General features: G+C 49.3%; 1 protein-coding gene across 1 annotated transcript; it reads right to left on the bottom strand.

The window, feature by feature from the left end:
• Positions 1–18,602: 18,602 nt before the first annotated feature.
• LOC144179315 (uncharacterized) lies at positions 18,603–95,260 on the bottom strand. Its single transcript, XM_077707610.1, has 4 exons — positions 94,555–95,260; positions 45,325–45,562; positions 42,115–42,462; positions 18,603–22,351 (listed from the first exon to the last, which is right to left on the bottom strand). Exons 1-4 carry the CDS (start codon positions 94,584–94,586, stop codon positions 18,833–18,835), a joined length of 4,137 nt encoding a protein of 1,378 aa, XP_077563736.1. The 5' UTR covers positions 94,587–95,260; the 3' UTR covers positions 18,603–18,832.
• Positions 95,261–127,264: the final 32,004 nt, after the last annotated feature.

The raw sequence follows: 127,264 nt of genomic DNA, 5'->3' as shown, positions 1-127,264 counted from the left end.
GTGAATTTTACGAAGTCCGAAGCCGGCTTAACGTCTACGGTGTTGGATCTCGCACCGCTGGCTCCAGGTGTTACGAAGTTGCCATCCCACCGCTGCCACCAGTTGTTGCGACCGGGTGGGCCGAGCCGCAGCCGGGAAGAGGTCCAGAGCTGATAGGCCAACGTAATTGTTTACTTCATAGCGAGAGGTGAGCCGAAGCCAAAGAACAATGCCCCGACGGGCGAGGTTAGAATACAGGACTCGAGCAGAGTGACAGCATGGATTCGCTGCTCTAACAGGAATGGTTTACAACGCTTGCGGGGTCTATTTATACCCAAAAGCGGTAACGGTCAAACGCCAACAAGCTGGAACACGCCACGAACGTCACCGACACACACAACGCTCTTTCCAGAGTTCGTAAGCAGTTCATAGCCTCGGCGCACGTTGAGTCCGGGAGAGGGGAGAGAGGAGGACTTCGGTGCGATCGCGGGGCATGTGTGTCCTTGAAGAGCGTTGAGACGAGCCTCGCCGGCAGCCGCCGAAGTTTCGAAATGCGCCGAAAGCGAAGCCGCTGAGCCGGGCTTGTCGAAACTTGTCACCGACATGGTGGCGCCTGTTTTCAAAGGCACACGCAGTGGCTTCGCCGCACAGCCGAGGAGTGATGCGGGAAAGTACAGCGGCGCTGGCCGATTCGTAACAAGGGCGATTAGCTTTGGTAAGCTAATAAATGTTTGTTGTTTACATATATCCCAGATTACCATCTTAATGCTAATTAATTTAAACTTTAGTTGACCAACTCCCGCACCATTTCATGCTGATGGATGATTTTAATGCTCACCATCAACTATGTAGCTCCGCACGTGCCAATATACGAGGAAGACTGTCGGAAAAATTCTTGCTCTTTTCTAGCAACTGTCTATTTAACAACAAACACCCAACTTATTAAAACACAACGCACAACACTAACTCCGCGACCAATCTAGCAATAGGCTCCCATACTCTCTTTCCAGTAGTAGATTGGAGCTTAACTATGAATCCTTACTGTAGTGACCATCTTCCGGCTGCAGTACCGCAATAAAAAGCCGCCCCACAATTCTGACACACACACGATTTCGTGAAGAGGAAGCCAACTATAAAAAGTTCAGGGAAATGTCCCAACTGTCGTATACCTCAATAAAAAAAGTTAGATGTTGATCAAGTGATAGATATAATCACTGCACACATAATAGAGGCAGCACATTCCTCGATTACCCAAACGTCTGGCCAAAGCAACAACAAACCGAGGCCTTGGTGGAACGAGACGTGGAAGATAGCTCGCAAACAACAAAAAAAGTCCTGGGAAGCCCTCAGAAGCGACCCAACAACTGAAAATCTTGTTACTTTCAAGCGCGCAAAGGCGAAGGTCCGCCGAATTAAATGAGAGGTGAAAACTGACAGCTGGCAAACATTTCTTTCTTCCATCAACTCATAAACTCATACCCACAAAGCTTGGAAAAGAATTAGTGAAGTCATGTCGGGTGTACCGCCTGCTTACTGAGCAGGACCTAGACGCACTGGCAGTGCAGAAGACAAAAGGCGAGGGGGAGGACGAGACCGGGAGCATGGTGCAGAGGTTCACGGCTAGGTACTATGCGTGTATTAGTCGTGCTGTTGGATACTCCGGTGGCGGTGGGCTTTTTGTGAAAAAAAAAAGCGCTTAGGTCTGCGCGTAGAAAGCGTCAAATCGTGTTTGTCTGGTCGCTTGGTTGCGTGCGATTTCACATTTAATAACGTCGAATGCCGCGTCATCTGTGTTTATGACAGGCGGATGTTTTTTCAAAATATCTGTCACTACCTCACTAGTAAAAGGCAACTTATCTTGACGGGGGACTTTAACTGTGTGTTATCCCCGCAAGATAAAACGAGCAGTAGGCCTTATAAGGACGCAAGCACCGAATTACTGGCAGAAATTGTCAATGAATTTGGTTTATTAGACGTGGCGGAGGGTCTCGAGAGTGGTCGAGACGTGAGTTTCACCCACTATCTGGGTATCAGTCACGTGAGGCTGGACAGAATATACGTGTCACTTGATTTAATTCCCAAATGACAAGGTTAGCGAGTACACCCTGTGTCGTTTTCTGACCCTTGCATGGTTACGTGTAGCGTTGGGCCAAAAGAGCCAGGGACTGCTTTCTCGCGGCGCCTTTCAAAATTAAAGGCTAAGCTCCTAAACGACAAAATGTTCACAGATACAGCTAAGAGAAAAATTGAAGAGATAGAAAATGAAGACGGCAAAATGGGGGAACTGTGGGAATTATTTAAAGAAGATACAAAAATTACAGCCATAGAAATATCCAGCTGCATAAGTCACGAAGAAAAAATTATGCCCACCTCCCCTCGCGGGAACCCTGGTGTGATGCGACGCTGAGGGGGGTTCAAGCGCAAGCGGAGAGCAACCGTCGACCGAAAGGCCGCCGGAGAGCGGCACACCGGTTATATGCGCAGCGCGCCCGAAGGAGAGGAGACCGCGGAGAGAGAGAGAATACTGCACATGCGCAGCACCGCGCGCAGCGCCGCCCACCGGCGGAGTGAGAGCGCGCTGGGCCGCACACCCGCAGATGTTGAGAGAGAGTGTTCGCTCTCACCTGGGCACGCGCCGGCGCCAGTGCGTCACCGCGGCTATGACGCAACACAATCCAACACAATCCACTTTAATCCAATCCAATCCAATCCAAATCAAATCCAATCCAATCCGATCCAAGCCAAGCCAATCGAATCGAATCCAATCCAATGCCCCTCGCGAGAGAGTGTTCGCTATCGGAGAGGAGAGGGGGTGAGTGGAGGAGAGGAGAGGGGGTGATCGGAGGAGAGTGCGGACGCCAACGACGGACGCACACTAAGGACAGGGCCGCCGACAAGAGATGCTCTCAGCGTCGCATCTAAAAAATAAAGGAAAGGACGTTACGACACAATTATTTGGAAGAAGGAAAAGCGCCTGGTTGTTTACAGAGGACATACGCAACGTCAAACAGTAACTAGAGATAATAGACGAAGAACGCTATCGCGGTGCACTCGTTCTAGCGAGAGCCGAGCGATTAGCAGTGGGGGAGACGCCAACCAAACTGGCGCTTAGAATCGAAAAGGCACGTGCTCGACGAAATACGATCGACGAAATCGAATGGAATACTCAGACTCCATCCACCGGTTTTTCTTTGAATATTATCAGTCTCTGTTTGCGTACCGACCGCGTAATGTGGAAGGCTTTCGAAAAGAGTACCTCAGCTGTATGCCAAGCCTTGGGGATGAAATAAGTGATAGCTTAGAACAGCCCATATCTGTCACAAAAGTCAAATAAGCAATTGATAATTTAACCCAGGGAAGTCGCCCGGCACGGACGGGTTAAGCGCGGTCTTTTATAAGTAGTACTTCAAAGAGGAGGTATCACCGCTTTTAACGGCGATGTTCCTGGATGCATTTCGTCTGAAATCCCTTTCACCGTCGTTTTCGTCTTCCCACACGGTGCTGATACTGAAAACGGAAGAAACAGAAAAGCTAAAGTCTGGAACGGCGTACCAGCCAATCGCTTTGTCGAACGTTGATTCAAAATTTTGATGAAGGTGCCGGCTCAGAGGTTTTAGACTGTAATCACACTTCTTGTAGGGTCACACCAGACGTGCGGCATCAAAGGTCGCACAATCACAACGAATATACATACGGCGCGATGTGTGCTTCAGTGTTGTGACGCCGCTGGAGGCGCCGTCGCACTTCTCCAGCTTGACCTTGAAAAGGCATTTGCGTGTCCCGCGATATTGGCGGTGAGATCTTTGAGTGGCGCCCCCTGGCTCTGACGTCGGCTTAGGGATTCGCGCCGCTGTCGTCTGCTGCACTCCGCTTGTGAGGGGCAACAGTGCCTGGGCTAGAAATCGCCCGCTTCGTTGCTGTAGTGCGTTAAAAAGCGTATTTCTAGTGATTCAGTTATTTCGCCAGCTTCTGACGCATCTGAATAATTTGAAGCTGTATCCCCCACAAGTTTGCAACACACGAAGAGATAGAGAACAACTTTCTTCAGAGTATCGGTCACAGGATCGTGTGTAACTCGTCCTTTCTTGCTTATTCGCGAGGATCAGCGATCAGAGCTTCTCGATAAGTATTCAAAATGCGTAGGCTTCCCTGCAGTATTTTTTAGATGCTCCTATGAAGACTCAACAGTCTAATACTACGTACCAAGCAGCGGCCTCTACACGCTCATCGCACAGCAGGAAATAAAGCGGCTTTCTTCTGTTTCTTTCCTTGTTGTCTTGTATCGAATTAATGTTTCTTGCTTTTTTTTTTCTGCCCAACGCATTATTTTTCTGCGCCGTCACCAACTTCTTATTAGGAGGTTTCGGGATGTTTGGGAGCCTCACAAAGGTCGTGTGGATATTTCCTTCATTTTGTATGGCATACATTCCCTTCTTCACAAATTGGCTTTCATTACGGCTGCGTGCAAGAAGGTGCATATCCGCAGCGTGCTTTGTTTATTCATATGCAAATACAATGAGAAGGTGTGCTACGCCACCGCGATCGCGCCCTAAACAACGTGGTCCACAGTACTCGAAGGCGGCTTCTGTGCTCCGAATTTCTATCGTAATTATATCGCTATCATAACGAAATGACTCTCAACTCGAACAATGATGACATGATTACAGTGTTGAAGGCATGATATACTCGCTAACTAACGTAATAAATAGTATACCTGCATATATTACAAGACTCGAAACCGAAGAAGAATTCCAAGTAGCTCTTTATTGCTTTTCAACCCTTCCAGGCGCGAAGAACAAATCCTATTCTACTCGGGATGGCGTTGTATGATTTGAAGAAAATTACTTTTACTCTCTTGTCCTGGACGGAGGACCCGGCCCACTAACCAGATCGATTTAATTGTTAAACAAAGTTTTCCCCTCTTCCCCTTACTCCTCCTCCTCCTCTTGAGTGCAGTTTTCCTATAACGCGGGAAGATATGGCTGTGCAAAATGTTCCGAAATATCCCTCCACGTCTTAACAAACGTATATGTGTTACTATAAATTTAACGAAGACGTGACTCGTTTTGCTCAAGAAACCTCCATACTGGTTAGATGCCTAGTATAGAATCAGCACGCGCGTGTATACACACTGGGTTATTTGGAACTCAACCTACAGTTTTTGCAGTCTATAGTGCATGTCGGCAAACTTTCATGCCTTGACAACGTAAAGTGATGTGACAAAACGCTTTCGAGCGTTCGGCAAGGTTGCAAAAACTGTTTTACCTTACATATGATTACCGGGAAGCGTGATGCCTTAATTCTGCCAAAGCCGACAGCCCTGAAGGCCTAGAATTTGTTTTGGTCTTGCATTTTCGCTGGTGTCGGTTATTAGCAGCTGACTGTTCCTTTTGTTCGAATGCTTACACGAGAAGCTGACGCCTAGCTCCGACTCTTCGCGCTCCGCACAGGACCGGCTTCGCAAAGAATGGGGTGGCGCCGGCAATGTTTCTCCCGTAACGGTATCCAAAACTATACTTTAATTGACACCATGAGCTAGTATGCGATGTTAAGCCTATTATTATGATAAAAAGTTACCCACACGCCAATTCTGGTGCGGACAAGCATCAGACGTTGACCGAGCGCAAAGAAACAGCAGGGAGAGCGATCCTGAGTGAAGCAGACGACAAATGCGAGAATCCCTAAGCTGACGTCACGGAGGCGCGCTTCGCAGCGCCGCCTGTGCTCGCGCTCACCGCCAATTGGCAGTGAGATGTTTGAGTGGCGCCCCCTGGATCTGACGTCAGCTTAGGGACCCGCTCCGCTGTCGTCTGCTACATTCGCCCCGCTGCTACACCCGCGCCGCGGTCGTCCGGTTCTGACTGGCAGCAGTGCCTTTGCTAGAAATCGCCCGCTTTGATGCTTTGGTGCTTTAAAAAGCGTGTTTTCAATCAGATTCTGGCGGCTCTGAATAATTTCAAGCTTTGTCCCGCACAATTTTACAACACACGAGGAGAGAGAGAATGACTTTCAGAGAGCATCGCTCAGACAATCGTGTGTAACTCGCCCTCGTCCTATCTAGCGTATTTGCGAGTTTCAGCGCTCAGAGCTCCTCGATAAGTATTCAAAATGCGTAGGCTTCCCTTAACTATTTCTGAGATGCTCTTATGAAGACTCAACAGTCTAATGCTACGCATCAAGCAGCGGGTCGCACAGCAGGAAATAAAACGGGTGTTTTCTTTTTCAATTCGTTTTTGTTAGATGAACGTTTTTTTTTTCTGTGCCCAACGCATTCATTTTTCTGCACCGTCCTAAACGTCCTAGAAGGTTTGGGGATGTTTGCGAGGCTCACAAAATTAGTGCGAATATTCAATGCAATAAGATCTGTGCTACGGCGCAGATAACGTTGTCCACAGTACTCGAAGGCGGCTTTTGCGCACCTAATTTCTATCGAACCATCGATATCGTAACGAACTCAATCTCAACCCGAAAAGTTATGACATGATTACGGTGTTGAAAACTTGATATACTTGCTAACTAAGCAATAAATAGTACACATGCCAATTTTCAGTATAACACAATTCGAAACCAGTGAATATGTCCAGACAGCTCTTTATTGTTTTCAGACCCCTTCAGTCGCAAAGAACAAATCCTGGCCTACTCGGGATGACGTTCGGTGAATTGAAGAATGAATCTTACTCTCTCGTCTTGGACTGAGGAGCCTGCCCACTAACCAGCTCGATTTTACTGTTAAAGTTTTCTCCTCCTCCTGGTCCTCCCCCTCTTGAGTGCAGTTTTACTATAACGCCTATCTGAATATTGGGATGATATGGCTGTGGCAAATGTATCGAAGTATCCCTCCAAATCTAAGCAAACATAGTCTTACTGTATGTTTGCCTTACAGGTTACTCGTTTTGCTCAATAAGCCTGTATACTGGTTAGAAGCCTGGTATAAAACCAGCACGCGCCTATACACACAGCAGGTTATTTGGAAATCAACCTACATTATTTGTGCCCCATAGTGCATGTCGGCACACTTTCATGCCGTAACAACGTAAAGTGACTTGATACAATAGTTTCGAGTGTTAGGCAAGGTTTCCAAATCTGTTTTACCTTACATACGATTAGCTGGAATCGTAATGCCTTCTGCTAAAGCCGACAGCCCCGAAGGCCTGGAATTTGTTGTGGTCTTCCATTTTCGCTGTTGTCGGTTGTCAGCCTGCGGCTGTTACCTTTGTTCCAAAGACTGCTGAACACAGAAACTGACGCCTAACTCCGACTCTTCGCGCTCCACACAGGACCAGCTTCGCAGCAATGCATGGGCGACGTCGGCAATGTTTTTTCCGGAGCGGTATCAAAAACTATACTTAAAATCACGCCTTGAGCTAGTTTACGCTATTTTAAGTCTTTTGTTACGAAAAAAAAGTTGCGCATTCGCGAGATCTGCTGCGGACAAGCACAAAATCTCAACCGCGCGCAAAGAAACAGCATAGAGAGCGAGCCCGAGTGAAGCAGACGACAAATGCGAGAATCCCTAAGCCGACGTCACGGAGGCGCGCTCCGCAGCGCCGCCCGTGGTCGCGCTCACCGCCAATTCTGTTTTCTGTCCCTGACCATGTAAATGTGGAATCAGTCATTAGTGAGGGTGTGAGCCTGGCGTAACAAAGGTGCGCCACGCGGTTGATTGTAAATAATTCACTGGAAGCACCCATTAGCGTGCAGCGTTCGGTGCGCCAGGGTTGCCCCCTCAGCCCTTTGCTTTTTTGTATTTACATAGAAACGTTATTTGCGGCCATCATACAAAACAACCAGATTCGAGGATTTCGTGTACACGCTTCTGAAGTCAAGCTTCTCGCTTATGGGGATGTCGTTGGAAGTTTCGGTACCTACAAGAAAAGTGTCATTCTAGTTGTTGAAATCGTGAAACGGTTCGGTGTTGCAACAGGTATAGCTTTGTAAACTGGGGAAGTGTGTGGGATTGTGGCATGGCGATTGGCTGACAACCCCAGACATTTTCGCCAATGTCACTTGGGCCACCCATCCAGTGAATTACGTGGGTACTCATGATTGAAAATAAACGCGGAAAGAACGCAGCACAAAAAAGGAACGAGAAGTAGACGGGACAGCGCTGCACTCACAACTGGTTTAATTTGAAGAAAACACTGGTAATATGCATACATCAGTCTCCCACGTGAGGGTAAATTATTACAACGAATGAACAGAAACAAAAACCGCAATCACTCATCGGTCTGCACAAGTGTAATCTGTTGCTTTACGTGGTCATGCAAGGGTGTCACTCAGATAAGCGTATTCCCGGTCATGCAGCACTACTGAGGTCATATTTATACATCGGTCGGCAGATCGACTGATCGGCAGATCGGCAGGTAGTGCTGCATGACCGGGAATACGCTTATCTGAGTGATACCCTTGCATGACCACGTAAAGCAATAGATTACACTTGTGCAAACCGATGAGTGATTGCGTTTTTTGTTTCTGTTCATTCGTTGTAATAATTTACCCTCACGTGGCAGACTGATGTATGCGTATTACCAGTGTTTTCTTCAAAATAAACCTGTTGTGAGTGCAACGCTGTGCTGTCTACTTCTCGTTCCTTTTTTGTGCTTTGTTTTTCCTGCGCTGATTTTCAATCATGAGAGAGAGAGAGAGAGAGAACAAACTTTATTTTACGGAGGACCTAAGTCCAGGTCTTAATTTGAAAGTTCAATTCACCGGATCCACGTAGTCAGGGCCGTACCCAGAAATTTTTTTCGGGGGGGGTTATGAATTTTGGGAAGTCGGTAGTCTTGCTGAAAGCAACAGTAAGTATTGTTTACGTGCTGCCTGGAAAAGACTTCGGGAGGGGTTCGAACCCCCAAACCCCCCCTCTGGGTACGGCCCTGCACGTAGTACTCCAGAATGTCCATGCGAATCCGGTGCACGTGTTTGTAGAGAGCTTCCTGGGCAGCCTGGATGTTTACTGTCGGCGGGGGAGTCAACCAGAGCTCCCAGGAGGTGATAGAGGCGAGGGATGGGTCCAATGAAGGCGGGGTGCAGTCCCAATAAGAATGAGGGATGGATGGGTAGGAAGAACAGGTGGGACAGGAAGGATGGCCAGGGCGCCGATAGATGCGGTGAAGAATGTGATAGGAAGGAAGTGAAGAGGTTTGAGCCTGCCGAATGAGGCACGCAGCCTCACGAGTTAGACGGGAACTGGGGGGTGGGTACAGGGTACGTGATAGGCGTTGGGCGTGTCGTTCACCAACTCGCCCATATCACAGTCCTCTTGAAGTACTTGGGTACTAGATTGGAGTTTTACAGAGACAGTGAGCCCTATTGGCGTGCATGAGCTAAGGAGCTCCGTGAAAAAGCGAATAAATGGGGAGGCAATGGTTTGCCTATGTTTGCTGGGCAAATGTGCACAACATTTTTCTGGCTTGCAAATTGTGGTTTGTTATGCAAGAGCTGCATTTTTCCCGGGTGAATATACAACGACTTCCCCGCGTGTTCGCTGTGTTTGTATGGGCCTCCACTTGGGAGAGGACGAGTAGGATTAATTTGTTTCGATGAACCCGCGATGGCGGTTTAGGGCTGACGCATCTGTTTATAAGACAACTCGTGAATCGATCTTTATTTTTGCGGTACGTTCAAGACCCTTTTCAGCGAACAGTAGTTCAAATGCGGCTAATGCGGGCTTTGCCCGAATGCGTAGTTTCTACGAGTAGTGTGACAGGGGGCATTTATGTATACTTTAAAGACATTATTGTGTCCTCCCGTTTTTTGTTTGCTCGATTTTCGATGCACTATTTGGCCAATGTTGCGCGGAAAAAAATATATAAGGATGTATGCAATATATAGTCTTAACTGTACAATGTACGGAGTTTTATGCTGTGCAGGCCCAGGACAAGATGTTCTAAAAAGGGTGAAGCGAATGGAGGTATCACGAGTAGTGAAGTCTTTCTTCTTTAAACTACATACGGGCACGCTTTCAATTGCAACATGGATGAAGGATATGGAGCTTTCTATGCCATGGGGAACTGACTTCTCTACTTGCAAACAACCGGAAACTGTGGAGAATGTATTTCTCCATCGGTGGGCAGCAGTGTTTCTATGGGATGTTCTCCAAAGGACACTTCGAAAGGACTTTCCACTGAACCCCCATGGCATACGGTTTTTGTGTATAGAGGAGAGGATGGGGTGCCGTATGATCCCATCATGTTTTTGGGCCTGCACAATATTTGGCGGTCGCGCATAGCATAGATCAATTGGGATGTAGACGCGCTGCCGACGCGATAATATTTCCGCGAAAATGTTTCCCAGTTTATTGAAGTACACAGAACACAATACACCTCGGGATTATTCCGAAGTCAGCGGGTCGCCTTCGTCGCCGTTGCACAGTGGTGAACTGGGATACTTACCGATCCACCCTCAACGCTTCCTTCTGAGCGTCCGTTCCGGACCCCATCGATCTCATTCGGCGTGTCCTCACGGAGGCCTCCCAGCATACGTGGGTGGAGGTGTCTCGCTCTATAGACCTCATCTTCGGCTCCTGCAGCTCTGGGCCAAGCGTAAGAAAGCCGAAGTAACTGCCACCAGGGACCCTTCGTCGATACCTGCCAGGCTCCAGTATCAGCGCCTTACCGTTGCTGCCAGACGGCACGAGAAAAGATTGTCCAGGAAGCGCTGGCCTGACTGGTCGCCTCCCTCGGTCCGTCATCTTCAACGGCGTCTGTATGGTGAACTTTTCGCGCCATTGAATCTGGCAGTCGCCCACCGGAAGCAGTAGCCAGCGCTTGCATTGCATCCAATAAGGATCTGGCACAATTCACCCCCGACGTTGCCCGGCCCTTGCTTCCGGTCTTTGATGCTATGCCAGTGGCAAACCGGTTTCGTTCCCCCTGCCGAACATTGCGGGCTTACAGACAACTCGCGACGCCATTTCGGTAATCCAGCCACCGTTTACAATGACTGAATTCTTGGCCGCGATCGTTCAAGCGAAAATACGGACAGCTCCGCGCCTACTACATTACTTATGAGGTGTACGAGTGTTATATAGACAATCGCAGGCGGGATCCCTGCTCACACCGGTGCTTGCCTCAGTGTGTACGACAGTGATGTGTGTAGACTGTGCACAAAGGCACGAGCCTCGGCAGCTCACATACTTTGGGACTGTAGCGTAAATCCGCGAGTGGCCACCGAGAAGACGACGATCCCACCGCAGCTGAAGGTTGCGACGAGGAGCTATGACTACGAGGCACAACTCAAGGCCGTCCAGCAGGTCTCAACAGCCCTTGAGAAGCAGCGACCGGGCGAAGCTGCGGGGGAAGGGGGCGCTAGCCTTCCTGGACCTGTGGACGGAGCTCGTGTGCAGACCTCAAGGGATGCCCGGGACGACGCCCAGGTGACGTCACGGTGACAGCACCCCCTCCCCCATGTGGAGGGAGCCTAACCGAACTGCAGGCGATTCAACAAAGTTGTTCTCTCGCTCTCTCCCCCATCTCTTCCGATGTTGCTGGACTCGTGAAATCAGGTGTGGCTCCCCGGTAAACTCCCTGAATCAAAGCCCGAGAAACCACCACATGAACTTCGCAACTTGCGCCCAATCTCTTTGAAATCTACGCAGTGCACGCTGTTAGAGCGGATGCTTGCCACACGCGGCTGCCTGGCAGGCAGCCGCGGAAGCATATGGGTTCCGTGAAGAGGGAACCACCCCATCCGGCACGTAGTCGCCGCAATTTTGTGCGGCTAAATAAAGTTGCTCTCTCTCTCTCTCTCTCTCTCTTGCCACACGCCTTCAGTGGTGGCTTCGTACTTTTGAATGGTACCACCCGGCGCAAATCGGATTCAGGCCTCATCTTGGTGCTGAGGATGGCTTGGAATACCTGTCATCTATGGTTTTGGTGGGAGGCCGTTCTCGCCGTGTGAGGACTGTACTAGCTATGGACATATGCAAGGCGTACGACAATGTTAGTCATGCTGCAGTCTTAGAGGTACTAAGTCATCTCCGCCTCCCAGACAAAGTCTGTGCCTTTTTCCGGCACTTCCTACAACACCGCTATTTTTCCGCACGCATCAACAGTTGAAGTTTCGGCTCCTTTACACCTGTGCGCGGTGTACCACACAGTTCTGTTCTGTCTCCGATACTTTTTAACGTCGTCTTGTTGCCGCTAACCTGGCACCTGGCCACTATTCAAGACCTGTATTTCCTCATGAACACGGATGACATTACTGTATAGACAGTCCATCTAGGCCTGCCAAGACAAACCGAGTGCCTCCAGCAAGCGTTAACAGGCTGACAGAAATGGTGTGAGAATGTGGGCCTCACCCTGTCTCTAGAGAAGACCGCTGCACTTCCAGGCGCCAACGCTTGGGGCCGTCGCTCTCTTGCTGCATCTCCGATCGTCCTGCAGTAGAATGGTACCGCCATTGCCATCGTCGGACACCTTTAGGTTCTGGGCTTAGAGATATAGGCCTCACGGTCGGCTGCTCAGTGTATACGATCTGCTCGACATAAAGCAGGGAAACTGGTCCACCTTGTTCGCCGCATCTTTTAGAAGCCTGGCATGGCCTGCTGGACGATTGACCGTCTCCTAGTGCGTTCTGTACTATACAACCAAGGCTCGTGTGACAGGCACAGTTCCATCACATGACGCAAGTGGACTGGGATCAGCTTGAGACTATTAATAGGGCCGCCATGCGCACCATCACAAACCTCCCCCGCTTAACGCCAATTCCACAGCTTCAAGCAGAAACCCAATTAAACACGCTCGATGAAATCATTCATCAGCGTCGTTCCGCCCGCCTGCTGAAGCGTGAACTAGTTCCAGAGGCGGTAGCTCTCGCCGCGTACATGGGCCAGCCTCCCACACTGCCAGCCTTTTCTGCCGCTATGCCGCCCTGATTTTACCATCAGGTGACGGACAAAAAACCTCCGACAAGGCTGCATGTCCGTACCTCTGGCCTTCATCAGCCGCCGGACACCGTCCTTCGTGTCCCTGACAGGGCGCCTGCGACGCAACCGGTTTTCCAGGCTTTCGTGGACGCCGGGGCATACGACTGCACCGGCACCACGGCCTTGATGTGTCCCTCTTACCCTGCCCTAAACCAAAGCTGCGCGTACGAGACACTCCGTGCACTTTCAAGCCTGCTAGCAGAAGTTACTGCCATTCGGGATGGTTTGCGGGCGCTTGCATCGACAGTGACTAGTGGGGTGAAGCTGAAAATTTTCACAAACTCAACGGCAACGATTCGGGATTTACGTCGCGTTGCGCGTTGCGCGGTGCACAAGCCTGGCTATATGCATTCACGCGATTATGGACACCTACCCATGCCCTGTCCGTGTGTTGTGGATTCACCGGGACATGCTTCCTGCCCGCACTGCGGCAGATCGCGCCTGCCACTGAAGAGACCTACCACGGCCACTGCCATTTCTTCCACTATCTACTGTAGAAGAACTGTTGGTGGAAAGAGAACCTCCGCGCACTACGCGTGCTTTACTTCCACCGTGTGGAACTGACCTCCCCAATAGGGTCGCTCGCTGGGAAGAGGTCTTGCTGCGGAGGCTTCGAGTTGTGGCGGCGTTATCCCCAGTAGTTAGTTACTCACGCTTGGCCTGCCCGATATCACGCGCCGTTCGCGGACACCTGTCCCTTCTGTATGACTCCTGCGTCAAAAGCTGACGTTGAACACGTGTTCTGGACTTGCTCAGGTCTTAGAAACGCCCGAATTCAACACCTCCGAGGCACAGGGCTCCATCCTGGGAGACCCCCACATCATAAGCGTTGGAAATAGGGACCCCGGCACCGGCCTCGTCTTGGATTTTTTCGTGAAACTGGTGCAATGTTGTACCTTTAAAAATTCCTGTCATGCAGTAGGGCAATATCTCGCAATTAAAAAATAGAAAATTAAGCCAGGTATACAAATGCTGTCAAAAACAGAGCAAGTGCGGACAGCGGTCTTTGAGCCGTTTTGTGGCGCCCCCTATGAAGGTGGACAGTAAACAAGACATTGCGCCGTTCGCAGCAGCCTTAGTCAACATAGTAACCTCCGTTTCAGGTACCCTCCTTGAACACGTCTTAGATGACGTCACGAGACACACGATTCAACGCGAGAACTAAAACCTTGGTCTAAAATGCTAAATTTCCAAGTGACTACAAAAGCATCGCTTGCTTCCAGTCAAGCGCTGGGGGCACTATGAAACGCCGAATCTCTCGAATAAAACGAACTTGTATTTCGTCTTCATGGCCCCTTGAATGACGCACTTGCACAGCAGCAAAAAAGTAATGGCCATGCAGGTAAAATGTTAAAGGCATTTATTTCATACCTAAAAAAAAGGTGCAAGATCTTACAATGTCTATTTAATGCTTCCTGTACAAACAAAAACAGTGCCACACATTTGTCAAGCTTGCCGGCAGACGCTTTACGCAACGTAGCCGAGTTTGGTCAAACAACAATATCGTAAACGGGCCACACATTCCCCGTTACGAGGATCACACGATGTTATGGCTTCCACAAAAGCGCCGCGAAATTGGAACAACAGCCAGTCTTTGCCGCAACAAGGTTACGATCATATGCAAACAAAGTTATTGGCAAACAACGAAGGAGTTGCAGACGTCATGACACACAAGTAATCTCCGATATTTTCTGACACGCAGAAAGGTTGACTTGACGTTATCGACATATTTACAATGACATGAGGACTTGGACAAAGCTTAGGTTGGCAATAACACGAGTTATTTTAATGTCTCTAGTGTTTCATTATGTACACGCTGTAATATCAATCAAGCATAACCGGCTAATGGGAAAGAAACAGTTACTGGTACACGCCTTGTAAGTGGCTCCGTCTCAGCACATATGAACCCTGGCGCATTGCCATTGTGTATACCGCAAGTTAACAAAAAGAAGTTCTTATATTTACAATATATAATTTGGCCACGGAGTTGTGGAGACAAGTTTTAATTCTAAATATGCGCCCTGGAGACGTCATCGTGTAGAGGCGGGGCGCATGGTTCTTTCCACGGGAACGGCTGCCGGACCAGGACTACGAATTCCTCCCGGCAGCCTGATGACCTTTGTGACTCCGCCCTCTATCGTTGCGTAGGGACTCTGGCCACTGCACTACGCACAGCGAAATTTTGTGCGAGAAAGGGGGCGGGCAGCCTGGCGTCTCGGGCGGCGACCTGCGCGTCGTGTCTTTCTGCCCACGGGGCCGTAGCTACGAGGGTGGTACTGCCATGCTTGAGGGCGGCCTGTGACCTAAGCACCTGGCCTGCAGGCGCACAGCGTTAAGATGCCGAGAGCGGGACCTCGCAGCTTTGTCGGTCGGCCTGCGACGCGGGCGGCTAATTTCAGCCTTGGTTGCGTGAAACTCCGCCATGGCCATGAGGTGTCTGCGGCACCAGAACTGTCCGGGCGCTGTGTCGCGTCTCTTATGGTGACAGCCTCGAACAGTTTATTGGGGCAGTTTTTCTAACCTTGTGGTCGTAGAACGAGGCCGTTTTGTCGCTGGCATCACGGCGCATGTGCCACAGATAGATGATCCCCTTTGCCAGGAGACAGGCTACGGATAAGGTCGCAACAGCAAGACTCGGTCTATGAGTTTCGGGCGGCGGGGCCAGTTGAGCGTGATTTAGGCCGGCTTCTTCCGCCCCTTGTGCCCACGATGAGATGACTGAAACCGCGTTCACTGTAGCGTCGTCTCTAGTGGAGGGTGCCACATGGCACCGCCTAAATCCCGTCAATCCCGATGCGACCGGAAATCAGCGCAAGCGCCACCTGACGGGCAAAAGCAACCTGATCTATAGGTTGTTAGTGGCGGGTGACCAGCTGTGTCGGCGGTTCAGTTACGGCGACAGGATGCCGTAAATATTTATTGCCTTGATTGTGCGTGCCTGTTGAAGCGTCCTCTTGGCCGACGGGTTCACAAACCATACCAACGCCTCCACACTGGAGTCACCACGGCGTTCAAATCTCAGCAAAATGAAGTCAGTACTGGATTACATTCATCTCAAAAATAACTATATCATATTTCATTTAGACTGAACACATATCTATAATAATATTCAGAATACTTACTCGGTATATATTCAGACAGTTTCACTGTTCGCATTAATTATTACCTTATCATGCGCTTAACTTGCATAACCTAAGGTTTCTTACAATTGACCCGCTGCTGATGGTTACCACTATATACTGAGCACACATTTCTGCCAAATATGCAGGGTGGCAAGCACAGGCAACATGTAATAGGAGTGAATGGCTGAACATAGCACGCAAGCCAATGGACAAGCTTTGGAACAACGCACTATAAACGGATAACCATGGGGGGTCCGTCTAAGGCAAGGAGGCGCAAAAAAGAAATATTTCCTCCCACATTGGCACAGGCGCCAGCACACTTGTCTGTAACAGCGAGTTCACTTCAGCTGGTACTGTATTCAAAGTACTCACGCGAGGTCTTCGAACTGTTATTGGGGGGCTGAAACTTTCAGCTTAGACTTAAGCGCAATAAATTGGTTGTCTCTGATGTACATTAAGAGAGGGCAGCAGAAAGTCTAAGTACGAAAAAAAGAACGTTTCGCATGCTTTTCGCGCCGAATCTACTACACATGGTCTATAAGGAGCGCCGAGGGGGATTGCTACGCACTAATTTAGACCACGTGGGGCTCTTTTAACCAGTCCCATAATCCCTACCCACGGGCGTTTTGGTTTCTCGCCTTTGCCAGAAAAATGGCTGTCGCATCAGGGATCGAACCGGCGTCCTCGTGCTCAACAGCATAACATTGACAAGTGTGCTCACAACTGTACCAAGGTAAGTCGCAGCTTAATATGTATTCCGCCTCCGTGCCAGTACGACAGGCAGACAGTGCTCGCAGCAAGCAAACTTGTACAGTCGGGGACTTAATTTTGCAGACCACGCGAGCGCGTGGCAAAAGCCACCGATGCGCGCTCTGGAGGCCCAGCGCCTGTTGTCGAGACCGGCGCGGCGCGCATGCGCGTGCTGTTTTACTCGCAGGCACGCCGATTTTCTCGCTTCCTGCAGCGGTGCTGCAATGGTCACTCAAGCACCGCATAGCGACGCCTTTGTAGCATTCATTTCTTCGCGATGGCACATTTGGGGCCTAACGTGACGATTGCGACGCTTTCGCGCAAGGGCTCTTCGCGTCCTGATAAACACTTCCGCGGAATGTTTTCTTTGTTTGATTTGCGCTATATCGTGTATAGACGATGAGACTAGCGGCTTGCGAACGGCGTCCCCGAATGAAGCGCGTACGAAGCACATTCTCACGGTACCGCTCTACCGACGACTAAGTGCCAGCTGTATGAATAGCGAACCCTTATTCCCGTTGTTTATTTTGTAATTTGTCCACTGAACATATATTTCTGCTCGCTCTCCGCTGCCCATAAAGTACCGATTTGTAAGTTTAATAAAAGAAATTATTTCGGTGTTTTTGCTGCCTATTTCATTACTTAAAAATGATAGAAATGCGCACCAATATAAATTGTCTGTTCGCTCTACCCGTCGCACTCGTAAAAATGGCACCTCGGGTTCCCATTGAATGGCGTGAAATTATTCGCTACTTTTGAGAATCCGTTTTTCAAAGGGACATTTGCCGGCTTACTAATAGGCCAACACGTGCTGTTAGGGGAGGAATTCATGCCTACGGGAATGAATTGCTCCAAGGCCGGAGCGATTCTTCAAGGTTGGCATGCATTGATTGATTATGAGGTTAAATTTGCTGATCTGGGGACGTATAACATGCACCGAAACCCCGAATACGCTTGAACCTTTTCGCTTTTTGCCGCCATCAGAAAAGGGCCACCTTGCAGATGCACAGCGGAGCGGAAGGACAAGGTCAACAACGAAAAAGGAGCTGATAGTTTTTCAGTGGTTGAACACCCGTTCATTAGTGACAAAAGCATTCGAAAGGCCCTAAGTGGTGATTAATATCACGGCGAAAAGTAGTGAATAATGTTATGGCGTTTCTCGATGGGAACCCGAGGTGTCGTTTTGAATAATGCCGACGCGCAGAGCGAACAGACAATTTATATGGGTACGCATTTCTATCATCTTTAAGTAATGAAGTAGGCAGCAAAAACACTGAAATAATTTGTTTTATCAAACTTGAATCACCTACTTCATGGGCAGCAGAGAGCGAGCTGAAATGTAGGTTCAGTGGACAAATTACAAAATAAACAAGGTGAATAAAGGTTGGCTATTCATATAGCTGGCATTTAGCGCGGTACCGTGAAACTGTGCTTCGTACGCGCTTCATTCGGGGACACCGTTCGCAAGCCGCTAGTCTCATCGTCTATACACGATATAGCGCAAATCAAACAAAGAAAACATTCCGCGGAAGTGTTTATCAGGACGCGAAGAGCCCTTGCGCGAAAGCGTCGCAATCGTCACGTTAGGCCCCAAATGTGCCATCGCGAAGAAATGAATGCTACAAAGGCGTCGCTATGCGGTGCTTGAGTGACCATTGCTGCACCGCTGCAGGAAGCGAGAAAATCGCCGTGCCTGCGAGTAAAACAGGACGCGCATGCGCGCCGCGCCGGTCTCGACAACAGGCGCTGGGCCTCCAGAGCGCGCATCGGTGGCTTTTGCCACGCGCTCGCGTGGTCTGCAAAATTAAGTCCCCAACTGTACATACAGCGTTGAATGTCCGAAGCGTCCGTTTTACAGCGTCACATTTAAATGACATTTGGCGTCCTGTACACACGCGTATACACACGCATAAGCTAGCAAGGTCTCTCTCCCAAGTGGAGAGTTCTGTGCTCTCTTGCAAAAACTGGCACACATGAACGAGGCTTGGGCGTCTCGTATTCCTTTTGTTTCACTCCACGAGCACTTTGCAGTGGTCTTTACAGTGGCAGCACATCACCGATGGTCGACGTCGCTCTCGTAGGGTCCGAAGTACGCCGTCGACCTGGACATGGTGTTGTACATGGAAGGCGGGCCCATCATCTTGGAGCCTGGATGGTACGCCAAGGGCATCGCGTACGGCGGGTAGCAAGTGCACGTGCTGGGCGGGGGCTTGAGGCACGTACACTTGACGTGTCCGTTAACGACGGCAATCGGGCCTGTCGTTTGCGCGTAGCGGGGCGGACGCGAGCGCCGCAGTCGCACGATGCAAATGACCATTATCAGGATGCACACGAACGCGACCACGCCCGCCACGATTCCGATTATCATGGTGTCGACCTTGGTGAGGACGCTTTGACTGTTAGACTGCCGGGGCTTCGTGGTCGTGGTGGACTCGAAGATGATTTCCGGTTCTTTGCGGTGCGGTTCCGTTGTCTTGCGGACGATGTTGTTGTTGATGGTTGTGGTCGGGCTACGAGCCGTCGGCACGCCTCCGGCGGCGGTGACCTTGTGGAGTCGGCTCGACGTCGCCGACGCCTCCTCGTTCTCCTCGTCGTTGACTTCGTCGTCGCAGAAGAGATCGTCCATCTGCAGGTTGACCACGAGAATCTTGTTGAGGTGGTGAGGCTCGACACACGCCACGTCCACCAAAGGTTCGTTCTTGTCGTCGTCGTCGTCTCGCGTCGCCTTGTGATCCTGAATCCAGTGCCACAGCGGGAGCAGGTTGCAGTCGCAGGTTATCGGGTTCTGCTGGATTCCTTCTATTCTGAGCACAGCCTGCTTGCTTGAAAGGGCGGCCAGCAACTGAGGGCTGATCCTCTTGATTTGGTTGTAATCTGCGTTGATTATGCGTTTCGTGGACAATGGCAGGGGTAAGAAGATTGTGGTCGGCAGGTCTGCGATGCTCGTGCCGGAGATGGTGACCCTGATTTCGCGACCCCGAATTCCCGCGAATGAGCTTGAAGACAATCCCGTGATGGACTTGCCCGTCACGTATAGGTTCCGTAGCCGAGGACTGTACACCCTTTGTAACTGGTCTTTGAACAGCTTGTCTTTGATTTCTATTCCGAGACTCTCAAGACCCTCGAATGGCTCGAGGCACTTTCTGGTTAGAAGCGTCTGTAAGTGTGGGTAACCGTACAGGTCAATTCTAGTAAGCTTCGACAAAGGATGCAGGGCTTCGCATTCTAGATGGTTCAACCGTGGAAGACTCGAAAAGCTGAACTCGTCCAGACTTTTCAAATCTTCGAGGTCTCCGTTAACTAGGTACGATATAGGGTTATCGGAAATGTCGAGTTTCCGCAGTCTTTTGAGGTTAGCCCACGCTCCAGCCGTGGCGATACTGAGGTTTGGTATTTCGTTTCCTGACAGGTCTAGGGATTCGAGAAGGGTTGTCTTTTCGAAGTTGTTCGGCGACAGCGTCGATATCCTGTTTCCTGACAGATTTAGGAGACGCAAGAACGGGCTTTCAATAAGCGGCAAGCTTCGTATGCCCGTGTTTGCCAAATGTAGAAAACGCACGCTTTTAGGTTCTGCAAGCAAAACGTGGTGAGCGTTAGTGGTGAGGGGATTGTTCGAGACGTCCAACTCTTTGATGTTGACGAGAACATCCGCATTCGAAGGGAAATCTTCAATGTGATTGTTAGAGAAGTTTGCTTTTTCCAGAAACGAATACTGCTTCCTCAAAGCCACTGTCGGGAATGTGCTGAACTCGTTATGGGCGAGATTAATGCTTTCTAGCTTGAAATCACGCAGTCGACTGAATATGTCGGGAGGGAGTGAGCTCATGTGATTGTAGCTCAAATCCAGATTAAGCTGACTTATACCTTGGAATAGCTTTTCGCCAAGCTGCGAAATTTGATTGTGTTGAAGCTCAAGATGACGTAGCTGCGTCGAGTTTTGGAATGCTCTATCACCGACGCTGCTGATTTGATTGTGCTGAAGATCCAGATGTTTCAGCCTCGGCAGGTCGGCGAAATCGGAGTCTTCTAGTGTGTGAAGCTTGTTGTGTGCGAGCCTCAAGTCTTCCAGGGACCAGATAGAGCGAATTATTTCGCTCGGGAAGAAGGATAGTTTGTTGTGGCTAATATCTAAATTTCGAAGCCGTTGATGCATTGTGAACGAGTCCGGATAGAGGTAAGCGATCTGGTTATGGCTTAAATTTAAGTCTTCAATAAACGTCTCTTTGGCGAATAGCTCAGCTTTAAATGAGTTCAGGAGATTATTGTTAAGCTTAAGTTTCTTTAGCGCGGGGAGCTGGTCAAACGTGCCCACTCGTATACCGCTAAGCTTATTGAAGCTCAGGTCCAGGGTTTTCAGGCGCGTTAGGTTGAGGAATGCCATTGTGTTCATGTCCTTGATAAGGTTGCTCCTGAGCGTTAGCTCTTGAAGATCACCAAGGTTAGTCAGGGCGCCCACTTTTACATCGGTTAGACTATTGTAGCCAAGATCTAAGAACTGTAGCTCGCGCAGCGTTGCCAACGAGCCGGCGGACAGAAAGCGAATCTGGTTGGAGCCCAGGTCGAGCCTCTTCAGCCTCTTGAGGGCGGCGAACGCACTTGGAGGCAGCGTGGTCAGCTTGTTCTTGCCGAGGCTCAGTAGTTGGAGGTTGGGAAACTGGAGCTGCAGCGATTCGGACACAATGCCGTTGTCACCGAGGTCCAGCGCCATGAGGGAGTTCTGCAGCCCGTCTAGACCCCCGGAGGAGAGCGTGGTGAGCTTGTTGCCGCGAAGGTTGAGCGTCTCGAGTAAATGGAGCTCGCGGAAGGTCCCGTTCGGGATCTCCGTGATCAGGTTGTAAGCGAGCGACAACTCGCGGATGCCGGCGCCCGCACTCAGCACTCCCGGTGATAAAACCGCGATTCTGTTGTAGTCCAGGTGGAGCTTCTGCAATCGCGGCAGGGAGTTGAGGAGTGCCGAAGGGAAGACCAGCAGCTGATTGTCTTCCAGGTAGACGGCCTCGAGGTTAGTGAGGCCCCTGAAGGTGGATGCATCCACCTTGCGGATCTGGTTGACGCCCAGTCTCAGCGCTCTCAGGCTCTTCATTCCGTCGAAGCTGCCCGGTTCGATTTGCGATATCTCGTTGCGGCTCAGGTCGAGGTACTCGAGACCCTTGAGGTCGGATGGCGCGGCGCCACTGAAAGAACGAATCTTGTTGGAGCTCATCGTAAGCATCTTCAAAGCGGGCAGGCGGCGTAAGGTCGTGGTGGGTATGTGCGCCATGAAGTTGTTGGACAGATCCAGCGTGGTCAACCGCTGCAGGCCGTGGAAGGCTTCGGCGGGAAGGTTCTTGATGCGGTTCGAGCCCAGGTAGAGGACTTGGACGCCAGGAACGTTCGCGAAGGCGCCTTCTTCGACGGTGGAGATCTTGTTGTGGGTAAGATTGAGGGTCTGCAGTGCTTCCAGCGGAGGGAACGAGTCCTGGGTCAACTGGGAGATCCGGTTGCCGTCCAGGCTCAGCCATGTCAGCGCGGGCAGGTCCAGCAGGCTGGAGGCCGGCACTTGCTCGAAGTCGTTGTCGTTGATGTTCAGCACCTGCGCAGTAGTGAAACGGGAACGTCAGGCCAAGAAGGTGTCTTTTTAAACATGAGTGAACATCGAAATCTTCGGATTAATTATCACATTAAATTCGAGCAAAATCTCGCTCGGGGTAACGGTCCGATTAACAATATCTGCCTATCCCTGAAGATGTCAAAAAGCGAAACCAAAATGGTGCACACCGGTCTATGGTAAAGGGATGGCCCAGCTTAACTTCCATTATTGAATGAGCCAATCATGAAAGCATGTTAGTGTTTTATGCTTTTATAGCAATAGTATGCTTCCAACATCACGTAAGTTTCTGTGCGATGTCGTTTTCTCATTCTGGGTTGTCAGTCTGCTCCTCCATGGTTATACACACTATGGCTGCAGGAAATCGGTTTACAGTGTCCTACAATTTACAGGTTTACAAACAGAGAGAGAGAGAGAGAGAGAGAGAGAGAGAGAGAGAGAGAGAGAGAGAGAGAGAGAGAGAGAGAGAGAGAGAGAGAGAGAGAGAGAGAGAGATGGGGGAGGGAAGGAGATAACGAAGAAGCTTGAGGATAGTGAGAAAACAGGAAACAAAACATTTGGCAAGGGGCAGCCTCAGTTTGGTGCCAACGTTTTAACAAGAAGACTTGACTTCGTCAGGGCTCGTAAGCAAGTCTTCTGGTCGAAACGTTGACACTGGACTGAGGCCTCTACCTTGCTCAATGTTTCGTTTCATTACAGTAAAATCTCGTTAATTCGAACCGCAAGGAAAGCCATCTCAGTTTGAACTAGTGCAAGTTTAAACCATAAGGTGAAGAATAAGAACAGTGCCCTGCCATTGGGAAGCAGTAGGGCGTGTCAACAATTTCATGTTTAAATAAGATCGTGATTGCAGTCTGCCTTTTGTCCTGAAAAAGGCGATAGGCCAGCACTTTTTGTTCGAAGGAGCGAATATATACCGGAAGGGCCTCTCTTTCGTCTTCTTCGAAACAACGAGACACGGGCGGAATTAAATTCGTTCATAACGAGTTGGTGGCCGCACCGGTGCTTCGTCCTGCTTCCCCTCGTCGTCACTGGAAGTGACAGGTTTTGCGCCTCCGACCCGAGATATGATGTTCTCATCTGTCAGCGCTGTCAACATCAGCTGTCAACATCAACGTAGTCAGCAAAGAATACGTCTTCAAAAACTACCGATATGGGAGTTTTATACTGGTTTTCCCGATTTTATTTTTTATCCCCGTTCTTCTCTCCGTTCCGCAGGCGACGCAGCCTTATGTTAAACCTTCTAGACCACTGCCCTCATGTGTAAGCAGCGGGTGCGTTGCTCTAGCCGTGCAGCAGGCGCGAAACCGCGGGCGCGGTGGTTTAGCGCAAAGTTGGAATCATCTGTGTCGGAAGCTACTCGCGTTCGAATTAATGGGATTTTTTATACTTAGACTATCATGGAGCTCGGCCGAACCCAATAGCACAGTTCGAAATATTCGTACATATTGGAGTCCGAATTAACGAGCTTTCACTGTACGTCGATAAGGTCAGAGCTGTAGCTTGTTGTGGTGGACCATTTAATGTAATCGAGAGTGCCAACAAGCCATAACTCCTCCCGCACCTCACAAGTCGCACAGCTCGTAAGTGAACCATTCGTACCGAATATTCACGGCGCCTATTCGTCAGTCCGTATACAGTAAGGCAGAAACAGCGAAACGGGGATACTCACATCAAATCATCATCATCAACACAGAGGAAGTTCGAGTGTTATGCGGCCGCTCGAATTATAGCGTAAAGCAATCGAGATGAAGATACTCCACAAAACGGTTGAGCGATCGAACTCAGAAGGAGGTTAATTAACGAAAGCACGCTGGCTTTCGTTTTCCCAGCGCGTTCGCATATCCCAGCGTGTTCGTAGCAAAAAGCCCGATAAAACGTCCCGCTGCTCCATCAAACGCGCACCCCCTCTGGCGCTCGCCGCGCCCGCAGTTTCCCGCCAAGAAGCCTTTCAAATACAAAAAAAGCCCAGCGGGTGGTTCTCCACACGCGGAAGGGGCCTGTCATAACCGTTCACGTGGCACAGTCCCTGCGGAAACGCATGAAACTTAGGAAACACAAAAACGTAACAGGATCGATTCATTTCCACATGGAAAATGGAGGCTGGTGACCATGCAGAAAGAATGCCGGTGCGCGAGAAGAAATAAGCTGTTGCTTTACGCCACCCTTGGCTATTTACTAATCCTTTGACGCAAGTTAAAGGCTTTGTGTGTTCTAGGCAAGAAGTATGAACGCTTAGGAGACTGCCCTGCCAATATTACCTTAAGTCAAAATTCTTATGTGCCTCATCAAACGCGAAAGCCGAACGCGAAAAGTGACCGTCTTAGTCGTCGGCGTGAACACGAATGGTACGAAAAGTCACGTGACCACAGCGCTGGGCACTGCGCAGTGGAGATGCGCGGTGGTCCTCTGGCGCCGATGCTAAGCTGTCGCATTCACACGCGTAAGCGGTCTTGAGTGTCTCTGCCTTAATTGGTCCGTACACTTTTGTTGCGGGTGTACCGCATTACCATCGCGTTCCAACTGGCCCGGCTGTACTTCCTCTTACCATTAAAATACCAGAATCACCGTGTGATATCCGTCGCGGATTCATGCAATGGGTAGCCATAAAGCAAAGCCCCGAAAAAAAAAAAAAAAAAAACTGGATATTCGTGCATCGGAATCATCATGCTCGGCCTTAGCCCGCCCACCGCCAATTTTTTTTTTGTTTTCTTATTGTGCTTTCTGTGCAGCTTTACTGCGCTCAAAAACCGGAATGATGTTGTAAAGCTCTATCTCATACGCATATTATTACCGCACAATAATCAATTAAAATCCCTCCCGAACGGGCGCCGCAAAACGTTACAAGCTTTTACGATCATGTTTTGCATACATGCTGCTGAAGCAGAACGAAAATACCGGCCGCGCGAAAGAGTGGAACGCACCGCCTCGCTGCGTCCAGCAGGTCTTACAAACTACCACTGTGAGAATGCAGTGGCGGTCTCTTTAGAGTGCAAAGGCTTCCGTAACGCTTATGCTCAATACAAAGTCACGGTCTGACTGGGAAACCTGTCTTTCCTGCCCGAAAAAACAAAAAACAAAAGCGTGTTTTCTTTCAAAGGCCCCGGAAGGTTACACCGCCAGACGCAAAAGCAAGCCTTGAAAGGCCGCTTGGCGCTCGCTCGCAAAGCCGAGATTATGCTGATCCCTGCCGATAAAACCTTGCCGAACGGCATAAAACCCCTTCGCGAAAAACATCGCAGCAGGATCGCGAGCATCGGACCGTCGAGGAACGCGCGTATCGCGAAAGATGTCGTTGCTTTACGCCTCGCAGAAAGTAGAGCTGCATATGGCAAAATTAAAAAAAAAGAAACGATAAAAAAATAAACAAACGCATTTTAAAAACGTATCATCACACTGGTAAGGATTTAATACAAAGCAACAAAATGAAGCACGGTGTTTGCAATTGAGATCACTGGAGGACGGCATTCGCTTGGGTATACAGCTCGTATTACTTATTTTCCCGATGCGAGGAATATACATCGAGATGTCGCGCCGGACGTGCGCGCGATTGTTTTAGTTTTGCGGGCAGTGGAAGGACGCCCGGCCTGAAAAGTGGCGAAACGGAATCTGAGATAACGCTTAATTTATGTGGAAGGAGGCTGTTCTGTAGCAGAGGGACACGGAAGTAGATCCCCGAAGTTTAACGCCGCCCGGGATTTTCAAGCAGTTGGTAAGACATTAGAAGCGCCGTTAGAGCAGTGCACATCTGGTCGTGGTACGCAAACCCGTTGTAGCACATCGAAAGTATCGCAAGTACCTGTTCCGACTGACACCCTGTCCCTCTCGTGGAAGAATGCTTTACACCTGACCCTATGCTTCACAGCGATGCTCTGGACAACGATTCCATTCATTCAGGGGCCCTGCCGCTGATACGCGACCATGTTTGCGGCACTGTCCTAGCGAAGCTGACTTCAGCTGCCGTCATGAGTTAGTTTACCGATTTGCGCTTGCATTATGTGCAGTAGCGGGGACGACGTAAACGACGACGTGAAAACAAAAAGTAAAAGAAATTGTACAAACTCCCGAGTTCTAATTGTCAAACAGTGCGTACTTATTCCTTCCAGGGGCTCCCATGAGCCCATACGTCTGTCTCTGTGTATTTGCCTTGGACTCAGACTAGACGGTATAAGGCGTAGGACCATTTGTTGAAAACCTTTTGACAAATAAAGGGCCTTTCACTGTTAAAAGAAACTAGGTTATCTTCATTTACGGTATTATAAGGATTAAATGTTCTAACTTCCCCAATTAGGTATTTTGACCGAATACTGGGCGTTATACTGTAGGGACTGTGGGATGCTCGGTAAAGAAGGCTTACACTTTAAAACTTGATCACGCCTCTCTGACTTCGCAACGAAATGGGTAGCGTCTAAAGGCCCGACATTTTTTCGGGCAGCCACTTAGGTAGCAGATGGCATTCTACCAGAATTTCCCACTTCTTTTTATTTTCTCGTTTCGGCAAAGTGAAGCCAGTTTGTTCGTGATATCTGCAGCTTACATTCAGTTACCCTCGCGGCAAATATTTCTTTTCGTGACCTTTCCAGCTGAATCAAAATAGAAGCATCACAGTTCAACCTTCTTTAAACTCCAAACGCGAACAAAGCCTGGGCGTGAACACAAAGCCAAGACCTTGCAGTGCTATACAAAAGGCTTGATGCAATACTGATTTATCGGACCTGTGCACAAAGAAAGTCACTGAACTTTATTGACCTTAGGCCAACAGGCGTACCGGCATAGAGGCGAGTCAGGGGTCCAAGCGATTCTAGGTTATGAGAGCCAGATGGTGGGAGAAAGAAACTAGAGCACCGCGGCGGCAGGCAACATCGATGCGTCGGTGAACGCGCGAACCATTCGCGACAACGGGTCACAGGCACGCTGGCAGCGAGGGCGCTTATTCTTACCAGGCGTTTAATTGCCCATGGGAGTCGCTGTGATCGCCTCGTAAACTTTCGTTCGAACAATGGAGGCGTCGAAATACGTTTACCAAAAGCTAATAGCGCACGCCATTGCCCGGAGTTGACAGATACTTGTTTGAAGAGCATTGATGCAGAGCATCGTGTCGGACGGTTCGGTCTTTCATCTTCTCGCGGTACCCGTTATTCATTTTTATTTGTACCTTCAACAAGCTTTCATAAGCATTCTCGAGAAAAAAAAAAACAAATTTCTCGGGAACATTCGACATCGTGATGAATAATTACCACCTCGAAACGTAACAGAAACAGAAATGTAGAGTTAAATGCAAGTATTTTGTTCACACACACACACACACACACACACACACACACACACACACACACACACACACACACACACACACACACACACACACACACACACACACACACACACACACACACACACACACACACACACACACACACACACACACACACACGCACACACGCACACACACACGCACACACGCGCACACACACACATACACACACACACACACAAAATGGTCGCGTATCTGCTCATTTCGTTGCAAATTTCGCCGAAAGACGATAGTCGACTGGCGCTCCTGCCATGTAAAGGCCTCCGTTCTCTTTCCCGCTCACCTCACATGTTGTTCCTCTTCCATCTCGTTCCTCCCAAGATAACACGCTAGAGGTTTGCTCAAGTCAATTTAAATTTACCGCGTTCACCGCTCCAGGCCGGGTGTCTCGACGCCAGCGCTGCCGTACGGTGGAGACGCGCGTGAATTGAGGCGCCCTACTACAACATCTATAGAACCACGATGCCCTACTGCACGAGCGCTCCAAGCGGAACGTGGATCCCGTCTAGTGGAGAGAGAGAGAGAGAGAGAGAGAGAGAGAGAGAGAGAGAGAGAGAGAGAGAGAGAGAGAGAGAGAGAGAGAGAGAGAGAGAGAGTAAACGTGTTTTTTGCGAAAAGCAATGGGGAGAAATCCTCAGTCCAAGACCCCTTGTGCTTTCCCAGCCTCAACAGCCCTCAACACCAGCAGTCGCTGGTCATTGAGGTCGGAGCTGGTCATAGCTCTCTCCCAAAGTGGAACCTTTCGTTGCTATTGCCGTTTGATTTCTAAATGCCGCCAGGAGGTTGCGCTGGCAACAGCAGGCGACGGTTTTCTGCCGTTAATCTAGTATTTAATTTGCTATCGCAAAAAGCAAGCATCCATGAATTTTTTAATAAATGAACACTGCAAATATCACTTACGTATTGATTTTCTACCTTATATTTGCGTAATCTCTTGTTCTTGTTCAACAATGTTGATAAGTATGAACACTGACACCGGGCTTAAGACGTTTAGATTTGGCTGTGAGTATATAATACTATTGCGCAGCTTCTGTTTCACTTTGACCGGGTGGCTGAATCAAGCCACAGACAGTTATCTGCAGGGTTCACTTTACCATGTGTGTATCTGTAACTATCTAAGGCTGTAGCACTGCTACTCACATTCGTGGTCTTTGGACTCTGAAACTACTGTTCGCGTTTGTCGACAACTTAACTTTCCACTCTGTCTATGTTGTACCCTGCGTGGTACAAAATGTTGCAACTTGTATGTAGGCCAGCGGCAGCCATTCCTGGATTGTTGTTTTTGTGTGTGTTTCCCTTTTGTAATGTGTATTTGTTACCTGAGGCATAGTTCCATGGAGACATGTTCTGTATCTGCTTCGATGGACAAATAAACCTCTTTACAGACAGACAGACAGACAGACAGACAGACAGACAGACAGACAGACAGACAGACAGACAGACAGACAGACAGACAGACAGACAGACAGACAGACAGACAGACAGACAGACGAACATTTCTGCGTTGAAGTAGCCCAAGAAATACTATCGTCTTTAAAAAAGGAAATTGATGTCGCCCCCCATGGTGAAGTCGAAATTACTTTACCAATCATCGTGCTGTGCGCCCCAGCAACCGCGGAGCTCACAACAACGCGTAACACGCAGCCGCCACCTCATACGGTAATATTTGCATACAGAGTGCCTCGCCTCCCGCTTCAGTATAACAGTGGATAGCGTGGTCGCTTGAAGGTCAACAGGTCCATAAGTCGAAGCAGGCCAAAATGAGCAAAAATTGCGCGTTTCACTTTCAGCAAAGACCTTCTTTTCCGCCGTAGGGGCGTCACATTGCGCCGCCGACACGAATGTGAAGAAACATGCAGTCTAGGTCAAAATTTTCTAGGCCACGAGAAACGTTTCGAGACTAGAAGGAATTCAAATCATAAGGTTCAAGGGTGACCGAATTGTTTTATGGTAGTAAGACGAAGACGGGCTTTTGCAAGCTTGCTCGGAGAGAACCTTTCATGCTCACTTTACAGGTAAGCGCGTACATTTAATTCGTTGTGGCCTGCTACATTTTGGCGTGGCCAGGAAATTTTGACAAAGGCTGTACGTTACTATCTCTGAAAATTAGAAACCAACTGAAAGAGAATTCGTTTCTTCGGTTATACCTATTTCTGCGCAAAGACAAGACCGTGTGTCTCCAAACTCAGAAAAAAAGGTCCGCGAAAGTACAAGCGTAAACTTTTTGTTAAAACGGAAAGTTCTACCTAGCCTTTAGCATTTCCCATAGCGAGTCGGGAACGGGGACACCGCGAACAGCGGACCCGCTGCGGAGATTTCCGAGCGCGATTCTACAGCGAAAGAAATTTATTTTTACGATTTGGCGACAGTCGCAGATGAGGAACGTACGTCCTCAGTGAGAGAGGCGGACGAGAGCTGGGTTGCAAGGAAGTAACCGCAGAGTTACGCGGAGAAACCAGGGCGGCGAGCGCGAAAGAAAAAGGGAGCATAATCTTCCTGGCCCGTGGCTCTGCACCGACACACTTAACGAGGCAGTTCTTCGCGAGCATTGGAAGTAATCACGCCAAGGAAACGAAAACGAAAGAAACGGATCACGGCTGCTGAGACCAACGTTGCGCGGGTCGAGACAAATAGGATGAGAACGGCCGGACTCAACGGACGTGATTGCCTCGCAAACAGCGGGGGGACCCCGTTCCGCGCGTGCTCCGCAAGGCTATAGGGTGGCTAGTGCTCATTTTTTCACGGCTTAGCGTCCTATACGGGAGCCAGTGATCGACTTACGGCCTTGCGTGTGTACAAATGAGCGGCGAATCGGTACGCGACTCGACGTTTTGTGGCGTACGAATGCTCTTGCTGCTTCCTCGCAACGCGACAGGTGTAGCGCAACCTTATGGTTGCGAGCTGCTCGGCGCGTGCCGAGACTGGTTTGTGGGCGCTTCGAGTTTTACCGAAATCCCCGCAGCGAATACGTTCAAACAAAAAGAATATGAAGAAAGTCCGGTTTTTAAAGCGAAGCTTCATTGCTCTCACTGATGCCGTTGCACGCCAATACGCCCTGCGGGAAAGCCTACTTTCTGTAACGATGATGATGAATGATCGTGGTCAAGAGAAAGAAAAAATCAACTACCCCTCCGTTTAACGACAACGATGGGAAAACGCGAAGCTTTAGTCGTTGAGTTGGTCGTTTGGTCATTGAGTTTAACCCCGACGATGGTTGAACGCGAAGCTTTCTCGTGATAGATTCTTTGGTTGGTCAATCCAAATTATTTGGTGCGTACCTTCACAGTAGAACATAATCGCAATGTGCGATTGGCTACCGTTATGCGTAGACCGCGTGTGGAGACGTCAACGTGGACGTGATCAAGCAATCGGATAAATGGATCGGGAGCTTCATGCTCGACCAACACCCTTTGGGTCTAAAGACCCCACTTCGACCCCCCACCCAAAACCATTCCTGTATAGATCTCACTTTTGCAAACACACTGTGTCGAGCCACGATGGCAGGACCTCGTAGTGTCTACCACAGCGATCACAAGGCAATACTGTGTAATGTAAAGTCGTTCGTTTCAAAGTGATCCCAATAAAGTCATGACTGCCAGACTAAAGGGACGTGTCTTCATTCTCTGCATTTACTTCAAACAAATCAACCACCCTTCGGTCTTACGACAACGATGGGAAAGCGCGAAGCTGAAGTGTGTCTACCCGCGTCCAACCCGCCGAAACAGCGCTAAATACGAGCCAAGCAAATGGTCAAACTCAACGACTAAAGCTTCGCATTTTCCCATCGTTGTCTTTTGACAGAGGGGGTAGTGATTTTTCCTTTCTGTGAAGATAGGTGTCGGTAACCTGTGGACCGGTTAAGCAAAGCTGGATACATAGAGAGAGAGAGAGAGAGAGAGAGAGAGAGAGAGAGAGAGAGAGAGAGAGAGAGAAGTGGAGAGGAAAAGTAAACATCTGGAATAAACAGGCTTAGCCGCAAGCTACTTGTGCGCAGAAAGCGACATTGCGATGCATGTTTTTGCAAGAGCACCACGTACCTTATTTTAACGATAACATTTCGAAGCGAAATTCGTAGATTTTGCGGTTCCACTGCTTCCCACACTACGAGGTAATGCTGCAGAGCCCGTCAACAAAAGTGTGGTGAATGATTATGCATGGACACGCCGAACGTGAGTGCGCGAAGGTTTCGCAGGCTCCTGAACGACATCGACCAGCGTTCATCGACCAGTTTAGGAGAAGTCCCAAAGGTGGAGGAAGTATCTGCGAGGGAAAAATGGACATCCATCTGAAAATTGATTGGTTGATTGATTGCATGTTTAGCTCGCCGACGCAGCGCAGGCGATGAGGCGCGCCTTAGTGAAGGGCTCCGGATTAATTTTGACCACCTGGAGATCTTTAACGTGCGCCGAAATCGTACACATGGGCGTTTTTTATTTTCGCCTCCATCAGAAAAGCGGCTGCCGCGGCCAGGAATCAAACCCGCGTCCTCGTGCACAGCAGCACAACGCCTTAAGCGTTTGAGCCACCGCGGCGGGTTCGGAGAAAAATTCGTTCTCGTGTGAGATTCGTCCTGGTCCAGGAAAGGTCGATGCTGGACCAGTACGCACCTGGACCGGCATTGATTTTTTTAGGGCCAGCATCAAATTTTCCTGAACCAGGACGAATCTTACACCAGGACGAATTTTTCTTCAACTGCAAAGTGTCTCAGAAAGCTGCAGAGCTTTCCATTTACGAGTGCGGCGAACTGGGAAAGATGGCGAATGTTCATGGTGAAAACAGCGCATAATAGACGAAGACAGAGGAGGGAAAACACAAACACGGCGCTGACTCGCAACTGAAGATTTTAATGAAGAAAAACAGCCATACTTATGGTGTACACCACCAAAAACACAAAGAAACGTCTTTTATGAGCTGTTCTCACCATGAGCTTTCCATTGCAGACGTACGGCTACATTTCCAGGTGGATGTCAAATTTTCCATCGCAGCGGCGAAGGCGAAACTCGGCGCTCCTTGATAGGGAGTATGTCATCCTTCGGCGGCGTTAGTATACCCACGCGCTACCTTTCCCCACCCAACTAGAGCCCACATTCTGGCCCTCACCCTGTACTCCTCGCAATGCCGCTTCTGTGAGGCTCCGGGCACGCTTTACCACATTTTGTGGTGCTGTGATAAAAACCCTAACCTACCCCCCCTGCCCTTCCCCTCCCCTAAGCATTGGGAGAGAGCACTGTCCAGCTCGGACCCTGATGACCAGCTTTGGCTGGTGAAGAGAGCCCAAGAAGCTGGACGGTCTCAAGGGGTCCTGGAATAAGGACTCTTCCCCTAGGCGAACTTCTTCATAGGGACGTTTATTCCTCCTCCTCCTCCTACCCAGAAGATTGGAAAGCATAAACAACACGTACGGCTGCTACTGAGCTTCCATAGAAAGTTTCATTATCAGAAGGCATGGCAATCTGCGAGGTTCGAGAAACATAAACAACGCCCTCCTCAATCCTACTTTGCAAGTACACGATTCACGCGAATGAAACGCATAGTCTAGCGTGCCCTGCTCCTTCTTTATGATTATTATTCCCAAGGTCTCCTTCATCGAGCGCCGAACGTGGATTGCCTTGCAAGTCCGCGTTGGTGTCGTATGCTCCGGATCGAATTATCTGCCACTAGATCGGGCGAAAATTACACCGACGCAGACTTCGCCCATGAGCGCTGAAGAATCGGCGGAGTTCGGTACCAGGTACAGCCGTGCTCGAATGGGCACGCATTTGTGAGCCGCCGGCGTATCGTGTGGAAGAAATTTTAGCACGTCTCATTGTTTTATAGGTGTCTGTTCAGCGACATAACGATAGTGGCCTCCATTCAAATAAGCGAAAAAGCGCATAAACAGCGATTAGGAATTCGATTTAATATAACAAAAATCTACAACCTTCTAATTTTGATATCAAACTGAGTTTTCATTCCAGAATGATTTACTACTCCGACGAAGCGTTACAGACCACCGACCGAAACTTTGGCGAGACCCAACAGTGGCATCGAGGGAAGACGCTTTTCTACTCGGAGGCGTCAGCAAGGGGACTTCGATCTCCAACCGGACATTGTATCATTATTTATTAGTGTATCGTCTGATGCAAATAGTATACATTCATTTTTTTGGTAGAATTTATTATTTTTCTGCCGCTAATGTTGTTACTAAAATAAAAAAAAATTAAACCGGGCATTTAACTCTGCTTACGTTGTTTCCAGGTTGAGATTACTAGAACGTTTAACTGCTACATCGCGTTCGTTTCTTTCGCCGCTCTCGCTTCTTCGTCTTGCGGCGTGAAGTACTACGACAAGCAACTGGCACGCGGCAGCTTCCGCGCAGTCAGAGCAGTCCTCCGCGTGCACCTGTTCAACTTAAGCACTGCCACGTTCACCTGTGACACTGCACTCATCAGGGTAATTCTTGTTCCATTGGAACAGGGTTCCAGGTAAGCGCAGCGGTTAGCGCGCTTCGCTCCGGCTTAGGCAGCGCGGTTTCAAGTCCCACACGAAACCAAATGTGCTTTATGTATTAAATCGAAAGCTTTTATAGTGGGACCTATGGCGTCCTGTCAAAAAATTAGCAGTGGTTTAGCTCGGCTATGCCAGGGTATACGTAGCGTGAGCTAAGGTTCAGCTGGTTATTCTTAGGTTTCCTGGTTGCCTAGGATTACCTGATTATCATGCTTACTGTTTCTAAAACGATTTCCGAACCAATACAAAACAATCCAATTTATTCCAATTCAGTCCAGTCCAGTCCAGTCACTGCTGGTCGCGCATGCGCAGCACGGCTCTCCAGGACACGCGAAACGGCTATCAAGCGGCTCCTGCGCAGCGACACACTTAGCTACTGCGCAACGGAGGCGCACAGCTAGGCACGCGCCGGCGCCAGTGCGTCTGCCGCGGCTATGACGTCACTCCTCTGGAATGCGCAGACCGGCGAATGTGCAGACCCGATTCTCTACACACCCGCACTCCAATGGGATTGGATTTCAATCCAACACAATCCAATTTAATCCAATCAAATCCAAGCCAATCCAATCCAAGCCAATCCAATCTGGTCCGATCCAAACCAATCCAATGCTCCTCGCGCTTGCGCAGCATGGCCTTTCAGGGTCCACATGAAACTGCTCAACCTCGGCCAGTGTAGCTCACGCTACAAAAACAGTAAATTTCACCGCAGACCAGTTGATTGACCCTTAGGCTCTGATGAGATCTCTGGACACATGGCGCGTGCGTGAAACCGGGCTTGCATTGTGTCAAACGTATCGTCAACCACGTGTCAACCACGTCAAAATTGTGTCAACCACGTATCGGTATGCCTATAGGCCGTTCGTTGGTGCATTTACTTAGTGCGCGAAAAATGGCCGCATGGAGTCGTTCTTCGTTGGAGATTTTTGACTATAGATTGGACGCACCTTTATAGAATGTTTTCACGCACTTTTGACGCACTTTTGATGTGACCAGGCGTTCGCGCTTCTCGTAACTTTCGTTAGGAATGAATGGCATTTTTTGTTTACTCGTTAAAGCGACGGCCATTCTTGAACCATTCGTGATGACAACAGCGTTCACTTTTCGCGTTTGATTAGACGTCTAAGGCGCTCGCCTTTAAACGATTTTCAATATCTCGAAGCTCACGTGTTTTCGAGGCCGCGGGCAACCAGAAAAGAGCAACTCAAGCTCGTGTGTCAGCGGCGAGGCCCCGAGAACCGGCGAGGAGAGAGCGTGTGGTTTGATAACTCTTTCGAACTTCCGCGAACAGAGCGGGAAGGCAGCAGGCGATGAAAAGGCAAGCTTGGCGCTTAGTCTAAATCGGTACGCTCTCACATATGCATTAATTGCGCTAGCTTACCAGGGCAACAACGTTTGCAAATAACTACTGTCATTTGCCTCAACATTGCAAAAGGTGGGATACGTTTTGCCAAGGTTATCGGCATGTGGAACACGTTTTCAAAAATTTAGTGCTCTTGTGAGAGGCGCAGTAACGGCAAGAAACACCCGGATTACGACTATGTAGAACCGCCTCGGTGGCTCAGCGGCTAAGGCGCTGTGCTGCTGGGCTGAAGAACGCGATTCGATACCAGCCGCGGTGGCCGCTTTCCTGGTGGAGGCGAATAACGAAGACGGCCGTGTGTCGAGATTTCGGCGCACGTTAAAGAGCCACAGGTGCTCGAAATTATTTCGAAGTCCTCCACTACGGCGCGCCAGAAGTAGCTTCGGCGCGTAAAAACCAAAAAAATATGAGTTTAAATTTCATTATCACCACTTAAAGCAAAACAAAACAAGCGTGCACGCGCGGACGCAACAGCAGCACGCACGCACGCACGCACGCCCACGCACGCCCACGCACGCCCACGCACGCCCACGCACACGCACGCACGCCCACGCACACACACGCACACACACACGCACGCACGCACGCACGCACGCACACACACACACACACACACACGCACGCGCACACACGCACACACGCACACACGCGCGCACACACACACACACACACACACACACACACACACACACGCACACACACACACACCTCTGCTGTCGTAGAACGAGCAAAAACAAATGCCGCGCTAATTTTCCAGCTTTCATTTCATTCCATTCACCTGCCAAAGTTCTTTTTGTTTCCCGGGAAAGAAAACATGATTGTGCGATTGACAGCCACGTTTCCGGAAAAATTTCCATTTGCGAGAAACCTATAGAGAAGCAAATTAGCGTATTGCATGCCTCGCCGTACACATACGAGGGCGAGAGTAACTGCAAAGCTGTTCCCGCGAACGACCGTAAAGATTGAAGACTACCTCATCGCTTGTAAGGGGGGCCGGCGTGATACGAGGCGCAACTGATTGTTCCGGAGCGAAATCACAAGCTGTACGGAGGTTCGCGTTCTAAAAGGCCCGGGCCGGCTCAGACCATAGAAAGGGAAAGCACTCCAGTGCACGCTTCTCCACAAGTCGTGACGGCGGTAATTCCGTCTCACGCTACGGATTCCACTGAAACAATAGGCCTTGAAGACAGCTTGGGGATAGGTGAAAGAAACACCGAGCACGCTCGCGGAGAAATTGCGGGCTGTTTGGGCGTTTCGTGACGAGTGCGATATCGCGGCGAATGATTGGTGCGATCGTAATGAGTGTTCCGCTGACTGCTCGCCTTACTGACTCCCTTCGCGAAACCCGAGTTATAGTTGACGCGGCGTAACGGAGTCCCATGGTAATAAGTATACGGTGTAATGTGTAATAGCGGGCCGGACGTTGTGATTTCGCGTGTCAAGGCTAATGACGCAATGCGAATCGATCGTGCTAGATGATATCGCGGGGACGCGGAGGAGGCGATTGGGGAGGTTGGACTTGAGTGGCAAGCAAACGCGATTTGAGTTCGTTGAAATGTGTGGATAGTCGGTCACTCACGGTCGGGAAACGAAATCACGGGAGCTCAGGATCACAGCTAAAACTTTGGTCTATACCTTTCGCTTGCGTCGTAGGTATACAAGCTGTGGCATTTCGAATGCAATCAAGAGTTAGACGAAGTCCGTCTGGTCGGGAGAACACATGATAGTAATAAAAAAAGGCATTTACCATCTCTTTTCTAAAGAAAGTTGAGAGAAACGCGAAAGCTTTATCACATCACAAGTGTGTCAAAACTGCGTCAAAACCTTCACTAAAAGTGCGCCCAACATTCGCGGAAAGTTCGCCCAATCGATTATCTACCCTTCAAAGACCCAAATCGCAAACGAAGAAGGAACCCATGCGACCACTTTTCGCGCCCTAAGTAAACGCATCAACGAACGATCTAAATGTGCACCGACACGTGTTTTGTGAGGTAAAGGTATATCACTGTACTCCTTCTTCGTGATCGATGTGCATATTGTCTTATCTAGAGCGGTTCCTTCTTCGCGACTTTCAAGTATCCTTTTTGACACAATGAAAGCCCCGTTTCCCGCACACGCCGTGTGTCCAAGAATGTCATCAGAGCTTTCCGGTCGACCAACCGGTCTATGGAGAAACGCATTAGTTCTCTGACAGGGTGCCATCGGTGCCACTAAGAAAGCCTTCGCTTCAAAACAAAAACGTTTCGGCTCCCGTACTCACGGAGCCTTACTCACGGGAGATGTGAACAAGGCTCCCGTACGAGAGGCGAAACGGCTTTGTTCTTACAAACTTTCGTTGTCGGAGTCAGTTTTTTTATTGTTTTCATTTCGAATGCAATAGAAATGTGGAAACAGACGCATTTATGTGGATTCTGGTAGTCCTCCTGCGGTTAATTTTGATCTCCTGACTGCTGGTGATTCGCAATAGCATGCCACTGAGAAACTCATGAATCCCCGTTTGAAATACGATTTATCTAAACGGACTCTTCAACACTTCCGATACCTCCAGTCTTTCCTTTGCGTCTGGAAGCATTGTGAAACCTATGGTTATCAACAGCGCGGAGCGCCACTGCGTGATTTCTTCGTAGGGTTGTACCTTTTTGGGTTAAAACCCGATTTTACCCGATTTTCACACCCCGAACATATTTCAGGAGAATCGGGTTAAACCCGATTTCTCCCCGAATGAAGCTTTTCAAAGTAGTGATCTGTACAATCGTGCGCTGGCGGTCCGCCGCTCGCAATCAGTACACGCTCGAAGCAAGTCCCACAAACCCAGCTTTCGAACTCATTGAGTGTTGTCATGACTCTGCCGCTCCCCTACCCCAGGCTGACAAATGCGGCACTGACATTGTTGTGCCTGGATAATGGAAGCTGTGATGTCGAGAGAACGTCCTCCCGGCTGAGAGACGTTCAGCGATCGAACAGGTGTCGAATAGAGACTGGCATGTTGCGCATGCAGATGATGATGTATGTAAATAAGGATGAATAAAAAAAATCAATAACCAGCTCCTTGTGCATAAAATGTTTCATTTTTTTGGAGGTTATTAGTGCGCTTTGCTATCATCATTACTGATTCATTTCCAAACAAACTCCAAATTTCGAAAAAGTATTTGCTTGAAGACCCTGATGTCCACCCGATTACATTAAACACAGGTTTTAATGCGTTAGAGTTAAGAAGCTCGTTTTCCCTTTTGATAACACAAACTGAGTTTATTACCTAGTGCATGTGGAGATTTAACGCGAAAAAAACCCGTATTTCGGAATGGTTTTTCGAAAAACCCGATTTCTCCCCGATTATTCGTTTGAAAAATCACCCGATTTTTAAACCGACATCTAAAAAAGAAATTTAAAACCCTAAAAAGAACCACCCCATTGGTTTGTCGCGGCAGACATGCCTTCCAGTTACAGCTTTGTTTTTTGTCGCCGTTTCATTTACAGTGACTATATAATTCGTTCATGGCTGCAACTGAAAGGGAGCCAGCCAATGGACACTACACTGCTGCGATGACGTCATTCGAGCGCTCAAACAACGCCAGGACCGTGAAAGAGGGAAAAATCGTTTGGGCAAGCTTTTAGGCCATATGACTTAAACGGACCCTGGAACACATCTGACGATTTTTTTTCAAAATCCTATATAAATGCTTCCAGAACGTCGTAAAACAACACATTCAGTTGTTAGATTAGGAGGTCGCGAAGTACCTCGGCCAAAAATGGATGCTGTTTGCCCATCAGATAACGTCGATACTTGCTCAAAACGTTTTTCTCTTCTGCCCAGCCGTTTTTCGACCGCTGGAATGACGTCACTACAGCGGCGTAGCGGCTATTGGCCGGCTTTCCTTCAGTTGCGGCAATGAACGCATTCGATAGTCACTTTAAAGAAAATGCAACAGAAGTAACGCAGAAACGGAAGGCGTATCTGCTGCGACAAGCAAGTAACGCAGTGCCGCTCCGTGGTGGCGATAACTATAGCTTTCGCAGTGCTTCCCATTGTGAAGGAGAGAGTAAAAACGTTTATCGGAAGTGTTGCAGGGTCCCTTTAAAGAACTCGATGGGCTCACAGCAATAATTTGTGGCTGAAGTACCTTGCGATCCACTTTTCTAAGTACCGGATGCGCTTGTTTACTCTGATAATGATTTATATTCAGGAAAAAGTTGAAGGAAGGGTTACAAGGTTCGTTAATGTTTGGAATGACCAACACTTATGTAAACATTCATACATCCAAACCCCCCCCCCGCCCCCCCCCCCCGTTCTTAGGCCATTGCTCAAATGAGTAATTTGCTGGATTAAGCACGACTCTCTTGCGCGTGAAACAAAGATGCCGCTGCTCGTAATAGCACTAGGAATTCTCGGCTGCTACCAATGCATGGGCTTCTACGGGAGCTGTGTATACGCTTACTGCAAACGGATCCACAATCCAATAATATGACGTTAGACTGCTCCCAAAACTATACATAACCGCGGGACGTTTTATCAGCGTGTGCGCGGATAACTATTACTTGAAGTTTCAGTACTAATACCGTGAAGCCGACACTCATAAGCCTTCAAACAGCATCGAAAAGCCGCAGTGAAGCGGAGAGCTTCGCGTGTGTCAGCTGGGATGAAACTGCAGTCCTTCCTAGTTTAATTAAGCCAATTAACGTCGAAGTTTGCTAAATCTCAATTTACAAACAATCGGGGTTTGTTGTTCGCTTTCGTTTGCATCGCGCCCCGGTCAATCGTGTTTTGCGCCGTGCATTCGTTTGACTTCACCGTCGAGCAACGTTTACAGCGCGTATTGGGGGCTATTTTAAAACGCGTTGCATTTCTGTGTGGACGCAACGAAAGAAGCCGTCCGTCCGTCCGTCCGTCCGTCCGTCCGTCCGTCCGTCTGTGACGCTCTATAACGTTTGCTAACATTATATCATTGAACTGTTACAGACAGCGCAGGTGTTACGGGGTATGCGCCACAATTTCTCCGCATAAGGAAGTACTATTAAAGCCTTCATGTTTTTCTATAAGTCCGCTTATATTTCCCCTTTAAATGCCTTCCCGCAATACACTTGTGCACAGTAGTGAGGTGGACAATGTGGACAATAGGGGGCATAATGCATAGCCTTTTAGAGGGATACATGGGTCTCATGATGGTATTCAATAAAAGTCCCCGAAGCCTTCCTACATTGCTGCCAGGCTGCTTAATGTGCCCCTGAAAAAATGTCTTCCATCTATTCAATCCTGTACACTATAGTAGAGCCCGCTTTAGGCGCCCGGGGCATAACAGAGCGGTGTACGCATTTACCCGACAATTCCACTTGAGAGTTTCTGCATTTTTCTCCGCACATCTAAATTCTCGCAGCACTTCGGAGGCTAGCATTAAAATAAAAATTAACAAAAGAACGCCCGAAAATATCGAAGTACACTGTCGGTGGTCTTCTGGTGTCTCATTTTTACTACCCCAACTGTAAAGCTCCGTAACGAAGTTTATTACTTGTTTTCGTCGTAGCTTTTCTTGTTCTCAGCAGAAAAGAAAAACAAAAAAAGGGCGTTGAACCGTAAAACTCATTTTGAAGAGGTTAAGCGGTCAAGCCCACATTACTGAGCAGGGCCAATCCGGACGGCCTTAACGTCCACCAAGGCGCCGCCACGAAGTCAGAATTTCGCCCCTTCGAAGAGCGTCATAAACGCTAACGACCGCATAACCCACGGTCGTAATGTGACCATTCTAGACGTAAGAGACCCTCGTCGCCCATCGCGGGGTAAGGCAGCAGCCGTCCTTCCCCCTATAGTTGGCGGCACGGCTGCCAATGCAGCTGGCGCGAACGCAATTCCACAACACACGTCACGGCAGAGAAAAGAGCGCCACTCTCGCGGGAGGAGGGCTCAACCTTGAGACACCGGTGCGGCAACGAAGAAAAGGGGCCAAGCGACAAGGCTGCGGCTTTCAGCGGGGGGGAGGAGCGGCTCGCTTTCGTCGCCCGTGCGGCGACGACTAACCCGATCTTGTCTCGCGCAACACCGACGCGAGCTCCGGTAACAGGGCCGGTCCCTTTTTTTTCTCTCGGTTCGGACGTCGCCACGCTGACCATGGAAAGAAAGCGAAACGGCGTTCCAGGCGTTCGCTTGTTCGACGGGCCGAGACTGGACAGGAGGCCGCGCTTCTCTTCAAAGGAGGCGCGCTGTCGCGTGTAAGGGCCTCGCGACGCGTGATGCAGAATGTTGTAAGGGCCTTGTTTTGATACCCCCTCCCTGAACCATCTCTCGAATGTTCTGTCCAATACGCCATGACTGCTCGGCCTGCAATTTTTATCCGCCAACCTGGGACTAGCGCCTACACCTTTCGTCTAGGAGTTGGTGGTGCGCTCACCGAACTTCAGATTGCATGTTTTGACTACGCACGCGGACACCAAGAACGACAGAACATTTCCACTAGCAACTTCCTATGTAGAGAAATTGACTTTTGTATGTTAGAATAACTGTCAATTAAATCTGCAGCCTTAAACTCACAACGTTAACTTTCCAAGATGGGGTAAAATAAGCGATTGCCGAAGCAATTGGAGAGCCGCTCGCACCTCCAGCCTGTCGAGTCCCTTGAAGACGGCCGTGTCGACGCCCTGTATGCGGTTGTCCGAGAGGTCCAGGAGGCGCAGCTCGCGCAGCGCCCTGAACTCGTTGGTGGCGAAGACGGGGCTGAGCTGGTCTCCGAGCAGGTTGGAGCCCAGGTGCAGCTCCTGCAGGCTGCCCTGGATGCCCTCGAGCAGGCGCTCGCTCAGCCGCCGCACGCGGTTGTGCGACAGGTCGAGCACGCGCAGGGGAACGCCGCTGGCCGTGAACAGCTGCGCCTCGAGGTCCTGGACGCCCGAGTGCCGCTGCGAGAAGCGGTGGATCCGCTGCCGGTACGGGAGCATCGGGAAGTTGCCCTGCGAGACACGTCTGCTGTTACCGCCGAGGCTCGGGGTCGGAGTCGCCCTAAAAAGGCATGCATGAAGGACAAAACACGCGCTTGGTTCTCTAAAAACGCTGCTATGTCCGGGTGACAATGGTATCAATTTTATCAAATACAAACAAGTAGACCAGGTATTAAAGAAAACAGATGAAGAAGTGGCGACTCCTCAGCCAATTTCCGGTGAAGTCTCAATGACGTCACAGATCCTTGTTTGTGCGTTTGGCTATGACGTCACAGAATCTTGTTTGTGCGTTTGGCGTCCACCGACTGAAGCCACCGCCAAGATGCATGAGTGGGCGATTCTTGTGTGATCTCTATGTTTGATCGTATTACTCGGATAGCATGCTAAAGTGTAGTTTTATTGCTTGCCCATGTTACTTCACTGCAGCGCGAAATTTGAAAGTTTATTAGTATTTCTTGAGGTTTTTTATTGTTACAAAACGTCTTTCGCGACTGGAATGGAGCTGATTGAGTTACCAAAGTCTAGTTCTTTCAAACTAAACAAAGTTGTATTTCGTCTTCATGACCCCTTTACGACGACGTACTGTCCAAGTGGTCCAGGGGCAATCACTGAGTTAGACTATGGACAAGGCGCCAACGACTGCTCTCCACCTGCTCATCCTTTTTCACTGCAGTCAGAACATCGGTTCACCGCATGGCGAGGCCCCTGAATCGGTCATCTATTTTAAACTTACACATATTCCGCTATTAAGTTCTAACATTTTTGTAGCTGCTCTAGAGCCCATCAAGTGCCGACAATCGGAAGACTTCGTCTGGATATTCGTGCCCGCCGAAAGGGCCAGGAGAGCGTGAAATCAATCCGTTGGCACTTAACAGGTCCTTTATCCCATCTACAAAGCAAAGAGATCGAAAACGCCGTGCTGATTACGGCCCATTGAGCGCAAAAGTCGCCATCGACTTTGTTCGGCGTTTTGGGGCGGCCCATGTGCTCTGTTACGATTCAGGGCGCCGCTACCCTGTTCGCATGTGCTGCAAGTTTTGTGTAGTGCTCCTGTGCTTTGCAGCAGAGCCTGCCCTTCTCGAACATGCTTTCTCGAACCGCAGCGATGGCTAAGAGGTACAGCACTCGCCTCGTATGCGGGAAGTACTGCGTTCGAGTCCTGGTACCGCCGGTCACCCACCGGTTTCTCTAATGGGTACAGGCATACCTGGTCGCCCGTAAGGGTATTGTTTCTGTATCGTCGCAGTTCACCTCTCGCCATGCAGTAAAACCACTTAAGTTTGCCTTCGGCTTTTTGCCGTCAACACCAAGGCAGCGACTTTTGCTGGCCGCTCGACCACCACGCTACCACACATGAGGGAGGCGACGGAGCTCAGGGACGCCTTCCTAATTGTAACACCTCATGGTACAGTGTTACCGGGTCCATAGCATGCGAGTTCAGAGTTCTTGCGCATACTCGTACGGCAGCGCTGAAAGCCAAGTTAATTCTAAGTTAAGTTCATTGCATGCCCCAAATGGGGATCAGTAAACATTCCTATAATAATCAATTAACCAAGCCTATGACCTGATTCGAGGGCGAAAGTTTGATTTGTAGCTGCTTACAAATGTAGTGGTGCACGTTTGGCCTGCCACAGCGACGGCTGCTCGAAACATGTCCTCCTGAAAAGCATGTTATCACTCTGCCTAGCGTTGATATCAGTAAGCGATATATGTTCAGTGTTCAGCTTGTGTTCGATGCTGCGTATTGCTTGTATGATGCCTTGGTAACGTGACAAGGACTTTGTTGGGGGATTACTGAACTTGCTAACCAAGTGGCAAGTCCTCCTGGTAGGAAGCGTCAATGGAGTCCACGCCATCTTCATACTTACGGAATAAGACAGTACTTTACCTGTTAGCACGTCAGATTGCTACACCTGTCGGATTTACTTTGAGTGACCAGTTTTTCATGGACACTGGCAAGATAAAAACAATGGCGATCGAGAAAAGCACCCACAAAGTTTCCAGCCGATGTATCATCCATCTACTGCCCTTTAATATTGTGATAGAGCGAGATAGGCCTGATATGAGCCGCATTGTGCTCTTCAGAGACCTAAAGCAGGCACACGAGAAAATCTTCAAAAGACACTTATTTTTACCAATACACGTCAGCGTAAGCTGGCTGCGGCTGCGGCGGGAGTACAGTTTTACACCATTTCTTTCGCATATTCCGGAAGAAAGAACACTTGCGTTATTTAATTACTTCAACGTAACAAAATGCAATGAAAATGCAATGACAAAGATGCACGTAGGAAATTGTTTCAACGGCAAAACCCTAAGATGACGGTATATGCTCACTCACTACGTCTCCGTATGACGCGTTACAGTTCTTTCACCACGTGTCAAGGTCACAGCAGGTTATCGAAAGTTCGCCCAGCTCCTTTCTTGTCGTGACGTAGAAGCTCATCGTCCCGATTTACGATTTGTCTCCTAAAGAGGTTAAATGCTTAAAAGCTTTTTCCCAAATTCCGAAGTCTCTCATAGGCGTAAATGTATTAATTTGATTTTCATATCGAAGGGTTTGCAGGCATTGAAAACAGGTCCGTAACCCACTGCTGACCCTCGACGCAGGCAGCCAACATGCAACCAATATTGCCAGAAACAGTACCCTTCCTACCACTGAGCTCTTACGCTTTACATACCGTGCATCTCCATGTATAGATGCCAATGGCAATGCCTACTCAGCCACAGTGGGACACTGACATTCTAGCAGACCCCTCTAGACACACAAATGCTATCACATTAAAAAGTCACAGAATGCCCGGAATTATTATGATGCATGCCACGAAGGCGACGGAACTCCATCACTCACTGAGCGTTCTCCCCCTTAAAGGATACCTGAAAGGCGACTCTGTCGCAGTTGATCCCAGTTCCGTTGTCGGGTGGTCCGACGAGGTAGCACGAGCAGGGCTTGAGCATGGGCACCATAGACGGGAACAGCTTGGCGCACGGCACGGTCACGAAGCGGCTCTCCTGGCCGACACACAGCGCGGCCGTGGCGCCGAGCACCAGCAGCGACCGAAGGGGCAGCAGCCAGGAAGCCGCCGACCCACGTTCAGCGGCCGTCGGGAGACACCTGCGCATAGCGTAAGAAAAAAAAATTAGTGAAATTCCACTCTGTTAATGTGTATGACCAGCGGAGCTGTTGGTGGCCCACTGGTTGGCTGCAAACTCCCGCTCAAATCGCGCCGTCGCGCCGGGAAAGCGTTCGGCGGGGATTGTGAGTAGGCTTCACTGTAAAACTCGCAATGCGGAAAAGCCAGCTTATAAACCGAGATAGGGCAGGTTTTTTTTAAAAAGTCGGCTTCACTTGTAAACACAAAATTGGCGCCAATCCATACTGTGAAGGTGGCTGGAAAGCAAAGCTGTAAATGACACCCACAACAATTTCCCATGCCGCGTCACTTGAATACCCACACGTTGCTGTACAAAGAGTGAAATCAGGGATTCTGCCAGCCGTTACCTGAGATTCGCGACAAAAAGTACCCTCCCCCTCCCCAGCAGGTGAATCAAAACCAGCGTCTGTCTCCCCCGTCTCCAAGCGGGGGCGTAGCTTAGTCCCTAAGACGACGGCCTCTCGTTCCGCTTCTCTTCAGGCCCATGTTTCATACGCGGTGGTACCAGTAGTTTTACTTCACCTGGTTGGGAGTTTCATGTGGCGCTCACGATGAAACCGTTGTCTGGTAGAGGTAGAAAGCTTTGCATTTAAAATGCATTTCTGGGAATACATTCTTCCACCGACAATATATGCCATCATATACACATATGAAGCACCGGAGGGCGAACAGGTCGCCGAATGAAAGGGAGCGATGAAGTAAAGAGGAAGCGCCTTTTCTCGTTTTAGGGACGCTAAAAAAACAGGAGACTTAGCTTATAACACGTCCGCTGTAGTAATGTATCAATAACTAACCGTGTAAAGAACTAAACACAGCGAAGAAGTGTCGCATCACGACCTCGCCAATTTTAAATGCGGAGCATTTCTTAGGCTCGCCTTGTCCTGCGTCGTTGATGGCGGCGCCGTCCACACGCTCACTGCGCATGCGCAACTCTCCTCCTTACACCCACAGCTCCACGATACTACACTATATAAAAAAAGAAATAGTTAGCGGCGCCCGGTTTCAATCCCACGACTCTCTGGCCGCAACGCGAGGTACGCGGTGCTCTTCCCACTACGCTACAAATCCGGGAAAGGAGCAAGTGCTACGAACGCGTCTTATGTCCTTGACTCATTCAAACTACGTCAAGAAGTTACTGATACAACGAAGGCACGCGAAGCTGAACGTCAACGGAAACGACGAACTGAAAACTTTTAGAGGGGATGCTGAATTTCCCGTGGGAAAGCTGTGGCGGGAAGCGCCACGCGCCTTGCAGCTCAAGCAGCCCCGTCCGCAGCGCCTGTGATGCTGATTGTGGCAGGATGCCCCTAGGGATTCGCCAACCAAAGAATCCATCACGAGATAGGTTCGCGTTCAACCACCCTCGTCATCTTCCCGTAGGGGAACCGCCGAAGAAGAAGAAGAACGAGAAGACAAACAGTGCCGGCTATTCTATCGTTCGGGGCATCCGAAACGGGGTTCTGCCGCCGGGATGTATGCTTTGCCCTCCTGCGCTACATTGAAAATTCAAAACGATTCGCTTTATGATTGCGATTGGTCACCCTCGCTTTGATTTTTCAGAATTTTTTTTCCCTTTTTTCTCAAAAATTTTTCCAACCAGTCTAAATTATCTTTCCTAAACGTCTCGTGATTAGATAAGAATTCCATTCATTTTAACCATCCTCTGTTGATTGGCCGATCCCCTGATTGGGTATGTGCCATACCTAAAGGAGCAACAACAACAACAACAAAGCTGCGAAGAGGAGGGCCTGTACATTGCTCTCAGCCGGTGCACCAATGTCAACAACCTTTACCTCACCAAAGCTGACGGAGACTACCGATTCTACCACAGAGACAACATCGACAAGAACCTGATGGACGAGTTTCGGCGCCTCGAGAACCACCGCCTACCCACCGTAACACAACAGCACTTGCGTGCCTTTGCCACCGGTGTGGACCCGGACGCGGAATTCCCTCTGGCGCTAGTAAAAACCAGATCACTCCACATAACGGCAACATAGTGGAACCACACGGAACCGCCACGATGCTTCGCATCCTCATCAGGGTTCCCCACGGGAAGATGGTGTAATTTTTTTTTATTGTTGTCGCGAGGTAGCGTCAGTACAGGAGAGCAACAACACTCTTGGGCTCAGCATCGCAAAGCTCCACGTTCTTGCTCGCTTTCTGAATAAGTTTCAGGTTAGAGCCACATTCGTCTAATCTTTGCGCCACTACGCGTACAAACAGGACTGGGAACGCGTCGCGGATTAGTGTCTCTACCTTGACCTCATTAAACTTGAACGCGATAACAGCGCACAACATCGGATACTATCAGTGCAGCCCATATGGTGCTCTGCAGCGCCGCCGCGAAGGTTCCGTGCGCACAGTGCACGTGATGCAATTTTTTAAACAACGCGATGAAAGGCAACTTTGTAGCACGTTCTCACCGCCCGCGGAAGGTTTCATGTTTCACCAGGGCCTCGCTAAATACGCTGTTCTTGTATCAAGATTGCGCCCGAAGGTCACCGCAGACGCTCCTTATTCGAGTGCAACACTTACCCGTCGCGCTGGTTCAGTGGCTAAGGCATTGCGCTGCTGAGCACGAGGACGCGGGTTCACTTCCCGGCCGCGGCGGCCGCTTTTCTGATGGAGGCGAAAAGCAAAAACGCCCGTGTGTACGAGCTTTCGGTGCACGTTAAATCCCCAGGTGGTCGAAAATTGATCCGGAACCCTCCACTACGGCGCGCCTCATCGCCTGCGTTGCGTCGGCGCGTTAAACCATGCAATCTATCAAAACAATCAACCAGTGCAACGCTTATAGAGTTCTGAGAGCCAAGGAAAGATTTAGGACAATAGATTTCTGAAGTAATCTACGAAGTGGCATGGCTTTTGAAAACTCCTTCGAGGCGATTCGTGTTTGCACAAAATGGAAACGCAAAATGTGAAGCTAAGTAAAGTGTAAAGAGAATTTACCAAATTCAGTGCCCTTTCCTTAAGTAAAGACGGATGAACAGCGAAGATGGGCGCAGTGGTGTTTGTAATTTGGGATTGAGCTAACTTTCTAGCCAATTAGCTGAATTCCCAGCCTCGGCGGTCGCTTTTCTGATGGAGGCGAAAACCAAGAACGCCCGTGTGTACGAGATTTCGGCGCACGTTAAAGATCCCCAGGTGGTCCAAATTAATCCGGACCCCTCCACTACGGCGCGCCTCATCGCCTGCATTGCATCGGCGCGTTAAACCCTACAATCAATCAATCAATCAATCAATCAATCAATCAATCAATCAATCAATCAATCAATCAATCAATCAATCAATCAATCAATCAATCAATCAATCAATCAATCAATCAATCAATCAATCTGCGAGTGCACGCAACATCTCCAATGGCTCCCGTTTACCACCCGTTCACGCATAAAGGGGCAACCGGTGATGTACGCCTGCTTAGATGAGCAATACGTCCGCCAAAACGTCACTCCGGAATCCGTTCAAACCGGTACGGCAAAAACACCAGCAAAAACGCTACTCCAGGTGCCCTTGAAGAAGGAAACGCGAAATACTAGTAATAAAGGTCCAAATCCTCAAATCACAAAAGGTGGCCTATCTACCGTGTAAATATCGGTTCATGTAGAAAAGTGCATCACTGAGATTTCAACTGATTCGAAGCAATCGATATCAGGGTGCTCTGTTCGTAGCTGAATAGTGACCGGTCTTGCTAAGCCGACCACAGCATCGACCGAAAAAGATAGCACTGGGCTATCAGTACATGTATGCGGGAAGGTTGCCCTCTCAGACGCCTATTATATAAAGTTGTTGTAGACGGGGCTACGGTAAGTCCGCTTTATTTTGGGTATCCGGAACGGTAATATGCACATCCGGCTGCATCGGAAACGAAACTGGAGGTGACGGTTCCGGAACAAGCATAAAACGCGACTGGGGGCTTTTACCTTGGCCGTAACCTTCTTAGAGCAAGGTGCACGAGGTCTCTACATAGGCAGTTGCGCTAGGTGATTGGAAGCATCCGAGTACGGTGTCTCAAGGTGTCGACAGTCACGTGAGTGGAAATGGCGTGGTCTCCCGCCAGCCATAGTCAACTGTCGAAGCACACCGTGGTAATCCAGAGCCAAGTCGAAGAGCATGGGCCTGTATTGATTGAACAGACCCTTAATTTAGTCAGTCAGCACAGCTGGGCTCCATCACGGGCGGTTCAGGAACGATGAATTGCACAACTTCAGCAGGGAAGACACGGCATTGCCCGTAGTTTTTCCGCCTCCGAGAAACGTATCTCTCTTTCTTTCTCGCATAGAAATTAGTAGACTATTCCAGGTAACCTCCGTACGGTCACATCAGCTGCCGAGTAAACGCAGCGAGGGCGCACTTGCTCTAAAAACTCCCAAAGCCTGGATGACGCAAAAACGAACAAGGAAGAGTCGCCGCTTTTTAAGAATAGGCACCCAGCTACGGGCTTGTAACCACTGATGCGCGAATTATGTCTTCCACGTAGATGAAAAGCACACAAGAGGGTGAAAGATACTCCGCGATACCAATGGGCGCGCTAACAAAGAGTGCGGGGCTCAGAATCCCTCCTTGGGGGACGCCCCGACAGACGACAAGCTTCGATGCCGAGCCATGTGACACGTGTCTAGTTTTGAGGCCGAAGCTAACGGACCACTCAGTTTTCTGCAACGTTTGCTTACTGCTCGTTTCTCAAAGCAGCGTTTACAATGAGACGACGTGTGTAAGTAGCGCATTGCAAAGGACATCCCAGGACGTAGTTAGCGTCACGAAGCAGAGCAGTAATTTTTCGGAGCTAATCGAGTATAACTAATCGTGCACAGGTTCGTACTCGCCTCAAGAGACTGTTCTTTACCCTCAGGTCAAGCCGAGGGGGGCCCTATCAAAAGTTAAAGTATAAACGCACAAACTACAAACAGGGGCAACGGGAGCGGGCATGAAACGCCCGGTTGCGAGCAGCCTCTCTAGAAGGGCGTTGTTTGGGACGTGACATCCTTGAGGAGTGCGCTGCTCACTCCCACGTTCCGTGCTGCCCGCTGCGTGCGCGTGCCCCTTCGCGTCAACACCTCCGAGACAATACAGACCGTGGGCTTCTTCGTCCTCCCAGTATTTCTTGTCACCCCCCTAACAACGTAATTACTGCAGTTACCTTCGTAACTCAGCCGCTCAAACAGAATACAATCCGGTGGTGGCGTGTGCAGCTACGATGATGTAGTGTAGGGGGCTTCCTCTTCTGGGAGGCGACGGTGTAGTGCCAGACGCCGTGGAAGTAGTTCGGGTAACGGTATCGTGCGGCAGCATGTCTCGACTCGGCAAACACAGGGAGCGAAGGACGGGTGATGCGCCACTGCTCTTCCGCGCTCCGCGTATCCTGGTTCGAACGAGAGCGCCCCAACGAGGAAAATAACGCGCATCACTTTCTCTACCAACCAACATTAGGCCACAGGGCTTTCCCTCCGAAATATATATATCCCCCTCCAACGATTGTGCTTCCGTAAGTAACGCACCACTTTCGATCCGCATTTGCACTCCGTCACTCGTGCGTGCCGCGAGTCTTTCCGTATGGAAGGAAATGTGGGATAACCGGAATGATAAAACTGCCTATAGCGGAACGAGCGATATCTTTGAACGGGCTACGTTCGCAGGTCTGCGCGATTTTCCGCGCGGAACTTACGAGTCGCCTCGCACACGCCAGGGAACATTCAGCAGGAACCAAAATACTATTACTTTTGATGGGTGTAACATTCGTGAAAGCAGTCCCTGTACATTCGGCAGGCGGAGTGGCATTTCTTGCGACTATGACAGGCATTCAAAGTGCCGCTCCAGAAGTTAGTCAGGATGCATTTCATATTTCACTCGGAACTGTAAGCCTTGTCCAAAATATTGAACTGTAATCTCGTATTGCTCGTCCTCATTACGTCATAACCTTTCTATGCGACGGTAATGAAACGGCTCACACCGGTTCCCGCTGTTGCGAGGTAGGCCAGACTGCGGACCGGTGACGATGAAAAGACGTTTATTCCGGGCTACATCTTAACGAAGGAGGCCCCAGGCCTTTTGTCGTTCGGACGAGCGTTCTGTGGACAGCCGTTCTCTGCCGCTGCCCAAAGACGACTGTCCCGTTGCTCTCTCCTCCCGAGGTCCCGAGTCGCTGGCACCGCCCTGGCCCCACGGTTCCGAGAAGCCAGCCTTCACTCTCCTCTGAAGCCGCGACTCGCCGTCCCCCCGATTCCGCCGGAGCGCACACGTGTTCCTGTTTTACGACCGGCCACCCAGCCGACGGTCTAAACACTCTCTTCTGTTCGGCCTTGGGGAGGGCTCCCCCCCTCAGAGTCCCGCACGCAACACCGCGCGTACATACACCGGGCCATTAGCCGAGACGAAATGCTCTCCGCTGACATCAAAACAGACCCACTTCTCCGGTATTCAGACGTACTGGAACATTATAGGATTGACAGAAGGAAATTTCCACCACCTCATCCTCGGTTAACCAGAGAAGCCACCACTCATCGGTGATTGCAGACAAATTCTTTCCCCGCAGCACCCCCCTCCATTCTGTCTATTCCACTCAGTATCCCCCCCCCCCCCCCCTTTTGCAATTTCTGTCCAACGCCCGGCACTCTGTACCACCAGGTATGGGAGGGCCCACAAACTCCAAACCTACCCCCAATCCCCTGTCCAACTTTTGAGCAGTGGATGGCTCGTCTGGTCGATCCGGAGCTTGGACACCAGCAAGAACTGGCAAAGTGGGTCTGGGCGGCATGTCGCAGCCTGGGTATCCCGGAATAAGGATGCCATCCACCGGGCGAGTGCCCTGCTATCAGCACTTACGCTCAAAAAATGTTTCATTTCCTCCACCTCTTTCAAGGCCGCTCAAATAAACGTCCATTGTTCAACCAAACTCACCCCTTAAGGCAATAGCCATGGCCGGAAATGTGCCTTGATTTCACCAGAAGAAGAAGAAATTGAGTTATATACTTATCTCCAATGAAATAGACAGCGCACGGTAAATACAAAATAAAATGCGTTCTGAAATTAACGCCAAATGAACTCTGAAGTGCAATTTGACGAAACTTTATTCACGGGGCGCAGCCCCGATGAGTGCAGGACAAGAAACTTGATTGTTTCTCATTTATGATTTAGCCTACTGCTGAGTTATTTAGCGGAAGGATCGACAACACTGCAGTTTTATCCCACAAACATGGGGCTGTCCCTTCCTTTCATGCATGACGGTTTTGCTATTCTGCTAGAATGGCTTAGGAGCGGCGGCTTCATGTTATGTGTATTAAAACTTCGACCGTTAATTACCCACGATACTAGCTGAGACAAAACTTCCCGCGGTTATGCAGTCATCTGTACAGTTGAACGTCATATAATTTGTTTCTGGATAATTCCGCTGAAGCATGAGTTACTGCCGTTTTCTATAACCCTACTCATCCTGTAGAAGCTCGTATTTTGACCGCATACGGGAATTGCGAAACGTTTGAACTCCACGGTGAACGATACTACGACAAATAAATGTAACCTTGCGTAATCATAGAGTCACCTTGGCGGCGAGACCTGTCAGTTTAAGATTGCCTCCACTGTGTGTCAACCTTCGTTTGACAAATTAACGTCGTTGTAAACGAATAAGTGAGGCAATTGCCCGGATTCAAATCAACGAGGTGGAGGCTCACCACGGCGAAAATTTTTCACACGGTTGCTCCGAACAAGCCAGCCATTATATTGGCCCTTTATTCAAGCAAACAAACGCACTCACCTGCGAGCGAAGCCCGCCCGCATTATCGTGATAAACGACGCGGTGGGAACTCGAACAGGAGCGCTGTACGCTGGGGAAGTATTCTACGCGCGCGGGGGCCGCAGCGTTGACTGTATAATTTTGCCCCGCCCGGCGAATGAGACCTTCGAATGCGAAGGGGTTCATTTGGTTCCTCGTGCGCGCTTTTCCACGCACTTTACAAGTGTATGGCCACCCCTGTATGATGAGCAGGTATACACGCGGGATCCACGTTCTAGCTGTCACTATACGCGGGAAAATGTGTCGCTTTTATGCGGAGCATTGATTAAAAACGGGAAGCGGCCGGTAGCAAGTGCGCGCCTGGGAGAATCAAACGTACGTGTGCGACAGGCGTTACAGTATTTTACAACCTAATAGTTATGCTCAAATTCTGTTGTTAGTCCAAGTTGCGCGTAATCCCAACTGCAGGGCATACAGTGCTCATGTTTCCCCCTCTTAACGAAACGTCCCTTATAACGAAGCCAATTTCTAGCCCCGATGACTGTGATGTATTGTGGATACGAACTGCAGACATAATTTCCCAAAAAGTTATTTTTGTTTTTCGACCAATCACATGTTCTGGATGCCGATGCTGCAAAGGTATAATTTCATGTGACAGTTGTTCCTTGAGTCCTTCCTATTGAAAAATTAGTCTTTTCCTTCGCAGAAAATGGATTAGTCCTTTTCATGCACCGTTGTCAAACATTCAACGATGATGCGTGTATATTTTTCGGAACTAAACTGTTCTTTGTCGGTTAAACTAGAGCAGGCGTGAGCAGAGGAGGTACTATACACGCCAAACAAGAAAAAAAAGTAAGCAATGATAAGAGGTTTTAACGGGAAATTTAGGCCGAAAAACACACGTTTTCGAAACACAGGGTTCCGAAACACGTTTTCGAATAAGTTCCCCAGATGCCATAAGGTGCACGCAGTAACAGTTTCGGTTTTCACATTCGTGCTGTTCCTATTTCACTTTGTATCAGAGCTACACAATACGCAAACATTGCCCTCTGTGGCGGCAGTCGTAAGCATGCAGCCATACGGTGCCGCGTATATAAAGCGTAGCCTGTAGAGCCACACTACATATAAGGCATGGTGCGCGATGACCAGGCGGCCTCTGCTGCAGCGTGGTGGGCGTACTGCAAACGTTGCGAAGGACGCATTCGATGGCGGCGGCGCGGTCACTGCGCGCACCGGCGCGGCGTGGCCTAGAAAGAGCTCTGAGATCAGCGTGAGAAAACAGAGGAGGACACCGGCCGAAGCGCCCGGGCGTCGGAGAATAATCGCCCTGCCGCGCGAATAACTCCGCCCGAAGCGACGCAGAGGCGACGCGCTCGCTCGCTCAGGTGTCGCCTCGTTGCGTGTGGGGTGACGACCAAACGCCCCTTCCCAGGGTGCTAAATGGAAAAAAATCTAGGGCGGTTGCTGCGTCCGGAGAAGCTGTCTGGACTCACACATGGCGCGCGGTCGGTCTTTACCATTCACGAGCGCATTGTTATTATGAAATAAAAATGGCCGAAGTTTAACGCTTCTAACCTTAAGTTGTTAACACGAGCGAAAGCAAATAGTATGCACGCAGTGTTTCTTGAAGGCTTTGCTTTGCTAGAAATTTCGCAGCCTGCTGGATGATTGGATTCGTCCTCGCGCTCACACTGAAGGGCACTCACAGGCAGTCCAGCCGGCGCGCCATTGATGGCGAGACTGAGGAACCAAGCGCCGGCACAGCAGCCGCCACACCCTTGCCTAGTCACGTGGTTCGCTTACGCTGAAGCGCATGCACAGACGGCCCAGCCGACGCTGAGCGATCAAGCGCAAGCGAAGCAGCCTCGCCCACTCACGTGGTACCGCACCGGAGAGGTTCCGAGGGAAGCGATGAGAAAGGCGCAGCTTGCGCGCCGGCGGCTGAAGGTCATCTGCGGCGCGATCAATGACCTTGATAAATGTAGCATAGTAGAGCTTTCGCTCTAAAACTTACCTGCGAGTCCACGGCGAGTGGTGCCTATAATTCTTTGTGCTTCGTAATACACTCTAATTTAATCCTGGGATTCGGCTTCTACACAATGCGCAGAAGTGATCGATTCATGCCGTCAACAAAGCACATTCTGCGAATGACAGCAAAGCGCATACCGTTTGACTAGAAAATGTGATCTGCGCAGTGGAACGGCGCATTGCCGAACATCGTGCTTTCATTGTGTGATGCCACAGCGCTGACAAAACTTTTTGAGTTAAGGTGGGAAAGGGCGCGCAATAAGACGTCGACAGAGGTGAGAAAAAAGGAGGCACGACGATAGACGTCGTCCTTTCTATTTTCTACTCTCTGTCATCCTCTTGTTCTGCGCTTTTTCCCACTACATGAATGGAGACTAACCCGCCCAATTTTCCATCGTCTTGAGTAAAATCGTACGCTCGACAGGCATTCGTCGAAATGCCACTGTTGGCTGCTTTGATTTGTCAATCCAGTACATTATGGTGAAGCTAGCCCCCAGAATTGTCGTGGAGTGAACATTTTGGTTGGGCCTATGCTCACTGTGTAGATATGGGGACCATTAATTTTAAAGGCGTGTTTATTGGTCCGCGGAGCTGACGCAGTATCAGACCACCGTATACATAAGGGGACGTACGAAAATGTGCGTTCCTACAAGCGAGCATTATCACAAAGTTAAACTACCGCTATAGCGTGTCAGTTGATGCGACAGTACACGCGATTTCTTTATTCCGCTTCGTTTTGCTTTTTTGTTTCACCTGCGTGCTTACTGGTTACAGGCATTGTATGCCGGCAAGCGATAAATCTGCTATATTCAAGAACTCAGTGTTTACAAGGCAAGAAAGGTTTACGGGGTGGTACAAAGAAATAAATTTTGTAGCGACAAAGGAATGTTGTTTTTGAGCGACGAAACGAAAAGGGGCCGGAACGTGGTGACCACAGAATTTATATTCTGTGAGTTTATAAATTTATATGAAATTATTCTGTGAGGAAACATGTGAGCTCGTGACTGTAACGAGTGGAAACAATACAAGACTTGGAATTACGCTGTTTCTTTAGAGTGGTTCTTGTCGTAACTCTTATCAAGATATGCTTACGAATATGATCAATATTTTCACGTTTCTCCCACTAACTTGTTCAGAGCTGTATATAGGCACATAATGTGCGTGGTTTTTTCAGGTTGTGCAATGATTATATGGTACTGTATGCCTGTTCGAAGGACATGACTCTGTTTTCTATTAGTACCGACACCAAACTTCAATACAACTCCAAACTTCAAAACGCCCACCCTATTTTTAAAATCGGGTTCATCCTGCCCTCCCCCCCCCCCCCCCCCATCCTCTCTTTCTTCTAAGAGAATACCCTTTACGCCAGTGCTGCAGATGACATGGAATTTCGTTTATGAACATCGTAGATTTTCCTAATGTTTACAAGAGCTGTTGTGCTGTTAATTGATAAATATCCCAAAGTCGTATACGAGTAAAGCAGCAGTGATTTCATTGCCTGCTGTGTATGCCACGCCGCTTAATTTACCCGACAGAAAATAAATACACTGTTGCACAGCCTGAGAGAGGTGAAAATCTGCAGGGAGTTTGGGTACTTAAAAAGGCTATCTTTCAGCACACGTATACTCTCCTCGACGATGCAACACCGAGTTCAGCGGGCGTTGCAGGCGAAGGGCTCACGCCTCGCGGTCACAAAGCCTGCCATTTGGCTGCTTCGTTACCTGGGCACCCATGACAAGACTACCGTTGTACCGTATGAAATCACTGGGTTGTGCGTGCTTGAACTGGGTCACCTTGCTTTGTAGCGTTTTTGTACTTAGTCATTCAGGTACGTAGTCATTCAGTCTAGGTGCCCTTTCAAAAACATTTGGAAAACATTTTTCAAGGATTATTTCGATACAGATGCAAGATACACAAACCGTACGTAGAGATATTATCTCCAGTACGAGTGTCTGCGTTACCGCCCAGCCCTGGTTAGACCGCGTTGAGTAGTTTCAACGCGGGTTGTAAATATTGTATACCCGAATTCCGCCTCCATCAAGAGCACGGGCTTCGAGGCAGGCAGTAACCGTGACCTCGTGCTCAGCAGTTTAATGTCTTAGCCACTGAAAGAGCGATGCGGATGACCCAAAAAGCTACCCCAGATACCCGGTTCGTTGGCGACACAATAGACGCACGGATGCATACCCAAGCCGTAATCTAAACCTCGCAAATAGTACGTGTACGATATATTGTATGCGGTTAGAGATCGATAGCCCAGTCTGCGCAGAGCCGCGCGGACGCGCCCTTAGCGTAGGTCAAAGAGCTCTCTCTTGATCCGTCTAGTAGTGACACTAGATCCGTCAATGCCGGCGGGTCTCCCTCCCATTAGCCACAGCTGCGCTTTAGTAAACGCCTAAGAGAAGCGATGAAAGTTTACAATAAAAGAAATTTTAGGAACTTCCACGTGGGAATTGGCGGACAAATACTCAAGCCGCTACGCTACACACTTGAGCCCCTGAAGTCGGCTTTACTGCTATACACAAATGCATTGCTGGGGGGCAACGTAAGCAGGGGCAACGTAAGCAGTCTGCCATCAAAGTATAAAAGACCCAGGTCCTCTTAATTGGCGCACACTATTGCACACGTTGCACACTATTGCCGAGGCCTGAACTCGGCGCAGATTACAGACCCTCTTTCAACCCCCCCCCCCCCCCCACCCCAACGTTCTCGTGCATCTCCCCCACCCCCTTTACTCGTGCAATCTCTCCGCCACAACAGCCCACCTTGCATTGTTTTCACTTCTACATCCCGATCCCATCCCCTCCTCATCCCCTGAGCGTTGGGAATACGCACTGACCAGTGTGCACTAAAAGGACCAGCGACACCTGATCAACCGAAACTCCCGGGAGTGTGGAGGCGCGCGGCTTCACGAACTGAGGACGCCACCAACCTATTTTTTTTTTCGGCTCAATACAACGTTTGCAGGTGCCTCCTATATAACAGCCCATGTACACCTACGAAGAGCGAAGTTCATAAACTTCGGCTTCACTGCTTTATGCAAATGCGTTGCTGGGAGGATTTTTTTTCAGTGTCAATAAAAGAAGTCAAGTATTAAAGGAGTACTGACACCAAATTTTGATACCTAAAAAATGATATAATTGGCTTCAGTAGTTTGTACAGATGCCTCACAGAAATTTTTGCAGCGATCCGAGGCCGGAATCACATCTAAAATCGATTTTGATTGTCCAGGCCGCGAGCTTCCACAAATCGGCAGCACTAGCGCAATCGCTTTCGGCGTGACGAAACATTGGCCTACGTGTCTGGCCGGTTCAGGGTGACGTCATATAGTCGTTTTCAGAACCGGAAACGATATCCTGCGCTGCTGTTGTCGGTGGTATTCGTTTGGGCAGGAGTCGTGGGCGTAGCTGTGTGAGCAATGCTTGTAAACGTTGCGTGTTCGACGTCTTTGCTCTTCAGTTCGTTGCCGGCGCATGGTGTTCGGCACTGGTGCCGAAAACGGCGTGGTGCGCGATGTCGACGGGCACCGCGGCGACGCGGCGGTGCGCGTCGCCGAGCTCGCCCAAGTTGTGCTATGTCAAGCTCGCGGTATGCGAAGTACTGCTCGTGGAAGCCTGCCCGAGCAAATCGACGACGACGCCAAGATGCATTATTTTCCACGCGACGACATGCAGCGCTAAATGTGGACTTCGTGGAGTTCGTGCACGCCGGCGGCCGCAAGAACTGTCGCCCAAGCCAGCGGGCTCGGGGTTGCATGGGTCACCTTGGGTGTTGGGAACTTAGTATCGTGGCGACTATTTGATCGCTGGTATCTGTACAACTGCGAATGACCATCCCTTACACAACTTTTCACCACACTATCATCCCCTTTTTCGCATATGAAGCTTTATTTTGGCAATAATTCCCGTTTCAGCGATCGGTGACCAAGACATCTGCCGCGGCCTGTTTTGATTCTAGCGCGCAGGTGGCGCCATCTTTCGGCCGCTCGCCGCACCGTGGTGCCGACAGTGCTGGGTCGGAGCGCCGAACCTCCGTTTCCGGTCAGCGTAGGCTTACCATCGCGGCAAATATCTGAACGCCACTTTTAAATTCAGCGCTGATAACAACTCCTAGCACAATTTTCAACACACTAACATCTAGTTTCTCGCATGTAGAGCTTCTTTTTCGTGATCAGATTGATTAGAAGAGTTGCGACAAGCTGTTGCTATCACGGTCTGCGCCGGTTCGAGCCGCAGTGATATTAAAAAACGGACGACGGCAAAGACATCGCCGGCCTAATCGCCTGGCCAAATAAAGTTGTTCTGTCTGTCGGGCGGCAGTGACTCATCCGAGTCTGAAGATTCAGACGACATGTCGACTGCGCGGGCGAGTCGGGGACCATGTGCAATCGTAGCAGACGATGCGGCGAACGTATGGTGGAAAGAAAAACGTCCCTGACGTCACGGGTGAGACCGTGACGTAAGGCTGCCCGCTTGCAGGCTGGCCTTCGAACGGCCATTTTCCCGCGCGGCGACCAAATTTGAAATTGGTTGCAATAAACGTGCTATAATTAATTCTGTGTTGGCGGCTGACGGCTTTCGGTTCGATTTTCGTAATTACTGGGCCAATAGGTATTCTTTACAGCATAAAAACTGAAAGCGAGAAATTTCGTGTCAGTACTCCTGTAAGGTAATGTGGCCATGGCGTCTTTCATTAAATAAACCTGTATCTCTGCGCATTAATGTATCCCTACACTACCCCTGTATCTCTACACACGAGGTATTCTAAAGTCGGTTTCACTAGTTCCCATGAATGCATTGTTGCGAAAACATTATTCTGTGGCAATATAAGAGGTAATATATAGAAATATGAAGGCTTAGTGATCTTAAATACCACCATGCGACCGCATTTATGCCTACAACGATCACCGTTGATGACCGCTTCACTACTATACACAAATGCATTGCTCGGAAGACACATTTTCAAGCGGAAATGTACAACTGGTCTGATAAGAAACCGGGAAGGCCCTAGGCGAAGAAACCGGGAAGGCCCTAGGGAAGGCCCTAGGCGACAGCGTCGCAAAGATGCATTACTAATGGGCAGACGGGTATTCTCGTTTAATCCGCGTAGAAATGCTTGCGCAGTTAGCAATGAAACTTCTGGATATCAGGCAGTGAGAGCACACGTGTAAGAACAGCCAACGTCCGCAAATATATTTGAGAAAGGTACAGAGACGGGGGGGAGCGGGTGTTTCGAAAAACGCCTGAGGTACGGAATTCACACGAACAGAAGTTAAGATTTTAGTTTATTTCAGTTGTATGTGCCTTACGAAAGGTCATAGACGAAGGAAACATTCAATGGCGGCTTGACAGAAACGCCCGAAACGGTCACGTGACGAAACAGACGGTGTGAATGGCTTATAACAGTCGACATTGCATGCAGGGAAGAAAATACAAACACGGTGCAAGTAACGAAAGAGAGGTAATCGACAATCAGCGACAACATTCGCTGACCAGAAACATACTAACTTTTGTATATGAAGAATGCACGAACACAAGCCACCCAGGAAAAAATAAACGCAGGATAAGGCGCGCCGGTGCAAGGCACAAATTGTACACGCAAGTCCACGCATGGGTGCTCGCAACCTTTAGTGTAAATTCGTTCCATTCGAGTGGGCGATCCGGGGGGTAGGCGAGCTTTATAAGGTGCTGTGATGCGCTCCACAACGCAGGTATAGTGTAAGCGGGCCAGGGCGGTGGAGAGATGCGCGCCTTCCTGAGGCGTCGAACTTTGGGGATTGAACGAGGAAATGAAATCAGGCATGACCGGGCCAAGCGGGCCGATATGTCCCTTCCTGGCCCCCAGGACGCTGTTTCCTATACGCCCGACGGACGGAACTGAGGAAACAGCACGGAACGCCGCTCGGCGTATATACCGTCCGATTCGTGTGCTTTGAAATTTAAGCGTGTAGGAGTTTGTTTCTCTGCGGCGGCTTCACCGAGTGCCTCGGTTTTGTCCAGCGGTCCTCTTATTTTGCGTCGCAGGCTTTTGAAGAAAAAGCTTTTCCGGACTGGAACGGGACAGCAATTTTCAGGCGAATATTAACGACAATTTATCTCGGGCTACCCGACGATGTACGGGAGGTTTCATCAAGTTACAACAGAAAATAAATGGAAGAAAAGTAAGAATTTTTGCTGTAGAAAAGTATGTACGACATCGCCAGTGAGGCAACCAAGGAAACGTGAGGCAAATCAACGGATTTATTCCAATGAAAGTCAAGTCTTGTTGATAAGTTTCCTGAATTCGAGACTGTGTTTGTCTCTGATGTTTCCAGCTTTTCTGGGAAAATCCTTCTGATAGAAGGGCAGGTTTGTTTTTAATCAATTCAGGCCTATTCCACCCTGCCGCCCTTCTTCGAGCGGATACGTTGGCTGTTAGTGAGGCATGTGTAGGCAGTTTTGGCGACTTCTTGCTTTAGGCCTAAGTAGGCTGGGGTTTGTCTTACTGGTACGCAAAAGCGTAACAGCAAGACTCCTCAGCCGACAGCGGGGACACAGGTCCTTAGCTACGCGGACGAAGGTTCCTTCTCGCAGAATTCCAACTGAGTTTTGTTTCGTTGTCAGCCCTTGAGCTGCTCGGAAGAATAAAATAACGACTGCCTCCAAGAGCGTCTGATTATCCATTCTCACGCAGACGTGAAGAGAATTAAACATTACAAGAGAACGGACAAGCATAGACTACCAATGTACAGTGCACAGGAAGTATCTACCAGTGCACAGGAAACGTACGTAGGGGCGACTGAAACGTGCGAACGACCAAAAGATAACCATTTCATGTTTACGACCAATAAAGCCACGAACGGCATCGTTCTTTCCAATCGGTTGCGTGCTTCCAGTTCCCCTTGAACAAATAGGCCGCTCTTGCACCCCCACGCCTTGCACCCCCAAACGCACGCAAGGACACACTTCCGGCACCATAGTTCTCGCACAGGGGTAAAAGCCCTCCCACCAAAGTCTGCAGCGTGCCAAAGCCCCGCACTGTCTCAACCAGAGTGAACGTGCACGCAAACAAAGATTTGTCCGTGTCGTAACGACCCCACAACACGTGCACCAATACAGCAGTTGTCTTTTCCTCCCCTTCTGCGCCTACCGGATTCCCGAGGGCTCCAACTTCCGTGTGTATACCGTTTCACGCCGATCCGTACAAGACCGGCGGGCCACACAACCACGTGCAGAACGGCGTTCCTACCACCGAGAGCACGACCAGCACGCAAGACGGTACCGTCCTCGCCTCCGACATGGACGGCACGCACTAGCACGCATGCACGCAAGAGGACACTTGTCGCGCAATTTCCCCCTAATTAGGTTCGGACAGAACCTCCGCACTCCTCCACCGTCCGCTGCTTTCTTCGATAAAACCAAAAGAAAAGGAGCGAAGGAAAAAAGGAGGGGGGGCAAACGGCCCAGAAGAAGGGGACGTTGTTGGGCACACAACACGCAGTGCAGCGCGGCTCGTTAGCGGAAAGAGAATGCGGAAGCCGGTTGGTTCGGGCTCCCGTGGCGTCGTCCGCGGGGCGGGAAATCCGTGCGTGTGCCATCCACCGGATGGAGGGCGGCCTCGCACGCATTCGTGCGCTGCCATGCGCGATGCAACCTCGCCGCGCGCACGCGCTGCTTCTACTACTGCCGCCGCCGCTGCTACTCGGCCTTAAAAGCGACACAAAAAGGGATTTAATCGTCAAAAACAATAAAGAAAGAAGAATCGCGTGCTGCGGAACAACGTCCGTGCAGTACGAAGAACTAAACGATAGTTTCGACGGGAATCGTACGTTGGAAACTGTAGGAATGTAGCTTACCCGAGTAATGTTTTCCAAGGAGGGGCTTGTACAATACATCACCCAGGGAAAAGAGCGAGGTTTAAGAGGCGGCATGTGGAAACACAAGATGAAAGATCGGCGCACCTCTTCGCGTTTTTATGATACCAGCGTCGTGCTAAGTGAGCGTGACGTTTGTCTGGGAATAGTTGAGAAGCGGAACGACGGTATAGAGACTACGTACAACGTATGCACGCAGAAAGCTCCGACTACGACGAGCTTAGAACCCGAAGAGGCAAATCCCCGCGAGACTCTGATGCTTTGTGGCTGATCTGATTGTCCGAAACCATAGCAGTAGCATCTAACAGGGAATAGGGGTTACTAACCCTCCTCGGCTCCAAATATAATTTAATCTTACAGCTCAGCCAAGTCTACCGGTTATCTCACCTTTCATAAGGTTTGAGAGACTTCACCAAGATTTCACGTAACGCCAATGCCACTCGCTTTCTGTAGCAAGTGCTTTTTTTTTTGGCATACTAAGCTCCTGGTACGCATCGCACCTTCCGGTTCCGCCTCTTTTTTAGTTTCCGCACCACAAGAGAAAAGCGCAAACTTTGACAACCTCTTGTCGAGAGTTACGCACTAGAAACCGCGTACAATACTTCGGAAGGAGCCTTGCATGACTGCTGAAGCTGAACACTGTTGCGAACAACGTTATACACTGCAGTAAACAGATTTAGACCCAGCTGACGAGAGCACGGTGACAATGACGAGAAAACAAAAGTACGACGGGAGAAAAAGAAATAGTGGACCTTCTGCATTCGCGCCACCTGTCTAAAGAAGACAACTGGCACAAGTGTATAGTCTAATAAAAATGTACAGAGCATTTTACTCAAATGCGCAGCCATCAAGTAAGCGGAAAATTAGGCTCGTTTCAACATATTGACACCTTTCGGATTCCATCGAACGAATTCGAACGAATTTCTACAGCGAGTGTAGAAAAGGATCTGAGAATAACATCTGCAATAGTGTCGAAATAGACGCACTGACATCATTCCTTTTTTGGGTTCCTAGCAAGCCAGCAGCGCCAAGGTTTGGACGGGGCACGTAGCTGAAAACTTTGAGCAGCGTTCCACCCTTTCTTCTTCTGAACTCGTGTCATGTTCGATTACTGCGATTTTCTTCCTCCGAGCTTCGGCTGAATTCCTCCATGTTTGTTTTTTTCCCAGGCGTCAAGGTTGATTTCTTTTTATACCCGGCTGCCACCGTTGCATTACGACCATTGCACGGATACTGATAACAGGTTCCGCGAAAACGCGCTGACACTGCTTTTAAGAACACCGCCCCCAAACGAACGGCCGCTTTATTTCGGCGACCGTTTCGCTCGAGTGACCCTTAGCGTGACCAAACCTACGCCTCAAGGTAGCGGCTCTCAAATAAGGGACTCACGTTTCCTCGAAAGACGTTGGTGGTCGTCGGCATTCGCGTTATGCGTGTTGCACGCCGAGTCTATGTTGGCGCAGTTACACGGCTGCGAACAAGGGACGCTTGCATGAAGAAGAAAAAGAGAAAAAGAGTAAGGAGGAAGTATGTGATCAAACACAAAGGTCATAGACATTAGCAGCTCACGTTTGTCTGTATGATTCCACTGCTGAACAATATATACAAACCGAAAAGAGCCTCGGGCCTCACACACTAAAAAACCGCATACACACACAACACACACACATACAGAGAGAGAGAGAGAGAGAGAGAGAGAGAGAGAGGAGAGAGAGAGAGAGAGAGAGAGAGAGAGAGAGAGAGAGAGAGAGAGAGAGAGAGAGAGAGAGAGAGAGAGAGAGAGAGAGAGATGAGTTGAACTTAAACTGTGCTCAGTTCGTTAGCAGAGGCATACGAATACTTATCCCATATTTATTGGCCTAAAGAAGCTGCCCATAAAACCAAATGAATGTATACTAAGCAATCAGCACCATGCTTGAGTTACAGCCTATAGAGTAACAAGAAACAGACAAGAATATAACAGGAAGGTGCCTCATGGTTTTGTAGATGGAACACATCTTGCAAGCCGCATGCCTGTTTGATCTATACTTTATTTTTACAAGCACAGGGCTCCCGGGCTGTGGGAATCGCGCACAACTTGTGCAGATTCAAATAAATGATACATAGGGTCCGGGAAATGTAGTAGAACGATTCGCGCGCTTTTGAAACGGCGCATTTCCAGAAAATCTGAGAGGCCCCTGCAGCGTCATTTCGGACATCCTATTTTCCCCATCCCGTGTGCTGCCCTGTCACCTTTGGAACAAATCATGGTATAGGCATGAAGCCTTGGAGATAATCAAGAGTCATATCCTACGGCTTCATGGTTCATATAGGCTAGTACTGAGTCACAGTCAGCGGCCAGGGGAACCGTCTATATAACCCGGAAAATGAAACGGCGCGAAAGACAGGGACGTGAGAGAAAATTACCACAGCGCTGACTCCATGAAGTTCAACTCCACTGAAGTAAGCGCTGTGGTGCTTTCCCCATTCGCCCTGGTCTTTCGGGCTGTTTCATTTTCCATTATGTTTCACTGCCTAGCCAAAGCTTACACGTCGGTCCGTTTAGGTGGCCGTGATATCTCAATGGGCTCAAAAGCCTGCCCCAGCTGTGGCTCAGTGGCTAAGGTGTTATGCTAACAAGACTAAGGGCCCGGGTTTGATCCCGGCCGCGGAGGCTGCTTTCCTGATGGAGGCGAAAAGCGAAAACACCCCCATGTGTCGAGATTTCCGCGCACGTTCAACATCCCATGCAGGTGGTCGAAATTATTCCGGAGCCACTCCCCACTACCGCGTGCCTCATAGCGCAGGTGTGGCTTCGGCGCTTTAAACAACAAAATTTGAATTTGGAATAAAAGTCTAAATACGGGAAACACTCCTCCGGGCTTGGCGCTGCAACAGCGCAGAGGTCAGGTGCCCTTGAGGAAGTGAGCCCGTTGGGCCACAACCATGGATCGCCATTGTTCCGTATCCATCGCGAGTCTTTCCAGTTCAACGCGTGTCGTCCGCAGCCGTGGTGGTGCTAGCTGCTTCTGCTTCCGGACATGTCGCCCGCGCCACGGGTCACTTAGCACGCGCCCCTGTAACGGGGATCCCCTCGTTCATTGGGATCTCTCTCTGTCTCTCTCTCTCTCTGTCCCCGTGTATCACTCCTCCTCGATGCTGTGTGGTTTCACGGCCTCCGCAGTTCGATCCTACTTCCGGAGGCGTGACAACGAGGGGAGTAATGGTACATACGACACAGTCTACTGCCGGCCTGCACGGGTCTCATCGGAGGTCGCGGAAGCGAGTGGCCATTGGAAGACGGACGCAGTTGTGCTTCGTAAAGGAAGAGATAAAACGCTCCTATTATCGATCCACCGCATGCACTAGAGCAGGAAATAGCTGCGGTATGTGGTCCTTGACTATTAGTGGCCGACTCGGGGCTGAATAGCTTTAACGCTTGGGCGGCCCTTTCGCGGTAGCTGAGGTCGCTCGGACAGTAATTTATGGGGTAGTTTTGCAAGAAAAAGTACTGGGCGAAATTTGTGTTTAGTGGTGGAAGCGTTACCCAGGCAGCGCGTGGATAACCGTTATGAAAGAGCACACGCCGTCTTCGGGCACTCTTACGGTGAGAGGTGCACTCGGTCCAGGTGCTTGCTGGCCAGATGGGCCCTCTATACCGGCATACGCTGGATTAGGGCCGAGCTGGCCAGCAGCTCCACCCACGGCTGTGATGTAGCGTAAGAGAGTGTGGGAGAGCTGGTGTTTGTGGCCACGCATATGTTTTGTGGAATGGAGTACCTAATTCAGGGCAGTGTTGTCATATGTAGCAGTGTATTGGGTGGGAAACATGGATCAAGAAAGCTGTTGTCACGGGATGTGTTGGTCTGTAGTGTGCGGAAGATGGTAGCTTCGTGTCGAGAGAGTCGTGGAGTCATGGAACTATTACGGTGTGCCGAGTGCGCCTCCGCTTGCGTCCGGCGAGAGGAGCTCGAAATGTGGTCCCGCTCATCTTCCAACGGGATGAAGCGCTCTACCAAAACCCCGAGAGGTGATGCTAAGGTTCTGCGACAATTTGTTCCCTCATTCTGAGTTTTCAAACTGCTGATTTATAGCCACACTCCGCATGGCCAGGAAAAGATCATCTTGAAGGATCATCGAAAGAATCCGAGAAATGTTCCCGCCTGCCTGACTAAAATATACCTGCTTCTTTGGTATCTCAGAGGCCGTGTATCGAGGTTAGTTTAGAGGGCAAGAGTCTACATCTATGTTTAATGCCCCGTTTTGAGCCTTTTGCTCAGTGATACACCACACTACAGAAATTGGGAGTTAAAATTGTGTTGTTTCCCCCGAAAATTTGTTTTCTGGAGACCTAAACTCAATTCACGCTCAGTTGAAAATTTGCGTCGAAATATACCACGAGTGTCCGGACAGGATCAAACAACTCGATGTTTAACGGTCTAACCCTAAAGGCTACACCGGGGTGTATATTTTTTTTTTGTAAGGGAACCAATCTGCGCTGTTTTATCCAGTTTTTGTATGCGACAAAATATGCCCCTAAGTAAAATTCAAGTTTTACGCGACATTTTTCTGATAATGCGCCAGCGATTTCTAAGCGAGCGAAATTTGAGAAGTTTGAACAATTGTGTAATGCACAATATAGGGCATTCGAGTTGAGGAAAGCCAGATAAGCATCTAAAGCTTTGACGAAGCTGAGACGATGAAAGAGGAGAACAAAAACACCACTGTAAATGTCAATGCTGCAAATATGCATACCCACGACTTTCTAACGTCAACAAATCTCGTACGGATCAAATTTACTTCAGAAAGGTCCCAGTTCCAAGCTTTTTGTTTATGATGTTTCTTCACAGGGAGGCAGGTGAAAAAGTAAACGGGACCAAAGATAGACATGCAGGGAAGCAGGCGAAGAAAGCCAAAATGTAAATGTGCTCAGTGCGAAGTGTACTTTCGGTGAAGTACAATGTAAGTTTTCCTTTTTTTATTTTTGCCTCTACAAACCTCTATTTGTTCCGCGATAGCTTCAGGATCAAACCGAAAAAAAGGAAAGAAGGGGAAAGTGAAGCAAACTTCGATCAATACACAAGTGTGCGGTTTTCTTTTCTTTCCCCTTTTTCTATTCTGTCTTACATCAAATGAACTTGAAGCTTAGCGCAGTATGCGTAAAATAGGATATGAATGTTGACATTGAACAAGTAGTAAGTCAGTCAATGCCGAATTTCTTCACGCACTGAACCGTTTCGAGGAGCAGCAGTGTTGTCAGGCTAAGGACGATGCACACTGAGGACAACTTTTGACCGTCCTTGTCACTCAAACGCTATCCCGTCGCATCGTCGACGGATTGGACATTCCACTCGCTATGCCCAGGCGATACATATCGTCAAGGCTTGCGCGAAGTCGGAGCAAACAGGATGTAAAGCACGCACAGGCACCCTGCGAAGTCTCCTGGACGTTGTCGAAGCAGGCCCGCGAGGTTGATGGGGCGGGCATGAGAGTGCGTTACTGATTAGTGGGAGACCTTACAGGAACCTGTCATAAGCCTTCAAGAGAATGCTCACTGACACGAATCGCTGGCATTGAGGGATGGCTTGCTTGACTGACTTTTCTCAGGATGTACGTGGTGTTCCTTGTCAAACTCGAACGCAGGTATAAAGTGAAAGGTTGTCGAGCAGTTTTTTAGGGAGCTGCCTTCCGTCCATATACGGCACACACGTTCCCTGAGTGCGACTTAAGTTTTCGTTGCTCCATTTATCGCACACGCGCTTTTTGAGAGCCACATGTAAGGCCGCCTTTAGTATGCGAAAATTGATTAGCCGTTTGCTCTTAGCGAAAGCAAAAACACGGCGTTTGAAGAGGATTGAGATATATGGCGCGCTAACGATTGTGTCAAGGTCTTCCGACTATTTTTCCTTCTTTTTTTGAAGATACGAGAATGCCAAATCATGTAATAACGTAATATACAACTATTAGATTCCGACCGAGGGAAGCAGCAGGTAAAAAACAACGCGAATGCATTATCTATATCATTATTTATATAGCCATCTCCATTATCCCTGTTTCTGTGAAATGTATAGTGAATCAAGACAGCACTGAGCGCAAAATTCAGCCACCCCGCGGTGTAGAGCAAAGCTATGCGACATTGTTTTTACGTCGGCAGTCGTATGTTTGACAGGTTATGCCCTCCATGACTGTACCTACACTGGCATTTTACAATTAGAGAATTGTGGGGTTTAACTTACAACCCAATGCTTTCTATGCGGGAACCATAGACATTCTGCCAAACAAGAATCATCGCGGATAGGAAGTATAACTGCGGAGTATTCGATGCAAGGCCGGTCATAAAATCACGGAAGAAAAATAAAAATTCTTCACGGCTTGAATATTTATTCGCACCGGGAAACAGCAACCGCACACCCCTCCATGCCGTGAAATTGGCGAAGAATGGCTGGGCCAGTTCCATGCTATCCATAAAGGGTCGTGTTTCTTAGTAAAATAACTTTGTGGAGCTGCTGACAAGCCCCGACCGCGTATTTCTAAACGCTTCGCTGCACAGAGCATCGAAGATAACGTACGTCTGTTCGCGCGAAGTGGAGCGATAATTAAACGCCGTCATTGGCTGCGCCATAAACATCGCCATTATTAACAAAAACAACGCGTAGATTTGAATTTAGAAAAAGAAATTACGCAATAAAAGACAGACCTGCTGGGGCTCGAACCCAAGCCATTAGTACCAGTACTCAGTACTCTAAATCGAGGCTACAGAGCCAATTTTTTTTTAATGAATGGAAATTTTAGAAAACTTCAAAACACAAGACACTTAACACACAATATAAACACTAACAGACAGCAAAGGGCAAGGACATCAGTCGAACAAAGATCAAAACTCGGGCAAGCAAACGCACGCATCCAAAAGAGGCAGCCACTCTAGTGGATCACTCTGCGGAGCATAAACGCTCCGCACCAACGCCGCCTGTTCCCTAAAAATGCACTTGGTCGGCCTAGGGGGTTCCGCATGCCGATCAGTCATGCGGCACTTCCACAAGCTAAACAATCCTGGGAGAACGAAAACGTCATATGGCACCCGATTAACGTCTTCAAATGGCAGGAAGCGAATGGTGTACGGGGTGATGTCAATGTCCTTTTTTAGTGTCCGCTGCAAAACGTCCCAGAAGAACACAGCGTCCCGGCACAACACAAAACAATGATCAATTGTCTCTGGTTCATTACAGAGGCGACAATTGTCCGACCAAGGAATAGACATTCCTATTTCGCGCAGCCATGTCTTAACTGAGAGTGTGGAAGAATGAAGCTTGAAGAAAAATGTTTTTGCATTTGGCGGGATACACATGCTCATTACGCGTTTTAAAACATTGCTTTTCTGGTGGCCTAAATAAGGCTGGAGATAAACAGGCATCGGGAAGAGGGAGAGAGAGAGAAAGAACTTTATTCTGGAGCTGTTGGGTCAACGGCGAGTGGTGACCAGCGCTTGGAGGGCGCCGGTGACCTGGGCTGCTCGTTCAGCGAGTCCTTGCTGGACCCGCGGATCCGAGCTGCCTAACGCCGCCTTCCAGTGCTCCACACAAGAGATGAGAGGGAGCGAGTTTTGAGGGCATTGCCAAATTATATGAGCAACTGTTTCGTGGGCTCCACAGTCGGGACATTGGGGAGAGGGAAATACAGATGGATAAATTGCATGTAGTCTGGTGCGACGTGTTCGTCATAGTTTTCCTGAACAAGCTGAACAGATATTCCAAGAAAAACCGCGCGGTAAGAAAGTTAAATGACTCCACGACCTCTTTGAGAAATCCCCATGGAGGCTTCGTATTGACTTCGCCCGTACATACAAGCAAAAAAGGCAAATGGAAACTTATGCGCTGCTGAAGTACAGTTAGTAAAAGTGGGTGATCAACCAATTTGTAAAAGAAAAAACGAGACACAAGTTGATGCACAAACAAATGCATGAGCCCAACACCCCCTGCCTTTAAAGGAAGAAACAAGTTGTCCCTGCGCATAGGTTCCCATTGAGAGCCCCACACAAATGTTGCGAAAACTCTATGTAGGGCCTGAACTTTTGCTCGCGCACAGTGAAGCACTTGAAGCTTATAAAGGAGCTTTGTGGCAAGGAAGACGTTACACACTCTTGCACGTGCAAACACAGAGAGGTCTCGCCCATTCCATGCCTGCGATGCGCGCTTAACTTGCGTTAGCGCTGATGACCAATGAGGCCGTGTGTTCCGTATTTGATGTAACGGCACGCCGAGGTACTGAAGTGGGGCGCTATCCCAAATAATACCAGCGAATCTGGATGGTTTTGTTCCCCATTGTCCGATCAAAAATCCCTTACTTTTTTCCATAATAACATCCGCTCCAGACACATCGCAGAACTGCTTAGTCACTGTAAGGGCTTCCTCGACACTCCTTTTGTCAGCGCAAAAATACGCTATATCATCTGCATAAGCAAGCACCTTCGCACGATTGTAAGCAAAAACATTTCACTCTTTGACTCTGCTGAATGCTGAGACAAAGAGGCTCGAGGTACAATGCAAACAGCAACGGTGACAGGGGACAGCCTTGTCTGACAGACGACCTGATCGCAATCGGCTCAGACAGAATACGATTGACGATAAGCTGTGTACTGCACCGATCATAGCACAGCTTGATGCCCTTATATAACACATCACCTAAGTTGACTGCTGCCAGAAATGCGAATAAGAAATCATGAGAAACCCGATCAAACGCTTTTGCAAGGTCAATTTGTATTAGGGCCACCTGATCTACCGAATCGGACACGCACTCCAACACAGAACGAGCGGTATGAATATTTGTGTGAATACTCCTGCCCCGAATACCGCAAGTTTGGTGGGACCCCACTAAACTAGTGATTACAAATTGAAGGCGCCTAGATAAAATTTTTGCAAAAATTTTGTAGTCAACGTTGCAGAGGGAGATTGGTCGGTAACCCTCTACATACCTCAGTTTTTCTGCATCCGCAGTTTTGGGGATTAGCACCGTGTGTCCTGAATAAAATGTTGGCGGCAAGACATTATTATCATAGGCAGCCGTAAACACGTCCAAGACAACTGGAGCAAGGATACCAGAAAACTTTTGATAGAACTCCCCACCAAGGCCATCTGGCCCTGGGGTCTTGTTAGTCTTAAGCGCGGAGATGGCATCCTTAACTTTCTCCAGTGTAATAGGCCCTGACACCATCATGCACTCGTCCTCTGTAAGCCTGGGAAGTAAGTCAATGAGGGAATGGAACTTTAATTGCCGAGTATTAATACTGGACCCCCCAAATAACGTGCTGTAATGTGTGTGGAAAGCACTGACTATTTCATTAGCTTCAGTATACCTAACACCGTTATAGTAAATTTCAATTATCTCCTTTGCAAGTGCGGATTGGCGCTCATCACTTAGACACCGGCGAGAAGGATAACTATCAAAGAACCGTTCAGTTCTGGACTGAATTAAGGCATCATGATACTTTTCACTTACATATTTTTGCAATTGTCTTTTAACAATCCCAATTTCTTTCAAAGTTGATCCCGCATTGACTGCTTCCAGTTCGTGAAGTGCCACCAATGTACGGGAAAGTTCACGCACATGAAAGCGTTTTAAAAACGAAAGCCGAGCTAACTCCTCTATTGCGTCGTTCCTAATTTCCTGTTTAAATAGATCCCATTTCTGATAAAGGGATAGTTCGGGAGTTGTTAGAATATGGTGTAAGCAATCAGATACCCTTTTGCAAAAAATTTCGTCAGCCAGTAGAGAGGTATTAAGTTTCCACAGATCCCATTGAGTCGGCTTGTTACGTGGCTTGTTACGTGGCTTGTTACTTACGTGGCTTGTTACATTGAGTCGGCTTGTTACTTTACTGACTATACAGTGGTCAGTAAAAAATATTGAACGTACATTATAGTCCGAAACGCCAGAAACTTCCTCTGCTGATATGTATATCCTGTCAAGGCGGGCATTTGAACTGCACTGAAAATGACTAAAGTGCACTGCACTTCCTTTCATCTGACCGACATCAACAAGACCATGCTCGTGCACTAAATCGGCCAGTGTGGCTGCACTGCGGTCATAGCGCGCAGCTGGCCTAGACCGATCATGCTCACTGCAGATACAGTTGAAATCGCCCATAAAGAGAAGCTTTTGTTGTGTTCGGAGGAACTGCCCCAGCGACAAGAAAAAGGTATCACGGTCTCGACAATTAACTGGTGCATAGAGGCAAATGATACGCCATTCAACACCCCCAAGGACAAGATCACGGCAAATCAAACGCCCTGAAGTATCTACAGTGCAGGAGAGACAAGAAAACCCTACTTGCTTGCTGATGAAAAAGAAACATCCGCCAGACAAGCCTGCGGAATGAGTGACGCACACACTATAATGTTCTAAAAAGGGCTCTAATGCGGCCGCTGTGTCCTCATCACCGCGAAGCTTTGTCTCCTGAATAGCGGCGATGCTTACTTCCATCCGTTTAAGGAGACGTAAGAGCTGATACTGTCTTCTCCTGTTCCTGAGTCCTCTCACATTAAGTGTGGCAGCGTGCAATGCCGTGACACTTGCCATTCCGTTTGAGCAGCCTACGTAATTCCTCCTCCAGCTGAACCACCCTTGCGGCTGGCCTTGGACAATTGAGGCTTAACTTGCTTCTTGGAGCCGGCCAGCGGCACGCCTCCACTAACCCCGGTGGCCGTGTCAGCATGGTCCAAAACAGTGGACGCCTGCTTTTTGCCGGCACTGGATGCTTTGTTTTCGCTGTCAGGTGGAGCTGGTCTCTTCATCGGTCCACTGCTGGCACCCGAAACGTCCTCAGGCAGTACCGAGGCATCCGCCCACGATGGGTATGAAACATCGCCATCGTCAACATCCCCAGAAGACATGTCGCTGCGATCGCTATCGCTTGCCGGAAGGGGCACTACAGTGTGGTCGTCAACCACCGCGTCATTTAGAGGCAGTAGATGCGTGTCCATTTGTTCTTCCTGCTGCTGGTCGCATGACGTTGCCTTAGACTGGCTGTGATGGGAGCCAGCATCCTGCTCACGATCTGGGGACACTGGAGGTGGAGACATATCCTTGTTTTCTTCTGCTGAAGGAGCCGTAGGCACAGCCGCCATGTTTTCCGACAGCATCGACTGGCTAATCTCCCCTGTCGCATCAACGACCTCCGTGACGTCCATTACATGGGCGGAGAGGTTCTCATCGGCCGATGGTTCCTGACCTTGGCGGAGCTTGTCAGCGTATGTCATGACGCATCTCTCAGCGGTGTGACCATATCGCCTACACTCGCTGCACCGGGGTGTTCGGCATAGTCTCCGCACATGTCCAATCCTGCTGCAACACAGACAAAGAGGTGGGCGACCAGGAATCAGAACAAGGCACTGGCTTCCATAGCCAAACCGGTGTGCTCGTTTTAGCAGGCGCTCAAAAGAATATTGCGCGCAGTGGCATCACACATGCCACGTGGGTGCTCTGTGTATCGAAGCATTTGGAATGACGCACCCCGACCTCTCCGGCCAGTAAACGCTGATGCAGAGGGTGAAGAAGGCCGGTAGACTCCAAAAGGTACTGAACTGAGAACTCCGGCCTTTCACCGGGCGGGGGCCCCTAACACCAGCACCTTGCTGTTTAATAAAAGTTTATTCCCCATCATCGTCATCATCACCATAATCATCACCATCCCCATCAGCATCAGCATCATCATCATATACCCTAACAAGCACACGTAACACATGCACACAGCCGAATGACCAAAAATGGATAGGTCGTTGTTCCTCCCCTTGCCCGTTCAAATCTTGATGTTCGCCCTTTAATGCGCTTTCGCAATCAGGCAAACGTGCAGTTTTGACAAAAAATTTCTCCCGCATATAGCCATCTAAGGAACATACGCAAAGAAGGAGCCTCGACTGAGGCGTCGGGGCTCCCGCAGTATCCGCTCCGAAGGCCGGCTTCAGGAATAAAAATAGCGCTGCGGGCTTCAGTCGGCTCAGGGCACCACGCCCGTGTACACTGGTGACCTTGTCACACCGGCTTGTAGGTCACCAACGACACGATGGGTGCCGCGGGGCAAATACGTCGAAGGCGTGTCCGGCAAACGATCCGCATACACCTCAATTCTCCACGGGGGCGGGCACGGGCTCGCGTGCCTGTGGGAGGTGTGCTTCGGGACGGCCGAAGAGAAGGTCAGCATAGCAAACATGATGATCTACAGCGCCTTGGATCGAAACCCGGAAGACAACACCAGGAAGCTTCTGCTCTTCCCAGAGTTTCACGGCGGGGGACAACGTCATCTTCTACGTCGCGGGATTAGTAAAGGTGCAAATAAAGAGGCTAAACATTCGTTTCCACTCGACTGAAGCTGGATGTGCTCGACTTCTTTGCGGGCACTGCAAATTTGATTGATTGTTGGGTTTAGCGCGCCGACGCAACGCAGGCGATGAGGCGCGCCGTAGTGGAGGGCTCCGGATTAATTTCGACCACCTGGGGATCATTAACGTGCGCCGAAATCTCGGTCACACGGGCGTTTTGGCTTTTCGCCTCCATCAGGAAAGTGGCTGCCGCGGCCGGGAATCGAGCCCGCGTCCTCGTGCTCAGCATCGTAACGCCTTAGCCACTGAGCCACCACGGCGGGTCTGCAAATTTGAAGCAAAATAACATTATGCTTCATCTTACTTTGTGAGAGAGGTTGTTTCATTACGGCTACATGCATACGTATGTGGTTCGCGGCGTTGAAGAGTTTTTCTAAACATATCCTCAGAACATTTCAGACTTGTGTTCTGACATATTTCTGCCGTTTCACCAGGTTTAGTACGTACCGGTGGCCCCGTATTCGTTTCTTCTTCTTTTTTCAGTGCACTTTGTTTAAGTTTTTCGCTTGTCATTTTCAGTAAACATTTTTTCTTTTACTTCTAAATTAAGGCGGCGAGAAACGTTGAGTCGCTAATATCCTCCAACGCGTCTCTGCTCTCACACCCGTAATTTACGGTTGTTTCTTGTGTCTGTCCTATTGATGTGTTGCTTTTGAAATGTTGCGTTAACGGATATCCGGGCCACTCGAGACACGCATTCCCCCGCCTTGACCGGGGCTGACGGCCACTCTGAATCAAGCCGCCCACTGCCCCACAGCCGGCCGACATCATACATATATACAGCGTCGTTTTGCCAGAATGCCATGGTTGCTGCGCGCGCACAATAGACAGTGCCAGTGCTTCACGATGCAGCGAGCAGCAGCGGCGGCTCGTCGGCAATTCCCTGCCTCTGTGAACGTAGCCGCCTAACGTCCGCCAAGCGGAAATAAGTGGCGTGGCTTACACGCATGCACGAGCGCTTCGCGCGAAATTTCGCCGGACTTCCTGCTGTGTGGCACGCGACCCGCCAGCTTGTGTTGCCACGAAGCTCCGTAGTCACCACGCAAAGCTGCGGCCACGCATACTGGGTTTACAAAACGCTCGGTGTTCCCACACATACCTGAAGCACGGGAGTTCAACGAAAGATGAATACCGATACAACTTTACCACCGATTCGTCGAAGGACGCTTTGCTGTGAAGCGCACACCGCGTTGGGAACGAGGTATACTGGAGCCAGGTCACAGACAACACGGCGCCAGATTCTCACTTGGGCAAATAAAATTGCTATCTCAGAGTGCTGGAAATATTTGAGATAATGGCGGATATGAGTTGCTGGCAGAGTTTAACAAAACGCCGCTTTTAGTATACCTCTACTGGGACAGGATCGTGGTTTCTCCTTTCATCAATAACAGCGAGGAGAGGAATTAAAAGCGTGTGCGTACGTAGGAATATACTCATTACGTGTCATCATTACTACCATTGCTGTAAACAGAGAAAATTAAATATACGTATACTTTTTCCTCTTTGGGTTGAGAGATTTGGCTGCGGGTGTGGCCTATGGTCTCGACCGGCTTATAGTCGTGTAAACACTGTAGGTAAACCTGTCGTGTGTCTTTATGTCTTTGTCTTTGTTTGCACTGTTTTGCCTAGATTATTTACAAACACGACGAGGTTTCCACGTAAACTGACAACCAGGGTCGCTCAGGGGAGGGGGGGGTGGAGGGGAGGTATATAACAGTGTTCGCTGGAGAACACTAGCAGCAGTTGCAAAAGGCGGTAATTGGAGGCCTTGTAACCACGTTGTCATCCACAAAACTCCGAGGGTCCAAGCAGGATATGCCTAAAACGCCGCAAGCACAACACGGACCCAAACGTTTGTTTCCCTGCTCTGACTGTCATCATTCGGCGGCGATCCTGCGGCTCCACCTTGAACCCTCCGTCTAGAACGACAACAAGGGCCGGCCTTGAGCAAACAGGCGGGAATAAGAAACCAGACAAAGGACGATGTACGCCAACCTTGCTAACAAGCATGCACTGCCGCGTCGCCGCACTGCACTGTGTACGCAGCGGTGCACACGCAAGGTGAAGGCAACACCGTGGCGGCACACTTTTTAAGCAGCCGCACCCGTATAACGCGCAGTGCAGCTCGTATACGAGAACGGAGGTCGGCGTGCGGGTGCGAGTAGCGAGCGCTCAGCGCGTAACAGAACCGTGACCGCGGAGGCTCGGCGTAGCCTGGAAGGGGCGCCGCTGACGTCTTTACGCTCGGCCGGCGCTTAATTTCCCACGGCGTAGGCGCAAAGGGGAGCCGGGAAAAAGAGATACTGCGACGCGGACGCTCCTCTAAATGACACAAACATCCTAAGCGTTCACTGGACCCCACGCGGAAATCTCACGACCCACACCCTGGCGGAAGCAAGTTGCCAACCTTCAGAAGGCCTCCTTCGGCAAAGACATTAATTCAGGAAGGACGTTTCCGACGATCCGCGGGAGCGCATCTTCTACCGACTTGTGCCGACATCCCTTGCTCGAGGGGTCCAACTTCTGCATCCAAGTTAGGAACTCCGTGTCGCGCTCATTCCGTCGTTTACCGGGGCGTTGCCAGCAGTTTGACGCCCTCTTCGAGACACGTGGCGCGTATCCCAATTTCACGTGCCATCCGGTATAAATGCTTGCTGCAGTGTCGGGCGACTGTTGGGTGACTGTGCCGCTGCCTTACAGATCTGCAAGCATTACATCGGCGCCCATCGGCCACTACCAGGCTTCCTGAAGGAACTTGGTGTGCGTCAATGCCTCACTGCCATTATTTATGCCGAAAGGCATGCTGTCACAGGTGGAGCAGTAGGAGGAATACATGTTGATTCAGACCAAAACTAGTTAAAGCTGTGGTAGCATGGTGGAGGGAGGTCTTTTTAGCCTGGACGTTCTTGGGCCTTTGGTGCCGGGTGGGCTCTCTCGACCAGGTGGGGATGGTAACGTATGCCCGACCTCGTTAGCATGCCGTCGCACAGCGCATGGTTACAGGTGGTTATTGGCGGCGAGGTAGGGTGTGGACACATTCCCAGTTCATGCGGCGAAGAGTGCGGACCTGGGAACAGAAGTTGCCTGTGGCGGGTTGGGAAATAGAGTCAAATAGCGTGGAGAAAGGTGCCGTGGGGCAGATTTTTGTGTGTAGTCGGCAGTACGTGTAGGCTTCTTCCTTCGAAAGGTGATGGTGCTTGCGGCCAGTTCATCTCCTCGGTAATCGACCGCAGTGACGGCGTCGGGGTGTTACTGGGTGGCGTAGAACTAGCGACGTCCTGGTTAACGCATTGGGAAGTCTTGTGGAGCGCGTGTACCCGCGCCTGTTATCGAACTTGGCGTCACAGCAAAAGGAATTCCGAGGGTACCTTTGATGTAGTACTCAAACTGTTGAGAAACTGCGCAGGCCCTTCTGAGCACAAGGGGACGGTGAGACTTTCCCCCTCCATCAACTTCTCTCCTTCCCCCAATGTGCTTTCCCTGCTTGAGAATATGAGTCCTGCGCTTGGAGAACACGTGTTGCGTGTTGGGGTATAGGCAGGTCCCATTTTGTTGCCGTCCCGGTGGTTTATCAGCATGTATGCACTGGGAAGCAAGGGCTGCAGCTTGGTGTGCTGGCGGCTCTGTTGGTGGATTTATTTCAATATATCAGATTTATTTCAGTAAAGATGAGTTCTTAAATAACGATTCGGCTGGAACTTTACGCAGCAAAGCGGTCTAAAGTTTGCTTGTTTAGGGGGACTCACTTGGTCCCCTTCCTATGCGACTTACTAATTCATGGCCCACGGGCTTAAAGGGACACTGAAGTGAATTTGTCAAGCTCCCGTTTTTGCTTGCACTGCGTAGACTGGCTCAAATTAGCACACTTTTCATCGTTTATCCGGTTGACAAATCCGTAATTATTTTACAAAGCGCGAAAGAAGAAAAACTACCATGCGCGGTTTGCGGCGGCCGCACCAACTAAGGCTGTGACGTTGAGAGGAGGGGCGCCGTGATTGGACGATGCCCAAGGTGAGCAATCACACAAGTTTCGGTTTCGGTTTCGGTTCTGTAAAACATAACCAATGGCTTTGTTGGATGGGCATTCTCAATATCTCAGTAATCATCGTACCGCGCTTCTGCCATGTTGTCGGCTGTAAAATGCACAAGATACGCCTCCCAGGACGGATTGTAGTCGTAGCATTCACTAGCCGAGACCTACGCAGTGCATGAACGCCCTCCGCGTACCCGCAGACGCCCAAATGTCATGCGCTTTTCCCCCATATTTGGAGCTTGCCTCCCTCATGCCTGTATCGTAAAAAGCGTGTTCGCACCAGGCCAAGGGTCTGTTCATTCTGGCCTGTGCCCACTGCCTGCAAGCAGTCGGTGCTTATGGCAACAGCACGCCAACGAGAACTCGCTAGCGCGCCAGTGCCAGCCTGCGCGCGTTTTGTGAACTAGTTCGTGTAGCCATGAACGTTGCGGCCCCAAAAAAGGTGAACTCAATATAGAAAACATCGGCGGAAAACAAAAAAGTTAACTTAAAAAAAAAAAAGCACGTACCCGGGGGGATTCGAACTCGTGACTCGCAAAACATTTGCGGTGAAGTCCTAGCGCCCCAGCCTGCTAGGCCACGAAGCCGGACGCGAATGTTGTGCTTATATAGGGTATATATTGTACAACCGGTTTACACTTTTATTTAGTTTTGGCATTTCAAGCCGCTTAGGTGACTATTTGTTGTACTGCGATCGTGCAGTAAGCGTCGCCCGAGTTTCCACAGTAGCTCACGTCTAGCAATTGCATTTCGTAGACGGAAAAGCGTTCGCAGATGCGTAGTCGTGCTGCTGACCGCTGTGCTTGTTCGCCCAGCGCAAAAAAGTGCATCCCGCGCCCTAGTTTTACGCTGTACGGTAAAAATATCAGTTGATTTTATTTGCTTAGTACCTATATTGGCTTCGCTGACTCTTCTACCGCCTTCAAGAGGCCTTATATTTTCCTACTGGCGTACCAGTCAGCGAAGCGTCGCATGTGCAGCGCTTGTGTGAAGCGACCTTGACTTGGAGCTAGATACAGTGTACAAACAAACCAAGTAAAGAAAGGCACATTCTTCCATTCACAAACGTGTCCTGGCTTCGTTTCAACTAAGCGAACGAATTGCGACCAAGCAATTTTTTTTTTAACCTCCTCGATTGCGACGACCCGCCGGCGGCCGGCGGACGAAACGCTGGGCCGACTGACTCTGTCGGCCGGGGAGCCGTGCAGTAGCGCAGCCGTGGCGCAGCCAATTGCCAGCTCATCCCCTCCTGACGTCACACGAAAACGCCACAGAAAATGGGCGAGCGTAAAGAGAGGAGGACAGCGTTTTCGAATTAGTTTTTCTACTAAATAAAATCGCGTAAACGCGCCTAGAGTGGTCGAAACATGGCCTGGGGACTCCGGACTACAATTTGCGCTAGTAATCCCGCAATGTTTACATATCACTTCAGTGTCCCTTTAAAAAGCATCACGTACCAATACGAAATGTTTTACAAATTCATAGAAATGTTCCTAACGGCCTAGTTTTTTCCTTTTAAGAATATGTCACTTATTTAGTGAGATTAAAAATAAACAAGAAACGTACTTCGCTTTAGCCAGTTTTCACTAGATGGCGCTAGCCGCATAGCAAGCAAGAGTTTGATATTTTCATTTCAGCGCAGAAGTAACATATCTTTAATACAAGCAAACTACGCCGTTGTGAAGATTGAAATATGTTTGTAAAGCCTTTCGTATTGGTGCACGACAGTTTTTAAGTCCGTGGGCCACGAAGTAGGAAGTCCAATAGGAATGTTAACAGATGAGTTTCTCCTACGCCTCGCTGCCGTAACTAAAGACGCTGTACATTAAAAAGAAATAAGTTCTACAACATGTACCCTTCATCAATCACGTCTTTTGTATTAAAAGATGCACAGTATGCATTGCGCGCTCGCGGGAAAATAGAGCCAACATACGGGGTGAAGCACCAAGAAGGAGGGAAGCGAATAACCATAATTTGTCTCCGTGCAATCCATCACCGCTTTTCTCATTCCGCGCGCAACAAGCCGGCGAACCGTTCATTCATCACGCCAGAGTTGTCTCTCTCCTTCCCCTCTCTTTAAAGTCGCGTGGATTACAGTACACAGCCAGCCAGCGGGACGACGTATACAGTCAAAGAGCCGAAGGAGAGGCAGCAGCGCACGCGAGCGATTGTGCGCGAGGCGCACACGGCGTTGTGCAAAGACGTCGCGTGTCATTTCGCTAGCTCGTTTCACAAGACCAGTCTCGTTCAACGCCGCGGACGAACGGGTTGCAGCTGCTACTCTACGCGCACAAAGACGGAGCGTGTGGGTGCGGGGTCAATGGAGGCATATTATGCCACTACCGGGTTAGCAGGAGCACGCGCGTGGATCCTTAATCACTCGTTGCGCACCTTTGAATGTGGCGCCCTTTTGCCCTCCCCGCTGGACAGGCGTAATAGCTGTGCGAGGAGTGATTGCTGATGAAATCTTGATTGTGACAGATAGCACGGCGGCTAGATGATTTGTCTACAAGCCACTGGTACTATACACTTAAATTAAAGAAGATAAGGGGTAAACACTACCAAGACACTCACCAAACTCGCGTGAACAAAGCACGGCTTATGCCCCCGCGGGTAATTTTTTTCGGCGCCTGGCAACCCTCCCTATCCGCCTTTCCGCTGAAGGCATCGCTATCCGTATACATTCACCTTACGTGTCTTGCGCTTGGATCCTGAGGCTTCCGGCTCTGCGGCACCATTGTTTTTTTTTACTCTGCAAAACATTATCGCGCATCACATTAACTGCACCTGTCCCATATCATTTCGCTAAAAACAGGTAGTGTGGCACCTAGTACGAGCCGCATGCCTCCTCGAGCCATCCTTGAGCCCCGAATACTTCATCCAGCTCAGTTCAACTTTTCCAGGAAGTCATACTGGGCGCTCCTTGAATCAATCAGCCATGATGCTATGCGAGCCATGACCCGTCTACCAGCCCTCATTTCCATTGAAATTCTTCAACAGGAAGCACCAGCTGAGCACATTTGATGGATTCGTCCATCAGCGTCTTCAAGCCCACGCCCAGAAACAAGCCCTCGACCCGGATGCCTCTGCTCTTTCAGCGTACATGGGAAACGCACCGGCCCCGCAGCAATCTGAAACCCTTCAGGACCACCATGGAAATTACAACAAATGACAGATACCCGACCTGTTCCCCACATTCATCCCCGAAGGGCTGGTGGTGCAATCCCGCTTTTCGTAGACCCTGCCAGCACTTTGTCTACACTGATCTTTGTCAAAACAAGCGCATCGTGCACTCCTTCATATCGCTCATCTGGCCCTGGATAAATCACGTGACCCTTACCCCGCTTCAATACGTTGTACATGCATCTATAATGATTCAGCAACTGCTACCTAAGAGCTTCGCAAGGCTTTTACGTCTAACCCACTTGCCCTAGAAATTCAGGACGTACGGAATGACAATTATCTGTCATGCCCACGGGACATGACAAACCCACATGACCACGGGTCTCAGGTTGACCCCAGGATGGTATACCCCAGGATGCAGGCCGCCCGTGACTGCTCACATTACATTCCTGTGACATATCCCGCCTTTCTTGCATCTTCCCTAGCGGCTACGCACATCGGCAGTGCAGAGGGCGGTACGAACCTCCTGGGGGGTTTATCCGGGCCTGATGCGTTTTAAGATGTTACCCGACGAAAACCACGCATGCATGAGCGACCGAGCGAGCGAGCGAGAGAGAGAGAGAGAGAGAGAGAGAGAGAGAGAGAGAGAGAGAGAGAGAGAGAGAGAGAGAGAGAGAGAGAGAGAGAGAGAGAGAGAGAGAGAGAGAGAGAGAGAGAGAATGTTCTTTAATGTGAACTGGTGGAGGTCAGCCCTGCTAGGGACAAGTCTTGCCACACCAGATGGGAGTGGCTACAAAGGTGAGTGGTGAATGTTGGACATTAGGGGTACGGCAGGAAGAAGACAAACAGACACACGTGAAAGTTAGGCCATAAGCAAAGCACATGCTTAACTTAACAGCCAGATTTCACGCATTAAGTAAACATCATAAAAGGAATCATTTCAAGTGGTGGTTCACACTACAACAGCCTTTGAATCTTCCGCAGAAATTAAAATGAATGCACATCACTAAGACCACCGTATGCGAACTACGCTAAAATGGACGCGAATATAACGGGGATACTACAAAGCCACCGGGGCGCAGCTGTGCAGGCATTTGCAAACGACGCACGTAACGATTCTGGCGGGAAAGGCTCACGAAGATCCTCTTGCTCGGGCCCTGTCCCGTCCCTCGTTGCTGCTGTATACGGCACGGCACATTAGTGATGATTGTGGCAAGATCCCCCTAGGGATTGGCCAACCGAAGATTGGCCGAAGAGGACAAAACGTTGAAAGCGTTCATTGCTATCCAACAAAGAGAAGAGGAAGAAGAAGAGGTTGTTGTTCGTCGCCTGCGAGCTCAAGACACGCACCGGGGGTACACGACACAAGACGCTCTGCAGAAGGCGACTGCCAAGGTGGCTAAAATGTCACACACCGAATTCGCCAACTTACCCATGGAGATTCTGATCGTCCAAAACAACCCCTACCTTACCACCACAAACATCGACGTCGTCGACGGGCTTGTCAACGGAGCGGTGGAAAGCTTGACGTGCCGAGTCTTTATATGATGTGCGGGCGAATGTTTCACGGTTTTACCGATAAGCATTTTTGCTTCGCCCCTCTCATCATCATTCACTTCGTGGAGATGTCGGGATTTTTTTTAACCCCCCACGACGCTCTCCCCAGCCTCCTGTGAAAGGGCTCTCTTCATTGAGCCGTTGTCAAAGCATAGGTCTGCATTCACAAAGCGACGATTGTAATCGCGCGATTTTGGCGTCATCTAGATGCACAAATTCGGAGGCTCGACGTTTTATATATGAAGCTTTGTGGAATTTCTGTACTGGACATACGGAAAGCTGCCCATCAGGCAAGGGGGTGGTGAACAAGACAAAGGGAGAACCGCTACTTCGTTCATAACAAGGGACCATGAAACGTTCCCGGAGAATAGGCAGGGTTACGAATGTTAGTAAAGAAAGACGCTGTAATAGAACAAGAAGAAAGACCGAAAAACAAAACGAAAGGAAAAATGTCATCATTCCGTTCCTTGTGCTACGATTTTCCCCAGCGTGATAAGCGTCACCGTGGCACATTGCTCTTCATGAAAGATGGGTATACGGACGAATGCAGCTCTGGTGAGATTTCGTCTATGCTCTGCAATTACGCCTTTCGAAAAGCCCCCGTATTTTCCTGCATCTCGCGGCACCGGCTCAGTGGCTCAATTGTTGTGCTGCTGAGCACGAAATTGCCGTCTTAATTCTCGGTCACGGGGACTGTATTTTTTTTTATCTCTCTGAAGGAAGCGAAAAAACGGCAACTCCCGCGTTTATACCAAGTTTAGGCGCGCGTTAGAGAGCCCCAGGTAGTCTAAATTAATCCGCAGCCCCAGGACCCACGGTGTGCTTACGCAAAACACCATCCGGAACTGTTTGGCTGAGGTGAATTGGTCCGCCGTAATCAAGTAAAACATATGCGTCGTATATCGTACACACGTCCCACAGTTATTTAGACCACGTTATCTAAATGCATAACACTCTCCTGTTTCTTACTCAATGGCCGTGCCTTTTCCGCATTCCTCGTGGGAAAAACAATGGCACGATCCCAGTTACTCCGGACCCCCTCAAGCCCCAATTCGAAGAGCGAAGTCATACTCCCGTTTGTGTGGCCCCCCTCGCAAACCCAGCTTTATCCTCTTTTCTCGAGCTGGATATCCCATCCACGTGCCGTACGCGGTCGTAGAATTCGCAACAAGGCTGGTGCACCTGCGCCACAATTTTCCTTGTCTCAAAGAACGCGCGAACGCCCCAATCCAGGTCGCCGTTTGTGTGCGCACAATATACGATTCGCTTATAAAGAAAGACGCACGCGCCGAAGCCGCGACCGAGGCGATCGTAGATCTTCGGCGCACGCGGAGTGCGATTAAGCGGCGTGCATTCTCCGCTAGATGCGGACAGTCCTGAGCGTTCTCTCAGCTCGAGTTCGGCGCTCGACTACGCTGTACGCGTACTGCCTCAATGCGTTCCAAATCAAAGGAAAGTGTCGCCGTTGGTAATGCGAAAAGTCGCCGCGAGAGAATACGAATAAAATAACGAAAGGGGCCGTCTATACGAGCGCAAGAACGCGGGAGCGGAGAAAGCTGCGCCATGGGCGGAGTCGGCGCGCATTCCGAGCCACGGACAATCGCTGCCTAAATCGTCGTTTGTTCATCAACTTGGGACGCGCGTGATTGCGTACGCAGATTTTACTTTTTTTTTTGTTGGCGGCGGCCCCCACTTTTTGTTTCACCGGCGCGCACAAAGGCGGGTCAACTACTCGCGGAGGAGACATTTGTCGCTTTATAAATGCAGCGACTGCAACGAAGAAACCTGTGATTTGTCAACATGCGCCCTTTGTATCGCCGCGATTCCGTCTTTTTCTCCGCTACGACAAGTTCGAATGAGCACGCCCAAAAAGAAGGAAAGAAAGGAAAAGAAAGAACGAAAGAGAAGGAAAAAAAAAACACAAGCATGAGGCATCTGCAATAAAGTTTGCATAAGCGTGTGCGACGAACGAGAGGAACAACAAAACCTCCGTTGATCGGCCCGGCTGAAAAGTTTAAAATCGCGACGATTTGTGTCAGTCGTAAGGATGCCCGCTACGGCGGCCGTTGTATACAACGGGAGAGACGTGTTTCCAAACTTCATTTCGATGCGACGGACGGGTCACGCTGGGAGGTCAGCGCACGCCAATCGCGATAGCAGCGACGCGCTGTGGCCTAATCGATGATGTAATGCCGCGGCGGCCATTATGTGTAATTACACGGACGTAAGACGTGCCTGCGCAACGCGTCAGATGGTGCGTGGCGCGAAAGAAACGAAGCCTCGGACAGAGGTGACACAAAATGAGGTCGGCGTGGCCTTTTATGTGTTTGCTGCTGTACTCGATGAGAAGTAGGCTCGCGAAATGCCAAAACGAGGAAGCACCTCCCCTGGCATAAAGGCTCCGAATGTACGGGTATGCTGCGCACTGTAGTTTTGGATGGTGCGTGTTATCAGAAAAATTCTGAAATGTTTACACAGCGCAAATACTTCGCCGCAATGGGCTGCTTTGCGACGTTTATAAACAGTGTCAGGACTGCTGATATCCGGAGAGGAGGAGAGAAGAATATCTTTTTAATAAAAAGGAAGAGGTCAGCCCTGCGCAATGCTCGGTTCCTACTTCAGATGATGGGTGAACACGTGATGAGGGTTAAATTATTAAAAGTCAAGCACACACACATACACAAAACGAAGGCAGAGAAAGAGAGGCAGTCGCAAACGACTCCAATCCGGAGGCTTTTAGGAAGCGTTAAAGATTCCCAGGTGGTCACAATTAATCCGGAGCCCTCCACTACGGCGCGCCTCATCGCCTGTGTAGCGTCGGCGCGTTAAACCCTACAATCAATCAATCAATCAATCAATCAATCAATCAATCAATCAATCAATCAATCAATCAATCAATCAATCAATCAATCAATCAATCAATCAATCAATCAATCAATCAAGGCTTTTAGAAAGCTAACAAGAGCGTCGGGTTGTTCTTTGGTGGTCAAAGCTGCAGGCTGAGTTAGTGCGCAAGCACTACGAATCTTTGCGAGTATTTGAAACTCTGAATCTTCCGCAAGAGAGAACGAACGAAGAAGAGCGACCAGGTGAGAACGGCGGAGAAGAAATATGACACGTGATGCGAGCACGCGCCTGCGCAGTGGAAGAGCGCGGCGAATGTCTGGTGCGTGGCTTGTTCGCGGGTGTTTGAGTGTATGCGTGTGCAGGGCCTCCGTGATCAGCAACGGCGCAGGGCGACATGCGCAGAAAGAAAACAGTCTGATGCACACACGTCATAGAAAAACAAGCGACATACATTTGGGTCCGCTTGCCAGCGCAGATGAACCAAATGAACCGTGCTTACGCACCCACAACGAATCTGGATGAGATGGTCTTATACCTTCTTAGGTTTAATTAAAATTGAGGGTGCATGATGCTATGATGAGTCCCGAATTTGGCTGAATAGAGGGCAACTCGAGGAAACATATTATGAGTCATAATTTATCGTTTATAACAGATAAACACAAAGGAAATCTCAGCCTCATCTCAGGCACCTATTGGACTTGATTTTCCGAGATCATTGTTAAAAATCTTTCGCTTCTAGGCCGTTCGATTAAGCTGATTATTTCTGTTTTGTTCGGTGATAATCTCTTGATAAAATAATTTGCTTATTTTGTCATGAAGAGTATGATCTGTGCCTGGACACAAAAAGAAGATTGGTCCGTTCACATACGTACGTATACGCCGCGATTCCTAATCGCTATCATGCTGATCTGGCCTTCGCGTTAGGAATGAGTGGAATAAGGACGACCACGTTCCATAGAAGTAGCGGTGCCAGGTGAATAGGCCAACTGCAGGGACTACCGCAGATTTTTTTTTTTTTAGGTACAGGAGTCCTGTCTTTTTAGTTAAAAAAATTACGGACGTTCACGATTTCAGTTTTTTTTAAATCTTAGGGGTAAAACGTTGTCTGTCTTCAGCTTCTCACGTTATCCCCTTTTTTTATGCTGGACTAATGAAAAAATGGTGTTCAAGATCTGCGAAAACATGACAGTATTCGGCCACGAGGCCTGGCCAACCTCCTCACCAGATCTCCTCACCGTTCAAGAGATTGCTACAGGCACTCGTTGCCAAGTGGTTGTCGAGTGGCAACAGTGAGAATTGCTGGAAAATGAATATGGCGGTAGCGATAAGAGGGAGATACAGAGAGTGAGAACGGTGTAACGAACTGACGAGGTTAGCCTAGCAGACTGGTTAGGATTACGCGGTAAGGTCATTATCAACCATTGCGTTTTCTTCCTGATTGATATTTTGCTATTATGTGTCGGTTTCCTCGAATAAAGAGCTAGCCTACATGCAGCCCTTGTGCGTCCTCTTTTTAGTTTCGTCATCGCTTGGACCGCTCCGGTAGTAAAAGGCCACGAACTGTTATACTACGTCAATGGGTACAGTATGACGTTTGCTTGGGTCAAGAAAATAAAACCGCGAAAAAAAAGACCATTTACCGAGCAAAATGTCGAAGTGGCTCTAGGGATGTGATTGCGCAAACGTTTTAACGGAAGGGTATTCGTGCAAACAGTGGGTTGCTATCTCGTGTGAACTACAGGCAACTGGGAAATGTATTGCAGAAGGCGGATAAACAATAAACATTTGTATTGTTGGCAAAAGAGCTTCTGTCGAATGTAAAGCACTAATAGACGAACCTCAACAGATCCTCCTCTCGCGCATCTAAGCTCTCTAACTGAAGATGTACATTAAAGAAGAAAAAATAAACTGCGATGAGACAGACAAAAACCAAAGTCGTTTTATCCTCCCGATAAAGGTTTCTTCCAGGTACCGAGCGCACGAGGCCATTTAGGCCTAATAAACAGGAAAGAATAACTGCTCTCGTTAACAGGTGGTAGCAAGGTGTATAACGAATCGCATTCAGGAAATATTTTGTAAATCATGTAAACGTACACTCAAGGGTGCATCAAGGTATCCATTTGTCAGACATATCTCCATTTCAGTGAATGTATTTTCTGTAATGTTTACAAAAAACAAAAGTAAATATTGCTGAGACTCCTATGCTTCCTGTCTTTAAATACGAGCTCCGGCGGGGTTTTCGTCTAAACGGGTACGCGCAGGATCGTGCGGTAGCCTCTGGGGCTCGTGACGTCTCCCGATTTTACGCTCCAGAAGAGAACGGCGGTGCGAGGTGCGTCGTTGAGGTTGTTTTGTGTGTGTGTGTGACTTACTGAGGAATAAAAGCGCACCTCACGAACGAGAACATAACACTCTTCGCGAAGAAGGCTAACGGGCCGTGTATACAACCGGTAGAGTTCACGACATGCGCGTTGTCGTGGTGAGAGAATCCGTGAAGCAGGGCCGAGGTTCAGATGCACTGTTAACGCTGACCCGGATAAACTAGTTCAAGACACAAGGCACTACTGACCGGGGCGCAGTTCAAACGAGTGGAAGAAACAAATAGTTGTATTTGATTGTGATTTAGAAGACTTGAGAGTTAACCATCTTGATAAAACTTGGAAGGACTTCAGTGTTAGCCTAGCAGACAAACATGGGTTATTTTCACGGTGGCTTTGTAATGCTGCTGGGTGGACTCACGAGAGGCAGGCGGCTGCGGTTTTTAAAGCGCAGCTTTCTATGCCTTACTGGTGGCGTTTGATGTCACGCCAAGACGCACTGCAGGAAAGCCAACTCTACGCAATGGTTTTCACAAAACGACGATGATAAGCGAAGGACCATCGAGCACGTCAAGAAAAAAAAAAAAAAAAAAACGTTTTCCGTGGCCGGAATCGAACCTGGGTCTTTCGCGGTGTGAAGTCGATGTCTATCTGACTGCGCCATTCCTTTTTTTTCTTTATTGCAATATCTTAGTGCAAAACAAGCACCAACAAACAAAACGCCGCAAAGATAAAACTGCCAGTCATCACCTTGCCAGCAGGAAAACGATTAAAATTGTTTGAGGTTGGTCAGTGTTTCCATCACAGGCAACCACTCTGGAGGCTCAGGCTGACCCCTCCACACTTAAATAATCATACGCATTGAATCACCGAAATATTGTCTTGACCATTTAGCGTCAACGTCCCTATGGCGTATGGCCATGCAGGCTTTCCAAATTACACGTAGGGTCAGGACCATCACGAGGTCGTAAGGTACTTCGTCACTCTCAATCGGTAAAAACCTAATACCCTGAGCGTCCAAAGGGAAATCTTTTTTGAGGGTCCGCTGATTCCTGTTGCCACGTTTTCATATCAAAGACACCCGACTGAAGTTTAAAGAAAAACGTCTTAACCCGAGGGCCAATCGCCCTGACCGCACCATTCCGACACAGTCGAAGCAGTTTGGATTTTGGACTTTGACTTTGACTGAGGTTTCATGGGAGAAAGATTTTCGTTTTAATTCTTCCCCTTAAAAAAGGGGCCTTCAACAAGGTAAAAATTTGTTTGGTTGGTACAAATTCAAATTGACAGCAAAACAGCTCAAAGGACGGGTCAAGAGAGAAAGACAGGACGAAGCGCTGATAAGCGAAGCGCTGACAACCGCTTCGTCCTGTTGTTCTTCCTTGTCCCGTTCTTTGCGCAGCTTTGATTTCTATGAAAGGGGCCTTCATCCTTTTGAATAAAATCGCGATTCATAGTTATCCGAGATACCTGCAGAAAAAAAAAGTTATCATAGTTATGTAGCCGTCTGAGCAGTCAAACCCTCATAAATTTTTTTCAAGATCATGCCGGTAAAAACGAGTCGCAGCCGTTTTTCAATAACCCTGCTTCTCCCACAGGGCGCCATGTATTGATTGTACAGGGGAACCCCGAAGCGCTTACAAGTCTACGGTGAACTATCATGACAAGTGAAACTCCGCATAACGATAGGGTTGCTTTGGTGGCCGCTTGATCTTTCACGCGATATTTATGTTGGACTGAGCGCTGCAGACCATCCGCGCGAAAGTTTCCTTTGCCGCGGAGCGCACTGTCTCGTCAGACACGAAAAAATCGTGGGTACCGAGTCATAAACAGCTGCACTGCTATATTTATAACAGAGTTGTACAAACTATACTTAAGCTCTGCTCTTGCAATCTTACCTCGTGTTTTAAAAACCAGAACGACATTTCAGTTAGCTGGTGGCGCGCTTCTGAAGTGAGAACAAGCGACTGTATAAAGCAATTGTGAGATCGCAAGGTTATCCATTGGCCAGCATAGCTTTCCCCCTTCGTGACGTAGAATGGTAAAAAAAAAAAAGGTTTCGTTACTTCAGCGCCTCAAAAGTTAAATATTTGCGTATAAAGGCAAACTTTCAAGCAAACGTGTTATTATCATCGACTCCGGTGCGGAACTGAGGAGTTATTTTATAGACGACGGTGTAAGTAACTGTATAAGTAGCGGACAATGCAGTTCCCCGCCTTGTTCAAGCCAACTGTGCCAACATTTGTCATTGCATCAGCAGCTGTTCCAATGTGTTCTACAAAACTTGGCAGAAGTATTAAGTTGCTTCTCTCATCATCTTCGTCGTCGTCATTGTCATCATCAAGATCATCATCAGCCTGTTTAAGTCTACTGCAGGACAAATGCCTCTCTCACGTTCTTCCAGCCGCTCTTGTATCCTAGTCCATTTTTCGCCTATAGATATCTTTTTTTGTTTCATCTTTCTACCGAGTTGATGGTCTCCCAGAACCTTCCCCACCTGCTCTGCGAACGCGCTCTATTCAGTGAGCAAGTTACCCTCGTAGTGTCTTTGCGGCGGCCGCTCTTCGTGGGTATCCAACAAAACGACGTGTTAGGTCCCTATGTCCGAAAGGTTCTTCATGGGGCCCCAATAGCTCTGATCGCGTACCTGCGAAGCACAAGTCTTGACCAGACACGCATCCGTGCCCATCAGTTTCGTCCACATCACCCCAATCATTTCTGTCATTGTCATCCCATTAGCTAGGAATCTTAGCCCGGCTACCATCGCCAGACTTCATTAAAAATCATTCCACTCACTCCCTCGCTGTAAGCGTAGTCCCATGTTCCGGTATCCACTCTGTCCACCGGTTTTCTGTTCTGCGCATTACAGGACTAGTACAAGACCACGTGTTCCTTCTTGTTTGATCTATGACATCTTCCACTTGAGCGTGTTCTCCGATTTGCTCGTTTCCTATCCGTAAGCGTTACTCCTGCTATCCTTAATTCTATTGTTTGCTGGGCTTCGAGTCTTTTTTGTAAAACTATTCCGAAATTCGGGTTTCTGTCCGGTTAATTCTACATGTGTACTACTAAGTAATACATTCAGTTTATTTTATCAGTAGGTATCACGAGCTTCTTAAGTCTAACGCGTTAAAATTGGTGTTTGTTTCGAAGTGGTAATCGGTGGGACATCAGGGTTTTCTACCACTCTCCCAAATTTGGCGCTTGTTCGGAAATGAATCCGTAATGATTACAGTAAAGAGCCTTGGTAACCTCCAATAAATGGAACATTTTATTCACAAAAATCTGATCACCCATCTTTTACACATCCTTGTTTACATACATCATCATCTACATGCGCAAAATGTCGGTCTCCATTTGAGATCTGCTCCATCGTTCAACGTATCTCAGCCGGGGAAAAATTCTCTCGACATCACAGCTTCCCTTAGATAGGCACCACAATGTCAGTGCAGGCTGCAGCATTTGTAAGCCTAGGGTAGCGAACGGTAGGCTCATGCCAATACTCAATGAGTTCGAAAGCATGGTTTGTGGGGCTTGCTTCGAGCGAGTACCGCTTGAGAAACGGCGGACCGTCAGCGCTAGATTGTGCAGATGGCTACTTTGAAAAGGTCTATTCGGGAAGAAATCAGGTTTCACCCGATTCTTCTGAAACATGTTCGGGTTGTAAGAATCAAGTAAAGTCGGTATTTACCCGAAACGAACAACTCTAAATATGTTCCTGTACGGCATAGCCGCGGTGCCCGTGGCGGGGTCACTCGGAAAAGGAATGCGTGGTGGCCGCCTGAACTGTCTGGGGAAAAAATGCGTCGCTCGATCCTCGACAGTCGGAATGAGTAACGGCTTCCCGCTGGGTCAGAAATTTCCCAGGCCATGAATGCAGAGAGAGGAAAGCCATGGCTTGGGTCCAACATTCCTCCGAGTGTTCGAGGAAATAACGGCCCGCTTAATGGCTAAGTATCCTTCACAAGGTGACTTCGCAGTCGCAACGGCCTTGCCTCCCCTCTCCGTGCGATGGTGTCGCGAAACTACAACAGGCGAGTCCAACGTAATGTGCTGAACAGCTTGAATCCTTCCTGTTTCCTTGCTGCCCATAGATTACCACAGGTCCAGTGAGCTAATATATATAATTACAGAGAAGAACGATATTCGTGCAATGTGGCTAAGAGCAGGAAACGAGAGTTCGCACGAAAACTCTGAAAAAGGCAGATGAAGGTACGAAAAGAGATCCAACAATGGTGGAACTCTAAGCACTAGCTGCACTGCGGTGTCGAACACCGCACCAACAGAGCAACAAAAACAACAAACTTCCTACAGGTGTAGTGGCTCATTTTTCCTTTTTACCGGTTCAGGGCTATATGTTGTAAAAAAATAAAGAATGTCAAGCAATATCACAAATCTCCCCGATAGCGAACAATCAGTGATTCCGAATAAGTGTATCTTACAGAACATCATGTTAGGCATAGGCCTACTGCGTTTCTCTTCGAGAGGCTGAATGACTGAGAGGCAACGTTGGCCGGGAAATGGCCGATCGATCTCAAGTTGTAACACATATGGGAGGAGGGGAGTGCTGAACGAGGAACAAATGCTGCGTGTTACCGGGCCCCATCGAAAACGCATTGACACTATTTCCTAACCACTAAATAGATAAAAAAACAATTTTGTTCATTGCTAAGCCCATTCACATTCCAAGAACGCTGTAGCAACCTGTCGGCATTGTTCTTGTGGTTCACGGCCAATGCATCCGCATGCAGCTACACCCACTGTGCAAGGAGCCACATCGGGCTGTGAATGATATGTCTCTCCAATTCTTACTGCATTTTTTTCACGCACTCCTTCGTGAGTCGTGCCCATGGGCCGTTCACGAATTCAGCCCTTGGCGCCTCGCGGTAAACCAGGCCGGTCCGGGAAAGCAGCGCACGCTGTCCGTTCCTCCAGAAAAACGGCTAACGTGAGTCACGAACGTGCGCGGGGCGGCACGCGCACCCTTATGTAAGGAGGGCAGAACGCAGCCTTCCTCGAAAGGCGCACAAAGGAGACACGAAACAGAAATTAGATCCGCGTCGTTTTGCCAGTCGCCAGGCAAGGAAAGAAATACACAAGAGAACATGCACTTACCGGTCTCCAGAGGTACGCGTGGTGAGGAACATCTTCTCAAGTGTCTGTCCTGCAGACTGCGTTGAAATCCAATGCGATGTACGTTGCACTTGCTTCGGCGTGCACTAAAGACACACCACTCTTTTCACTCCTGGTCTGGGCGGCCCACAGGATCATTCCACGGCAGCGTCATTTCAGCATGTCACGTTGAAACCAAGAGGAATCTCGACAAGCCTTGCCTCACTGCTCATAAACAACAGCGGACAAGTAAAGCTTTACCGCACCGATAAAAAAAAGCACTGGTGTGGAGCAAAAGAACTGGTTAGGTAACGGCCAAAGATCACTTTGGAATGGGCGCGCGTGCGCGCTGTCCTAGGGGCAGGTCGGCAGGGATCCAAGTGGTTAAACGGCACCCAAAGGAAAGCACGAATTCCCAGAGTCCGCCAGAGAGGCTCACTCAGCCAGCACAACACGGCCCAAAGGCGTCACTTTCGGCGACGACCGACGTGATCACCGGAGCGCCGAAAACCGCGTGGACGCAGGTCACTTTCCAGCCAGGCGTCGTCGCACAGTGCTTCATGGACTACGACGGGACGCCGAAGAACGCGCGTGTATAAGCTGCTCCCGCTGCCCGCCGCGTCCGTCCGCGCGTAACCTGTTGGCCGTCTGCGAGTTCTAGAGCAGACGACGTTTGCACCGCCCGAGGAACACGCCGATGCCGACGATACCTGCTCGGGCGAGAGGGATCGGGAGGGTACCAAAAAGAACGGTGAAATAAAAGGAAAGGAAAGCCAGGTGGGAGGGTGCAGGTAAGGGGGAAGAAACCAGTTTATGTTTCCCGGTTTAGCGGCGGCAAGGTCGCTCACCGGCCGGCCGCTCGGTGGAGACGGCAACCGAGAAGACTTCAACAGCAGCGGTACGAGAACCGGGCCCTGCGGCACGCCGCCGAAGACGCTTTCGGCCGGCGCTCGTTCGGGTCGTCGTGGAATGCTGATGCTCTTGTTGAGCGAGACCGGCGGGACCGCAGGAAAGCAAGAGGCGAGACGCGCGCGTGTGTCATCCAAGTCGGCGCTTATACGGTCGAACAGGGAAAGGGTTCTTCTCCCCCTGTCCAAGGGGCCGGCGGGCGTCGTCGGCGCGAGGAGGAGGAATTCGCCTTGACCGCGCTTCTTCGCGTCGTCCTCCCCGCCGGCATTTAATGAGCGTCTGGATAAGACATGCGGCGCGGCTCGCAGGAACGTAACGGTGCTCCCGCCTTCGGCTTTCCGCGGCTCTACGAACGCTGGGTGTTCTTCGGAAGAGCCCGATTCCCCCCCGGCAGCGCGTACCAGGCAAACAGGATTCGTTAGCGTCGTTGCTGATAACTTGGTACTGAGACGCAACGGTAAATGGCTGTGTGTGTTGCGAGAACTTACGACATGCTCATTGAGGGCACTCGCGGCCGTAATCTTCAGGTTTGAAGACGCCTAATCCGATTCCTGACTCGAGTACTGTTTGGTTATTGCTTGCTAATGTTATTTTCTTTTTGGAAGATTACTGCAGGCCGTTTGAGTCCTGGAAGAAGGATAAAAAATAATTTAAGATCCATTGGCGGATCTTCGAGAATACGTGAGCATCTGTAACCTTCCCCCGGTAAACTTGAGGGCCGGCCCGATGCGCACTCCTCGCTCCGGCTTCACATGCCCGCAACGCGGCTTTTGTCGCAGGTTCGTTGTTTAATGTGCCACCCGCGTTTAACGCTCTGACCGTCTCAGTGGTCACGTTTGCTCTCTTCCGCAGCGGCATTGGGCTCATGTTGCCCACTTTTGTTGCCCACCAGTGTCCGAATTTCGTCGCCGTCATTCTCATTCCTTCCTCTTTGACAGCCCCTCATTGGCTGCAAACTCGATTTTGCAACACGTTCAAACGGTGGCGCGAGCCACGGAACCTGTAGACAACGTGCAGCCGGATCGGTGTGTCGGCAGAGGCAGGTGTCGATCCCCTTGCAACGTCGCGCTCTCCCATCTCAAAGACAGCTCTCCCCACGCGCTCTCTCCACTCAATCGTCCTACATGTGCCCTCTCTCGCTCTCTGTGGATTGACTAAAACCTTTTTCCGGTATGCCCCATCTATTCCTCACGCATTAATAAGATCTCAAAAGCAAATGTGGAGTTGGCAGTTTTTACCTGAGTAGTACAGGAGCAAACGCCGCAAGTGCGAGCCGGGATTTCTTTACCCGACTCTTCGCTAACCACCACAACCTCCTCACTAACAAAAATAGTGCCAGAACCATGCTTCTCATTATCTGGGCGCGTGGCATTTTACCTTTTCCTCGCAGACTCAGCGTGGGACATTTAATTTCGCATTCTCACTGGCCTTAAAAGCCCATTGAGGAGTAGGATATGTTGGGCCGTTACGGCAGGGTGCTGTAATCGTACTCTTCCCAAAAAACATAAGAAGCGGATTAACGAACAAAGATAGCTAAACCTGGACTAGCACGAAGCCGCACCCTTTCAGTTCCTTTGACAAGTAACATAGTTATGCTCTCAGCCTAAAAAATCCATTCATCTGAATCCCCGACCTACGTATTATAAAATGAGTACCACTCAAAGGTCTTTCACCGCACGGTGTTCGAATTGCTTCACGATGATGAAGTTACATGTGGGTTCACTTCTAAACACTGCGGCACAGACGGACGATTCAGTCAAGACGCAGGAAGCGCTCCATGACGTATAGCGGCCATAAGATAAGGCGTGCTGCTTGCTTATGTGGCATTGTTAACCAGCGAAGAAAAGTATGAACCTTGACCACAAGATGAGGGCGCGCAACGGAAAAGACCGTGCCCATCTTCGCAACAAAATAGATTGGAATGACTGCAGGACCTGGTGCTTGAGCGTGTAAACGACGCATTGTTCCTGCCTTTATGGATCTCGAAAGGGTGATAAAGAAACACCACCTGAACTCCATTTAATGCCAAATGCGATTTCTTGTGGTCCCATCCCTGTAATATATTCGATAATAAAAAATAGTACATATATACACACACATACATACGTGGGTACGTACTTACACATGGTATTTTCGCGATTCTAAGCACCCTCCCCTACTTTAGGGGAAAAAATTGGGAAAAACATTGCATGAGAATCTAAGCACCTTCTTTTCTAAGCACACATCGCAAGGTGGATTTCAGACGCGTGGAAGTGGGGCCTAGTTGACATTGTGGCCAAGCAATTAATGAAGTTTTTAATTACAAGCCACTTCGACAGAACAGAAGACGACCTGCTGGGAAACTGAGAGCGCGGCCCAAACGGCCCAACGGACTCGAATGGTAGTGAGGGTAACTGAGTATCAGACGTAATCAGTGGGTTTCCTGTCTCTACGTATTTTTAAGAATGTTTACAAATAAAACATTATTCCTTGCGCCAGTCTCTTCGAGATACGGCAGCGAAAAACAGCGGCGGCGGCGGGGGTGGCTAATTTAGGTTTTTCGAATCTAAGCACCCCCCTCACTTTGGGCATCGCGTTCATGGAAAAAGGGGGTGCTTAGAATCGAGTAAGTACGGTACATCCATCCATCCATCCATCCATCCATCCATCCATCCATCCATCCATCCATCCATCCATCCATCCATCCATCCATCCATCCTTACATACGTAGATACACACATACATGTGTACATACATACAACATACATGCGTACATACATACATACATACATACATACATACATACATACATACATACATACATACATACATACATACATACATACATACATACATGTGTACATACATACAACATACATGCGTACATACATACATACATACATACATACATACATACATACATACATACATACATACATACATACATACATACATACATACATACATACATACATACATATAGACAATCTCCATGAGCTTGCGTCTAATTGTCATTATCGGAAATGTACGACGTTTTGTATTTTTTAATTCACTTATTTTTTTCTCTCTGTATTGCTGGATGGTATTGCTAAGCACGCATATTTAATTGAAACGTGTCCTCTGCTGTGAACACCTCTGTTGCGAACTCCAGAGGGTCAGGAGTCCTGGTCAGTAGTCATCGTCAGGCACTCAATACCTTTATATCCTGCCCCGTCAGCAGGCATTGTAACACCATCTGCTGAAAAAATGAAGTCTTCTTCTAGTGCCGGACGAAGGAACGACGTCTCCCATAGGCTTCCAACACACAGAGAGAGAGAGAGAGAGAGAGAGAGAGAGAGAGAGAGAGAGAGAGAGAGAGAGAGAGAGAGAGAGAGAGAGAGAGAGAGAGAGAGAGAGAGAGAGAGAGAGAGAGAGAGAGAGAGAGAGAGAGAGAGAGAGAGAGAGAGAACGCCTTTAATGAAAGCTGAAGAGGTCAGCCCACCTAACGGTAGGGCTTGCTACTCCAGATGGGGTGGATACAGTGAGGTGACAGCGAAAACTAGAGAGCTCTTGTTCTGCGCTGTCTGACTCCCTCCTTTGCCCGCGAATTTTATTTCGCCCCTCCATCGAGTTAACTGTCCTCCTCCAACTTCGATTCCCGTCTCTCGGTATAAATAACATTACCCTGACAATGCACTAATTGTCCACACTCCGTCACACACGCCAACCAGAGACTATTTCTCAACTTCCGCGGTGAGTTCTTCCACCGTGGTTTCGCGCCTGATCTGATACCCCTCTGACCCTCTGTACTATCCCTATGGGTTACTCCTATCTTTCATTTTCAATGTCCTCGAAGAAGAAAGTGTATGACAGCTGCATCTTACCGGTACTAACCTACGGGGCAGAAACTTGGAGGCTCACTAAGAGGGTTCAACTTAAATTGAGGACGACTCAGCGAGCAATGGAATGGAAGATGATAGGTGTAACGTTAAGAGACAAGAAGAAAGCGGAGTGGGTCAGGGAACAAACTCGTGTTAAAGGACATACTGGTGGAAATTAAGAAGAAGAAATGGACGTGGGCAGGGCATGTAATGCGAAGGCAAGATAACCGCTGGTCATTAGGGGTAACAGAGTGGATCCCTAGAGAAGGCAAGCGTGGCAGAGGCGGCAGCAAGTTAGGTGGGCAGATGAGATCAAGAAGTTTTCGGGGATAAATTGGTCGCAGTTGGCACAGGACCGGGATAATTGGAGATCTATGGGAGAGGCTTTTGCCCTGCAGTGGGCGTAGACAGGCTGATAATGATGAAGTCCACATGTTTCTGCCCCATACGTCAGTACCGAAAGTACGAACTGTTTGCGAACCGTTCTTTCAGGCAAAAAAGGTAGCCTGTCAGCCCATACTAGCCGCTCCCCACGCATACTAATCATTCGCCGCATTTAATTCTTGTGGTTAGGAGGATCACTGAAAAATTTGCAATGTAGTTATATTCGCCCACCTCATCAAGCAATCGATTACGTAGGCTACAGTGGAAGCTTTCTGCATGTCTAGCATTACTTCGGACTTATCCGCATCCATTTTAACCCTATCATGGAGTCTTCTGAAGTTGTTTTGTCAGGTGTTCTCCAGACTCACCGAAGAAGACAACGTCATCCACAAATATCAAATTCAAATTATCAGGTTTAACGCATCTAAGCTACACAGGCTATGAGTGGCCCCGTATACCGGAGGGCTCCGGATTAATTCCGACCGGTAAGGGACCTTTAACCTTCGCCGAAATCTCAAGACAAGGGCGTTTTCGCCTTTCGTCTCTATCTGAGAAGCGGCTCTCACGGCGGGGAGTCGAACCTGCGTCCCTGGGCTCAGTAGCACAAGGCCTTAGCCACTGAGCCACCGCGGCGGGTCCATCCGCAAATATCAAGTCGCTCACACATCCTCCGTCTGTAAACAATGTTCCAAAGTTATATCGTCTCGTTGTATCGCGTTTTCCCGGATCAAAACTTTTGCACTATTCTTATAAGAGCTTATTCTAAGCAAATTCCTTGCATATATCCAACAAGAGTCTTTTAATGATTGCAGTATTCCGGCGGTGTCCACACAATCAAATGGTTTTTCGTAATCGTAAACTCCATGCAAAGGGGTTTATAATTATACGCTCCGCAGATTTGTCTATTGCTTGACGGAGAACTAGAATGTGGACAACTTTTGAGCAGCCTTTTCTTAATCCACTCTGTTCACTCTCTTGTTGGAATTCAAAGCTGTCGCTTATGTGGTTTGTAGACCTTTGTATACAACTGAGAGTAAGATGACAAGTATGTAGTTCTGAATCTCTTTGGCATCACCCTTCTTGCGAGTGAAACTTCTATGTTGGCATTTTTCGAGGCTAGGGGTACCTTTAAAGTCCTCTGGTGTTTTGAAAATGAGTGCAAGCCCCTCTTTTTTTACCCTAGTTTGTTCTCTGTTCGTACGTAAGGGAACGTACTGTATACGGGCCGTTAACCAGACGTTTTTTTAAAGTTGACTGCGCACAGACCTGCGTGGAGCAGCAAAAAAAAACGCCTTGGATGTAAAACGGTATGGGCACCGAACAAAGTGTAGTGCCACGAGCGTGAAGTAGCCGAAATGACGCGAAAGGAAGAGTTTGCGCCACTGGCCATTTTATCCACTCCGATTCCCATCTCGGCTCTTCACGCTCACTGCGTGCTCGCGCGCGAGGCTTGCACACGCGCCAGGAGACCGGAAAGATAAAGGATGGCCCCACGGGACGTAGGAACGACTTTCCTACTTCTCAAAGTAGGTCCTCTTATCACCTAGAAAAGGAAAACGCCGATGTTGCTCGCGTTCTGTCGTAACAAGGAAAATAACCGAGCGGGCCCAGAAGCGTTAGAATGAAGTGACGAAAAAGCCAATCTTTTGCGTCATTGTCAATGATAATGCGACGCAATGTGGAAAGCGGTATTTGCGGATAATTCGCCCTGCCAGCACGCCTCTCTTATCTCTTAAAAACTGGAGCATTTTGAAAGCTGCCTGAAATTGAGCTTATTGTTCTTTGTTGCAGTTGTCACGCCAACAGTGCTTCGTGGCGGCACAGCTAACAAATAAAGGCCGCAAAACCGGCCTTAACAACGCCGCAAAGGTATCGCGCTTGCATTTCATTGCCCTCAATGCGGCGAAGACTAAAATAGGTCTGCCAAGTGGCTGAACAAAGCAATGGACGAGATTGTGCGGACTGTCGGCGATACAAACACAACTTGGAGGGTTTAGTGCTTCCGCCTTCCGACACTAAACCGATACGAAGCTCAGTATAGACATGAAAAACATATATTGAGCTCAATTGCAGTGTTATCTGAAATACCCAAATACGCTTCACATTTCTTTTAAGAGACGTTATGAAAATGGTTACCCGCCGCGGTGGCTCAGTGGCTAAGGCGTTGCGCTACTGAGCACGAGGTCGCGGGTTCGATTCCCGGCCGCGGCGGCCGCTTCTCTGATGGAGGCGAAAAGCAAAAACGCCCGTGTGTACGAGATTTCGGCGCACGTTAAAGATCCCCAGGTGGTCAAAATTAATCCGGAGCCCTCCACTACGGCGCGCCTCATCGCCTGCGTTGCGTCGGCGCGTTAAACCCCACAATCAATCAATGAAAATGGTTGATAAAGCACGGCCTCAAATCTTTTTTCCTTCCTTCCCCCTTGGAATCACTGTGAAATCTTCACCATCATTCCGTGACAACTATATTCAGCCATCGGTTTCACGTAGTAGGCACGTCCTGCATGGCCTGCTTTACTTGCATTGTGCGTTCTTTCATTACGCGCATGTTGATCGGAAATTCTCATTGCAGCGATTTCAATCTAACAGCCTAGACAGACGCTCTCGTAGCGTAATTCTGCGCAAATGGCACTACGTAGGTCACACAAGGTGGCGAGGATTCGCAGGAACGAAGAATCAGTCCTTTGAACATGTGTTTCAGGCAACCTTTATTATGTAAATGGCCAGAGTGAATGTGCACTGGTTTGCGTAATCACGCTCTGAATTTTTCGCAACGTTTAAACAAGCGTTCTTTCATTTTCTGAGAGGGAAACTGTCGCAAGGAAGGAAGCATAAGACCGTACATGAAAGGCAGGGAGGTTACCCAACGAACCGTCCACTTGGCTAACATACACACCGGAAGTGGGAAACGGGAGATTGAAAGGGGAAGTGGGAAAGGGCAGATAAAAGATAGGGAGCGGAGCTTGAGGAGCTAGAAAAGAAAGAGTAAAGGTAACTACAAAGACAAAACCATGGTCGATAATAATGCCTACAGCAGAACAGCTAAACTGGCCAAATGGGCGAATGGAAGGCAGTACATGGCGTCCCTACAACCGTTCAGACAAGACTGTGGCCTCTCCAGGACGTTCGAAGTGAGAGCTAGTTATTGTCAAACAATTCACTCGGCATCTAAATAAATACCACCATGGGGCGACACTGCAGGCGGCGGAAAAAAAGAATTAGGTTTTTCTCCTTTTTTTTTTTTTTGTTTTCAAGCCGGTCAGTTAGCCAGGGCACGAATATGTGGAGTAGAGTTTGCGTCCGAAGCTGGGTTACAAGGAGGGTTGTAGTAGAGGCATGCGGATGAAATTCGGCTACATTGGGGTTTTCTAACGTGTGCCGATAGTTTGTACAAATGAGCGTTTTTAGCCTTTCGCCTCAGTCAGTGCAACCGCCTGCGGCAGTTTGGAATCCACATCAGGGATCGAGCACTCAGCGGCACTATGCCTGAGCAACTGTATGGTCCGATCGGCTAGCCAGATATACCAATTGTCCGTTGGGTAACGTAGTGGTCACCTATAGACCAATTCTTCTACTTTCCTTGGGCCAATTATTGAAAAATTAACAAGAAATTGTGGCCTTACTTTCTTTTCGATTTAATGCTCACAATCGGCGCAATTATTCCATTTGAACCTTGGTCTTCGATTGGCATTATGTAATGACAGGGACCATGAAATTGCATGCCTCCCACATAAGTGGAGCGTATGTGGAGTTTTCTTCTTATTAAATATAAGCAATAAACTTCCGAGCTGCCTTGAATCGTAGAGCCCGGCCGTTTACACTGACGAAGTCCCTTGGCCCGCACCCACACACGGCCTTTAAATGTCTTCACCCTGCACATTCATCTGCGTCCTGTCAAGTTCAGTTCAAAACCAAATGCTTCGGAACGTAATGAGCCAAATTTCAGGGCCAGTTCATTGCCATACAGTCTCGCTATTCGGGCGCAGCTAGGCTCATACAACCTCTCAGTGTTTGAAGGAAGTAAAAGCGGGCGAAGCAAAACGAAAACGAAAGGCGAGCTCGTCGGTATCTATTTCTGGCGAACAATCCATAAGGATCGCTCTGTTAGCGCTCGGGAGGGCTAGGATTCCAGCGTCCCTACAGCCCAACCGTGCCGCTATCGGCGCGGCTAATCGGGTAACCGTACAGACGCGCGGGCCATAGCTTCTCCGATGGCGAGGACAGATACCTCGCCGGCCCGCCACCCGAGAAGGGCCAATTAGCCGAAAGCGTCGTTGTGGGGTAGCGCGTCGACGATGGGAGCCGGACGAACACCGCTGCTTTCTCCCTCTCCCTCTCCCTCTATCCCCTCCCCCTCTCTCTGTCTTGAGTCAGGTGTTTTAAAACCATGAGCAACGATTGCAGGAAAGCCTCACGGAGAGCCGAGTGCAGGGTATACTTTTTTGTCACCATGAGCCCGTCGGCCATCGTGCCAAATACGATACCCCTGCAGGACAAACGAGAGGAACCGAGACTCGTTACCCTCCTTTGAACTGCTAGACGATAAAACGAAAGCAAGCAAACAAACAAACAAAATACTTTTTTTTTGTTTTCTCTCGCAGTGTTTATTTCGCGGCAGCCTCGGCATAATGCGGGCGCCATTGTCTCGGTGCTGGGCACGAGGCTATAAACAAGCGAAGAGAAAGCGACAACCCCCTGCCGTGAGAAACTGACGAAACAATGGGCCCCAGTCCGCCCCTTTAACTAAAAGGCAGGAGAGGGGCAACGGCCTGTCGCGAAGCTAAGCAGCGAAATGTGGACGTAGGAAAGGCTGGTGACAGAAGCGAGCGGCTAAAACCTAGATTTAAACTTCAACGTGCGTGCTCTTAGCATAAATACGGGCCGGAATGTCTGCCCGACGACACACGTAGAAAGTTTCAGCGCTGTGACAGAGTCGTCTGAATATGGAGGCCGTAACTCACTTGGCGAAGTCCGTGACGTTCAACGATTTCACGTGGCAGCAGTGGTTGGCCGATTGTTGCGAGAGATAGCGTTTGGATTGCACAAAAGTCCTTCGACCTCGCCATTTCTTCCTAGCAGTGGAAAAATGGAGGGAAAGTGCCGTAGGGTGGGGGGCGCGAGTCAAGGGGCAAGTCTTGCGGATTCTGTGTGGCCTTTATGACACCTAATCTATTGTCTAAATTGTAACACCGTATTTTCCAGACCAAAAGAAAAAGGAAAGAATACCGAGTGCGCTAATGAACAGGGCAAGGGCAGAACCGCTTTCTTTAACGAACTCGAGGACCAGTGAAAGGACTTTTTCAACGAAGTGAGCTGTCGGCGGGGATCGTTCTCGAGCAAACGCTTAGACACGCCAGTGTGAGGCAGTCAAGCTAATCTTTGCGTACCACGCCGCCAGCGGGGCACCGAAATGGAACTACCGGCTTTGAAAGCGGCGGGAGCCGTAAGTGAACCATGCCCGATAGAGTTGTGTCCAAGACGTGGCCCCTTCTCATGAAAGAAAAGGTTTTGTGGTTTGAAACACCCTTGAAGTGTTCGTTCCATCGACGGCCGGTTTGCCAACACCACCACTTCTGCTATTCAAGTGGCGAGTACCGTTTAGCTGCAGGGAGACTGGCGCGATCTTGAATGCGGAAGCCGTGTGAATCCATTACGAAAAAAGAAGGCGGCGTCTCTTCGCGACCAAAAGCTGTCCGTGAAAATACGCCATCAAGCGTTCGGCGCGAGCGCAGAACGAGCGATACCCAGCGGAGAAGAGGGCACGTGATTGCAGCACGCGCCGCGCCTGCGCAGTAGGCTCCTCGGCTCCTCCAGCCGAGCTTCAGACTTCGCCGTAGCCTCATCCAGAGGCACAATGATCACTGGCGATCCAGCACACTCGGCACGGCGCACTGCCGCAATTTCTGCCGAGGATACGCCCGCTTCTGTTTTTTTTTTTTTTTTTGGTGCAAAGATGGCCGTGCTTACAATACCTGCAGATACCCGCCGTGGTGGCTCAGTGGCTAAGGCGTCGCGCTGCTGAGCCCAAGGACGCGGGTTCGATTCCCGGCCGCAGGGGGCCGCTTTTCTGATGGAGGCGAAAAGCGAAAACGCCCGTGTGCTCGAGATTTCGGCGCGCGTTAAACATCGCCAGGTGGTCCAAACTAATCCGGAACCCTCCACTACGGCGCGTCTCATCGCCTCTGTTGCGTCGGCGCATTAAACCCTACAATCAATCAAGGTGGCTTGTATTGCTCCTGAATTTATTGGCTTTTCAGCAATGCATTTGTGGTTAGAAGTGAAGCCGACTCGTTACGGCACATTATCAACTATTTTTGAGCCGTGCCTGGGTAACCTTTGGGTGCTAAAGTCGAGCCAAGCCCCACAAAAATTGTTACTGCGTTTAAGAACCCCATATGCACTTTGTTTACTCCTGAAACAACAACTTTAGATTGCCCATTATTGCGCGACACCTCCACGTAATTTTCCCGTAATTGCCCGCAAAGCCGCATACCTAAAACCCACCACAACAACTTTAAACACAGTTTGAACAAGCGGAAAAACACAATCCTCTGAGGTTCATGACTTTTTCCTCTAGTGTTGTTACGCGGAAACTATATACACATCGTAAGAGAACGCTTAAAAAACATTTATTCTCAATACGCGAAAAAGTTAAAGCCAATTTATGCAGATTTCCGCTTGAAAAAAAAAGTGCCCGAAAGCGTGTATTTGCTTCTGAAGACTTTGCCAAGGTCCCTGTATGTTGCTGGACGTGAGATAGAGAGTTGGCGCCTGCTCAGGCAATGACGGCAACGACGGACGTGTTAGCAGCGCCGTACGTACGCATCGGACGAATAATTAGAATGGGCTTGAACTTAGGCGGCATCCGCAATCCACCCAACAAGACCCCATCGACCTTATCCGTAATCGACCCAAGACCACGACATCTCTCCGAAATCCCTTACAGCTTGCCATGGGGTATCTAAATAACTTAGTTAATGGGGGGAGGGGCATAAATACGCAAAAAGTGTGAATATTTGAGCCACTTCATGTTGGCGGCGACATCGTCCGTTCAGTTATTCCAGGGAAGATGCATGCACATACTGGTTCCAAACCAAACCGTGATTGCTTTTATAGTCCTAGAATGGTAGGCGATATGCCTACCATTTGGCTGTTACCGGAAGGTCAGCCGTCCTTGGGGGCTTATTGGCGCAGGATATATGACGGAGCTGCCTGAGTAATGATGATGTGCATTTGGATAGCCGTTGTGAAAGCTTAAGGTGCACGTTCAAGGTTGAGGACATTAGTGATGTCAGTCACTTTCTTGCCAAGTGATCCTCGTATTAAGTTATAAGGGCACAGTCATCCGCTGCCAGGGCTAAAAAAAGCAGTGCCAGTTTTTACTTTTTGTTATCCAGACAAGATACAAGAAGGACACGCTCACCCTTGCATCTTCAGTTTATGGCCAGGGCCTGCTAGACTCCGCTCTACTACTGCTTGCATGGCCAGCAAACGTGCCAAAAAAAAAGATACATTTAAGATTTCTGTGGTTACATCACGCCTTTCCCGATCAATGGATAGGAATCTTTATCGCCTCCGGCTCGATGTGTCGTGTATGATGAAGTCCGTGCACCAGGCACGATGTGCAGATTACACATGGTGCACGCGTCCCTGCTACACGGCCATACATCATACTAGAATACGCGGTTTGCGCGAAGGAGGAGCGCGCTATATACACATGCCGGCATTCCAGACTCCCATAAAACTTTTTATTCCTCTGAAAAGGGTGCTGGATAGATAGGAAAACACGCATGCAGCATTGGAAGATTGCTGCTCAGTAGCAGATACAAGGTGTGGGGGGGGGGTTGGTGTTTGTTTTACTCCCCTCTTCGTAAGGTAATTCGAAACTAGCGCTACCAGCGCTACGGTGCGTACGACCCTTCATTCTCCTCCACCCCCCCCCCCCCCCCCCCCCGCACTCGGCCCTGGAGGTCACTCTGGATCCGCCTCGGTCGTCGCTGTGGACGTGGGTGGTTATTTATTTACTAACAAACACTTGCGTATACTGGCATATAACTCGTGTGTGTACCTGCTGTGCACTACTTTACAAAGAGTTGTAGAGTAGAAAAGGCAATTTCGCATATACTGTGCGCGCATCACTTTGTTTACGCCATATCTGTGTATAAATGCTTGCGCATCGTGTACGCACAAAGCTTAGGCGTCGCCCTACGCCGTATTGGTGCATATAAAAAGTTCTAGCTTGGTAGAGCATATACGTATGGAAAAAAAGATTCGCTTACGTTTAGAGAATAAAATATTATTATCCTATTTTAGTGACTGACTAGCTCGAGCCGCTGAATCGAAGCAGGGTAATGTTCCCGCGGCTCATCCGGCAATGTCAGACAGACTGACTTATGCCAGTCAGACACTTTAAGCTTTTGAAGATGATATTCATGGGCTACGCAAAGGCAAAAATGTCTGTCTGTCTGTCTGTCTGTCTGTCTGTCCTGTCTGTCTAACATTGGTGGACGAGCCACAGGAGCGTTGCCCTGCTTGGATTACACGGCTCTAGGGTTTCGTTGGCGTCCGCAATCACTGCCAGCTCACGCGTGGAGGAGATCGCTTTCTCGGCGCTAATCCGTAACTACCACGTATCCAGAGTCATTCTACTCCACGCGTACGCTGACGCCCCAGAGCAGAATCTAGGCAAGCTTCATCTCGCTGCTGTACGCAGCACTCGCGCAGGACGCAAGCTCAATGAGCAAAGAGGGGGTCATTAATTCGTGCGTCCACCGTCTTCCTTTCCTGCAGGCCATCACCGTGTATATACGGGCGTACGTCGTCAGAGTGTATATATAGGACGATTGACTTAAGCACGCTGCGTGTGCCTCGTGTACGCGCACGCTTTCCTTGAGGCCCTGTCTCAGCTGTGCTCTGTGATTGCGTAATATTTGTACGCGCGTTAGCCCCCTATTCGGAGGCCCGACGCACTTCAATGGCCAGTCGTAGCCATCAAAGGGAAGAAGTGGGCCAATGAGGAAGGCTAACATACGATTCCATTTGGTAAATATGACAAGCATGATTATTTGGATTGCGTGATATCACTGCGCAGATCCCGTTTGCTTAATAAAATCGTGCGCCGCGCCTCGTTATCGCTCACTTCTGCTTCCTTGTACGCATCGATTAGTCATTAGCGGTGGCGAACTAAGAAAAGATTTCTTGATGTTGCTCACGGTGATTGGAATAATGACATCGGCCTCCACGGGCCGGGTTCGAGTGCCGTCAAGTCGTAGTTTTTGTGTTTGAGAAATGGCTTTAACTCGTGGTGTCAGCCGGGACACACGGATCGATGCAGCTCGGTGTTTACAAGCTAGGGTAACTGGATTTCTTTCTCTCTTTTTTTTTTTGCTTACACGATGCACTCATTCGGCCTCAGCGAGACCTCCTCTCCATTCTGTACAGCAAAGCCGTTTTAGAATCCTTTAGTGATTTCCTTCGTGAACACATCGTTGTAAGCACCACAAAACTTGAGCAAAACAAGCCAATGCATCGGACGTGCAGCTATACTTTCGTGCCGGTCGTTTCAAGTTCTATAGGAGAAATGAACGTTTCTAAAGTCGAAATCCTTCTATGTCTCACTAGAAGGGGAATTGGAATGACCCCGGCGTCGACACGAATGCACAAAAGCCCAAGGACGGCCAGAAGAGAACACGCCGGAAAACCGGAAGCATGCCAGCCGTGTATAAGTGATGATGAATAATTGATTACCAACGTTTATTAATGATGGATTAGTTATGGATATTAATGATTACTAAGGCGGATTAAAAGGTATTAAGTTGGATTAAGATATACAGTAAACTCCAGTGAAGAGGAACTCCGTTAAGACGAACACTGTGGTTAAGACGAACAATACATTTGCTCTGTTGTAACGTCCGCAATGCAAAAAACCTCCGATTAAGACGACTTTTTGGTAATACGAACGAATTTTACGGTCCCTTCGAGTTCTTATTAACGGAAGTTCACTGTATTACAATAGATTGAGGTGAATTAAGATCAATTAAGCTGGATTAAGGTGAATTAAGAAGGATTGAGGTAGATTAAGAAAGATTAACGGCCGTAAAATAGCGTGGTTTCTGTATCGACGCATGGACGTGTATACAAAAATTACCCGTCATTATAGTCCGCCAGACTTTCACCTTCATATCACGTAAGCACACCCAAGTGTACCGAAAAATTTTGATACCAAAACTAACGAAAATTATGGCCACACGTAAGAGGTGGGTCTTCTTAGTCCAGAAGCATAATCTTTGCGTTGATGTGGGCCCTCTTGAGCAGCCAAGAAACGGACTGCTGAAATCCGAGCTGGTTAGCGCACCGTACCACTGCTTATGTATACAAGACAAAAAATTATGCAACCCGCCGTCAAACGACGACGATGGTTGAACGAGAAACTTTTTCGTGATGGATTCTTTGGTTGCCGTCTAAGTTTTCCGAACCACCTCGACCATGTCGAAATGGAACAATCGGTTAGATGCCGGCTTCATAACGCGAGAGACCGAGTTTCCATTTCGTCCACGGGAAGCGTTATGTCTTCCACTTCCACCTTTTCCCGTTACAGGCGCTATCAGTGAGAACACCCAAACTTCGCTTTAATAAAATTGCAGTGGAACAAACCCCCAGGAACGCGGGTCCTCTTGAAGAGATGCTACCCATTTTCTTCTTGAACGCTCCTGATCGGAGAAACACCTATAACATTTATGAACCGCCCTGAATCATGCCGACCGTGTCCGTTCCCATCGAAAGAGATAGTAGCACACGTCGCTACGTAGTGCCTATCTATTTCAATTTGCTTACTAGTACTTTGTCTGCCTGTTTCCCCGAAACCTATTTCTAAATATTTGCTGTTGCCATCTCACAATCATGTCCTCACTTTTTAGTACATCAGCGTCGACGAGCGACGCGGCAGAAAAGGTCGAACGAAACTATTCAATAAACAATTTTAGCTCGCCGGCGGCTCAGTCCCGTCATCTCGACCTATGTCACAATCAAACACAGGACAGCTCGCACAAGATCACATAAAAGATAACTATAACTCCGTTTCCGTATGTGCCTCATGGCAGCTCGCGGTCATGCCAACATAAGCGACAACCCGAACGAAGCGACGTCTCCTTAATTGCGCATTATGGATACAGTTCCTCCAAGGGCGCCGCTATAACGTCCCGCTGCTTATTCGATGGCGCTGGGCACTGCGTCCCCCATCATAATCTTGGCTTTATCCGCACCAAGGAGAACGCAATCAGCGATCACAGCGAGGCCTGGAAACGACGTCCATGGGAGCACGGCGCGGCCGCTTCGACGAGCGCCGTCACGGCCACGCTAGGCCGAGCTGGTTTTTTTCTAAACCGCCCAGAGAGAGAAAAAAAGAAAACGGCCAGGTTAAAAAAATAACGACAGAAAGGAAAACCCTTGGGCCGTGTTATTGGCCTTTAAGCTCACGACGGCGCGCTTTCTCTCTCGGCAACCTCGGCTCACGTAACGAGCACCCGACGGGGGCCGCTGAACGAAGCGCCGCGCTGAAAAATACCGGTCGTGAGCTGCAAATAAACGCCCGGGTTGTTGTGCCTTCGGGTGGGGAAGATATTGGCGCTCGGACGCCGCAGGATAGTAAGGCGGCAATATCTTATCCTCTACGTTCGCCCCGATCTTACGCCACTCGCCAGCGGCAACCTGCAAGTGAGTTTCAGCTCGTGGTCACAAACGTGAGACACAGAGGGACACCAAGGCGTTGGACTGGGCTAGTTGGTACATGTTTGAAAAACCAGCAGAAAACACAGGGCACAGAAGAAAACGATGGGACAAGCTGGCACTAGCAACTGAACGAACAAGGCACTTGAACGCCTAGAAATACCTTCCGGCAACATCATGCGCATGTGTGAATAGTCATGTGTCGCATGAACGAAATGTCAACAATCAACCACCGCATTTAGAAAGTTCATATCTTTGATAGACAGGAGCAATGACGTGTCACTGACGCACTTGTTTCCGCCTTTAATTATATAGAAAGCTTCCAAAATTTCCCTTTGGGCTTTTGTACTTCCCCGGCCTAATATGGTGGCGTTGCTAAAGACAGGAGTGCACCAGCATTTTCTACAGTGCCTCGGCAGATGAGCACCGTCACTCGTGGAAAGGGAAGCCTCGTGCTCTCTGAGGCGATCATTGATAATGCGGCCTGTTTGACCGATGTAAGCTTTGCCACACGGGGATAAGGGGATGTGATAAATCCCACCTATAGCTTAAGGCACAAATTTTGATACATGGTTAGTGCCACACGTAGCCCTTCTTCGCGTATGCCGGTCGATGCGACTGCACAGACCTCCCAACTTGCGCGGGGCTGAAAACACCAAGCGTATCCCGTGTTTATTCGCCACCCTCTTGACATTGTGCGAAAGTTTGTGTACATAAGGCATAACAACAAAGCTAGCCTTGTCCCCCGATGTGGCAAAGTCAGTAGCTGCATCTGCCCTGCGCGACCTTTTTTGCTCTTTCAGCAACTATCTCGGCGACCGCTCGCGCCACATGGTCTGGGAACCCGGTCGATTTCAGTCTACTGGCTTGTTGTTTTACACTCGCCTGAATCGTGTGGAAGCAGCTCTTTCGCAACGCGTTCTTAAAACAAAGCATTGGTATGCCTCTTTTTGTTAGCTTCGAGTGGTATGAGCTGTCCGGAAGGACTTCCTTCTTAGAGCGCGGTGCGTAGGTCCAGTACACATGCATGTCGACACGGAACGACAATTCCAGGTCTAAAAACCCAATAGTTCCACTCTGGGGCAATTCATAAGTGAAACGAAAAGAGGAAGAACAAGCACGAAAACACTTAACAATATCTGCTAAACTAGTGTGAGATGATAAATGAAGCAGCACTAAAAAATCATCCACATATCTAAAAACCTTGACCACACAGTCAGCGTCTACACAGTCCCGTAACAAGAGATCAAATTTTGCCAGAAAAAAGTTCGTTAACAGAGGTGCGATACCAGAGCCTATACAGGCACTTGTTCATTCAGTTGCTAGTGCCAGCCTGTCCCGTCGTTTTCTTCTGTGTCCAGTGTTTTCCGCTGGTTTTCATTCCATTCAAACACAGAGGGACGCCCAATGGGCGCGCGAACCAAAATATGTTCTCAACCTGCGTATTTCGTTTCTAATTTGTGAGCTTACCTCACAGAATTGGCGCCTGAGCTGGGCACCAGCGCTGTATATGGAGGGCTAGGAGACATTTTGGACCACCTGGTAGCGGTTCAATGCCTGCCCAAATTTCCTCAACGGAATCAAACATGCCAGCGCGTTCGATTACCAAGAGCCTAATAAATTCTTCTACTTAGGGGATAACCGGCCGTGATCAAGCGGCCGAATTGAATTTGCCAATCATTAACCTCAATGTGTGAAAACTAAGTTGTTGTACTGTTATAAGAAATATTGTTCAAAAACGCGCGCGCGCGCACGCACGCACGCAAGAGGAACTCGACAATTCCCTGAATCTGACCGTAAAGCCGGCTGCGCGTTCACAACAGTTAGCTTTAGCTGTCATATGGCTTTGCCTCTAAACACATCCTCTTGCCTCGTCCCACGCGAAAATGTTTACAGAATGGGACTTCAACCGCTTACTCAAAGAGTACCACCAGAAGAAGCGCGGTCACGGCTGGAACGAGAGAGAGTTTTGAGCCGAAAACTGCCTCGTCGCTTGTAGTCGGAGCGCGCACGCGTTCAGCGATTCACCCAGGTGTGAAAACGGCCGTTTCATGAGGCAGAAGCTGGCGAAGTGCTTCTTGGAGCCACCAGCCCATATATCTCTCTCGATCGGCAGGAGCGTCGCGAAGAAAGCGACAGAAAAGAAGGCCATGCAGGGAAGCAAGTAGGGCCCCGGCAGTCGCGGCGAGTGCTCGAAGCGACGGCAGCGACCAAGGTAGGAGATAGCGATGCGCCAAGACCGCGGCAACGCGAGCAAGATTACCGCTGGTATGAATCAGCGCCCGCGCCGGAGAGTCCAGGTCCTCGATGAGCAGCTGCCGTGACTGTCTGCAGGGCTCGCGGTGAGCGGTCCGGCGGCAGCGCTGATGACCCTGAAGTAGCCGTAAGCTGCCGTCCTACGCTGACGCCGGCACAGAGGTGCGGCACGCATACATGAGCGATCGTTTATCACGGGGTGGAGCGTAGGAGCGAATAGCCGAACGAATGGCTGAATGAATTATAACGGCTGATCAGCTACGCCGGCCGAGGAAGAAGACTACGGGCAACTTTATTAATAGAAAATAAAAATGCCGCTGCATTATTTTCACATTTGCTCTGACTTGGTATGACATTTAGAAATGTGTCCACTTGGAGTGGTTTTGCCTCCGCGCCACTGGTCCGTATACAAATTGTCGATACCACTTTTAGATTTTTTTTATGAACGTTTATTTTGCCACAGGGCATATATATGGGATTATGAGGTGATGGTGATTAGATGAAAATGAAAATATTCGCTTCGCGGATGAAGTCAAGGAGTGAACGATGAAGGCGCCCATGTATCCATGCGGCGTATGCGGAGGCGTCGTCTACGCGGAGGCCCGTCGCCGCAAGGTGCCGCAGTCTCGTCGGCCTCAAGGCGAGGCAGGACCACAGCAAGTGGTGAAGGTCGGCAATCGCGTCGCTGCGGTGGCACACTGGGCAACCAGGGTTTGTAAAGGAGCCTCGGTATTGAGGCCAGTGGCGGGTCACTGCGGGAGTTAAGGCCACCCCCACCCGAATCCTCCTGAGCGCAACCTCCTCTGCACGGGTAAGACCCGGGGGGAGGGTGGCAGCACAGGGTGGAATGAGAGCACGTGTGCGGCGCCGGAGGTGTTCTTTTCTCGTCACCAGGAGAGTGGCATCATCCAGCTCTAATGGGGAAGTCGGAGATGGAACGGATGCTGCCAGTCGGGCTGCTACGTCTGCCTTGCAGTGTTCTGTGAGTAGGTCACGTGGAACCCATTCAATCAGGATCTTGTGAGCGATTGCTGCCGCAAGTTGATGAATACTCTGAGCCAGCACAGGGCTACGACTATAACTAACCGTAGTAGGCGGACTGCTTGTAGAGCATCGGTGCGAACTACGATGCGCGCCCCGGGCTGCAAAGTGATTCCGGTTACAGCAATCAGAGCCTCTCTAATGGCTACAAGTTCTGCACAGAACGATGATGGAGGTTCCGGGACCTTAAATGTGGACGTCTTGCTGAGGGCTCGATGGCTAGTGCAATGAATGGCAGTGGCAATCACCGTCTCTTGTATACTGGCGTCAGTATATAATATGATAGAGCCGGGTGGAAGGAGGCTATCCGTGTCGGCGATGCGTTGTTTGAGGGCAGACGCCGAAATGCTGGAATCTGGACGACGAAGGTCAGTTGGTTTGTTGCCACTCAATTGCACGAACTGCCACGGGGGAAGTACTCGCTGCGGTAGGGCTGGTAGCGTATGGGAGACTGCGTAAGCTATTAATGCTCGCGCCGAATCACACAGTGCATTCTTCAATTTCCGAGCTTCGCGATGTTGATGAACAAGTTCATCCAACGTGTTCAGTTGGGCTTGTTCCTGCATGGAGAGCAACTATCGGGGTGATGCGTGGAAGCGCAGTAATTGCTCTCATAGCCTCTCTGTTAATCGCTTCCAGTCGATCCCACTGTCGATGCGCCTGGCACCTCCTATGTGCCAGGCGCATCGTACCGTTAAGATTAGTGCATAATCAAGAGTAAACAGGTTACAACTTACAAAGCCACCATAGTAACGTCCGTGGGAGACCTGACTGTAATATGTACGGTCATTGCATACGTGGATTTTTTGGCGTGCTGGCGAAAGTGCCGTCCGCAACACCTGTTTGAAGGGCTCGCGAATTGGGGCGACGATGGTGAAGCGAACTGTTACCCTTTAATAAGTTCAGCATGAATAACAGACGTATTAATCATGGTGAACTTTATTATTGGATTATTGTCAAGTCACGGTCATTGAATCGAAAGTCACCGTTGGTCTTTCTGCTGTCTAGTATTGAAGAGCTCAAATGCCTAAGGGCTGCGAAAAAATCGGATATGTTGGAACGCGTTAACAACGATTGAGATATATCGAGTTTTTTTCTTCGTGGGTATTTAGTATAAAACAGCTCAAAACGTTTGCTGTTTCGAAACGACGCGGAATTTCTCGCGGCTCACCCAGCTGTGGGCTCACTTCAGCTGATTACACGCCAGCCAGAGGCCAGTAGGACAGGCCAATGAGATACTTTTCTGTTTGTTTTTTTTACTTCAATATTCCCGGAAGGGCGGCCACGAGGCACAAACTTCGAGTGTCCGTGAATTTAAAAGGGAAGACCCCTTCGTCAAGGCGTAAAGTAAAAAAAGGATCCCTTCCAGTAAAGATAAAAGCCCATTGATGCTGTATTGGTGGGTGACTATATTGACTTATGTACGGTGACAATGACGACTTACCAAATCGATGGAATAAAGACGCATATGGCTACTTAAATTATTTCTGATATAATGTGTTTCAGGATAATTTTGAAAAAAAAAACAAGAGTTACGGCAGTTTTCTGTAAACATATTCCCTCCGTAGACGGCCTTGAATTGACAGCAACAGGCTTTCTGTAAAGTTTAACACTCGATTGTGAATTGACTAATCAATACAAGTAAATAAAACTCGCCTTAATGATAAAGACGTCCTAGCACCCAATTTCAGTATGATTTTTTTAAGATACTTATACCAGATTATGAGCTACACAGCATTTCATACCAGCTCCGGAGAGAGTGCGCGCGATTCTTTCTCGACGCCACCTGGTGGACGCACGCAATTTCGGTCGGAACCTAGCACAAAACATCATCGCTGTAAAATGCAAGCGCAGATACAAAAAAAAAAAAAAACAACCTCTGAGCGCGCACATCGTGCCTTCACGTTTCTCCAAAGCAAACCGCGAATTATCTTTTCGCCATCCTCCACCCCTTCAGGTTATAACCGTCGAGGAGCTGCGTAATAGTCCAAAATAAACCACAAAATTGCATCTCGGCTCCGCATCTCAATGCACAGGACCCTGAGGTCCGCGTAAGCAAATCTTTAAGGTAGCCTCATGCGGCTAGGCAGAATTTTCCGCACGACCGATGCCGTCAGTACACGCGCAGGACAAGCCGCGGACGCAACACCCAGCAGGGTCCACGGTGCGTCGCGTGCGCGCGTCGCTTCAGCGCTGGTGACCCTCTTTCGCAACGCCATTTTTTCCCGCCACGGCGATGACGTAGGCCGCGCGTTTGGCAAGCACGGTGCACAGCGCGCCTTGAACACCGCAGGCCAACTGCACGCGTCCGCTACCATCGCCACTGGGATTGGGCAAGACACGGAGGCAGCAGCGTTCCCACGGGGCGCTCGAAGACTGAGTGCACCGCCCTAAATAGACCCGGTAAAGATACGAGGTTATGGTTACTCTCTGGAGAGATCGATGGGAGCGTACAGCATAAAGATACTGGGCGCGCGAGAGCGGCCACAGTTATCGTGAAAACGGTCGTCAGTGACCTGCGGTTCTGCTGACGCAATGACCATCTGGAGTAGGGTGAAGACAATGATTTCGCTTCTCGTTCTACAGGATCATGCATCGCCATACCTCATGATTCTCCTCAACAAGGAGTACGCCACGCCATGCCACTGCCTACTCGTCCATATCTCTGGTGTTTTTCGATGGAGGGCACCCCAAGATGGATTATTTTGTGAGGTTTAGCAGCGTCTATAAAAGCAACAGAAAACTACCCAGACGTTTCCTGCCTGGGATGAGAGTATTGATAATGAATGCGCATATGTTCACAAATGTTATATATATGGTGGGGTCATGGTGCTTTACTTCAAAAGGTAATTTTGTTGTCCCATACCCAGCTTTCTCGCTCAAAATTCCGACCTCTCAGGAACCTAGGGAAACCACTTCAGGAAAGCGATATTTGGCACAAAGCAAGAAGTAATAGATGAAAACACTAGAAGAACATTCCAGGTTTCTGAATATTTTATGTGCAGTTCGCTGTCAAATCTTACTCCCCATGCATTTCTACGGGATAGTTTCCATGGCTCAGGAACCTAGCCGCAAATCGTGCAAGACTTGAAACTGTGCGCACAGCACGTTTTCACCCCCAATATCAGCAGCGCAAAATAACTTTCAATTACGCTAAATAACTGCAAAGTAATCGCTGTTGAAAGGACTGCCATGAGCGGGAAAGCTGCACATGATTATGCGAGAGGCATTTTGTTAGGGCAAAAAATTCGATTAACCTGATTTGTTCCGTCTGAGCGTGTTGCCTTGGTGTTTGAAGATATTCTGTATCAAGGCCACTCCTTACCCGAGAGGCTGCGGTTCTGCTATCCCAGCTGAGCTACGCAGCGGTTTGATTTATTTTAACAACTTAGCAATGCGCTGGAGGGTATGTTTGGTGGGAATGAAGTGCAACGTATATGATTTACCATGACATTTTGGGTGGGCTGGGGAATATTTATTTGTCCATTTTTGCTTAGTCAAGCCAAACGCTGCCATAATGCGCGCTTCCCTCGAATTCTTCAGTCCTACAAAGAGTGCGTAGGACTACAATAAGACTAGAATACAAAGACACATCAACATTCTTTCTGTGAAGCTGTAAGCGTGTGTGTGTGTGTGTGTATGCGTGTGTGTGTGTGTGTGTGTGTGTGTGCGTGCGTGTGTGTGTGTGTGTGTGTGTGTGTGTGTGTGTGTGTGTGTGTGTGTGTGTGTGTGTGTGTGTGTGTGTGTGTGTGTGTGTGTGTGTGTGTGTGTGTGTGTGTGTGTGTGTGTGAGGAGGGGGGTATTCGGCGAAGAGAACTGAACACAGATCGAGGGCATGCGTGGTTGTCTCCTTTGCGAATGTGTTAATTTTTATTTTAATCTTCTCAGTTTGCCCGACCGCTCCGCGGGGTCCCCTCCTTACACATTTCCTCAGAATCTTGAAAGCCTAGCACACATCTGCCGAGTGTGCTGTCAAGAAAAACTGGATCTTGGGTCCGGTGCGGCCCTTCGTCCGTCGAAAGGCTTGCCGAAGAAGAAGACACGTCGGGCGCTTGCGTGATGTAGAGGGGCCGCATCTCAACAGCGCCCTTTCGAACGGGCTCTGCGTCCCGCCAAAGCTGAGCTGCTCGGCGAAGCCACCGGCGACGCCGCTGCCCCTTGTGTCTTATCTCCGCGGGACAAATTTAGCCCGCAGAGCGTGCACCCGTACTACTCCAACACGTCCTTCGTGAGGGGTGCTTGCAGCGACGACACTGCATACGGAGGCTGAAATAGGTCGCGCCTGACCAATCGGATGTCAGAAACAGATAACGCGATGGCTCAAAAGTCTGCGGCCTCCTTATCGACGCAGTGTTTGTATTGTGGACCACCTAGAGGATTCAAAGGCCAGCGCTATAGGGCTCTCGCTTTTCGCGCCAGCCGCAGCGACACTTTCCCAGCTGTTGTGTCCAGAGGGTGTCGGCGGAGGCGACGCGCGACGGAAGTGTTGTTGGCACGCGAGCGTCCAAACATAGACGTACTGGTGGCTGCGAAGTGCACTAGTTACATCACCGTGTGTCACGAAAGGGAAGGCGAACGCACCCGGGTGCGTGTACATGTGTAACAACGTTGTCGGGTTCCCTCAAGCGTGTCTGGAGAGGAAGTGTTACGCCACATGTGTCACAGTGGGAACCACGGGACACGTCGAATGAAGATTTATGTGACGTACGCGTTAACGTTCTTAGCCGTAGCGGTCACAGGAAAACATCCGCGAAAGCGGACGGAAGCGTGCACTGAGTGCTGGCATGCGAGCACCAAAAAGACAGCGACGAGTGCCGTGTCTGCGGCCGACGGGTAGCGGAACTATACAGACTCTGAAAATAAATAAAAATTCGGACTAAGGAAAGTTCAAGTGAGGTCCCCAACCTTAAAATTGTTTGCAAAAAAAGAGGGGGAGGTAAAAAAATGTGGTTGTTCCCTCTTCCACAGGAGTCGGTAAAACACGGAAGTGAAATGTGCCTGCACAGGAGCATTTGAATGTTAAGTGCTAATGCACTTCTTAAGCGACCCTGAACCTGCGTCCACCGGAGATGTCCGCGCACGTGGAGATGGGCGCGCGCAGCCTGGCCGCTGACATGGCACATACCCACGTGGGGGATTGGCCAGGAATCTCCTCGTCTTCCTTGGCAACGGGGGGAGATGGGCGCGCGCTGCCTGGCCGCTGACATGGCACATACCCACGTGGGGGATCGGCCAGGAATCGGGCGTGAGAAGGGCTAATGCACCCGCTTAAAGGAGTACTGACACGAAATTTCAAAGCTGAGATCCGCTCTAGCAATCAAGTACAACGACAACAGAAATAGGTGTCTGTGAATAAATGCATCTTTCTTTCTTTGTAGTTGTGTGTGTGTGTGTGATCTCTCTTTCGCGAACATTACCGAACCGCGCAAATTCAACTCGTGCATTCGCACTTTCACATTCTTCCCCTCGGGGAAATGCGGGGAATTTTTTATTGTGCATCGATATGAACTTGCACAGCGCTATTTTATATTTCGTCGGTGTGGCACCATCAACATTAGACACTGGATTACACGCGCCGGAGCATTGTGTAAGTCCGACTGAAACCACAGCCACTTGAAAACCATGCGAACAAAACCGAACGGGTTGTCAGCGAATCGTTTGGTGAAGTCACGGTCCGCTACAGCGAAAGGAGCATGATTTGAGGGTTGGCAGCAGCCTTGTGGGTGTGCTTGGCTAGCGACGTCCCGCTGGCGGGTCGCTTCGGCACAGGTGCGACCACATTGGTCCTGCTCCATGACGTGTAAGCCAGATGCATGCGTTGCGACAAACGAGGCTCCCAAAGCCATAAGGCTTTGGGAGCCTCGTCTGTATATGTGCATGTATGAAAAATTTCTTTTTGAATTGAATAAACCTTTGAACCTTTGAGTGCGGTGCCCCGGGAGCGCAAACTACCCATTCCACTTTACTCACAAAATGTCGCAATGCCGGCTGTGGGTGGAAGGCGCACTACATCGCCTCTGCGCTGGCTTTCCAGAAGGAGTGGAGGCCTATGGCGAGGGCGCAGTCAAGGAGGACAGGGTGGTCCGCTTCCACCCATAGAAACTTCAAGCTCGGCCAGGTGACGTTCCACGAGGTACGGAAACACGTTTGGATTTCGTGCCAGAAATAAATGGCCGTGTTGCAGTCGAAGAAAACATGTTGAGGCGAATTAGTACGCAAGAGTCCAACAGGTTACTTAATCGGCTGTGACTGAGTAAAGGACGTCACGCCGAGATGATGTGTGGCCGCATCGCGATGACCCTCCCCTCGTGGGGCTAGAATAGTAGTCCGCCGGATAATCAAATAAAGACTTTTCACTCACTCACTCACTCACTCACTCACTCACTCACTCACTCACTGGGGAGTAGAATCCCGCCACCTGCTCGACAAAGAACACGTGATAGGGTACACGTTAGACCTGCGGGCGCCTAGTTTAAGCGTGCTCGTTCCGTTTGTTCGTTCTGCTTCTTCTATTCGCTTCTTTTTCGCCGCTATAGCAACAAAGGTGGAGTAAAAGTCGTTGCGGCAGGTAAGAAGAAGCACATCGGCTGCAATCGTGGATTTAAACCGTCGTGATGGTCGTGAAGGTGGCACAAAGCTTCGCTACCTTCAAGTCTACCTTCAGTTAGTGCGAGCTTCCTTCATTTTTCTCTTTTTTCCCCGGCCCATAAAAGAACGGAACTGCCGCGTTCATTTTCTTATATAGAACAAACTTCCCGTATTCACGGCAAACTGATTGACTGAGCACGCGAAATCGCTGTCACGAAAGGGGGAACAAGTTTTCCCCCCGGAGATAAAGGTGGCATTGTTCGTTGCGACTTCGACAATAGGGACAGCCGGACACAGGTCGGGCACGCCATGTCATTACAGATCCCATGCCGTGCAAAAACTTGGTTTATTTTCTATGCAAACAATGCAGTCTTGTAAATGTGTGCCGGATGTTTTGGAAATCTCCGACGAAAACAATGGGTAGCTGTGAGTCAAAGCAAAGTTTTCTTTAAACGAATAATTCGGTTGTGACCGAAATCTGTATATAGGCGAGAGAGTGAGGATGTGAGTGAGTGAGAAGAGTTAGAAATATTCGGCAAAATTCGTTATTATCCTTCAAATTACGAGTTGAGAAATAATGTGGAATCTAAGCTGGTTATTCAAATAAGAGAATCTGCAGGTAATTACGAGAAAGTATTGGAGGCTACATTGTTTGCTTTAACTCGAATGGTAATATTCTCCGTATTATAAAGACACCGGTCACAGCGGCGCTTATGCGCAGCCTAGCTTGAACAAGAAGTACCGGGGGTAACCTGGATTAAGTTGTAGACGTCGCAACAATCGCAGGCACCCTTTCTTATTAGCCAAACTTTATCTGCAGATTCGCCACAGATATGCATCAAAATTTCAAAGGTCAGTTTTCTGAGAGCGTTGCTAGGTTACAGACACACTCTGCAAGGAGCGGTTCTATCGCTATGGATCTTCAGCTTAGCGATGGAAGATCTCCCCGGTGCACTGGACAACATTCTCAGGATTTTTCAGGCTATATGCAGATGATACCACGGAATGGTGCAGGAATGGGAACGACCTACGCAGTAGTGGAGAAGAGTGTGTGCGTGTGCGTGTGCGTGTGTGTGTGTGTGTGTGTGTGTGTGCGTGTGTGTGCGCGTGCGTGCGTGCGTATGTGTGCGCGTGCGCGCGTGTGTGTGTGTGTGTGTGTGTGTGTGTGTGTGTGTGTGTGTGTGTGTGTGTGTGTGTGTGTGTGTGTGTGTGTGTGTGTGTGTGTGTGTGTGTGTGAGGAGGGAAGTGGTGCATGTGTGAGTTACGCGGTCATCAAACGTGACCAAGGGCCACAAAAAATCCAAAGCGCTCGGTGTATCCCACACAATGACCTTACGTAATCCCGACCTCTTCCGCTAGCATGAGGCCACTGACCTTTCCTCTCCTTAATAAATGTCTTCATTAATGTGTGTACATACAACATGACAGCAGTGAAAGGCGCAACTCTTCGAAACGCCCACGGCACGACCCCAGCTCCTCGTAGCGCGCGTAAAGTCGGCGCTAGGTCGATTTGGTGGCGCACACTGAAGGTCACGAGGTAGAGCGGGCAACAATATGCCATATATTTTTCCCTATCTCGCATGCGGCCACTGCGGGGTCACATAGCTGCCACACAAACAAGGTCAGGCTACCGACCCCTTGTGCGCCCCGCAGGGTTATAATGTATAACAGGCTTGCGCCACATCCTTAAAAAAGATATCCTAGAAAACGAAACGCTCACCGCTCTTCGCAGGCGTACGAGTCATAGCAGAGTCATTCCTCTGCTTTGGCGCATTCTAGGCACGTTCGCGTGGTTCAGGTGCGGGAGCTAGAGCGGGTGAAACTTCTGCGAACGACTGGACGCTTTCTCCGAAGCTGTTATCGAACGTTCAATTGCTGTGGCCGCAGGAGTAAGTTTTATTCAGAGCAGTGTTCTCTAGGAGGTTCCGAGGGGAAGTGTTGGTAGATTCACCGTTTTTATATTCCAAGTTTGCATTATGATTAGTGGGCATGTATAAATTATATTTTGGCCTGGTAATGCGTTACCAGCCGTGTCGTATGCTCTGGTGTAGTGGTATATTGTTGTTAAGGCACTCCATGAGCTTTATGCGTGGTTCCCTTTGTATGTGGTATGTGTCAGTATTTGATGTATATGTTCGACCACCAGGCTTCGTTGGGCTGGGCTCAACAAAGTGTTTCGGCAATGCATTTTTTTTTCTTTCGGGGTGGAAAACTTGCATGCACATAAAGAACCAGCGCAGTTGACTAAAAATAATTACCATGAGTTACTAAGATTACAACACACAGTAAACAAAAACTCCACACCAGAAAAATCATTGTGCAGTCCACAACAAATATTCCGTTGACTTCTCAATGTGCAACCCAATTGGCCTTGAATTTCTGTTGACTCTCTGTTGAATCAATAAAAACTTAACAAAACGTCAACAGAAATTCAGAAGCCACTTTTTCAAGAGAAAGCTCCTGAAGCTGGAATTACCAATACAGGGCCCGAATGGCTTATCGTTTCTTTCTAACTCTCTTGGCGTGTGCGTGAGTGTGTTGTGTTACTGTTTTATTCATTAATAATATCTTGTAGCCTATCTCTCCTCGCCCTCTCCTTTCCAACTTTCTGACATCCTCACCCCCCCCCCCCCCAGCAGGCGTTCTGGTGGGGAGAGGAGGGGATTAAACTAGATGTGATGCAACAATGGGCCCCCTTCCGGAGTTAAAACGATCCCGCCAGTCAAGGCGATGGGAAAGAGCGGGTTAATGGTGTTTCTGGGCTGAGTTTCTAATAGCGTACATCATTTGTACGCTGTTTAGGGGAGGGGGGGGGGGGGGGCGTAAAAGTCTGTATGCAGAAATGCAACGTGGGTCACTTTTGGCATGCGTTGTACAGAACACCGTCCAATAACCAAACACTCCGGGCATTTTCGCGTAGTGGTCTGCTCGGTAACCAAGCACTGTCCGTGTGTTATTTGTCTGCGAAAGGGGCTCGTGGGCCCACCATATTTATTCGAAGCACAAATGCCTCCTCGATTACAAGTGAAGACACATGTATACGCCCGAGGCCAGCCGGGGGCAACGTCGTCCATTTCTCGTCCGGCGTTTACGCAAGCCCGTCGACCGTGAAAAAGCGCCGTGAGCCACGCGGGTGACTAGCGGTGCTTTGAGCGTCGAGGTGTCTCGTCTGTCGCATTGTTTGCCGTGCCATCTCGCACGGTGCCAAATGAAATGACGGGGGAGGAGGAGAAGGAAGAGGAGAGACACAATGCGTGAACGCTGCAGGGCGAGGTCAGACTCCTATCTCTCTGGGCTTGACACCTGCCTCCGGTTTAAAAATACATTATCTCCATGCGCGGGGACCGTTACTCCAGTGTCAGGGACAGAGGGTACGTGACCCGTTCCGTAGAGGAGGAATTAATAAGCCTAGCATATTAAGTGCAGGGCACTTTAGAGCCTCACCTTGTCGTCGTAACTCACTCGCTGGACCCTAGTAGAGCCACACGGCGTTCCGTCGTAGCGGCTGTCGTCGCGACGTCCCACAGAGGCTTTGAAAGCCAAGCGGGTTATATAGTCGTAAGCGTTCGAAACTTGTGAACCGCTGGCGCTTGTCACACATATCCCCGTTGTTTAGCGCAAAGAAAACTGCCGGTACATTTGATGCAAAATATACGCAATTAGCCGACAGCGCCCGCGTTCATTTAGTTAGGAACGCTTGTTGGGTTAGTTTTTACGATAGTAAGCGAAGAAAAGTGGCAGTGCAACGCCGGCAGGTGTGGGAGGAAAAGCAAGCACAAAAAGAACAGAACTCCTGCTGGCGCAGTTTCAGGCAGAGGGCGCGCGAGCTCTGCGAAAGCGGGAAATTTGAACTGCATTGGGTGGTAGCAGTGAGCGGATAACGGCGCTACAGCCCATTATGGCGAATCACTTCTGCGCACTTCCGACAGCTTTCAGATTGAGTTGAATGGCTCTAATTTTCAGTTGTACGCAGCCACGAGAAAAGCCGGAGCTGAGGATTTACCGTAGTTGTCCGGTGCTTCTTGACCGTGAAAGTTCGTCCGAAGGTAAACAAACGCCTTTCTGGGATCAGCCATTTTGTCGTGGATTGGCGCTGTTACAAACGCCCTCGACAGGATGACCGAACAGCGCCCAAGGAAAACTGTACAGAACAGCTTATAGGATTTTATGGAATGAGGTGCCTCCGATGAATGACCAGTCTGGCACGTTTGATAAGGATAATGCATGACGCTAAAGATAATAATAACGTTCTAATATTAGCAACAGCTTAAAAAGAAAATGGGGAAGGGGGGCTTCATGTGATGACCCGTCGGCGAAGAATAACCATCAGGGATTACATAGACAGAGCCGTTTGTGACAAAAAAAAAACGCACTTTATTATTTTTTTCAGGTCTGGATTTAGATAAAAGTTAGTAGCCCAATGCTTCTATTTCTAGCGAATCTGTCCTGCGGTTCACGCGTAGTTCAGATGTCGGTTTTTCTAGCGTATTATGCGCACAAAAGGGCGTATATGGACCCCATTACCCCTTATCAGGAGTGCCATCAGCCACTTTTCGTGTTGAATTTCGAACGCCACCTCTGCGGCTGAAGAATCGGTTCACTCCTTTTGTTGTCATTACGACCAGCATTACCGCACGAGAAAACCGTTTTCTCGTCTGTGTTAGAGCAAAGGCTGGGGTCGCACCACGACCACTGGAAGTCCGCTGGGAGCGGCGTTTTCAAACTATGAAATAGTCCACACAGGTCTGTACTGGTAATTAGATTTCACCGCCATCATAATAACCTCCCCTCGTCTCTGCCTTTCAAAATGCATGCACTCTTGTACACCGCGCCCGAATGGGGATGTTAGGATTCAGTGCGCCGCTATCATATTCGCGCATGCTGCAGTTTACGGAGGGCTCCCGTGCTGTGCAAGAAAGCTGCCTCGGACAAGTAACAGCTTGCAGAAGAACGGCCGTTGCGTGGGCGCCTCGCTGTCGGTGACTCAACCACAGCCGCTGCAAACGGTTCTTCGTGTAGAGACATGTCCCGGCGATGCGGACGCCGCACCCGAGATCTCCTCTCCCCCTTCTACCCGCACACTCGGTGGATAGTTAAGTTCGTTTTGCAGCAGCGAATTCATGGCTGTCGCTCTGCCAGAGTCCCTCTGTTCCTCACCCGGGATGGTATCGCTCCCGTATTGCTTCTGTTCATCTCTCGCCATGCAGTAAATCAGTTAAGTTTGCCATCGGCTTCTTGTCGCCATCCCCAAGGCAGCAACTTTTGCTGGCCGCTCGACTAACCACGCTACCTCACATGACGGAGGGGACGGTGCCTGGTATGGGGACGCCTCCCATATGTAACACGGGACAATTAGCAATCAGGGCACTATAGCGTGTGATGAAAGCGCCAGTGACTGCACAAAAAAGAAATATAGGATAAGAAAATTTAGGGAAGCTTGCAGTCACGCGCAAGATTTCAATGGCGAAGCTGTTGTAGGTGAGCATTGTCGGACACATAGTTAAGTTTTAGTATCGCTGTTTGTATGGTTGCGGTGCTAGTAATTGTTGGCATGGGTAATCGTCATCAAAAACCTACTAGGTACACTACATGACGAAGGCCTCTCCCATCGATTTCCGCGCCTATCAAGTCCATTCTTTGCCTCTGAAATTTCTTATTTCGTCCCTCTATCGAGTAATTGATCTTCCTTTTCTACACCCGTCTCTTGATGTCCACTCTGACACCCTGGTAGTTCACCGATTGCCATTTCGCCTAGTTAGGTGGCCAGCCTATGTCCATTTCTTTTTTTTTTATTTGAACTATGACGTCTTGTGCTCTAGTTTTTTCTCTGATCCAGGAATCTCGTTTCCTGTCTCTAAGGGCCGTATTCTGAGTCCCTTCTCCACTCTATTTGCTCCCTCCACTTGACTGGGGTGAGGATTCCGCAATGCTTATGCACAAGGAAATCGATTTCAAAGATCTCCTCCACTGGA

This window comes from Haemaphysalis longicornis, unplaced genomic scaffold, assembly GCF_048455015.1.
Source record: "Haemaphysalis longicornis isolate Haplotype H1 unplaced genomic scaffold, Haemaphysalis longicornis Haplotype H1 scaffold_4, whole genome shotgun sequence".
Taxonomy (NCBI): domain Eukaryota; kingdom Metazoa; phylum Arthropoda; class Arachnida; order Ixodida; family Ixodidae; genus Haemaphysalis; species Haemaphysalis longicornis.
Note: the sequence above shows the minus strand (reverse complement) of the source record. Positions and strands in the feature narration are given on the sequence as shown.

Coding starts and splice junctions, on each gene's coding strand:
- LOC144179315 (XM_077707610.1), bottom strand. CDS start 94,586: ATGTTCCTCACCACGCGTACCTCTGGAGACCG. Junction 45,563..94,554: donor ACGCGTACCTCTGGAGACCG/GTAAGTGCATGT, acceptor CGCTATGCGCAG/GTGTCTCCCGACGGCCGCTG. Junction 22,352..42,114: donor AGGGACTCGACAGGCTGGAG/GTGCGAGCGGCT, acceptor ACTACTGCGCAG/GTGCTGAACATCAACGACAA.